Raw genomic sequence first — 131,063 nt, 5'->3', positions numbered from 1 at the left:
AGTGTGAGGACCCCTGGTAGGACTTCCAGAACTATGTTGAATAAGAGTGTTGAGAGTGGGCATCCTTGTCTTGTTTTACAGGAAAAGCTTTGTTTTCACCATGGAGTATGATAGTGGTTGAGGATTTGTCTTATATGTCCTTCACTATGTTGAGATGCTTTCCTTCGATACCTATTTTATTGAGTGTTTTAATCACAAATGGATGTTGTATCTTATCAAATGCTTTTTTTAATTTTTATTTATTATTTATTTTTTTCTTTTATTTTTTTTTATTAAGGCATTAATGCGTACATATCTTACCATTGCTCCCCCTACCCCACTCCCATACATGCCCTCACCCCCAATGTTTTGCATCCGTTGGTTACTCTTATATGCATGCAAGTCCTTCAGTTGATCTCTTATTTCCCCCACCTCTCCCTAACCTTCCTGCTGTAATTTGACAGTCTGTTTGATGCTTTACTGCCTCTGTATCTATCTTTTTGTTCATCAGTTTATAATGTTTTTTATTATCCACAAATGAGTGAGATCATGTGCTATTTTTCTTTTCATTGACTGGCTTATTTCACTTAGTCAGTGTTCTCTAATTCCATCCAGGTTGCTACAAATGGTAAAAATCAAATGCTTTTTTTACATCTACGGATAAGATCAGATGATTTTTATCCTTTTCTTTGTTAATGTGGTATATTACATTGATCGATTTGCATATGTTGAACCATCCTTGTGTCCCTGGGATGAACCCCACTTGATTGTGATGCATTATTGTATTCAGTTGACTAGTATTGTTTAGGATTTTTGCATCTGCATTCATCAGAGATATTGGTCTGTATTTTCTTTCGTGTTATCCTTGTCAGGTTTTGGTATCAGGGTTATGTTGGCCTCATAAAATATATTAGAAGGTATTGTCTCCTCTTCAATATTTTGGAAGAGTTTGAGAAGGATAAGTTTCAAATCTTCTTTGAATGTTTGGTAGAATTCACTTTGAATTGTCTTTGAAACCATGGTGTCCTGGACTTTTATTTTTGGGATGCTTTTCAGGGTTGTTTCCATTTCTCCACTGCTGATCAGTCTATTTAGATTTTCCAGTTCTTCCTGATTCAGTCTAGGAAGGTTATATATTTCTAGGAACTTAGCCATTTCTTCTAGGTTATTGAATTTGGTGGCATATAGTCTTTCATAGTATTCTAGTATTATCCTTTGTATAACTGTGATGTCTGTAGTAACTTCTCTAGAGCAGAATTTTAAAAATGACTGCTTCTAATCCCCAGCAATGAATGGAATCATCTAGATTTGAGCTGTAATTATGGCTTTTCAGTTTTGGATATAACTTACTTAGCTTTATTAATAATTATTGCTAGGTTTTAAGGAAGACCAAAACTTATTTACATTTAGTTGTTTAACCAAGGTTCTCACTAACACAATTTTTGTTGTTTTTTGTTAATCCTCACCTGAGGATATTTTTCCCATTGTTTTTTAGAGAGAGTGGAAGGAAGGGGTAGAGACATCAATGTGGGGGGGACACAATGATTGGTTGCCTCCTGTACGCACTACGATAGAGCCAGGGATCGAGCCTGCGACCGAGGTATGTGTGCACTGGACCGGAATTGAATTCATGACCCTTCAGTCTGCAGGCCGGTGCTCTAACCACTTAGCCAAACCAGCTAAGGCTCTAACACAATTTTTCTTAGAGATAATTCAAATTCTTTGGTTGCTTTTTGTATTCAAATAGTAAAAGACTTGTTTTACTATGTACACCGAAGTCAAATTGAAATTCCTTCACATTTATTTTAAATGCTTTCTTCCATTTTTTACTGAAATATTTGTTTATATGTACTAGAGCTACCTGAAAAAGATATTTATTCAATTTTATTTTATTCTAGAGGCCCAGTGCACGAAATTCATGCGGGGGGGGGGGGAGGGGAGGGGGCAGTGGTCCCTCAGCCCGGCCTGTGCCCTCTAGCAGTCTGGGAGCCCTCAAGGGATGTCCGACTGACAGCCAGCAGTTGGACATCCTTAGTGCTGCCATGGAGGCGTGAGAGGTTCCCGCCACCGCCGCTGCGCTTGCCAGCCGTGAGCCCAGCTTTTGGCTGAGCGGCACTCCACCTGTGGGAGCACACTGACCACCAGGGGGCAGCTCCTGCGTTGAGCATGTGACCCCTGGTGGTCAGTGCATGTCATAGCAACCAGTCGTTCTGCTCTTTGGTCAATTTGCATATTAGCCTTTTATTATATAGGATTATGGTTTACTTTTTAGACCCCCTACATCCACTGACATAGGGTATTAATATTATACTAATTTTATATACTTTAATACTCATGAGACTTTAGTTCTAATAAATTTCCTGGTTTTCTTGCCTACTGTGTAGTAGTATTTGTCAATTACTTTTTAAAAAAATATATGTTTTTTATTGATTTCAGAGAGAAAAAGAGGGAAAGAGAGATAGAAACATCAATGATGAGAATCATTGACTGGCTGCCTCCTTCACGCCCCACACTGGGGATTGAGCCCGCAACCTGGGCATGTACCCTGACAGGGAATCAAACTGTGACCTCCTGGTTTATAGGTCAATGCTCAACCACTGAGCCATGCTGGCTGGGTGCATTACATTTCTTTTTAGCTATGTGACATTATATTCCTATTTAAGATTAATGCAATTTGACTACATATCAGAACTTACTAGTAGAGCCTCTCACATTATAATATACTGTATTCATTTGAATAAAAATGGTTTATGTAACACTCTAAAATCACTTTTACTACATGATGAAGATACATTTTTTCCAAAAACTTATGCCATAAAACTGTAATGTAGTGTGTGTATGTATATGTGTGTGTGTGTAGGATATACCTTATATCCTATATGCCAACAAATGTGATAATTCCAGAATATTGACATCCATCACATCACATTGTTAATTTGCCCTTTCTTGTTATAGTTTGTTGATAATTCATTTCTAAGTGTGTTTTTGTTTTATAATTACATAAGCATTGTAAGCTTAAGGAATTATATACCTAATTTTATATTTGTATATATTTCAGTAACATATTAATAAAATTCAGGAAGAATCAAATGTTGTATGACATTAGATCTAGCTAGTGGTCTAAATTGGGAATATAACATATCAAAAAGTTAAAAAACCAATTTTAACAATAGCGAAAAATAATAATTTATTCAAATTATTAAAGAATTTAACTTTGGTATGTAGTACTTACACTGTCAAAAATCAGTTCCTGATACAAACTGTGAGAACAGAATGATAGCTTTTGTAACTAAAGATCCCTGGTTACAGAAGTAATAAAATCAGAATTTCAGAAAGCTTCTCCAATTCCCTCATTTTACAGAATAAGAAAGAGAAATGGAAGCTGAACAAGGTGTTTCTAGACTTTTAGTTGTCCTTTGCCATTGTTATTTTTGCATCAGAAACAAATGCCGGAAGCCATAAAGTTTGGCCAAGTATCTCATTTCCTTTTCTGGTCAAAATGCAAAAGTGGTACCCGGAAGATAGAAATCACAAAAATGCATGCCCAAAAAAGGCAGTAGCATCAGTTTAATTAGAAACTAAGTTGGAGAACAAAATTTTCTCAATTGTCAAATTTCTATAGCTGCATCTTGTGATGACATTTCTGTGGAAACAGGATACATAATTTTCATAGGGTATACGCTGTTCTTCTGTAGCAGTGGTTCTCAACTTTTCTAATGCCGCGACCCTTTAATACAGTTCCTCATGTTGTGGTGACCCCCAACCATAAAATTATTTTCATTGCTACTTCATAACTGTAATTTTGCTACTGTTATGAATCGTAATGTAAATATCTGTGTTTTCCGATGGTCTTAGGCTCTACAGCAGCGTTTCTCAACCTGTGGGTCGCGACAGGTCTTAGGTGACCCTGCTAGCGGTTCTCAACCTGTGGGTAGCGACCCACAGGTTGAGAAACGCTGCTGTAGAGCCTAAGACCATCGGAAAACACAGATATTTACATTACGATTCATAACAGTAGCAAAATTACAGTTATGAAGTAGCAAAGAAAATAATTTTATGGTTGGGGGTCACCACAACATGAGGAACTGTATTAAAGAGCCGCGGCATTAGAAAGGTTGAGAACCACTGTTCTATAGGATTTTCTAGTTTTTAGCTAGTGAAAATGACTTTGTGGGCTATAAAATCTTTACCAAGTAAACAAGAAAAATCAGTTGCATCCTTTATGTCATTATTTTTTATTTTGAGTTCACAAATGACACTTTTTAAAATATATTTTTATTGATTTCAGAGAGGGAGAGGGAGAGATAGAAACATCAATGATGATAGAGAATCATTGATTGGCTGCCTCCTGCATGCCTCCTACTGGGGATAAAGCCCACAACCCGGGCATGTGCCCTTGACTGGAATTAAACCAGGGAACCTTCAGTCCACAGGCCAATGCTCTATCCACTGACCCAAACCTGCTAGGGCTATGTAACTATTTAAAAAAAATACTTTGACTTATGCCTGGCCAGAGTGGCTCAGTGGTTGAGCATTGACCTATGAACCAGGAGGTTACGGTTCAATTCCCCATCAGGGCACATTCCCAGGTTGTGGGCTCAATCCCCAGTGGGGAGCATGCAAGAGGCAGCCAATCAATGACTCTCTCTCATCATTGATGATTCTATCTCTCTCCCCCTCCCTTCCTCTCTGAAATCAATAAAAATATATTTAAAAAATAAAATACTTTGCCTTATGAGACCTTAAAACACTTGAGTCATAAAAAATTAGTACTATAAAAACTAGTTATTTCTTTCAGTCTCTCCTACTACTATTAATCAGTCATTTGATCCTAGTTCAAAATACACTAATACTCTACATTTATTCATGTCAATAATAAATAGGCATAATAATTATTCTAGCATTTTAAAACAATTCCACAACTTATTTAAAAGCCATTTTTCTAGCCCTGGCCAGGTGGCTGGGTTGGAGCATTGTCTCATACACCAAAAAGGTTTTGGGATCGATTCCTGGTTGGGGCACATATGAGAGGCAACTGCTGGATGTTTCTCTCTTTCTCTCCTTTCCTCTCCCTCAATAAAATCAGATGAGGGTTTTAAAAAAAAAAGCCATGTTCTAAATGAACTATGCAACAATCCAAAGTAACCAACAGCTGGATCAAACTTGTTATTGTCTCATTATTTGTAATATACAGCAATGACAGCCTAATATTTACAACCAGAGGCCCGGTGCACAAAATCGTGCACTGGTGGGGTCCCTCAGGGTGGCCTGGGGGATCGGGCTGAAACCTGTCCAACGCTGCCTGCCACTCCTGCCTGCTGCTCCCGCTCATCCCAGCCCTGCTGAGCCTGCCGTGGGCTCGCGCCCAGCAGTCCCAATCAGGAGAGGCTTGCGTCGCTGTAGTGGTGCTTGCCAGCCGTGAGCTCTGCGTCTGGCACCCATCCCGAGAGGGGTGGGGGGGTGCCTGGGACACGATCAGCCTTCCAGGCAGGTGGGCGAGTGGTGGGATGCCCTTGCCGGCCCAGGATCCGGATCCATCCCGCTGATGTTCGCACCAGTTGTTGGGAGCCACCTGGTAACCGCTTTTATATCATTTCTTCCTTGAGGGGCATCTAGGGAGGGGAATCGGCTGTGGTGCTCAAGGCCGATTCCAGGAGGGATCGTGCCGGTGGCGCTGTCAGGATCGTGCTGGTGGCACCGGTCCGTCAGTGCCTGGTCCATTCTCCGAAGATTGGACCTGCAGGACTACTGAGGGAGTGAGTAGCTGCCACCAGGCTAACGGGCCGCTGTGACAGCTGAGCGGCGCTCCCGCTGTGGGAGCGCACTGACCATCAGGGTCAGCTCCTGCGCTGAGCGTATGCCCCCTGGTGGTCAGTGCATGTCATAGCAACCAGTAGATCGGTTGGGTCATTGGGTCGTCCAGTCGCTTAGGCTTTTATATAGAGAGACTAGGGGCCCAGAGCATGAATTCATGCACCTTGAAAGGAACTGTGGGCCGTGAGGCTGTGGTAGGCATGGGGGCAGGTATCGGCCCATCCTCCATGCCCCCACCTGGCCCCTCCTGCCGCAGCTCCCAGTCCTGTCTGCTGGCAGCCCCACTCCTGCCACCGCCGCTTCTGCGTTGACAGCGCCCGCCTCGCTCGTGCTCGGACCTGCTGACGGCGCGGAGTGATTGGTGCCAGCGCCAGCAGCAGGTGTGAGTGGGGCTGGCGCCATCAGCAGGTGCGAGCAGTGGCTGCTGCCCGATTGCCCCTCAGGAGCAGGGAGAGGTGGAGAAGCCCTCAGGAGCGATCATGCCGGCAGCTGCGGCTCACACCCGCTGATGGTGCCGAGTGATCGGGACTGGCGCCGGGCAACAGCAGCGGGTGTGAGTGGCAGCTCTGGAACCAGCTGTGGGTATGAGCTGGCCCGGTGCTAGCAGTGGGTGCGAGCGGGACCTGCGCCAGCAGCAACAGGTGTGAGCACCAGGTGGGATCGTGGCGTGCGGGTGCGAAGAATTTTAAGTAACCACCTGAGGCTCGCCCTGATGACAGTGACTGGTGCCCCACCCTGGTCTGGTGCTCCCGCTCACCTGCTCCACTATCCTGCTGCAGCCAATGCCCGCCATGGTCCACACATGCCCCCTGGTGATTAGCGCATGTCATAGCAACCGGTTGTTCCACTGTTTGGTCTATTTACATATTAGCCTTTTGTTATATAGAATTATTTTTCCATTAGAAGGTCTATACATTAGCTATTGTCATTAAAGTATATCAATTTCTTCAAGCTGAAATTTGGTATGTAAAAAACAACAAAATTGGCTTTTCAAAAATATCAAATATTGCAACTAAGGCTTCAAAAATATGAGGTAAAAAAAAGCAAGTTAGGAGAAACCAAGATGGAGGCATAGGTAAACACCTGAAATTGCTGCCTCGCACAACCACTTCAAAACTACAACTAAAAGACAAAATGGACATCATCCAGAACCACAGAAAGGCTGGCTAAGTGGAAATTCTACAACTAGAAGGAAAGAGAAAAGCACACTGAGACTCAGAGGAGCTGCGGAAGCAAAGTAAAGAGGAGCTGAGGTATGGAGGTGCGCACGTGCGCCAAAGGGCTGGCAACTGAGAACGCGGTTGTCTTTTTCAGTCAGGAGGGAGACACAAGCTCCTGACTGCTCTGAACTCCAGTTCTGGATGAGACTCTGGGGATCCAGATGCATACGGGAGAAACTGGACTGTCTGGCATCAGGCGGAACTCGAGGGCGGTTTTCTCTCAGAGGTGCTTGCAGCGATTACCGCAGGACACTGAGACCCGAGGGCCTCTTAAGGGAGGGCTGAGGATTAGCCATCGCTGTTTGCTCTACCCCGTTAATTCCCTGAGACCCCGCCCCACCCAAGCTGTGCACAGAGGCTTTTGCATATGAATGGCCTGCCCCTTTGCAATCTAAAATTACCTAACAAACTGCAGCTGGGTCAGAGAGACCCAGAACATCCAAAAGAAGGCCCAAGGCCCCACAGCAGCTTGCATTGCTTCACAGCTGGGCCTCATCTGGGCACCTCCAAACACCAAACAAAGAAGAGGAATCTGCAGATCTCTCTGTAGCTCCTGCTGGGTGGCCTCAGGCAGAGGCTAAATTAGCACCTCCTTGGAGATCCAAGAGCCAGTGTACCCAGTGGTCAGAGTGGGACCATCCAGATTACAACTCCTCAGATCCATAAGGGACACACTCAGGGGGCAGACTCAGTGAGCGCCAAAGCCCCACTGAAGCAAGTCTTGCCCCATAAGGGTGTCTCCAGCACAGAAGTTCTCCCAGCATAGACACAGCTGATTCTCACAGCCAACTGGCCTGGAGGCCAATTCCTCCCAGTGATACCAACAACAGTCAAGGCTTAACTACAACAAGACTGTGCACACAGCCCACAAAGGGGTACACCAAGAGTGTCCACCTCAGGTAATTAGGGAGGCTGAGCCACTGAGCCCTATAGGACACCTAGCACACAAAGCCACTCTAATAACTTAGGAAAGCAGTCAAAATGCGGAGACAAAGAAACAGGTCACAAATGAAAGAAATGGCCGAAACCGGTTTGGCTCAGTGGATAGAGCGTCGGCCTGCAGACTGAAGGGTCCCGGGTTTGATTCCAGTCAGGGGCACGTACCTTGGTTGCGGGCACATCCCCAGTGGGAGGTGTGCAGGGGGCAGCTGATCGATGTTTCTCTCTCATCGATGTTTCTGACTCTCTATCCCTCTCCCTTCCTCTCTGTAAAATATCAATAAAATATATTTAAAAACAAAACAAAACAAAACAAAAAAACAAATGAAAGAAATGGAGGAAAGCAAACTACTGGATATAGAGTTCAAAACCACGGTTTTAAGGTTTTTCAAGAATTTTCTAGAAAAGGCCAATAAATTTAGCGAGACCCTCAAGGATATGAAAAAGGAAAAACTAGAAATTAAGCATACACTGACTGAAATAAAGAATAATATACAGAGATCCAACAGCAGACTAGTGGATCGCAAGAATCAAGTCAAAGATTTGAAATACGAAGAAGCAAAAAACACCCAACCGGAAAAGCAAAAAGAAAAAAGAATCAAAAAATATGAAGATAGTGTAAGGCGCCTCTGGGACAACTTCAAGTGTATCAACATCCGAATTATGTGGTTGCCAGAAGAAGAGAGAGAGCAAGATATTGAAAATCTATTTGAAGAAATAAAGACAGAAAACTTCCCCTACCTGGTGAAAGAAATAGACTTACAAATCCAGGAAGTGCAGAGAACCCCAAACAAAAGGAATCCAAAGAGGACCACACCAAGACACATTATAATTAAAATGCCAAGAACAAAAGACAAAGAGAGAATATTAAAAGCAGCAAGAGAAAAACAGTTAGTTACCTACAAGTGAGTTCCCATACGATTGTCAGCTGATTTCTCAACAGAAACTATGCAGACCAGACGGGAGTGGCAAGAAATATTCAAAGTGATGAACAGCAAGAACCTACAACCAAGATTACTTTACCCAGCAAAGCTATCATTCAGAATTGAAGGTCAGATAAAGAACTTCGCAGATAAGAAAAAGCTAAAGGAGTTCATCACTGCCAAACCAGTATTATATGAAATGCTTAAAGGTATTCTTTAAGAAGAAGAAAAAGGTAAAGATAAAAATTATGAACAACAAATACATATCTATCAGCAAGTGAATCTAAAAATCAAGTGAATAAAAAATGTGATAAACAGAATAATCTGGTGAATATAATAGAATCAGGGACATAGAAAGGGAGTGGACTGATAATTCTCGGGGGGGAAAGGGGTGTGGGGGGTGCGGGAAGAGACTGGACAAAAATCGTACACCTATGGATGAGGACAGTGGCATGGTGTAAGGGCAGTGGGTGGGGTGGGAACCGGGTGGAGGGGAGCTATGGGGGAAAAAATGAGGAACAACTGTAATAATCTGAACAATAAAGATTTATCTAAAAAAAAAAAAAGCAAGTTATATACAAAACACTGTATTATAAATTGTAACCCCATTCACAATTTAAATTTAAATGGCAGCGGTAAGATTTTCTATGGCAAAATTATCTTCATTTTTCTAAGTTAAATAAAAATTCCTAGTACTAATGGTTATGACACTCTACCATATTTCCCATTAAAGGTATACTTCCAAGGATAGCTTTAAATGACACAGAGATATTGATTTTTCTGTCTTTGTAATGTGATCCACTGATAATTTTAAAGCATAATGAAAATTAACAAACCCTTAACTTATAACAACTCTGAAGTTTATTTTATAGCACTTTTATTGAGAAATTATGTAACTACTGACCAGGACTGTTTACAAATGTAATGCTTGGCCTTTGAAACAATTAAAAACTCAAGTACTAAAATTTTACATCATGATTTGTTTAACTTAAGTGTTACGATGGTAAAAACTGACAGAAGAAAATCTAAAGCAAAATATGATTTCCACAAAAATCACATATTCCTCCCTGATATCAAAGGGAAGGAGGAAAGAAGGAAGGAAGGAAGAAGAAAAGGAGGGGGGAAAAACGATGAGAAGAGAAAAGAAAAAGGGCAAGACAGGCAAGAAAAATACTTTTTTCCCCATTTTTAAAAAGAGGAAACTCTGAGGTTTCAGCAAATAACGTAATCAGCTGAGTCAGTTTATATTAAGGCATCTTCTTTACATATTATTGAATCCCATCATGCCTTTCATATTGCCAGCAGCACCCTGTTGAAATTGCCTCATCATTGACTGAAGTCCTGCCATACCACCTAGAGAAAGTAAAATCAGATAATTATTAAGCAGAACTTGAAACATTTGTTACTTTTGACTAATAAGTACTTTAACTCCCAAAAAATATACCAGTATCCTCATCTATAAAAGAGAATGAAGAATCTATCTCATCAAGTGGTGAGAAATAATACCTGAAAAACCTTAGAACTGAGTGTCTGTTACACAATAAGAAGTCAATAAATCTAAACAAAAAATTCAATTTCTGGGAAGTCCAAAAGAGTCTTATTGTAAATTGTAATCAATCTGGGAGGGCAGGGAGTTATTTCATAGGACTTACAGAAAGAATTAACCTTTTATTGCCTGACCAGTGTGGCTCAGAGGTTGTGCACTGACCTATGAACCAGGTGGTCATGGTTCAATTCCTGGTCAGGGCACATATGAGTTGTGGGCTTGATCCCCAGTGGGGGGCATGCAGGAGGCAGCCAATCAATGATTCTCTCTCATTACTGATGTTTCTATCCCTCTCTCCCTCACCTTTCCTCTTTCTGAAATCTATAAAAACGTTTAAAAAAAAGATGATTAAGTAGCTTGCTCAAATATCACACAGATGGCAGCAGAGAAGTGAATAAAACTTCAGCTTATATAGGCACTATTACAACTATTCAACTTAGAAGTCAGATGGCCATTTCCCTAAAATCACATATCTGTTGAACAGATTTTCACAATATCACCAACAGAAGGCTTATGAAAACTCAACCCTTAACAACTGACAGTAACTCTGTATTTACCCATGTGATGAAGAACTCTTGGATCCATCATTTTGGCCATTTGTTGATTCAATTTTGCCATCTGTGACTGGCTTACATTCTTAGACATGTCACCACCTGAAATTAAAGGTTTTGAGTCAATATAAAATGTAATACAATCAGGATATCACAGAGAGTTTAATAAATTGAGTAAATAAAAAAAATCACCCATAATCTTATCACTCTAACACAATCATTTCTATTTATATATATATTCATTTCTAATTTTTATCTCAATTAAAAATATACTTTTGAGAAAGTATAAGTGAAATTCTATATTAAGAAATATTTAAGGAACTTCCTTCAGGGCTAAGGTATTTCTTAATACTTTTAGTTATACCTGTGAGCCACTATAAGCAAAACTATCCAGTGGCGATTAATGTAAGCTATAACAATTTATTAGAGTGATATGGGAGAATGCTGAACAAAAAACTGTGTTTTTAGATATGGATTAATCGGGAAAGAGTCTGGATGCTAGTAAACGAATATGAAAGAATGAGTCTGAGAGAACCTGAAAATTTTTATATATCTAAGAAACTATTAAAAATAACAAGAAGCTTCAGAGAATAGTAAGACAAATAACCAACTCCATTTATTGATGAATTGCCACACACATCAAAACTCCACAGGAAAAGCAGCAGCCAATGAAAAAGAAGCACTCGGGCAGGATAAGGGGTTTTCTTTTTGAGCAAGCATGTCAAACTTCAGGCCCACAACGAGTATTTTTGTGGCCCAGCCAATATAATGGTATGTAAGAAATGTTTTAATAAAAATTTCTTAATTTTTACAATAGCCTGTTATACATAATTATTAATAACGAACTACAATGCTCTCTAATGACTGATTACTATAATCGTGTTGCATTCATTTCTCTTATGTGCCTTACTCGCAGACGCACCATTTCTCTCCACTATACTAGCAGCAAATATTTTAGCAGCCGATTGCCACGTCATTAGTCTTGTCCTGACTTGTCTAGTATGCGCAAAAGGAAATATTTTGCTTTTGGAGAATAAGAAAAATAGATTTGTGTTACGCTTATTAATTTGTATAGTTATTCAGTGTCTGGTAAGTTAATGTTCAAGAAAAAATATTAGTTTTTATTAAAATGTTCTATTATTTTATGTTAATAATTACTCACTTATTTCAGCCCTTTGTATTCAGCATGTCTCTATTGAAATGAACCCACATTTATTAAAATTGAAGCTTTTGTCTTTTTGCGGCCCACATAAACTTAAACCTTGTTTATTTGGCCTGTGTTAGCCTTTGAATTTGACATGCTTGCTTTAGAGAATAACTGCTGTGCTTAAGAGACAGAAAGCAAAAGAGATCAATGGAACAGCAATGAATAAATAAAACTGCTTCAGCAAATTTACTTCGTAAGAGCATTTAGGAAAATGGAAACCAAAGCTGCCCTTGATTCTCTAATCAAAGCTGACTAATCGGAGTAAATTATATAAACTAAGGTCTATGAATAAAAGAGATGTTTTTATAAAACATAATGAAATCTGTGAAAAATAATTAAATCTATGCGAGATGTAAATTCTATGTTCAATTTGTTTTTTGTCATAAGAGTCTGTTCCTTAGGATTTAAAACTTAATGTGTGACAAGGATGTGCCCCATATCCAATGCCCATTTCATCTTGGTTTTGCCATTACTGAGTAATCAATGCTTAGATAAGAACTGGTTGATGGATCTGCAGTAGTTCTATCAACAACAGTCAGGGTTTAGGAAAGATGTTAAACTGACATGTTTATTAATCACTATCTGAAATAGCATGTGATGTTAGCAATTATAACCAATTTTAAACATGTCTAACTTTTTCCCTTGGCACAAAAGAGAATCTAGGGCTCTAGCCAGTTTGGCTCTGTGGACAGAGCGTCAGCCTACAGACTGAAGGGTCCCGGGTCCGATTCCAGTCAAGGGCACATGCCCGGGGTTGTGGCTTGATCCCTAGTAGGGGGTGTGCAGGAGGTAGCCAATCAATGATTCTCTCTCATCAATGATGTTTTTTATCTCTTTCTCCCTCACCCTTCTTCTCTGAAATCAATAAAAAAATGTTTTTTTAATAAAAGAGAATCTAGGATATAGCAAGCAAGGAAAATAAGAAAAGTGTCAAAGAAAAAGGTGATAAGAACTTCTATAAATACTCATTTTTTAAGAAAGCTATTTAATGGTACGATTCATCTTTAGAGTGTGCTTAACTAATATTTTTTGAGCCCTAGCTGGTTTTGCTCAGTGGATAGAACGTCGGCCTGCAGACTGAAGGGTCCCGGGTTCAATTCCGGTCAAGGGCACATGCCCAGGTTGTGGGCTTGATCCCCAGTAGGGGGTGTGCAGGAGGCAGCCAATCAATGATTCTCTCTCATCACTGATGTTTCTGTATCTCTTTCCCTCTCCCTTCCTCTCTGAAATCAATAAAAATATATTAAAAAATATTTTTTGAAAGAAACTCACTTTAATAGTGTTTATAATATAGAAAGAAATCGAGAGGGCTGGGACAGTTAATTAACTCTTTGGAAAAACACACTTATTTTTTTTAACCTTACAAAATACAGAGCAAAATAAATTTCAAATGGGACAAAAAGTAAAACCTAACATTTAAATAAAACCAAAATGAGTAGAAGAAAATATAGTTGACTACTGTTGCATCAACATGGAGAAAACTTTTATGAGCATAAAAGAAATAAAAGAAAATGATAAATAGCCTTGACTACATTAAAAATGAAAATTGTTCATTAAAAAAATGTAAATAGCCCTAGCCGGTTTAGCTCAGTGTATAGAGTGTCAGCCTGCAGACCGAAGGGTCCTGGGTTCGATTCTGGCCAAGGGCACATACCTCGATTGCAGGCTCCTCCCTGGCCCGGGCCCTGGTCAGGGCACATGTAGGAGGCAACCAATTGATGTGTTTTTCTCACATGGATATTTCTCTGCCTTTCTCTCTCTCTTCCCTTCTCTCTAAAAATTAATGGAAAAATATCCTCGAGTGAGGATTAATATATATACATACATACACACACACACACACACACACACACACACACACACACACACACACACGTTGCTGGTTTGCTTGGTGGTTAGAGTGGTGGCCTGCACTGAAGGGTCATGGGTTGGATTCCAGTCAAGGGCACATGCCTCAATTGCAGACTTGATCTCTGGCATGGTCAGGGCACCGTTCAGGAGGCAACCAATCGATGTGATCGATGTTTCTCTCTTTCTCTCCCCCACTCCCTTCCACTCTCTCTAAAAATCAATGGAAAAAATATCCTCAGGTGAGGATTAACAAAAAAATATGTATTTAAATATTTATTAAAGTAAAAAAACTGGGAAAATATTTGTAGATATAAACCAAGGATTTTAAAGAGTTATTACAAAGCAATAACGACAAAAAAAGGAAGAACAGCTAACCTAAGAGGTGATTCACAAAGGAAATTCAAACCAGCAAATACAGATATGTTAAGCTTTATTAGTAATCTAAAAAACATATATTGACAAACATTTGACCACTAAATTGGAAATACGAAATTATTACAAAATTTATTCAGCATCTGTTTCTAATCAAACCAACAAAAATCCCTTGGCTCATGGATGATGGAACAGAAACTGATACAAGAACTGATATTGACAGAGAAGCAGATGAATCAGCCTAAATATCCAACAAAGAAGCATTGCATTAAACAAAGATACATGCTCAATTGGAATAGTATGCAGTGGTTAAAAGTTATATTTTGAAGAAAATTTGACAATATGGAAAACAGTCACAATGTATCTGAAAAATACACAAGTTATATCAAATATTATTTGGAATACGACCCACGTAATTCTCTGGGAAGTAAAGGTAATGGGTATTTTAAATTTTTATCTCATATTCTCTACATTTTCTTTAATATATATTACATCTTCAAAAAATAAGTTAATTAAGTTAAAAAAAATCTGAGTGTTTATTACCTTGAAAACAGGTAAATCAGAAATCACATTATGAACCTTGAAATACTGAAATACAACACGAAATTTAGCAATATATTTTCTAATTCTGGCAGTATTCCTAGCTTTAATTTTTACTTTCTTTCCTTTCAGTGTGTTAACTAAAATGATGAACTTATTTTTCTTACCTTTGAAAAGTCCTTTGATACCTCCCATCTTTTTTACCATTTGTGCAAATTTGGTATATTGTGTCAAAAGTTCTTGAACATCTCTCGTTGACACACCTGATCCTCTTGCTACTCTCTGGATTCTTCCTGGTTGCTTACTAAAAACCTTGGCACCATCTGTACTGTCAAGTTCTGCAGGCAAGGAAGGGTCAATTACTTTCACTTCTATAAAATTAACTTTCATTATCAAAGCAGTTATATGCAAATATCTTACACACATAAAAACAATTATAATGGTCGAACCACAACCAGATTTAACAAATGTTATCAGCTGCCCTGTTTATCTGATTATTAAAAGTTAAACATGGAATATATTACAAAGAAATTTATATTCATAAGCTATAAACAGTGGTCGGCAAACTCATTAGTCAACAGAGCCAAATATCAACAGTACAACGATTGAAATTTCTTTTGAGAGCCAAATTTTTTAAACTTAAACTTCTTCTAATGCCACTTCTTCAAAATAGACTCGCCCAGGCCGTGGTATTTTGTGGAAGAGCCACACTCAAGGGGCCAAAGAGCCGCATGTGGCTCGCGAGCCGCAGTTTGCCAACCACTGCTATAAAAAACAAAAAAACTAATATGTACTTACCCTACAGTTTAAGTAAAACAGAACATTCTGAAAACCTTTGAAACGCATGTCCATCCTTTCCATATCTCTTATCTAACTGCTCCTCAGAGCATGTATCAGAGCTAAAAGGTATATTTCAAAAAAGAACAAAAGTGCTCACCTTAGCTCTAAATACCATTAACCTTTAAATCATAAATTAAGGCATATAAGCAAGCAGAAGTAGGTAGATCTACCTATATTAACAGAATAATTATTATATTTCCTATTATCAAGTAATTACTACTAGTATTTTAATCCTTTCTGTAACATAAAGAATGAGATAATTTGCTTCAGTGTTTTGATAACTCAGAATATGAGGCACATTTCTTCTGGTATTAGTTGCATATAATCTCAGAAATGAAAGGGCCTTTAGTCAAAATCTATTATGTCTGCATCCTCTCTACAACATCCCCCAATAAGTGGTCATCTAGCCTCGGCCTTGATATCCCCAGGAGAGATAACCCACTATCTAACATAAGGCAATCTATACCATTCTATTATTTCTGTAATTATAGAATATCTTTTTACATATTAAAATGAAATATGTTTTCCTGGTACTTCTTCCCATTTGCATAAATGTCTCCTCAGCAGGCACAAAGAATAAGTCTTTCAAATATTTGAGAGCCATCCACATGTGACCTATGAATTTTCTCTAGGTGAAAAATATCCAACTCTTTAGAACTCCATTTATCATCCTGATTTTCTAAATACAACTTCTAATTTGTCTATGCCCTCTAAGCATTCTGTCCAGAAGTAAACTGAAATCCAGATGAAGTCTGATTACCAATACAATACAATATTAAATTGTCTCATAATAAGCTTACAGTCCATTAAAACTTCTAAATCCATTTCATAAATGCAGATTTTAAGTCATTATCTTCACTATTAAATATTTAGGAAATGTGTATCATATTTTTCAAAAGCTCAAACAGAGTGAGAGAGGGAAGATAAGCTAATAATAGCACATCATGGTAAGCAATATGATAGAATTAAGCAAATAGCAGGAGACATAATTTAAAGAAGAAAGGAAGTCAGGAAGAGCTCCAGGTGGTGGTTTCTCTTTAACTGAGTAGTCCTGAAGGACAAGTATGAGGTAAGTACAGAAGAGAAAGGAGAAGGGGACATTCTAGGAGGTAGAACATAGATTCCTACAGTAATAACTATGTGTAGAAGAAATCAAGCATGGGTAAGAGCTGAGAGATTTAAGAAGTTGTACAAGTAAGGTAAGGGCAAGTTATAACAGAACTTGTATGCCAAACTTAGGAGTTTAGAATTCATCATGAAAACAATAAAGAACAATTGAAATATTTGAGGCCAGAACTATTATGTTTAGAAAGACCATTCTGTGGCAGTGAGGAAGAAAGATTGAAAAGAGGATTGAAAAAATAGAAAGGGGAATGTTAGGGAGGCTAACATAGCTATGCAGGAGTTATAGAGGCAAAGAAAACAGGGAATATGTGAGAAATATTTAGGAAGTAGCACTCACTAAAATCTAAGGTGATGTTAAGGTTTCTATATTCCACTTCTAGTGGTAAAACATTGATACAAGTAGCTGTGGTAAGTTAAATACGTATGTATATTGTAATACCCAGAGCAATCACTAAGAAAACTACTCAGAGATATACTCAAAAACACCATAGGTAATTTAAATAATGTTTAAATAACCCATAGGCACATAGAAAAGAGAAAGCAGAAGAACAAAATCAGAGGGAACAAACAGAATTAGAAATAAATCCTAATATATAAACACTATATCCGTTAAAAGAGATCATCAGAATGTATTAAAAGATAAACCACCCAATTACATGCTGTTGACATGAAACTCACTTTAAATATGACACTCTGGAGGGACCTGGAGTACTATGCTAAGTGAAATAAGCCAGTCAGAGAAAGACAAGTATCACATGATTTCACTCATATGTGGGATATAAAGAACAAAATAAACTGATGAACTAAACAGATCTAGAGACATAGAAACATGGAAAAGACTGATGAATCTCAGAGGGAAGGCAGGGTGAATGGATGGTAGGAAGAGATTAACTAAAGAACTTATCTACACTAATAAAAGAGAAAGATGCAAATTGACCATACCTTCATGACACCCACCAGCCAGTCAGAATGAGTATGCAAATTAACCCAACAAAGATGGCGGGTTGATTTGCATACACAGGTGCTGAGCAGCTGGGGGCGGGCGCTTGTGTCGCCACCAAGGTGATGACGCAGGTGTTCCACATTGCCCCAGCCACTCTGGGCCTCTGGGCAGCATGGGAAGGCAGAAAGGTGGCTCCAGGCAGAGCGAAGGCAGAAAGGCGGCTGCAGGCTGGAGCAAAGGCAGTGCCGGCAGCCAGGGGAAGGAAGGCCCATTCTTGCACGAATATTCGTGCATTGGGCCTCTAGTATGTATATATACATAACAAGGACACAGACAAGTATGGTGAAGGCCTGGGGTGGGGGGTGGGAGTGGGCTAGAAAGGGTCAATGGGGAAAAAAAAGAGGACATCTGTAATACTTTCAACAATAAAGATAAATTTTTAAAAGTTTGATATAGGTAATTTAAAGTAAAAAGGTGGACCCAGCCAGCATGGCTCAGTGGTTGAGGGTTGATCTATAAACCAGGAGGTCATGGTTTGATTTCCCATCAGGGCACATACCTGGGTTGCGGGCTCGATCCCCAGTAGAGGGCATGCAGGAGGCAGCTGATCAATGATTCCCTCTCATCATTGATGTTTCTATCTCTCTCTCTCCCTTCTCTGAAATCAATAAAAAAAATATTTTTTAAAAAAGTAAAAGGATGAAAAAAGATACACAATGCAAAAAACTAATTAAAAAAAAGCTGAAGCCTGGCTGGTGTGGCTCAGTTGGTTAAGCCTTGTCCCATGCACCCAGAGGTAGCTGGTTCGATTCTTGAACAAGGCACAAGACCAGGTTGCGGCCCAATCCCCAGTAGGGGGAAGCCAATTGATGGTTCTCTCTCATCGATGTTTCTATCTCCCTCACCCTTTCTTTCTCTGAAATCAATAAAAACATATTTTAAAAAAAAGTTAAAGTGGTTGCATTAATATCAAAGTAGATCCAGAACAAAAGAGGACATTACATACATAATGATAAAAGAGTCATTCACCAAGGAGACATAAAAATTCTAAATGTGTATACACCCAACAAAAAAGCTTCAAAATATATAAAACAAAACTGATATAACTGAAAAGAAAAAAGTTAGGAATTTTAATACCTCTATCTTCACAATCAATACAACCATTAAACCGAAAATCATCGAGGATATAAATCTAAGTTGACCCGTTTCTAGCTTGGGTGACTGAGTAGATAAAGTGTCATTTACCAAGGGAGAAGCACTACATTTTGGATCTGATTTGCCTCAGAATACTTTCAAACATGAAAACAAAGATGTCCATCATTTAGTGAGCACCTAAAAAGAAGGTGATCCAGCGTGTAGATTCTTGAGCCAGAATGGTTGAGTTTGAAGCCCATCCTCTCCACTCCAGCTAGTGATTTTGAGAAAATTACTCCCTGCTTCTCAGTTTCCTAATCTGTAAAAGCTAGATAACAATGGATTTTTTTTTTTTTTTTACATTTTATTGATTTTTCACAGAGAGGAAGTGAGAGGGATAGAGAGTTAGAAACATCGAAGGGAGAGAAACATCAATCAGCCGCCTCCTGCACACCCCCCACTGGAGATGTGCCCGCTACCAAGGTACATGCCCTTGACCGGAATCAAACCTGGGACCCTTGAGTCCGCAGGCTGACACTTTATCCACTGAGCCAAACCAGTTAGGGCGATAACAATGGATTTTGACTCCAGAATTGCCCTTTAAGATTTGTCGTCAAAATTAAGTGGGTTAATATATGTTAAGTCCTCAGGACAGTGCCTAAGGACAATGCCCAGGACAGAGTAAAGTACTCTAGATATGGCTGCAATTATTAATTCTACATGTAAAACTTCTTGCAGTGTTGAAGATAAGAGATAAGAAAGACACAATCTTATTTAAATTACTATGAAAGCCTAGCACTTAGGAAAGAGGTAGAGACTTAAAAAAAAAAGCATGTATTTCTTTGTAAATGAGGTCTGAGGTCAAGTGGTAAAGAGCCTTAAAAAAGAGTATGTATGGTATACATGCTGGATTGAATCAGAAAGGGTGCTTAAAAACTAGTAAAAAGATAAAGGCGTCTAGGGACTAGAAATGCTAAAACACCTGAAATATAGAAGGCAGTGATAATAAAGGATTAGAGAGACAGAGCAATGTACTTCATCTAAGAAGAATGAAAAATGAACAATCAGTTTCAGAGCAAAATAACTTTGCAAACACTGCTTAAACTATCCCTCTCTCATAAATACCATTTCACGTTAGCATACTAGAGATCTGAAGAGACTTATAATAAATACACTTATTAGTTTCTTTTTAGCCTGGCCTTCCACCAAATTTATTTGACTACAGAACTTCCCTGTTAAGTTCTTTCTACCAACATCATGAAGAACTAGTGTTGTTACCATGGAACTAGACCTTTTTCTCAATGAAGTCTATCTACTAATCATTAACCTCTGAGTAAGAGCTTTCAAACAAACACAAATCTACCTAACAAAAGCCTTGTAGTCTCAATTTATCTCCATCTTGTCCATAAGACCACAGTGAAACTCTCAACTTGCTGATATGCAGAACAAGTAATCTACCATTACCTTGATCATTCATACTATCCATTATTGTCATTAATTTCTTTAGCCTTGCCATTGACTCCTGTTCATTTCCTTTGCTCATAAAATCTGTTCCAAAACCAGGGATCATCCCCTAAAACAGACATATTTAAACATAATATCAATAATAGTTTGAGATGAATTATTTCGAATGTTGGCATTTAATTATTGGCTTTAACATTGACGCTAAGTTTTTAAAGTATATATTTTACCCAAATATTAAAAATAATTAAAGCAAGTACATCTGTTCTTAGAAATTTTAATGAAAAACAAAACAAGTTAGAAAAAAACTTTTTAGGATAACTAACCAAGATTTGACTGAAGGGGCCCATTTTCATAATATTTTGAAATTGTTCATACATGTCTCGCAACGTAAACTGACCTGAAATACAATGTGAGTCAGATATATTAGAGAATGTACATTTCATTTCATAAAACTAATATTTTCTTTCATTATGGGTTCATCTTGAAGCACACTTACAAAATATCCAATCAATAAATAGTCACTGAGCAGTAATTATGTGTAAGATCATAGGATGAATTCAATAGAGAATATACAGATACACAGATCCTATCCTAGAGCAGCTTACATTCTATCAGAGAAAATGGAATAAAAAAATACACAAGACACTTGAAAACAAGGCAGATAAACTATACCCACTAGGATGACTAAAATTAAATTGCTCAGACGTCTGAAATTTAAAATGATTTGCATATAAATCATCTAAGAAATAAACATTTCAGGAATTGGCTTTAGTAATAGACTTATCATTTCAAACAAATAAATACTAGTTTTATTAAAAAGAAAGTAATAGAAGATAGTCTTAGATAAAATGCTTTTGGCTCCTTTTATACCATGTTTCAACTTCTCTATAAGTGCTTCATTGTCATCCAACTTCAACTCATTGACTTTATCTATCAGTCCTTCAATGTCACCCATACCTATAATATGCAAAAAAGTAAAATTAACAACTAATAGCATACCTTACTTTACATTACACAAAATACATGCACATACATAATAACCCTGTGAGATAGGCAGATCTGTTATTTCTATTTCACTTTATAGGTGAGAAAACTGAAGCTAGAAAGGTTAAGTGACAAAGCAGGGATGCCAACCCAGGGTTTAATTCCAAATTCCATGTTCTCTGTAACAGCTGGAGACATTATAAAAGTTTTATTGCCATTTTCACTGCTATTAGTACAACCACATACTTTTGTATTGTGCTCTACAACTTTTCCAAAAAACTTGCCATCTAATAGCTCATGTTAACATTCTAACCACAAGAAGTAAATAACCACCATCCCTATTTTACAGGTGAGGAAGATAAATCATAGAAGGACATGATTTTCCTGAACTAGTAAGTGGACAGAATTAAAACCCTAATCTGTCCTAAAGATCCATGCTATTTCTTGGAGATTTTTGTGTATTCTACCATCATACATACCAAGAAGTTTGCTGATGAAAGGCTGTGTTTTAAAAGGTTCAAAGTCATCTATATGTTCCCCTGTACCAATGAAAATAATCGGACTTTTTGTGGCAGCAACTCTGCAAAAAGAAAACATAAAAGGAAAACAAATTTTCTTGCATATTTCAAAGCTAATTAGAAAGAGGTACATAGCTCAAATTTCTTTTAACTAGTTAAAACAAAACTATGTATCAGAGGGACTCCAAAATTTTGTTTCTATTTCAACTTCTTTCATAGACCATATTAGGTCCACTATTGGAATATATTTTAAATGATCAGTAAGAAATCTGTAAATATGCGCACGCACGCACGCACGGACACACACACACACACACCACATAAGCCTAAGACAGTGGTCGGCAAACCGCAGCTCGCGAGCCACATGTGGCTCTTTGGCCCCTTGAGTGTGGCTCTTCCACAAAATACCACGTGCGGGTGCGCACGTACAGTGCGATTGAAACTTCATGGCCCATGCGCAGAAGTCGGTTTTCGGCTCTCAAAAGAAATTTCAATCGTTGTACTGTTGATATTTGGCTCTGTTGACTAATGAGTTTGCCAACCACTGGCCTAAGACATAGGACAAGAGCATCAATGATACTTACGCACTGAGTGCACCACCTCCTTTTGCATGGCCATCAAGTTTTGTCACTATTACTGAGGCTACATCTACTTTATCTTTAAAAGCCTTAGCCTGGGCTTCACAGGCCTGCCCAATGGAGGCATCCATCACATAAACAATGTTATCAGGTTGCTAGAAAATTTAAATAGAAAAGATACATATTTTTCCTGATCTTCAGCAATTTCATTATTAGAAGCTATATAAAATATTATAAATAATTATTCACCCAATCAATAAATATTTACTGAGGGAATACTATGTATTAGGCACTATTTAGGTCCTAAGACAAAGAGATGAATAAGAAAATCCTTGTCCTAGTGGGACTTACATTCTAGTCAGAGGAGACTGATAATAAATAGGTGTATAACAACTAAACGGGGATAGAGAATATCAGTTTTGAGGTGAGGGAGACTTATTTAGGTAGGGTAGTCAGGGAAGGCCTCTCTGGATGTAAACATTTGGGCCAAGGCCTGAATAAACAGAAAAAAGTTATACAAAGATCTGGAAGAATAACACTTTAGGCAAAGAGAAGAGCAAAAGTAAATCAGAGAAAAAGAAAAAGTAGAAGAATGTACATGAAAACCAAATTGAATAAAATACAGGTGAGATTATTTCTCTTCACTGTGCTTAACTAGGTCAAAATATTGGCATAGTTAAAAAGAAACTTATTATAATGAACCAAAGAATTATAGCCTCCACCCAGTGGCAAAAAATGGGTTTATAATATGTGCTATAGATTACCTATAAACTGCTTCTTCTTCCCAAATTAACTTCCATCAAAATTCTAAAGAGAAACTAAGTGATGATTAATATTTTTAAGTGCCTCACTTTGAAAATTCTAAAATAAATGTTTCTAATTTAATTTAAGTATTTACAGAAAGGAAATGCAATAGTTATTAAAGGTTAATTCCTGAATTTTTTTGTTTTCTCATACATACTAATAAGATGAATGAGATAGGAAATTATTTTTCTGATATTTGCTCATGAAAATTTCATACTTAATATAGAGAAGATAAAGTTATTTTCATACAGATAGAGGTACTCAAGACAAAAATAAAATACTTAGAACCTGTCTTATAGTCAAAAAATAATTTATACAGGTCATAAACTCAATCAAGGTTTACAATTTACTTAACCAAAGACTTCATAATGTTAAAATAAAGCTACTTACTATAGCATTAGCAACTTGAAGCATTTCTTCAAACAAAGAGTCTTCTTGTTTATGACGGCCACTTGTATCAACAATAATAATTTCAAAATTTTCATTTTTGAATTTCTCCACTCCTTCAGAGGCAATGATAACAGGATCCATTTCTGTATAGCTATTTAACATGGACAAATGATTTAACAGCCAACACCAAAACTTCCTTTAATCTATTATGGAAAAGTCATAATGATCTCAATTTCAATTTAGAAGAATAAAACCTAGTAAGTATTACATATAGCAATTTACTTCTAGATCAGCATAAAGCGGTATCCAGTTTCCCAATTACAAAATCCTGTCTGATTCTGCTGTATGTCTCTCTTGAATAAGCTGTTTCCTTCAATTTTTAAAAATACAGTAATTTAATTTATGTTACCTAGTGTTTCACACATTTTCTTTAATACAGTAGTTGAATTTTTGTTACCTAGTGTTTCACACGCTTTTCCATTTAATACCCTTTTGTAAGCATTATAAAAACCATTAAATGTTCCTATAAAGTATGACTTTTAGACTATAAGCATTGCATCAGATAGCTTTGTCATCGTTTATTAAATAAATGTCCTATTGTTGGTCATTTAAGGTTTCTCTCATTTCTTGATATTAAACATATAGCCAATATGAGAAACATATTAATGTTGCTTCTTTGAAATTGTTGATACACCCCTACAGGTTGACCTTAAATAAATTGGTCTGACGGTTTAGACTTTTGGTTTTTAAAACAAAAATGTCCTCCACAACGTTTAATTTCCTTCCTATTGCACTACATTTTTACAATTCTTAAAAATGTTTCACTTTGAAAATAAAAAAATGAGATCAAATTTTAATTTGTATTCTCTTGATTAGTGGAAATTTTTATACAGATCAATACTGTCAAATGAAAAGACATAATAAAAAAAATGTTTTTCCCTCAAATAACAACAACACAAATTAGGTAGAAAATACACTTAATAAGAATACGTGTGAGATTTAAATGAAGAAAATTACTAGTTATGGACATAAAAATCTTTTTTAACAAAAAAGATATAGCAGATTCCTAAATGGAACTATACAAATATAGTAAAGATTTCAGTTCTCCCCTAAATTAACTGATTTCAATGGAATATATTTTAAATGATCAATTATCTTGGGTGATTTTTCTTTTTGAAATTTAATAAAAAATTCTAAAATTTATCCAGGGAAATTAGCTGGTTAGAATAGGCAAGAAAATGTTGATAAAGAACATACAGGTTAGTTACTACCAGATGTTTTAAATATAAGATACAAAATTCATAAATGTGTAAAAAACATGATCAGATATGTTCATAAGGAAAGTGCTTAAGAATATACATGCATACAAAGGAATACAATGATGTTATAAAAAAGCATTACCTTAAACAGTATATTGTCTATAACAGAATTATTAAGATCCCATTTTCTTAGAATGTTTTAATGAAGTATAACATACATAGAAAAGTCAAATAATCAACTCAATGAATTTTCGCAAAGCAAATGCACCAAGATCAAGAAACAACATAACTAGCACCTCGTTCCCTCCCAGTAATAATCACTATCTTGTCATAAGATCCCATTTTTAATCAACTCTATAGTGGCATATTCACATACAATAAAATGCACTACTTTAAATGTTCATTTTGATGCGTTTGTCAAATTTACATAACTCATATAACCACTACCACAGCAATGGAGGTACAAAGCACTGTAAGAGTCCATTTTAATTTAAAATTATCTATCTATCTATCTATCTATCCATCCATCCATCTACCTACCTACTTATCTATCTATATCTGTGTGTTAATTTGATTTGTAAAGATATTGAAATCAAGCATAGAGAGACACACTAAAAACTGTTAACTGGGAAGTGAAACTTAGTAACTTCACTTATTTAATTTAAAACTTTTAATTAAAATAGTGTTGTTTTTTTTTAAAAAAAGATAGAACAAATAACATAACAGTTCTGTATCTACCACCTCCCCCACTAAATACTATACATAAATTTAACATTGCAGATATAGTTCAAGTTCTTCCCCAGTCCCATTCCCTTCAGCCCTCCAAGAGGAAACAATGCTCACTAATATGTTTTTTAAGGTAACATGAATAAAGGAGATTTATTTAGTAAGTGGTACTGAGAATACCGGTTAAAAATTAATACTCCAGCTTTGGTCAAAAGTTCAAGTAATTATCAGAGCTATTATATCATTTGCAAATTTTGAACCCTACAGATAGAACATTTTATTATCACTTGACCTTTTTTTAAAGAAATATATATTTTTATTGATTTCAGAGAGGAAGGGAGAAGGAGAGAGAAACATCAATGATGAGAGAGAATCATTGATCGGCTGCCTCCTGTATGCCCCCCACTAGGGATCAAGCCCACAACCCAGGCATGTGCCCTTGACCGGAATTGAATTGGGAACCCTTCAGCCCATAGGCTGATGTTCTATCCACGGAGCCAAACCAGCTAGGGCTCCCTTGAGTTTTAAAACTATGTGAGAAACAGTCTTTATCCTAAAATTAAAATACCTACTATTCATTCATCTATTTGTTAGAAATTATTAAAAATAACTAAAAGAAGATAAATTAAAAAAAAATAACTAAAAGAAAAAAAATTAAATAAAGAGCATATATAGGCAAAGTTCACTAGCTTTTGTGGCCAGCCAAAAAGTATAAGGTAATGACTAACAAAAAAATATCCACTATTTAATTACCTCAAATTTTAGCTTCTTTAAACTTTCTTCCTGAAGGTATTATAAACCATTTACATGAATAATGTTAAGAAAAATGCTATTGTCTCAAACAAATCCTCCTAAATTCAATTTAGACTTGTTTATTTTCATTAATCATTCTAACATATACAAACTACCTAACTGAATAGCAATGTATCAAATGAAGGATAGCAATGATCAGAATCTCTGATATGTGTACAGATTATAAACCATTTTAAGATGATCAAATTTTTTTTTTAAAATATATTTTATTGACATTTTACAGAGAGGAAGGGAGAAGGATAGAGAGCTAGAAACATCGATGAGAGAGGAACATCGATCGGCTGCCTCCACACCTCCCACTGGGGATGTGCCCGCAACCAAGGCACATGCCCCTGACCGGAATCAAACCCGGGACCCTTCAGTCCGCAGGCCGACGCTCTATCCACTGAGCCAAACCGGTTTCAGCAAGATGATCAAATTTTTTTTAAAAAATTGGAGAGAGAGAGAGAGACCTATTTGTTGTTCCACTTATTTATGTATTCATTGCTGCTTTCTTGTATGTGTCCTGACCAGAGATCAAACACTCTAACTGACTGAGCTACCCGGCCAGGCAGATCATCAAACTTTTTTAAATGATGTACTAAAGAAACGGACAGTATGGAATTCACCACTGTGTGTTTAAATGAGGAGTGCTTTAGACAGATCTTAAAAGAAACAATAGGAATAAACAATAGGAATAGAGAGAAGCAGAAGGAGTTCAGAAAGTATGCAAAGGCAGGATGATAAGCATGCAAAGCAGAATTAAAACTAAACAATTTCTACTCTAATCTATCAGGTTGAATCAGAAGAGTTATGTTATAATAATAAAAGTCACCAATTTATTAATTATATTCCCACTTTGTTCCAGAAAGAATTTAAACTTTTAAGTATATATTAAAATGTGACTAGATAACATAAAATAAAGAGACAAGATGAGGCACTTGAGTATCAAAATAAAAAAAAAACAACTCACCTTCCATAGAATGGGATTCTTGCTTTTGTAGCATTCTGTTTTAGTTGGTCAAAAGCCCCTACGAGATAAAGAGTTAATGAATCCTCAAACTTAAAAATAAAAATTACAGGAAACAAAATTTCAAATTTCAACACATTACCTGCTCTGAATGTGTCTGCACATATCAAACAGGTCTTCCAACCTTTCCTCTGGTAATAATAAGCTAACTGGGAAAGGAAGATTAAAAAATATATAATATCAATAAATATACATTGTTATATATATATTTTTTACTGTTTATCCTAGTTATTTACTTAAGGAATTAAGTAAAACTACCCATATTCTTCTGAGTAATATTATTACATTTTTGAATATAGTAACTTTCCTAAAGAGTTTAAATTCTAACTGCCATACAGTCACATTCAAAGGATATAAGATAATCAAGCAACACATGACTGTAGTAAAAAAAGTTAATTACAATTAGTGTTAATAAAGTAAAAATAATAACATAATCTTCTAAGAAATAATCCTTTGTTTTTTTTCTAAGCGTTAAGACAGTTGAAGCTTGTGAAACTAAAGGTGGTAACAAAGTTGAGGCACCCAATTCTGGAAGAAAGTGTGGTATAATGAATTAAAAATTAGCATAAGGATATCTATACTAATAATCTATACTAATAAAAGGGTAATATGCAAATTGGTCACGACACCCTCATAGTAACAACCAAACAGCAGGCTGCATGGGGCAACCAGGCTGGCAGGGGGGTTAGTGAGGGACGACCAAATGACTGACCAGCAGGCTGCATGGGGCGACCAGGCCGGCAGGCGGGGGGGCAGTGAGGGGCAACCAGGCCGGCAGAGGGGGGCAGTGAGGGGTGACCAGGCTGGCAGGGGGGGGGCAGTTGGCGGCAACCAGGCCAGCATGGGGGGCAGTGAGGAGCAACCAGGTCGGCAGAGGGGGGCCATGAGGGGCAACCAGGCTGGCAGGGGGGGCAGTGAGGGGCAACCAGGCTGGCAGGGGGGGCAGTGGGGGGAGACCAGGCCAGCGGGGGGGGGGCAGTTAGGGGCAACCAAGCCAGCAGAGGGGAGCAGTGAGGGGCAACCAGGCCGGTGGGGGTGGGGGCAGTTGGGGGCAACCAGGCTGGCGGGGGAGGGGGCAGTTGGGGGTGACCAGGCCAGCAGGGGGGGTAGTTGGGGGCAACCAGGCCAGCAGAGGGGAGCAGTTGGGGGCAACCAGGCCAGCAGGGGGGGCACTAAGGGGAGACCAGGCCAGCGGGGGGGGGGATGGAGGGCAGTTAGGGAGGATCAGGCAGGCAGGCAGGTGAGCAGTTAGGAGCCAGCAATCCCAGATTGTGAGAGGGATGTCCCCTGAGGGATCAGGCCTAAACCGGCAGTCGGACATCCCCCGAGGTGTCCCAGATTGAAGAGGGTCCAGGCTGGGCTGAGGGGACACCTCCCCGCCCCGTGCACGAATTTCATGCACTGGGCCTCTACTCTATCTATATAAAAGTCTAAGTGGCTGAACGACCAAACGACTGGTCGCTATGACGCGCACTGACCACCAGGGGACAGATGCTCAACGCACAGGATCGGGCTCCCTCCTGTCTGGATTGGGCCTGCGGGGATTGGGCTCCCTCCAATCTGGATTGGACTGAAACTGGCTATCCGACATCCCCCGAGGCGTCCCAGATTGCAAAAAGGAGTAGGCCAAGCCGAGGAACCCCACTGGTGCATGAATCCGTGCACCGGGCCTCTAGTGTAAAATAAAGATCTATATTATGCTGGGTGTGACACTGTGAATAGGAGAGTCTTGAGCCATAGGAGATAAGGTAAACTTTCCTTTTTTTCCTCTAAAAAATGATATACTCACCTCCTTAAAGGACAGGAAGTCTTATTGGTAAAATAAATAACATAGTTATATAGACACTAGAGGCCCGGTGCACAAAATTCACGCACTGAGGGGGGTCCCTCAGCCTGGCCTGTGCCCTCTTGCAGCCCGGGACCCCTAGCTCCTTACCGCCCATCTGCTCGCTGCTCCTTAGCGCTGCTGCGGGGTCAGGAGAGGCTCCCGCCACTGTTGCTGCGCTCGCCAGCTGTGAGCCGGGCTTCTGGCTGAGGGGCGCTCCCCGTGGGAGCGCACTGACCACCAGGGGGCAGCTCCTGCGTTGAGCATCTGCCCCCTGGTGGTCAGTGTGCATCATAGCGACCGGTAGTTCCACTGTTCAGTCGATTTGCATATTAGGCTTTTATTATATAGGATCTGGCATTCTTACAAAAAGCAATCACAAGTGCCCTGGCTGGTTTTGCTCAACGGATAGAGCGTCAGCCTGCGGACTAAAGGGTCCAGAGTTCGATTCTGGTCAAGGGTACATGCCTGGGTTGTGGGCTTGATGCTCACTGGGGGGCATGAAGGAGGCAGCCGATCAATGATTCTCTCTCATCACTGATGTTTCTACCACTCTCTCCCTCTCCCTTCCTCTCTGAAATCAATAAAAAAAGATATTATTTTTTAAAAAAAGCAATCACAAGAGAAACTATGGGTTTAGTTTTTCTTATCCTACAAAAAGCTATTATAAATATATAATATATACATCAAGTAATACAAAACTGAAAAGCAACAATACTATAAAGCCAGATTTAACATAAAATTTGATTTTTATAAAACTATCTTCTCTATGACTTTATTTTAAAATTAATTATAATTTACCTTAGAACATGTGGTAGTTTTACCACTCCCTTGCAATCCAACAAACATGATCACATTCTGTTTTCCTTTAGTAGGTGTCCATGCTTTAACTCCAGGGTCTACAAGCTACATCCCCAAAATAAAATAAACAGAAAATCAGGTTAACATATGCTTACATTCAAAGCAGCTCTCTCCAAAACTTTTAAATTGTAAAAATAATTTAAGGACATTTGTATAAAAGGCAACCATTATTCTACCATTCTAATACAACTCTATTTCCCTTTGTACACACAGTGAAATTTAAGAACTTAAAATAATGCATTGTGAAGTCATAAGCAAGCCTATACTGCCAAACCAATTCAGAGTAAGGATCTCAAAACATTTTTTAGGACAAAGTAGAATGTGAATGAAATGTGAGACCGAGTTTGAGCCAAAGGAGCAATTGACATCAGCACTGCAGAAATATGAAAATATATATACAGGCCACATATGAATTTTTAAATTTCTAGGTATGACATTTAAAAAAGCAAAAACAATTTATATTAATTTTAATATTTTATTTAACCCTATACACCCAAAATATTAACATTTCAACATGTAGTCTATACTTAAAAAAATAAGATATTTTATATTCCCTTTTTCTATAGTAGGTCTTCAAATTTGGCAAGTGTTTCATACTTATAGTACATCTGAATTTGGACTAACCATATTACAAAAGTGCTCAATAACCACATGTAGCAAATGGCTACAATATTGAGACAGCACCTATCTTTACATTCAATTTGACAAATGTTTATATCTGAACAAAATTATATGTGAAAGACGTTCCAAGTCAGTCAAATGTCAAATTTTCCAACGCCAAAGATCTACTGTTCTATAAATTAATTATATTTAGAGGGTTAGTAAAAAATAATCACCAGTTTTATAATGTCAGTGGAAAATTAAGGTTCACACATGAACAGTCCCCAAACTAATAAGCATGAGGTATTTTTAAAGTTCATTGAAAAAAAAAATTCATTTGCAAGTCAGTTGTTTGGAGCTTAAAACACAGATCTCCATCCTATGGTTTAAAAGCCTAATATGCTAAGTGTCCGGTTGTCCATTCAACCAATCAAAGCGTAATATGCTAATGATATGCTAAGGCTGCTCAACTGCTTGCTATGATATGTACTGACCACCAGGGGGCAGACAGTCGACCGGTTGACCAGCCGCTATGACGTGCAGTGACCACCAGGGGGCAGACGCTCTTGACTGGTAGTTTAGCTTGCTGCTGGGGTCGGCCGATCGGGACTGAGCGAGAGGGGCTGGACATGCCCTGGAGCCCTCCCATGGTACCTCCCCGGCTGGCCAACCTCCTGCATCCCTCTCCGGCCCCGATGGTGCACTGGTGGGGTCCCTCGGCCTGGCCTGCGCCCTCTCGCAATCTGGGCAGAGGAACTCTAACCCCGAGTGCACAAATTTCGTGCACCAGGCCTCTAGTATAATAATAAAGCCATAATAGTAATTAATGTCCTAGATCAGAGGTTGGCAAACTATGTATATAAAAAGTTTTAATGAAACGTTACTATACCCATTCACTTACTGCTTTTGTGCTACAACAGCAGAGCCAAGTAGTTGCAACAGAAACCATATGGACCACAAAGCCTAAACTATTTAGTCCTTAAGAGAAAGTTTGCCAAGCTCATGCTAAAAGATAGCATAAAAGTCACATAATCCATATTACACCTGAATTTGGAAGAAAGCCATGTTGTAGAGAAAGGAGGAAAAGAACACACATTTTGCCTAGCCTTATTAAGCCAACTTCTGAAACAGGCAAAATCTATCTTAAATATAAATCCACTCCTTTTAGAAAACTGATGCTACCCTACATTTACCTCCATTCTCTATATCTCACGGCCAAATGAGCTCTCCATGAATCTACTATTTCGAATATATGCATTTTACTGAATTATTATTTTACTAGAGGCCCGGTGCATGAAATTCGTGCACGGGGGTGGGGGGGGGCGGTGTCCCTCAGCCCAGCCTGCACCCTCTCCAATCTTGGACCCCTCTCACAATCCAGGACTGCTAGCTCCCAACTGTTTGCCTGCTTGCCTTCCTGATTGCCCCTAACCGCTTCTGCTTGCCAGCCTAATCACCCCCTAACCACTCCCCTGACAGCCTGATTGATGCCTAACTGCTCCCCTGCCAGCCTGTTTGCCCCTAACTGCCCTCCTCTGCAGGCCTGGTACCCCCCCAACTGCTCTCCCCTCAGGCCTGGTACCCCCCAACTGCCCTTCCCTGCAGACCCTGTCACCCCCAACTTCCCTCCTCTGATGGCCAGGTCACCCCTAACTTCCCTCCCCTGCTGGCCTGATCGTCCACAACTGCCCTCCCTTGCAGGCCTGGTTCCTCCCAACTGCCCTCCCCTGCTGGCCATCTTGTGGTGGCCATCTTGTGTCCACATGGGGGCAGGATCTTTGACCACATGGGTGCAGCCATCTTGTGTGTTGGAGTGATGGTTAATTTGCATATCACTCTTTTATTAGATAGGATAAATCTATTCTTCCAGCTGCACTCTACAATAACAGTACGGAAATTTTTAGTCTCAGGACTCCTTTATAATCATGGTAGTTGGTAAAGGTTAGTGCAGTGTGGAATATGAAACCCTAATAACTTTCTTTTTTTTTTTTTTCCTATTAACTTTCATACTCTATTACAGCGACTTTCAACCTTTTTCATCTCATGGCACGCATAAACTAATTACTAAAATTCTGTGGCATACCAAAAAATATATTGTACTTTTTGCTGATCTGACAAAAAAAACAACAGGTATAATTTTGATTCATTCACCCCAGACAGCTGTTGTTGTACTGGTTTTTGTCATTTTTTAATATGATAACCTAAGGGAAAAGAGGTCAGTGCCCCTGACTAAATAGTCAGATATTGAACTTTTTAAAAATTCTTGCAGCACACCAGTGTGCCACGGCAGTTGAAAATCACTGCTCTATTACATTAAAATCTGTTATTGTATCTTGCACTTTGCATGGATCTTATACTGTTACATGATATTCTAATATCATACATTAGTCATTTTGAAAATACTGGGATTCACATTTATTATATAACATCAAATAATTTTATTTATTAATATCAATACTGATCTCATCAGAAAAGTAAATATTGGAACACTGTCAAACTTAAGGTAGAGATACAAGTTTCTAGTTTTCACCTGAAAACTTGAATTTTATCGCTGGCTACAATATTGTTACTTATTTGCCTTAAAGTGACAGGCTTACTTTATTTACTTTGGAGAAAATATTTGCTAAATACCCAAGTCTGAATAACCAGACTACCTATCTGTTGTACATTCATATAAAAATGGTGATGCAGAAAAAAAAGGCTTACAATCAAACAATCACACATATGCTTTCTTCAAGTCAACCATCAAATTTCAGTATGCAGCAAAAGGGCTTTCTGCATATTTCCCATTTCATCACACAAAAATCTTATAAAGACTTGTGTATACTCAAGGGTCAAGATTTAGTACAACTAATAATTTCTATTGTTCCATCAAGGGCATTTTTAAATGAAACTGGCAATGTATTTATTGCAAGTATGTGGTAGTAAAGAGTACAATGTCTACCAGTATAGTTTGGTACCATTGCTTTGATTTGTGCTGGGGAGTTTTACTCACAACTGCTTTTGCACCATCAGTGCAAATACCAACACAGTAAAAGAGACAAAAAAGGCAAATAATGTCTTCGTGTTACTGTGAAAACAGTTTGACCTTACTTTGAACACCACTGCTCTGGACCATAAGCTTCTGAATATAAGCACCAGTCTTGCTCATTTCTGTTATCAGCAGCATTTAGCATACTGCCTAGAATAAGGCAGATACTCAATAGTAAATGCTTTTTAACAAAGCACTTAATACTCTAGAATCGCCTATAGAAGCCAGGCTCTAAAATTAACAATTTTCACTCATCCTGTGCTCATGAAAAGCAATCTGGAAATAATGTGAGCAGCACTGCACAAGGAATTTGGAGATCAGACCTAGGTCTGCCACCAACTAGTTGTCTTACTTTTCTCAACTGCAACTGAGAAGTGTGACTAGATAAATACTCTGATTCCTTCCCTCTGAATTTCCTTTTTTATTAATTAGTCTACAAGACTAAACTGAAATGACATAGCCATCTGAGATAACTAGACTTTCTCTAAGTACTAATCAGCTCTGCAGGAACCAAAGGAGTAAATGAAACAAATCACACAACATAGAGAAAAATACCAGGAGACCACTAGCAGACATCTGTTGCTCTTCAAAAAGAAAAAAAAGAAAAAAAGAAAAAAGAAAAGGCTTTAGTTCCTTCTCCCTCCCCTCCCCCACCATTAGATTGCATACATATTTATTAAAGCTCTAAAGATTTCACCATAATTTTCATGACAGCAGCAGCAATATCAGTTCTAAGGTGAGGCAGAGTAATAGGTTATATTTACTCATGCAAAATAAAACTTTGTTAGTCCAAAATTGCTCAAATCTAGGCAAGAGTTGGGATATTTGGCCTTTTCAAAGAGAACACTGTACACAATGAAGAGTGTAGAAAAGAACACTTGCCCAGAGTGATTTTCTGTACAAAAGTAGGACCTGCAAATAGGCAAAACATGACTTTGGCAGGAATAGTACTTTTTTGCAGGAATAGTACTGGACTTTATATCTGTAATCAGAATTTTGTATTTAGAAAAGTCTATAATAAAATTAGGCCACTTTAGAAAAGTTAATAATCCTCAATACTTCTAATATAGATGATTTGTCTATAAAAATATAAAAAAGTATTCTGAAATAATATTCCTGTTTGCAGTGCTAAGGTATTTTTATCCTTTGAGTCTATAGAGAATCATAGCAGAAGCTTGATAAACTTTTTTACCTTCACAAGTTCTTTAAATACAGCATGCTGAATCATTTTTCTTTTGTTAAGACCAGATGCCATCTCCTCAAGATCAATAGCAGACCTTCATGATGATGGTATTTGGGGGTAGGAGGAAGAAGAGCCAGTTAAGACACTAAAAAAAGAAGTTCCTCTCCCAAAAAATGTAAAAATATTTAATTATTCATATTAATAGCCTTTAAATTAACATGCATATAATTACTACAGATTCAAAAGGCTATACTATAAAGAATGTACCAGAATGTATCATGAAATATTAGACATAAGACATTGGTTAGTTTTGGAAGGCTTTTAAAAAAATTTAAATATTAGTTTGTCTTCGTATCACTCCAGAGTATTAATTTTTTTTTTATTTTTCTTGCAGCATATATACTTCAGATATATTTAAACCTAGTCGAAAATAAGACTACTTCTCTAGTCCTACATACTTAAATGCTAGTAGTATTACGTTTATTATCCAGTCTGGTAATATGAAAAGGAGGGATGAACTGTGCATAACAAGGGCTAGGATGCAAGCAGTTAACTGAGTTCCTTACATTATTCTATGTGCCCTACTCCAGCCAGTGACCCTCCCTGTGAACAAGATAACTGAGACGAGATACATTTGTACTTCATTCAAATTTGGACAAAGAAACCAAAAGGGAAACAAAAGAGAAGACAATTCTATAATAATAAAAGTGTAATATGCTAATTAGACTGGACAGCCGAACGACCTTCCAGACATCATTCTGGACGTCCTTCCAGATAAAGCCATGGTGGCAGGGGCCGAGGCAGAGGCAGAGGTGGTTAGGGGCGATCAGGCAGGCAGGCAAGCAGTTAGGGGCAATCAGGCAGGCAGGCAGAGGAAGTTAGGGGCAATCAGGCAGGCAGGTGAGCAGTTAGGGGCAATCAGGCAGGCAGGCAGATTAGGTGCAATCAGGCAGGCAGGCGAGTGGTTAGGGACGTTCAGGCAGGCAGGAAGAGTGGTTGGGGCGATCAAGCAGGCAGGCAAGTGGTTAGGGGCAATCAGACAAGTAGGTGAGCAGTTAGGGGCGATCAAGCCAGCAGGCAGAGGGATTAGAGGCGATGAGGCAGGCAGGTGAGTGGTTAAGGGTGATGAGGCAGGCAGGTGAGTGGTTAAGGGTGATGAGGCAGGCAGGTGAGTGGTTAAGGGTGATGAGGCAGGCAGGCAGAGGGGTTAGGGGCGATCAGGCAGGCAGATGAGCGGTTAGGAGCCAGTGGTCCTGGATTGTGAGAGGAATGTCCAACTGTCAGTTTAGGCCCGATCCCCAACTGGCAGTTGGACATTCCCTGAGGGGTTCTGGATTATGAGAGGGTGCAGGCCGAGCTGAGGGGACCCCTCCCCCCCGCTGTGCCTGAATTTTGTGCACTAAGCCTCTAGTTCTCCAATAATGAAGGAGACTGATTAATGCTATCTTAAGCCTGAAGAGGATAAAATGGCACCACTTTTCTATAAAGAATCTGAATTGTTAAAAGGTTTTTATATTAAAATACTATACAGTATATGATTGAATCCACCTAAAGACAGTAGTAAAATGGAAAGAAATCAATAATTAAATGAAAGCCACATGTAATTTATTCTTTGAACAATCATTATGAAAATATACTATACATGCAATCTTCTAACACATGAGCTCTATTTTTTCCAGTGCTGTATGGCAGAAACCTTTCCTGATATAGAACTTCTCTAGTTAGCTCTTCATCCCAGAAAACTAAATTTAGTTTTGCCTGTTTTATTACCTAATTAATTGAACTTACTTTACATTTTCTCTTAGTTGCTTCACTAGTTTAATATTAACATCTGCTTCCAATAATGCTGTGCATACTTCTTTTAGCATAGCATTTAATACCTGCAAATAAACACAAATTGAAAACACTCAGTGTATTATTTCCATTTCAATCATAAAAAACAATGGTTGATAAGTCATCATATACTACCATAGCTAAATAAAAACAATATTACATTATTGGGGAAACAAAAAGTTTTGTTGGTTTTAGAGATATCTATCATCTTATAAAATGTCTAGTCATTTTGTCAAAATAAGACATTCTATTTAGTTTTATTCAACTAAGTATTAATTACAATTTTATTCCGATATTAAAGTAATAATAAAGACAATATATAAGCCAAAGAAAGTTACTACACAATGGTGTCGCCAGTGAAGTTTTCTATGTCAATGAACACCTCCCATTTGCTGATACACAACACTTTATATTCACAATATCTACTTAACTGGACTACCATGGAGGAAAATGTAACAAAATAAAATGATCCAGTTTACTATTTCCATTCAGAGCAGAGGAACAAAGTGGAAAGGAAATGATCCTCCACTAACAACTTACTGTCATCACATATTAGTTGACTGGCAAGGCGTCATGATTAAAAGATCAAAACTAAAAAGTCTTAAGAACTGACGGTGTGCTCAATGGTTAGAGTGTTGGCCTGCACACTGAAGGGTCCAGGTTTTGATGACCAGTCAAGAGCACATACGGGAGGCAACCAATAGATGTGTCTCTCTCACACTGATGTTTCTTTCTCTCTCTTTTCCTTCCTACCTTTCTCCCTTCCTGCCTCTCGCTCTCCTAAAAAAAAATCAATGAAGAAAATGTCCTCAGGTGAGGATTAACACACACACAAAAAGAAAAGATGAGGCTTTTGCTGCTCATGTAAATAAGTGTTTACACACTAGAAGGCAAACTCCATGAGGGCAGGGATATAACCCTTGTAAACATTTGTGTGCCCAACATTGGAGCACCTAAATATGTACAGCAAATCTCAATGGACATAAGGGGTTGACAGCAATAGTCATAGTAGGGGATTTTAATACCCTATTGACATTAATGGATAGATCTTCCAGACAGAAAATAAATAAAAAATAGTGGCCTTAAATAACACAGTAGATCAGATGGATTTAATTGTATCTTCAGGGCATTTCACCCCAAAGCAGCAGGATATATTCTTTTCAAGTACATTTTCTAGGATAGACCACATGTTAGTACATAAATCAAGTCTCAAAAAATTTATGAAGACCGAAATCATATCAAGCATCTTCACTGACCATAATGTTATGAAACTAGAAACCAATCATAAGATAAAGACGAAAAAACACATAAAGACATGGAGGCTAAATAACATGTTACTAAATAAGAATGGGTTAACAATGAGCTCAAGAAAGAAATAAAAAGATACCTTGGAATAAATGGAAATGAGAACACAACAACCCCAAATCTATGGAACACAGCAAAAGCAGTTCTAACAGGGAAATTCATAGCATTACAGACCTACCTCAAGAAACAAGAAAAATGTATAAAAACAACAATCTAACTTTACATTTAAAGAAACTAGAAAAAGAACAACAAACAAAGCCCAAAGTGAGTATAAGGAAGAAAATAATAAAAATAAGAGCAGAAATAACAAAATCCTATCTAATAAAAGAGTAATATGCAAATTAACCCTCACTCCACTACACCCACCAGCCACGCCCACCAGCCAATCAGGAGCAAATATGCAAATAAACCCAACCAAGATGGCTACGGCCACAGAGAGCAGGAGGGAGGCTTGGGTTTCCCTGGCAATGGAGGAAGCCAAGCTTTCCACCTGCCCTTGCCGGACTAGGCCTCCGCTCAAGGCTACAAAGTTTCAATGATAGAAGATAAATATAGCCCGACAGAAGGAGCTGGAAAGAGCAGGAGGCTAGGGTTGCCCCCGGTGATGGAGGAAGCCAAGCTTTCCGCACACCCTGGCCGGCCCAGGCCTCTGCTTAAGGCTACAAAGTTTCAATTATAGAAGATACATAAATCCCCCCAAAAATGGCTGCTGCCACGGAGCAAGCAGAAGGCTTGGCTCCACTCCAGGCTAAAAGTTTCAATTGTAGAAGATAAATATACCCCAGATATCAGGGCCTCCGCTTGGGTCACCAGGGGGCGTGGCTGGCCTGCAAACCACCACAGGCCCCTCGCCCAGGCTGCCCCACGCCCCAAGGGAACCCCCACCCTGATCCGGGACATCCTTCAGGGCAAACCAGCTGGCCCCCACCCGTGCACCAGCCCTTTATCCTATTTAATAAAAGAGTAATATGCAGATTGACCATCACTCCAACACACAAGATGGCTGCACCCATGTGGTCAAAGATCCTGCCCCCATGTGGACACAAGATGGCCACCACAAGATGGCCAGCAAGGGAGGGCAGTTGGGAGGGACCAGGCCTGCAAAGGAGGGCAGTTGGGGGCGATCAAGCCTGCAGGGGAGGGCAGTTAGGGGTGACCAAGACGGCAGGGGAGAGCAGTTAGGGGTGACCAGGCCTGCAGGGGAGGGCAGTTAGGGGTGACCAGGCTGGCAGGGGAGGGCAGTTAGGGGTGAAGAGGCTGGCAGGGGAGCAGTTAGGCATCAATCAGGCTGCAGGGGAGTGGTTAGGGGGTGATCAGGCTGGCAGGCAGAAGCGGTTAGGAGCAATCAGGAAGGTATGCAGGCGAGCAGTTGGGAGCCAGCAGTCCTGGATTGTGAGGCCCAGTGGGATCGGGCCTAAACGGGCAGTCGGACATCCCTCAAGGGGTCCCAGATTGGAGAGGGTGCAGGCTGGGCTGAGGGACACACCCCACCCCATGCACGAATTTCGTGCACCGGGCTTCTAGTAGAGTATAAAGAAATAATACCAAAGATCAATGAAACCAAGAGCTGGTTTATTGGAAAGATGAATAAGATTGACAGACTTTTAACCAAACTCATCAGGAAAAAATAGAGAGAGGATCCAAATGAATAAAATCAGAAACGAAATTTGTGCACGGGGCGGGGGGGGGGGGTGTCCCTCAGCCCAGCCTGCACCCTCTCCAATCTGGGACCCCTTGAGGGATGTCCAACTGCCCGTTTAGGCCTGATCCCACTGGGCCTAAACGGGTGGTCGGACATCCCTCTCACAAACCAGGACTGCTGGCTCCCAACTGCTCACCTGTCTCTGCCTGATTGCCCCTAACCACTTCTGCCTGCCAGCCTGATCACCCCCTAACCACTCCCCTGCCAGCCTGATCGACGCCTAACTGCTCCCCGGCCAGCCCGGTTGCCCCTAACTGCCCTCCCTGCTGTCCTGGTCACCCCTAACTGTCCTGCCCTGCCTGTCTGGTCACCCCCAACTGCCCTCCCCTGCTGGTTTGGTCACCCCTAATTGTCCTGCCCTGCCAGTCTGGTCACCCCTAACTGCCCTCCCCTGCTGGCCTGATCGCCCACAACAGCCCTCCCCTGCAGACCTGGGTCCCTCCCCAACTGTCCTCCCCTGAAGGCCTGGATTCCCCCCAACTGCCCTCTCCTGCAGCCCTTGTCCTCCCCAATTGGCCTCCCCAGCAGGCCTGGTCCCCCCCCAACTGCCCTCCCCTGCTGGCCTGTTCCCCCACAACTGCCCTCCCCTGCAGGCCTGGTCACCCCCAACTGCCCTCCCCTGTTGGCCTGGTCCCCCCCAACTGTCCTCCCCTGCTGGCCTGGTCTCACCCAACTGCCCTCCCCTGCAGGCCCAGTCACCCCTAACTGCCCTCCCTGATTGCCTGATCGCCCACAACTGCCCTCCCCTACAGGCCTGGGTCCCCCGCAACTGCCCTCCTCTGCTGGCCATCTTGTGGTGGCCATCTTGTATCCACATGGGGGCAGCCATCTTTGACTACATGGGGGTGGCCATCTTGTATCTTGGAGTGACAGTCAATTTGCATATTACTCTTTTATTAGATAGGATGCTAAATAAAAGTTGAGGAGGAAAGGTCAGGTACACACATGCCTAGCCAGGAAGAAAGAAGCAGAATACTGAAATTTTAGGCCTATGTCAAGAGACAAACAAAAGTCTATTTTCCAGCCCGGCCAGTGCAGCTCCATGGTTGAGCACTGACCTATGAACCAGGAGGTCACGGTTCGATTACCAGTCAGGGCACACGCCTTATGATCCAGCAATTCCATTTCTGGGAATATAGCTGGGTTGTAGGTTCAATCCCCAATAGGGGGCATGCAGGAGGCAGCCGATCAATGATTCTCTCTCATCATTGATGTTTCTATCTCTCTTTCCCTCTCCCTTTCTCCCTGAAATAAATAAAAAAATACATTTTTTTTAAAAGTATATTTCCAAATCTCAGACATTTTCAGAATATTAAATGTCATTTTTACATATAAGTTAAGGTTTTCTTCCTGTTTTAATTCTTCAAAGAAAGTTGAAATTTTAATAGGAAGATAGTCGACTCAATAAAAAACACCACTATTATATCCATTTTAGGTTTTTATCTACACATATTAAATCAACATCAAGATAAATATAAACATACAGAATATTAATAATCCATCTCCCCAATGATAGGGATGATGTGCAATAATATATATTTCACATACCTCTTCATTGATAATGGTGGCATTGCTCAATGAGCGTAATGCTGATGTTATTTTTCTTCCAAGGTCTGCTAGTACCATCTTGGAGGCTTTAAGATGTGATTACAAGAAAATCTGGAAGGAAAAAACAAATTAAATAAAAACACTTGAAAACAATCAATACCAGGTTCCCACAACTGTAGACTTCTAAAGAATAGTATTTAAATTCAAATTAAAGTACTCTAGGGTTTAGATATTATAACTTCAATTTCTATAGCCTCACACTGCAGCTTCAATACAGTCAGGTCCAAACCTAAAGCTGTCACTTGGTTATGATGCCTTATAATTGGAATATTCTATAGGAATCAGTAAACTCAACATGTCAGATAATGTTTGGAGGAAACAATGACATGATCACAAATTAAATCTATTCTCACATTGGACATACTTTTGAGTATGAGTAACTGATGTATCATGTACATTTTTAAATGAAGAGAGATAGGGAAAAAAAAAAAAGAAAGAAAAAGTTTTAAAAAAGTCAATTCCCCACCCAGGAAATATTGTCGGATTTACCAAATTGAAGGGCTTTTTATTTATTTTTATTTTTTTAAAAAATATATTATATTATTATTTTTTTTAATATATTTTATTGATATTTCACAGAGAGGAAGGGAGAGGGATAGAGAGCCAGAAACATCGATGAGAGAGAAACATCGATCAGCCGCCTCCTGCACACCTCCCACTGGGGATGTGCCCGCAACCAAGGTACATGCCCTTGACAGGAATCGAACCTGGGACTTTCAGTCCACAGGCCGACGCTCTATACACTGAGCCAAACCGGTTAGGGCTTGAAGGACTTTTAAAAAACTATTTTGCCCTGGCTGGTTTGGCTCAGTGGATAGAGTGTCAGCTCATAGATTGTAGGGTCCCATGTTTGATTCCGGTCAAGGGCACGTACTTCAGTTGCAGGCTTCATCCCTGGCCCTAGACAGGGACCAGGGGTGCATGGGTGAGATGGGTGAGGCAACCAATCAATGTGTCTCTCTTACTGATTTTCTCTCTCTCCCTCTCCCTCCCCCTTCCACTCTCTCTAAAAATCAATGGGAGAAATATCCTTTGGTGAGGATTAACACTCACACACACACACACACACACCCCAAACTATTCTGAATCACAATCTAAGCGAAACAACAAAACACACAAAAAACAGAAGTTTTATTTAATGAATCAAACTTTTCACACACATTACATGATCTCATCTTATTCTTATAACAATCAGGAATAGTAGTATATTATTAATCTCCCTATTTTAAATATATTTTACTGATTTTTGACAGAGAGGAAAGGAGAGGGATAGAGTTAGAAACATCGATGAGAGAGAAACATCGATCAGCTGCCTCCTGCACACCTCCTACTAGAGATGTGCCCGCAACCAAGGTACGTGCCCGCAACCAAGGTACATGCCCTGACCAGAATCGAACCTGGGACCTTTCAGTCTGCAGGCCTACGCTCTATCCACTGAGCCAAACCAGTTAGGGCTAATCTCCCTATTTTAAAGCTGTTATTGATTTCCCAACTCTAAAGCAAAATAACCTCAAGGCTCTTCCCAGCTCTAAAATGTTAATGGTTTTATAAAGTGTGTAGATGTACCTACTACACATTAAGCCAGGATGCAAAGACTCATGGATGGTAAACAAGCAAATATGACCTACAGCGTCCCTGCCCTCAAGTTATCTCCTAGCTGGCAAGACAAGACACATGAATAAAGAGCAAAAGAAATTAAATATTAAAAGAGAATCCCTTTGGCCTGTCTTTGGACTGGATATTAGCTTTTCCCTGCCTTCAGACTCAAACTGAAACAGCTCTTCCTAGGTCCCAAGCCTGCCAACCTCTAGACTGAACTATACCTTCAGCTCCACTCTCCTGAGTCTCTATCTTGTGTTGTTTTTCCTTTATTAAAAATATATTTTTTATTGCTTTCAGAGAGGAAGGGAGAGGGAGAGAGAGATAGAAACATCAATGATGAGAGAGAATCATTGATTGGCTGCCTCCTGTAGGCCCCCTACTAGTGATCCAGCCTGCAACCTGGGCATGTTGCAGTTCAGTCTGCAGGCTGACACTCTATCCACTGAGCCAAACCTGCTAGGGCCTGAGTCTCCATCTTGTTGACTCACCCTGTTGATCTTGTGACTGTCAACCTCCATTATCACATGAGCCAATTCTCATAATAAGTCTCTTTTTATATGTGTGTATAGACATACACACATCCATTGAGAGAGCCTTGACTAATACCAGTAAAGTACTAGTTGAAAGCTAGCAATAAAAGTTAATGGTTAGCCCTAACTAGTTTGGCTCAGTGGATAGAGTGTCAGCCTGTGGACTGAAGGGTCCTAGGTTCAATTCCGGTCAAGGGCATGTACCTTGGTTGTGGGCACATCCCCAGTAGGGGGTGTGCAGGAAGTAGCTGATCGATGTTTCTCTCTCATCGATGTTTCTAACTCTCTATCCCTCTCTCTTTCTCTCTGTAAAATATCAATAAAATACATATTTTTAAAAAGTTTATGGTTAACTGCCAATGACTGATTACTTCTGTAAAAATTCAAAGGAAGAAAAAACAGGCTCAAGTACACAGAGTAGGCTTTATTGGAAAGGCTGAATATGAATCTGATTCTGAAATATGGGTAGAATTTGTATAGGTGGGGAAGAGGACAAAGGGAATTTGAAGAAGGTGAAATGGCACAACCAGAAATGGAGACATGGAAAAAGCCTGGGACATACTTAAACCTTATATATGCACTGTACTTATAGATTAGTGAGTATTATTTGGGGGACAGTAAATAAAACATTCTGGTCAGGACAGAGGGCTATACAGTTCAAAGGAAATACAGATTGCAAAAAGCTCTAAAGAACCAAGTTAAGAAATATCAATTGTCCAATATAGCAATTTTGGCAGAAAAGTTCATAGCTCAAAAACAACTATTTAAGCCAAAACCGGTTTGGCTCAGTGGATAGAGCGTCGGCCTGCGGACTGAAGGGTCCCGGGTTCGATTCCGGTCAAGGGCATGTACCTTGGTTGCGGGCACATCCCCAGTGGGAGGTGTGCAGGAGGCAGCTGATCGATGTTTCTCTCTCATCGATGTTTCTAACTCTCTATCCCTCTCCCTTCCTCTCTGTGAAAAATCAATAAAATATATTAAAAAAAAACAAAAAACAAAAAACAAAAAAAAAACACAACTATTTAAGTAACTCTTCCAAACTAATCTAGTCTAATGTAGTCAACAAAGATTATCTAAACTAAAACCTATCTATACAGTATACAGGAGATTAAAAATAAGATAAACAGGAGGAAAAAAGAGCTGACTTGTGCAGAGATGAGGGGAGTCAAAAGAAAAAGAAAGGGAAAGTGAACTCAAGAACCAATCACTGGCAAAGACATTCCAAGTTGAACTCTAAATTAAACACTACCCTTTCACCGAGGAAAAATTTTATAATTTGGAACCTAAAAAATTACTACCAACACTTGAGGGAACTGAAAAAAAAAAATGCACTTGGAGAAACCAAGATGGCGGCATAGGTAAACACCTAAACTGCTGCCTCGCACAACAATTTCAAAACTACAACTAAAAGACAAAATGGACACCATCCAGAACCACAGGAAAGCCTGCTGAGTGGAAATACTACAACTAGAAGGAAAGAGGAAAGCACATTGAGACTCAGAGGAGCTGCAAAAGGCTGAGGTACGGAGATGCACGCGGAGAGGACGGGCGGCTGAATGCACAGGCGGCTGAGTGTGCAGGTGGCTTTCTAAAGCGGGAGGGAGACAGAAGCTCCCGACTGCGTTGAACTCCAGTTCTGGGCGAGTTTCTGGGAAGCGAGACTCATTCAGGGAGAAACTGGACTGTCTGGCAGTGGGCGAAATTCGAGGGCGGCTTTCTCTCAGAGGTGCTTGCAGCGATTACTGAGGGACACTGAGACACAGGGGCCTATTAGGGCAGGGCTGATGGGAATTCAAGGCTGTCGGCTCCAGCCTGAAACTCCGCCCCATCCAAGCTGAGCACAGAGGCTTTTGCAATTTTGCAAGTCTTGTCCCATAAGGGTGTCTCCAGCACAGAAGTTCTCCCAGCGTAGACACAACTGATCCTCACAGCCAACTGGCCTGGAGGTCAATTCCTCCCAGTGATACCAACAACAATCAAGACTTAACTACAACAAGGCTGAGCATACAGTCCACAAAGGGGTACACCAAGAGTGTTCACCTCAGGTAACTGGGGAGGCTGAGCCACTGTACCCTAGAGGACACCTAGCACACAAAGCTACTCCACCAACTCAGGGAAGCAGTGAAAATGCAGAGACAAAGAAACAGTTCACAAATGAAAGAAATGGAGGAAAGCAAACAACTGGATATAGAGTTCAAAACCACAGTTATAAGGTTTTTCAAGAATTTTTTAGAAAAGGCCGATAAATTTAGCGAGACCCTCGAGGATATGAAAAAGGATCAACTAAAAATTAAACATACACTGACTGAAATAAAAAAATATTATACAGAGACCTAACAGCAGACTAGAGGACCGCAAGAATCAAATAAAAGAGTTGAAATACAAAGAAGCAAAAAACACTCAGCTGGAAAAGCAAAAATAAAAATAATCCAAAAATTTGAAGATAGCGTAAGGAGCCTCTGGGACAACCTCAAGCGTACCAACATCCGAATTATGGGGGTGCCAGAAGAAGAGAGAGAGCAAGATACTGAAAACCTATTTGAAGAAATAATGACTGAAAACTTCCCCCACCTGGTGAAAGAAATAGACTTACAAGTCCAGAAAGCGCAGAGAATCCCAAACAAAAGGAATCCAAAGAGGACCACACCAAGACACGTCATAATTAAAATACCAAGAACAAAAGACAAAGAGACAATATTAAAAGCAGCAAGAGAAAAACAGTTAATTACCTATAAGGGAGCACCCATATGATTGTCAGCTGATTTCTCAACAGAAACTATGGAGGCCAGACGGGAGTGGCAAGAAATATTCTAAGTGATGAATAGCAAGAACCTACAACCAAGATTACTCAGCAAAGCTATCATTCAGAATTGAAGGGCAGATAAAGAGCTTCACAGATAAGAAAAAGCTAAAGGAGTTCATCACCGCCAAACCAGTATTATATGAAATGCTGAAAGGTATTCTTAAAGAAGAGGAAGAAGAAAAAAGTAAAGATAAAAATTATGAACAACAAATACATATCTATCAACAAGTGAATCTAAAAATCAAGTGAATAAAAAATCTGATGAACAGAATAAACTGGTGAATATAATAGAATCAGGGGCATAGAAAGGGAGTGGACTGACAATTGTCGGGGGGAATGAGTTGTGGGGGGGTGCGGGAAGAGACTGGAGAAAAAGCGTACACCTATGGATGAGGACAGTGACGGGGAGGTAAGGGCAGAGGGTGGGATGGGAACCGGGTGGAGGGGAGCTATGGGGGGAAAAAAGAGGAACAACTGTAATAATCTGAACAATAAAGATTTATTAAATTAAAAAAATAAAAAAGAAAAAAAAATGAAAGAAAAAAAATGTACTTACCATAAATTATTTGCAGTTACATGGTTACTTAACTTGAAAGAGCAAGTGCTTCATAGAAAAGACGCAGAACTTTTTATTTCTTATTCCATACTCATAATACTAAATTATTATTGCTCAAGTAAACATGTACTCTACAGGTTAAGAAATAAGATCCAGATGTTTCAGTTCATCTCCTATACCACTACATTACCAGGAGTGATATAATTCTAATTATGACACCACAATTAACTTTTCAAAAATTATGTCATAACAGATCATCCTCCATTTTAAAAAGCTATACACGTTAACTCTCAAAAATAAACCAATCTTCCCATATTGACTGGCTCTTTTAAAATAAAAAATACTTCTCTGAAGTTTCCTAACACATTTTTCCTTATGTAATTATTTATTGGCAGCATATTTTAAAATATATTTGCCTAATTATAAAAACATGCACTCCAGTAGAGAATAATATTTAATATAATTTATTATACAGTATTTTCTCTGCAATTTTCAAGGATGTGTTTCTGAAAACTCTGGTGTTAGAATTCTGATCAAAACCTTAACAACTTCCCATTTCATGCAGAGGGAAAGTCCTTAGAATGAATGGAATGTAAGACATTCCCAAATACACACACACACACACACACACACACACACACACACACACACTTTTATAATCACACTGACCTTGCTGTGGATGCTGCACGTTTCAACCTCAGGGCCTTAATACTAGCTGGATACTCTTCTCCTGGCTGACAATATAGCTCCCTCCCTCATCTCCTTCAGATCGCTGTCCAGATGCAATTTCTCAATAAGACCTTCCCTAATCATTTGTTTAAAATTGCAAAGCCTCTGACCCTTTATTTTTTCTCATTGTTCTAGTACCAACCAAGACATAATTTATTTATATTGTTTATGGCCTATGTGTCCCAACTGAAATGTAAGCTGCATGAGGCCAGGTATTTTTGCCTCTTTTGCTCTCTCCTGTGACCTCACTGCTTTATCTACCCCCAATCTCATATAGTAAGCCTTTAGTGAAAATGAATTTTATGAATGAATGATGTATTTAAGACCTTAGGGAAAAAGGAAGACTAGGGAACCAAAGTCATGAGAAAGGCCTTACAAAGATCTCTTAAAGACCATTAAAATAAATCAATGAAGAAAACATGACAATTCAAAAGATAATCAATGAAATATAACTGACATTTTACAGTGAACATTCATTTTCCATTATTTGAAAATCACACTATGTTGTACACCTAACACTAATATTGTATGTCAACTATAATTGAAAAAACAACCAGCCCAAGCTGGTTTGGCTGAGGGGATAGAGCATCAGCCTGCAAACTGAAGGGTCCCAGGTTTGATTCCAGTGAAGGGCACATGGCGGGTTATGGGCTCAATCCCCAGTAGGGGGTGTGCAGGAGGCAGGCGAGTGGTTAGGGGTGATCAAGCAGGCAGGCAAGTGGTTAGGGGTGATCAAGCAGGCAGGCAGAGGAAGTTAGGGGCAATCAGGAAGGCAGGCGAGTGGTTAGGGGCAATCAGGCAGGCAGAGCTCTAGCGCACCTGGCCCAGCCCCCAACCCCTGATGAATGATTCTCTCTCAGAATTGATGTTTCTATATCTCTCCCTCTCCCTTCCTCTCTGAAATCAATAAAAATATATTTAAAAAGGAAAGAAAAAACAACCAAAGAAAATCAATGTTGTAAGTAACTGATATTGTACAAGTAACATTTATTTGCCATTATTTATTACTAGTGGCCCGGTGCATGAAATTTGTGCACGGGGGTGGGGTGGGTGGGTGTCCCTTAGCCCAGCCTGCACCCTCTCTAATCTGGGACCCCTTGAAGGATGTCCTACTGCCTGTTTACAGGGATCGGGCCTAAACTGGCAGTCAGACATCCCTCTCGCAATCTGGGATTGCTGGCTCCTAACCGCTCACCTGTCTACCTGCCTGCCTGATTGCCCCTAACCACTCTGCCTGCCGGCCTGCTCATCCCCAACTGCCCCCGCTGCCGGCCTGCTCGCCCTGAAATGCCCCCCCCTGACAGCTTGCTCACCCCCAACTGCCCCCCCTGCTGGCCTGCTCGCCCTCACCTTCCCTCCCCACTGGCCTGCTCATCCCCAACTGTCCCCTTGCTGGCCTGCTCACTCCAAACTGGCCCCCCCGCTGTCCTGATCACCTCCACTGACCAACACTGACATCCTGCTCGCCCCCAAGTGGCCCCCCTGCTGGTCTGCTTACCCCCAATGGCCCCGACCCCCACAGCCTGATCACCCAAAACTGCCATCCCATCCTGGCCTGGTCACCCACAACTGCCCTCCCCTCTTGGCCTCTAACCGCTTCTGCCTCGGCCCTGCCACCATGGCTTTGTCCAGAAGAACATCCAGAAGGTCTCCTGGAAGGTCTCCCAGTATAATTGGCATATTACCCTTTTATTAGTATAGATAGAGGCCTGGTGCACGGGTGGGGGCTGGCTGGTTTGCCTTGAAGGGTGTCCCAGATCAGGGTGGGGGTTCCCTTGGGGCATGGGGCAGCCTGGGCAAGGAGCCTGTGGTGGTTTGCAGGCCGGCCATGCCCCCATGGGGTGAGGGTCCCTGCTGGGGGTGTGTGGCCAGCCTGGGTGAGGGGCTGATGGCTGTTTGTAGGCTGGCCACAGCCCTTCATGGTGGGGGGTCCCACTAGGGTGCCTGGCCAGCCTGGGTGAGGGGATGAGGGCCGTTTTCAGGCTGGTCACACCGGCGTCAAGGTGGGGGTCCCTGCTGGGGTGCCTGGCCAGCCTGGGTGAGGGGCTGATGGCTCCCAGCCCCTCCTATTCTTCTTTTCTTTTTCAGCGCCTCCTTGAGCAGAGGCCAGGGCTGGCTGGAAGCAGGTATCTGGGATTTATTTATCTTCTATAATTGAAACTTTGTAGCCTTGAGCGAAGGCCAGGGCTGGCCAGGGCGGGTGGGAAGCTTGGCTTCCTCCATCGCCGGGGGCAACCCAAGCCTCCTGCTCGCTCCAGCTCTGTGGTCACCGCCATCTTTGTTGGGTTAATTTGCATACTTGCTCCTGATTGGCTGGTGGGTGTGGCTTGTGGGTGTAGTGGAGGTACAGTCAATTTGCATATTTCTCTTTTATTAGTGTAGATAACTCTTCAGAATTTCCAACAAGTCTTTGAAAAGTTAACCACCTTTGACAAAATCCAACACCCAGTTTTGATAAAAACTCTCAGCAAAGTGGGAATAGAGGGATCATACCTTATTAAAATCCTATATAATAATAGAGGAATATGCAAATTGTCCGTTACTCCATAACATCACGACCGATCGCAGGAGGTTGCCTGTGCGTGCGTGGTGGGGCGTTGCTCCGGAGACGGGGTGGAAGCGGGACCATCCATGGGGAAGGGCGGGGGTGAGAGCCCGTAGCGCCCCTTTCACCAGTCCTTTGCCGCCCACCTGCCAGGGGAAGGAGCACAGTGCAGCAGGAGGGAGGCTTCCACGCTCTCCTCCGGAGCCATGACAGGGCGGAGCCGCTCCATTGCTCTGGAGATGGTGTGGAAGCGGGGAGGTGCCCGGAGAAAGTGGGACCAGCCCGAGGTGACTAGAGGGACTGAGGGTGGGGCTTGAAGTGGCCAGAGAAGGCCAGAGGGGTTGGGGGCTGGGCTAGGTGCACTGGAGCTCTGCGTGGAGAGGTTTGGGTGTCAAGGCAGGGCGGGGCTGCATGATTTCATGCACTGGGCTCCTAGTATATAATAAAGGCTAAACATGACAAACCTACAGCCAACATCATATTCAATGAGCAAAAACTAAAACCATTTCCCTTAAGATCAGGAACAAGGCAGGGATGTTGTTTTCACCACTCTTATTCAACATAGCACTGGAAGTCTTAGCCACAGCAATCAGGCAAGAAGAAAAAATAAAAAGCATCCAAATTGGAATGAAGAAAGTGAAAATATCTTCATTTGCACAGATATGATATTGTTAATAGAAAACCCTAAAGACTCCACCAAACAACTACTATATTTAATAAATAAATTTGTCAAAGTAGCAGGACACAAAATTAACATCCAGAAATCGATGGCATTTTTATTTTTTAAAATTTTTTTTTCCAATGGCATTTTTATACACCAATAATGAACTCTCAGAAAGAGAAACTAAAAAAAACACACACACAAAAAAACACCCCAACAAAATCCCATTTACAATTGCAACAACAAAAAAATAATAATATATCTTAGAATAAACTTAACCAAGGAGGTAAAAGACGTGTACTCAGAAAACTACAGGACACTGAAAAAAGAAATAGAAAATACAAACAAATGGAAGAATATACTGTGTTCATGCACTGGTAGAATTAAAATGTCCATACTGCCCAAAGCAATCTATGGATTCAACACAATCCCTATTAAAATACCTACGGCATAGCCCTAACCGGTTTGGCTCAGTGGATAGAGCGTCGGCCTGCGGATTGAAGGGTCCCAGGTTCGATTCCGGTCAAGGGCATGTACCTTGGTTGCGGGCACATCCCCAGTAGGGGGTGTGCAGGAGGCAGCTGATCGATGTCTCTCTCTCATCGATGTTTCTAACTCTCTATCCCTCTCCCTTCCTCTCTGTAAAAAAATCAATAAAATATATTTAAAAAAAAAAATACCTACGGCATATTTCACAGGTCTAGAACAAACACTCCAAAAATTTAATGGAACAAAAAAAGACCCTGAATAGCCGCAGCTTCTTCTTGAGAAGGAAAACAATATAGGAGGGATGATAATACCAGATATCAAATTATACTACAAAGCCACTGTAATCAAAATGGCCTAGTACTGGCACAAGAACAGCATATATAGATCAATGGAACAGAAGAGAGACCCCAGAAATCCACTCAAGCCACTGCTCTCAATATTTGACAAAGGAGGCAAGAGCATACACTGGACTAGACAGTCTCTTCAATAAATGGTGCTGAGAAAATTGGACAGATACATGCAAAAAAATGAAACTAGAGTCTAGACCAGCCGTGGGCAAACTACGGCCCGCTGGCCAGATCCGGCCCGTTCGGCTGTTCTATCCAGCCCGTGGAGCCGAAAGAGTGGAGGATTCTCTTGCTCTCCCCTCTGCTCCTTTACTTTGAATTTATATTAGTTCACACAAACACTCCATCCATGCTTTTGTTCCGGCCCTCCGGTCCAGTTTAAGAACCCATTGTGGCCCTCGAGTCAAAAAGTTTGCCCACCCCTGGTCTAGACCATAAACTTACACCATACACAAGAATAAATTCAAAATGGATAAAAGACTTAAATCTAAGTCATGAACCCATGAAAATCCTAGAAGAAACCATAAGCAGCAAAATCTCAGACATCTCTAGTAGCAATATGTTTGCCAATATATCTCCTAGAAATAAAGAAAAACATAAATGGGACTATATCCAAATAAAAAGCACAGCAAAAGAAACCATCAACAAAATTAAACGGGATCCCACTATACAGGAGAACATATTTGCCAATGATACATCTGACAAGGAGTTAATTTCCAAAATACATAAAGAACTCATACAACTTAACAAAAGGAAGACAAACAATCCAATTAAAAAATGGGTAAAACACCCTAGCCCAGGGGTGGGCAAACTTTTTGACTTGAGGGCCACAATGGATTCTTAAACTAGACCGGAGGGCCGGAACAAAAGCATGGATGGAGTGTTTGTGTGAACTAATATAAATTCAAAGTAAAGGAGCGGAGGGGAGAGCAAGAGAACCCTCCGCTCTTTCGGCTCTGTGGGCCGGATAGAACAGCCGAACGGGCCGTATCCGGCCCGCGGGCCGTAGTTTGCCCATGGCTGCAGCCGGTTTGGCTCAATGGATAGAGTGTTGACCTACGGATGGAAGGGTCCCAGGTTCAATTCTGGTCAAGGGCAGGTACCCGGGTTGTGGGCTCAATCCCCAGTAGGGGGCGTGGAGGCAGCCGATCAATGATTCTCATCACTGATGTTTCTATCTCTCTCTCCCTTCCTCTCTGAATTCAATAAAAAAAATTTTTTTAAAAATGGGCAAAGGATCTAAATAGATACTTCTCCAAAGTGGACATACCGGATGGCCAAGAGACATGAGAAAAAATGCTCAAAGTCACTGATCATCAGAGAGATGCAAATTAAAATGACAATGTGGTATCACCTCACACCTGCCAGAATGGCTACCATCATCAAATCAACAAATAAGTGCTGCTGAGGATGTAGAGAAAAGGGAATCCTAGTACACTGCTGGTGGGAATGCAGACTGGTGCAGCCACTATGGAAAATAGTATGGTGTTTCCTTAAAAAATTAAAAATGGAACTGCCATTTGACCCAGTGATCCCACTTCTAGGAATACATCCTCAGAATCCCAAAAACACCAATCAGGAAGAATATACGCACCCCTATGTTCATAGCAGTGCTATTTACAATAGTTAAGATCTGGAAACAGCCCAAGTGCCCATCAGTAGATATGTAGATAAAAAAAAAAAGCTGTGGTACAGTTATACAATGGAATACTATGCAGCTGTAAAAAGAAGGATCTCTTACCCTTTAAGACAACATGAAAGGACCTGAGAGTATTAGGCTAAGCAAAATAAACCAGTCAGAGAAAGACAAGTATCACATGATCTTACCTACATGTGGCATTTAATGAATAAAACTGATGAACAAAATAGATCCAGAGAAACATGGAAGCATGCAACAGACTGAGAAATCTCAGAGGGAACAGGGGGTGGGAGGTGGGGGGGAGGTGGGAAGAGATTAACCAAAGAACTTATATGCATAACCCATGGACACAGACAATAGTACAGTGATGGCCTAGGGATGGGATGAGAGCAGGGTGGAGAGGGTAAATGGAGGAAAAAAAGTGGACATCTACATTACTTTCAACAATAAAGATTTTAAAAATTAGCTTCACCTTATTCTAATATGCACTATAAAATGGAAAACATCTTTTTTTAATGTTGACAGCTAACACTATACCTCAAATTGAACTGATAATTCAAGCACACACACTCAAAATTCTCTAGGCTAACTAAAGCCATTTATAGAAATAAATCTGTGCACACTAGAATTTCACAAAAGAGGAATCTGTACTTTGATGGGGCTGTTGGAAAGGTAAGGGATTACTGTATAGTATTTTATATAACATCTATTATCTCATTCCAGCCCCAGCCTCACAACAATTTTATGACATAGCAGGATAGGGAATGAAACAGCCATTCCCTACCCCACAAAAAGCAAAATAACTTCCCATAGTCCCTTGGCTACACAGCCCTAGGTCCTATAATATGAATGATGCTTTAAACAATAGGGTTGAATATCCCTGTGGCCAAATTCCAGGGACAACTTTTGCTGCTATACTACAAGGAGGCAAATCACAGTTTGAAAGCAAAGATGCACATTGCTCCTCATGGAAGAGTAACTTCAACGTTCAGAAAGAACTGATAAGCATTACTGCAATCAGGATGTACATGGATTGACCCTGGCCCGAGTCACATGTTTTTCTAACATGAGTCTGACTAGGAGTTGGATAGCGAGGTGATGGAAACAGGCTCAAGTACGAGGTGCCCTAAGAAAGGCAAGCACAGAGCCAAGTATCATACTTACCTGCTGCAGTGTGAAGTACTGGAAAGAGCATGGGCTTTGGAGTCTTACAGACTTGGATTCAAATCCCAGCTCTGCTACATACTGGCTGTGTTACTTTGGGAAAGTTACTTAATCTTTCTGAGCCTCACTTTCCTCACCTGAAAAATGGAGATTATACCATTATCAAGGTAGTTACCTTGAAGGGCTATTGTGAGGATTAAATGAGACACCATGTATAAAACTGTTTGCAAGTGGTTACTATATTAACTACTAGAGGCCCAGTGCAAGAATTCATGCATGAATGGGGTCCAGCTGGCCTGCCCCGATTGGGGCTGATCAGGCCGGGCCGGCCAGCCGGGGGCAGGGGACGCAAGAGGTTGGCCAGCTGGCTCTGCCTCCTGGTCGAACTCCTGGATGAAGGGACAATTTGCATATTAGCCTTTTATTATATAGGATGTTTTTTAGTATATATATTTTATTGATTTCAGAGAGGAAGGGAGAGGGAAAGAGAGATAGAAACATCAATGCTGAGAGAGCATCATTGATTGGCTGCCTCCTGCACACCCCACACTGGGGTTCGATCCTGCAACCTGGGCATGTGCCCTGATGGGGAATTGAACTGTGACCCCCTGGTTCATAGGTCGATGCTCAACCACTGAACCACATTAGCAGGGCTACTATATTAACTATTAACTTCCTTTCATGAATGATACTAATTGGCTCTCCATACATTATCTGAAGTGTGACTAAACTGGAAATTTTCTGAATAATACTACTAAAGTGCCTGTCGTCCCATTACCCAGAAACCACCCCTGGAATCTTTAACATTTAGCACCATGTTATCTGGTTATTATTCAATAGAAGCTGGAGTGTCCAAACAACCCATTTTTTCTACATACCCAATTATAAATATTCTTGCCAGAAACTTACCTGATCTGAGATTATATAAATCAATCCTAATAATAAAGATTTAAAATCCTATTACAGTCATGCACCTATAATGTTTCAATCAACAATAGACCACATATACTATGTTGATCTCATAAGATTATAATGGAGCTGAAAAATTCCCATTGCCTAGTGACATCATAGCAGTCATAACATTGTAGTGCAAAGTATTACTCACATGTCTGTGGTAATGCTGGTGTACAGTGTTTATGAAGTCTACAGTAGTGAATATTCACTTACCACTCACTTGCTGACTCACCCAGTCCTATAAGCTCCATTCATGGCAAGTGCCCTATATAAGTGTACCATTTTTTTAATCTTCTATACCATATTTTTACTGTAGCTTTTTTATATTTAATACACACTTATCATTGTGTTATAATTGGTTAGAGTGTTCAGTATAGTAACATGCTATACAACTGTATAGCCCAGGAACAATAGGCTATCCCATACAGTCTAAGTGTATAGTATGCTATACCATCTGGTTTGTATAAGTGCACTTCATGATGTTCACACAATGACAAAATTGCCTAACAATGCATTTCTCAGAATGTATCTAAATTGTTAAGTGGCACATGACTGTACAACAAAAATCCTTATAAGAAACTTCTTTTAGCCCTGGCCAGTTGGCTCAGTTGGTTGGAGCATTATACCTTACACCAGAAGGTTGTAGGTTCAATTCCCAGTCAGGGCACATACCTAGGTTGCAGGTCTGATCCTGGATCTTCAATTTTCTCTTTCACATCAATGTTTCTCTTTCTCTCCCTTCCTCTCTCTCTAAAATCAATAAAGATGAAGATTTAAAAAAAACAAAAGTTCTTCTAAGTCCTAGTGACTAACTTATTGGATCAATATTAAACTAAAGAACTAAATATACAAATATATTATGATTAGTAATACCTTTAGAAAAATTACTTCTACAATTAATTTTTACAACCTAGTCAATAGCCCAAACCAACACTTGCTTTATATATACTGTATATATGTATATATTATTAGAGTCAGGAAAAAAATATGTATTTTTTTAATTCTGCACAGCACATGTATTCATAGTCTAGGACCACAGAACAGTAAGTTTATTTAACAAAGAGGCCTATAGGTATTTTATTGAGTAAAATTATATTTGAACAATATTATAATGTTAATTATAACTCCTAAATTTAGGGTGTGTTTTTTTTTTGTCTTTCTGAGTCTACTTAATCCTACAAGGAAATAATTCACCTTTATGTTTTGTGATTACAAGAGGATACACGTTCATTGTAAAAACCCAAACATTACAGAAATATTAATGGTAGGAAATTAAATTTCCCTAATCCTAATCTCTCTTGTCCTCTGATAACCACCAATAATAATTTGGTATAATTCCTATAGAATTATTTTCTGTGCATATAACTTAAGCAAGTTTTCTCAACTAGTATGGTTTTGAGGGAATGAAGAGGGAAACAGAAATGAGGAAAATTCTTTTGTAAATATGCTTGCTAGTGATAAAAATATGCTTAAATGCCAAAGGCAGAATATAAAACTGCATATATTATATAACCCATATTTTGTCTATAAACAAATACCCGAAAAATGACAATAGCCACCAAGGAAATAAAAACAAAGGCACCATCAGATACCACTTCACACACAGTAGGATGGCTATAGCAAAAAAGACAGATTATAACAAGTGTTGATGAGAATGTGGAGAAATCAGAACCCTCATACATAGCTGGTAGGAATGCAAAATGGTGGAGCCCTTTGAAAAACAGTGTGGCAGTTCCTCAAAATGTTAAACATAGAGTTACTATATGACCCGGTAATTCTACTCCTAGGTACATTCCAGAGAAATCCACACAAAAATTTGTATATGAGTGGTCATTAGCAGCATTATTTATGCTAGCCAAAAAGTTGAAACAACCCAAATATCCCTCAACCAATGAGTGGATAAATAAAATTTGGTATTATCCATAAAATGGAGTATTATCTATACTAATAAAAGGGTAATATGCTAATTAGACTGGACGTCTTCCAGACATCCTTCCCAACAGAGCCGCCGCGGCTGCGAAGGGCTGGAGAGAGGAGAGAGGGCTTTCACCACGGCTGCTAAGCTTGCGGTACGCCACTGACTTGGGTAATAAGAATCCAAGAAAATGATCTAGGGTTTTTCCATCTCACTCCTGGAGGAAAAAACAAAGGTCCACTGCTGGAGGGGCTAAGAAATGTCATTTCCTGCCCTAGCTGGTTTGGCTCAGTGGCTAGAGCCTCGGCATACCAACCGCAGGATCCCGGTTCGATTCTAGTCAAGGTCACATACCTAGGTTGCAGGCTCCTCCCTGGCCAGGGCCCAGGTCAGGGCTCATGCAGGAGGCAACCAATCAATGTGTCCCTCTCACATCGATATTTCTCTCTGTCTTTCTCTCTCTCTTCCACGCTCTCTAAAAATCAATGGAAAAATATCCTCAGGTGAGAATAAGAAAGAAAGAAAGAAAGAAAGAAAGAAAGAAAGAAAGAAAGAAAGAAAGGGAGGAAGGAAGGAAGGAAGGAAGGAAGGAAGGAAGGAAGGAAGGAAGGAAGGAAGGAAGAAAGAAAGAAATGTCATATTCTATGAAAGAGACATCTTGAAAATGCCTAAAGAAAGTTGTCATTTTTTTTGTGGAAGGGACTGGAGTCCTTGGCGGTGGCGAGGGCCGAGGGCCAGCAGCTGCGGCGGCCAGCAGTGGCAGCAGCAGCGGAGTGATGGGGGCAATGCCTTCCCCTGATCGGCCAGTTGCCTCCTTCAGAGGGAGGCCAGCGGGGAGCGGGCCTAAGCTGTCAGCAGGACATCCCCTGAGGGCTCCCGGACTATGAGAGGGGGCAGGATGGGCTGAGGGGCGCGCCAGTGTACCATTTTTCATGCACTGGGCCTCTAGTCTATATATAAAAGCCCAGGGAGGGGAACAGCGGAACGACCAGAATGACCGGTGGCTATGACATGCACTGCGGCAGCCAACCAGCCTGATCCGGGCCTGATCGGCTTCTCCCCCCAGTCAGCCCTGCCCCTGATCAGCCCTCAACACCCTGATCAGGGGCGGTGCCAGCTGGCCAACCACCCGCAGCCCTTCCCCCTGTCAGGGCCTGCCCCCAATTGGCCCCCCCAACCTGGGCCTCTAGTCCTATACAATAAAAACCTAATATGCAAATTGACTGACCAGCAAAACAACCAGTGAAATGACTGATCACTATGATGCATCTGCCCCCTGAGAGGGAGGTGACAGGCGGCGGCAATCAGAAGGTGGGGCCAACCAGTGGGCGGCACCAGACCGCCAGCCAAGGCAGGTGCCAGCCAGGGCCCCCCAATCAACTCACCTGCTGGTTGCCCCACAGAGGGAGGCAACTGGCAGTAGCAGCAGGGAGCAGGGTTGACCAGGGGGTGGCGCCAGGCCACCAGCCAAGACGGGTGCCAGCAGGGGCCCCCAATTGCCCTGCCCGCTGGTCGCTTCACAGATGGCCCTGATCGCCAGCCAGGCCTAGGGACCCTACCCTATATATTGGGAACAGTCTCTTAGATTTGAAAATTAAAACCTGGCAAGGCTACTCTAACAATGAAAAAACAGGATGATGCAGCGATGACATGCATGGACTCTGGCTTGCACATTTTGTGGTCAGCCCTGATTCTGACACTTATAACTGTGTGACAAAGCCAATTACTTAACTTCTCTCTGCTTTAGTTTTTCCACCCATAAGATGGGGAAAATGGTACTACTGCCTCAGCAGGATCATGTTATGTACTACTTTTTATAATCAGGGCAAAAAAATGTAGCTGCCCATACAACAGCAAGATGCCTTTCACCTGTATGAAAAGCATGGTCACTGGTGCATGCAGCCTCCCGGATTGCGAGAGGGATGTCCAACTGTCGGTTTAGGTCCAACATCCCCTGAGGGGTCCCGGATTGCGAGAGGATGCAGGCCAGGCTGAGGGACCCTCCCCCCGCCACGCATAAATTTCGTGAACCGGGTCTCTAGTTTAATAATAAAAAGAAATGAAGTACTGATACATGCTATAACATAGATGAATCTTGAAAACATTATGCTAAATGAAAAAACAACAGTGACAATAAAAGCACATTTTATATGATTCCATTTATATGAAATGTCCAGAAGAAGCAAATCTAAAGAGACAGAAAGTGAATTAATAGTTGTTTAGGTGTGGGAGTATGGGGGAAATGAGGAGTGACTATTAATGGTGATGGGGTTTCTGCATGGAGTGATAAAAATGTTCTAAAATTGATTGTGGTTATGGTTGCACAACTCTGTAAGTAAATAAAAACCACTGAATTGTACACTTTAGGTAAACTAAAGTTTTATAAAATTTATAAATAAATTTCATTTCAGTAAAACTGTTAGAAAACGGTATTTGTCATCTCTGAATGGTAAATAATAGTAATTTTATTTTTTTATTTATATCGTTTTGTAATTTCCAAATTTTTGGCAATGACTAGGTATTATTTTTACCTAGTCAAGGAAAAAATTAATTATTTTTCAAAGTGCTTCTTGTGAGAACTAGAGTGATATTATATTATATTATATTATATTATATTATATTATATTATATTATATTATAAGTTCTGATGGAGTTGCCACTTGTATTCATTTAGTTATTTATTCATTAAACACCTCGAGGAATTGTTTCAGCAGGAGAAAAGTTCTAACTCCAAGTCAACAAATTACAACAACTTAACAGATAAGACTCTTCCGTTAACTTCAAAAGATAAATTATATATCACACCACCAATGACTTCGCTGGTGTGATGATTTGGGGAGAGTGAAGAGGGAAATAGAAATGAGGAATGGTCTTAATTTTGCAGCAAAGGTTATATTCATTTATGTTATATCAAAACGTCTCAAAATTCATTAAAATTGTTTTCAAATTTTAAAACTCATTTTTAATATTAAAAATAAAATCACTGCAAAACTGTGCTCGCTTCGGCAGCACATATACTAAAATCACTGCAAAACTTTAATAGCAGAAAAGGGGTAATACCTCAAAAACACTGGGAATCATTTCTTTAAGATACTTCTGGCTGTCAGGTCAATCATTAAAACAATCTTTATGTAAACTGTTAGCAAGAAAAAAAATTAAAGCAAGGAAAGTTAAAGGAATTCCTTGGAAATAGTTTGCCTTGAAGCTGAAAAGAACATATGGAGGATGAGGGATAAGCAATGGGTTATTTCAATAACATTTAGGTAATACTAGCTGAAAATTAAAAATCTCCAAGGATAGTAACTTCAGAAGGTTTCTAGGAAGTGGTCTCATCTAAATTGTTTTGTAGAAGAGCAAAACAAGGCATCTCTATTTTGAAAAACTTCACTGGCTATACTGATGTGCAGCCAAAGTTAATGATCACTGTATGAATCAATACTCCTCGAAGGAAACAAGAGAATGAAAAATCTGTTCTGTTTTAAAAATTATAAACAATGCAGTAAACACATTAGAGTGAGAAAAACTTGAGAGCAAGGAGAGTACATACTTGAACTAGGAAAGCAGAAAGTAAAATGGAGAGAAGGGGCTGGAGTCAAGAGCCAACCCATAAAGCAGAATCTATAGGACCAAATAACCAAGTATCTGTGGAGAAGGAAGAAGAAACAAAAGGCAAAAATGACTGTAAGGTCTCCAGTTTAAAAAACCAGATGGCTAGTGATGCCATTAACCAATAAATGGAAGGAAAAAGAAAAAAAAAAAAAAGAAGCTGTTTTGAAAGTTAGAGTTACTAGAAAAAAGGTTCAAGGAGATTAAAGGTTTGTTGTAATGTTTTACTACTTAAGTTGGATAGTAAATACATAGATGTTGACTTTATTATCCTTTTTTAACTGAACATACAAATAACATACAAAATTCAACTAGAAACAAAGGGTCAAAAACTCACTAGGGATCACTGCTTTTATACACCTTTGTATCTAAGATATAGGTAATAATTTTAAAAAAGGGAAACAAAAAAAGGAAGGTGGAGGTAAGGAATTTGGTTTTGGACCTAGACTATTTGGAGAACTAAAGAACTATATCACTCAGAGATAGAAACTAGAGAAAAATATTTGGAAATGGTTGGCATACAAGAATAATGCCACGGACATAGATGAGAACTCTGCAGGAGAATTTGTGGAAGACTATTTGGCTTATAGCCATAGCGAAGGGCCAACTAAAAGGAGAGTCAATTGAGACTGAGAATAATCAAAGGGATAGAAGCTTTTACTAATTCCATTTCCCAAAAGCATACAGAAAGATATCAATTTAAAAAATAAAAAAGTTACTATTTATGGTTATCTTACTTAGTGGCAGGTCCAGAATTCCCAGATAGCTGGAGTTAGAGAAGTAATCTGTGGGAAGGAGGGCTTGAAGATGCTTTTGCATAGTTCTACATTAAGTCAGAAAACACTAATTGTCCATATCAAAAAATCAAGGGAAAGAGGTTTCAGGGAAATATTTCCCTTCCCCTTTAGGACCACCATTGCTATACTGTAGGCATTGCACCAAATGTGTTACCTAATCTTTCAATCTTCCTATCTTTTTTATTTTATTTTAATCAACAGACTTTACTTTTAGAGCAGTTTTAGGTTCACAGCAAAATTGAGCAGAAAGTACATAGAGTTTCCATATAACCCCTTGTCCCCACATATGTATAACCTCCTCCAGTATCAACATCCTCTTAATAAACTTATTAGGTAATGAGGAAACTGAGGCTAGATGGAATTTGCTCAATCAGGATCACAAATCACTGTACCTCTCATCTGTATTCCCACAGCTCTCCTGGCTCTTATATCTTTCTAGAGTTTCTCATTACTCATCTAGATACAGAATATATTTACATGCTTCTCTTTTATTGTACTGTTAGCTCTTCGATGATAGGGTTTGTGTCGTTCATTTCTGTATCCCTATAGCTAATAATGGGTAAATATTTTGTTGAATTAAGCATATGAAAAAAGTGGGTGAGAATAATATCAAGAATGCCAACAGGAGAAATAGTTTCAAGAAATGGATGGGTAATAGTGTTAAATGCTAGAGAGCCATCAGTACATCTTAAGTCATCACTGACATTGAACTGATACCCCTTATTCACGTACTGCACGCCTGCTATATGCAGGACAATGTGTTGAGCACAACGAACACGAAAATATAAAATTTGGGACACGTCAAAAGGCTGTCGGGGAAGCAGTCATTAACTAAATTCCTGATCAGGAGAGCAAATCAAAGAGTCAGGCCTGCAATTGCCTACACATGTTATTTGGCTCGAGTAAATCTGAAGTCAACTTAAAAGGGTCACAGCTTATCTTTTAATAAAACTTCTGATGGGCGGAATGAGTTGAAAAGGGACCAAAGCACCTCGGCTTCGGTGATGACAGCAGGTGGCGAGGCAAGTCGACTCTCTCCGGAGTCTCTCGCCCCCTAAGCAGGGTTGGGGCTGCCGCCAGCTGCCAGTCTGGGGCGGGAAAAAGCAGACACTTACCTCAAAAGGCACCTCTACGGCCGTGGCCCAAAAGGGCCGGGAATTCCTTCGCGAGGCCCCACGCCGTGGGATTAATCAGAAGAAAGCAGGGATCAGACGGGGAGGTACGACGCCACAGACCGACTTTCCAAACTATGTAAACGAGAATCCCAGAGCCCAGCACTGCGACGCCAACTCCCACCAGCTGGAAGTCCGACGACTGCCACCGAACCTTCCGCCCAATAAGGAAACGTCACCACTTAGTGTAGTCCAGCCTTTCAAGAAGAGGATGCACTTCCGCTTCCGGGGCACCCGCTGCGTTCCTTCACTGCGTTGAAATGGTATATCGAGATGTTGCTTTACTCCCACTGACTTTAGACGTTCGTTTTCTATCGCTCAACAACTGCGGCAGCAAAGTTGTTAAAATAGGAGGCGACCTCAGGAAAGAAGTCCGGCCTCGAGGAGCCGCCTTAAGAAAAAGTGACTAAGCTGAGCAATACTACTTAAGGGGAACGGTGAGAGCTAAGGGTGCGCTTTAGTATAGGAATTCCTCGCGCTCTTGAGAACTCCAAGAAGGGGGCGGGGCTTAGGGCTTTCGCCGCCTAGGAAGGCTAAGTTGTAGCTACCGGTCTCTGCTTGCGCGTGCGCGATGCACACCTTCCCAGAGCTGTTTTCTGCTGCAACATGGAATTAAGCTCCGCGCGGCAAGCAATACTGCAACTACTTCGTACCGTGGCTCCGGCAGACCTCCCAGCACTGCTCGAGTGGATGCGAACTTCCCGTAAGCGATCAGAACCAGAGGCAGGCGGTTGGGCAAGGATATGCTCTGGGGACTGACTTTGGGGATTTAGGGTGAGGCCAGGAGCCACTCATGGGGGTCTCTACTCTGCTACGGGTCTGGTTGAAGAGGGCACATCTCAAATCTTGGCAGGTTGAGAGTCCAGTTTGGGATCAGGTGCACGAAGATTAAGTGCTGGCTCTTTAATCTTGTGGGTTGTTTGTGATTGCGCTGCAAACTTCAGACAAGCCGCTAGAGGCTCCTGGTGCCTAACCCTTTTTCTGAAGGAGAAAGGAGGCGGGTAGCCTTCACACCCCTTCCCCCCATTACTCCCACAAACTTGTGACAACCAGTAGCGAGCTACCTGAAAAAGCACTTTATAAGGGAAGTTTTAGGCTGCAGAGCTGAAAGTTTTTCACCCTACAGGCAAAATCACCTGTAGTTAGTGCATTTATTTTTTCAATTGTAATATGGACCATTGATTTAATAAAATATTTTTATGGTGGGGAGAGAGAAAAGGGAAAAAGACTTTGATTTTAAGCTGTTAACAAAACTAGTAACAGTAATATTAAAAAGCACAAGTTAGCGCCCTCCGTCTCCGAACACGTGGTGCCTTTCCCTTCCTTTCCACCTCACCCTCCTCTTCTCTTCCCCTCCCCTGGCTCCTTACCTTAAGCTTCCTCACTCCCAAGCTCCAGGGACTCTTCCTTTACTTCCATAACTTGTTTTCTAAGCCCATTTCTTCAAGGAATTACTTTTTCTACCTCTAATTTACCCAATAAATGTTCTCTTACAAAAATAAAAAGCACAAGTCAGAATTGAGGAAATGTTATAATTACGTCTAGTTATTGAATAATGGAGTGATCGTTTTACACAAAGTAAAGCCTGGTGAAGGCACAAGAAAATAGAATATTGCTTGTTTGAGAAGTAAGCCAAATCATACTATGCCTAAACATTGATTCCCATGTTTATTTTCATCCAGACTCATGACTTGAAATACCTGTTTGTTAATGACTCCCAATTTTAGACTTTGAACCCTCACTTCTTCCTGGAATTCTCTATGTAATGTTAGAGTCAGTCAGTAGGTTTGGATATTATTATTATTACACATTTGGGGAGGTCATTTTAGATAAGATGCCAAATTACAATGAACTTGGACATCTGATAATAAGATTTTAGCCTAGAAAGCAGTGAAAACCAGAGACTTAGCTTCATATTTATACCCACATACACAATTCAAGATAGGACTATCCAAAATGTGCTGAGACTCCTGTCACTTTATTTAAATCCTGTATTGCCAGTTTTATTCATCATATCCCCTTGTTTACAAAACAGTGCCAATTTCTACTTTTTTGTGTGCTGTTTTTTCCTACATTCCTAAACACAAGATCTTTCATTCAAAAGCCCTGAGTGCCTACAAAAAGGTCATCTATGCCTGATTCTGGCCATTGCACATAAGCTAAAAAATCCTTGCCATCTAAGATTTAAGTTCTTTGGAGCCATTTGAAGTCTAAATCTCCAGTTTTAGAGGCATCAAATGAGGCTCCATTTTTCAAAATCAGAAAAAATTCAAAGCATATTTTAGAAGATAATTTTGTAAACAAGAAGACCCAATCACATTGGCTAAAGAGTACATTTTTACTTTTTAAAAAATATATATTTTTATTGATTTCAGAGAAGGGAGAGGGAGAGAGAGATAGAAACATTAATGATCAGAGAGAATCACCAATCGGCTGCCTCCTGCATGCTTCCTTACAGGGGATCAAGCCCGCAACAGGGCATGTGCCCTTGACCGGAATCGAACCCAGGACCCTTCAGTCCGCAGGTGGATACTCTATCCACTGAGCCAAATCGGTAAAGGCCATTTTTGCTTTATTTATTTATTTATTTATTTATTTATTTGTTTGTTTGTTTGTTTGTTTAAAGTATTACAGATAATAGTAAATATGTCTCCTTTTTTTTTCCGAATTGACCTTACCCCAGTCTACCCTACCCCCCAGCACATGCCCTCACCCACCTCCCAGTGTCTTCCGTCCATTGGTTATGCTAATATGCTTGCATACAAGTCCTTTGGTTGATCTCTTACCTCCCCCCGCCCTCCCCAGCCTTCCCGCTGTCGTTTGACAGTCTGTTCGATGCTTCTCTGCCTCTGTATCTATTTTTGTTCATCAGTTTATAATGTTCTTTATTATCCATAAATGAATGAGATCATGTGGTATTTTTCTTTCACTGACTGGCTTATTTCACTTAGCATAATGCTCTCCAGGTCCACCCATGCTGTTGCAAATGGTAAGAATTCCTTCTTTTTTATAGCAGCGTAGTATTCCATTGTGTAGATGTACCATAGTTTTCTAATCCACTCATCTGCTGATGGGCATTTAGGCTGTTTCCAAATCTTAGCTATTGTAAATTGTGCTGCTATGAACATAGGGGTGCATATATCCTTTCTGATTGGTGTTTCTGTTTTCTTGGGATATATTCCTAGAAGTGGTATTACTGGGTCAAATGGCAGTTCCATTTTTAATTTTTTTGAGGAAACACCATACCTTTTTCCATAGTGGCTGCACCAGTCTGCATTCCCACCAGCAGTGCACGAGGGTTCCTTTTTCTCTGCATCCTCGCCAGCACTTGTCGTTTGTTGATTTGTTGATGATAGCCATTCTGACAGATGTGAGGTGGTACCTCATGGTTGTTTTGATTTGCATCTCTCGGATGATTAGTGACTTTGAGCATGTTTTCATATGTCTCTTGGCTTTCTGAATGTCCTCTTTTGAAAAGTATCTATTTAGGTCATTTGCCCATTTTTTGATTGGGTTGTTCATCTTCCTTTTGTTAAGTTGTATGAGTTCCCTGTAAATGTTGGAGAGTAAACCCTTATCGGAGATAACATTGGCAAATATGTTCTCCCATGCAATGGGCTTTCTTGTTATTTTGTTGATGGTTTCTTACGCTGTGCAGAAGCTTTTTATTTTGATGTAGTCCCATTTGTTTATTTTCTCCTTAGTTTCCATTGCCCTAGGAGCTGTATCGTTAAATATATTGCTACGTTAAATATATTGCTACGACAAATGTCTGTTATTTTGCTGCCTATGGCTTCTTCTAAGATTTTTATGGTTTCCCATCTTATGTTTAAGTCCTTTATCCATTTTGAGTTTATTTTTGTGTATGGTGTAAGTTGGTGGTCTAGTTTCATTTTTTTGCAAGTATCTGTCCAGTTTTCCCAACACCATTTATTGAAGAGACTGTCTTGACTCCATCGTATGCTCTTGCCTCCTTTGTCAAATATTGATTGTGCATAATGGCTTGTGTCGATTTCTGGGTTCTCTGTTTTGTTTTACTGGTCTATATGTCTGTTCTTGTGCCAGTACCAGGCTGTTTTGAGAACAGTGGCTTTGTAATACAGCTTGATATCTGGTATTGTAATTCTTGCAACATTGTTCTTCTTTCTCAAGATTGCTTCAGCTATTCGGGGTCTTTTCTTATTCTAGATGAATTTTTGGAGAATTTGTTCTAGGTCTTTGAAGTATGCCATTGGTATTTTAATGGGGATTGCATTGAATTTATAGATTGCTTTGGGTAGTATGGACATTTTAATGATGTTGATTCTACCAATCTGTGAACATGGTATATTCTCCCATTTGTTCATGTCTTCCTCTATCTCTTTTTTCAGCGTTCTGAAATTTTCTGAGTACAGGTCCTTTTCACCTTGGTTATGTTTATTCCTAGGTATCTTAATTTTTTTGTTACAATGGTAAATGGGATTGCTTTTTAAATTTCTCTTTCTGTGAGTTCATTATTGGTGTATAGAAAAGCCATAGACTTATGGGTGTTAATTTTGTATCCTGCTACATTGCCGAATTCATCTATTAAGTCTAATAATTTTTTGATGGAGTCTTTGGGGTTTTCTATGTACAATATCATGTCATCTGCGAATAAGGACAGTTTTACTACTTTTCCAATTTGGATGCCTTTTATTTCTTCTTGTCTGATCGCAATGGCTAGTACTTCCAGTACTGTGTTGAACAGGAGTGGTGAGAGTGGGCATCCCTGTCTTGTTCCTGTTCTTAGTGTAAATGTTTTAGTTTTTGCCCATTGAGTATGATGTTGGCTGTGGGTTTGTCATATATGGCTTTTATTATGTTGAGGTATGATCCTTGCTGAGAGTTTTTATCAAGAAAGGGTGTTGGATTTTGTCAAATGCTTTTTCTGCATCAATGGATATGATTATATGGTTTTTATCTCTCAGTTTGTTTATATGGTGTATCACATTTATTGATTTGCAGATATTGTACCATCCTTGCATCCCCGGAATAAATCCCACTTGGTCATGGTGTATAATCTTTCTAATGTATTGCTGGATTCGATTTGCTAGAATTTTGTTAAGGATTTTGTTAAGAATTCATGAGGGATATTGGCCTGTAATTCTCTTTCTTTGTATTGTCTTTATCTGGTTTTGGGATTAGGGTAATGCTGGCTTCGTAGAAAGAGTTTGGTAGTGCTCCTTCCTCTTGAATTTTTTGGAATAGTCTGAGGAAGATAGGTTTTATTTCTTCTTTGAATGTTTTATAAAACGCCCCTGTGTAGCTGTCTGGTCCAGGGCTTTTGTTTGTTGGAAGATTTTTGATTACTGCTTCAATTTCCTCCATAGTTATTGGCCTATTCAGATTTTTTGATTCCTCCTGGCTGAGTTTTGGAAGGTCGTATTTTTTTAGGAATATGTCCATTTCTTCTAGGTTGACCAGTTTCTTGGAGTAGAGTTGCTCATAGTATTTTTTTACGATTCTTCGTATTTCTGTGGGGTCTGTTGTTATTTCACCTCTTTTGTTTCTGATTTTGTGTATTTAGGCCCTCTCTCTTTTCTTCTTGGTGAGCCTGGCTAGAGATTCATCAATCTTGTTTATCCTTTCAAAGAACCAGTTCTTGGTTTCATTGATCTTTTATATTGTTTTTTTGGTCTCTATGTCATTTATTTCTGCTCTGATCTTTATTACTTCCTTCCTTCTGCTCACTCTGGGCTTTTCTTGTTGCTCTCTTTCTAATTCTTCAAGTTGCAGAGTTAGATGGTTTATTATCAGTTTTTCTTGTTTCTTGAGGTAGGCCTGTAATGCTATGAACTTCCCTCTCAGTACTGCTTTCATTGTGTCCCAAAGATTTTGGATTGTTGTGTTTTCATTGTTGTTTGTTTCCAGGATGTGTTTTATTTCTTCTTTGATCTCTTTGGTAACCCACTCATTCTTTAACAGTATGCTATCCAGCCTCCAAGTGTTTGAATTTTTGTGATTGTTTTTAGTGTAGTTGATTTCTGATTTTATGCCATTGTGATCTGAGAAGATGCTTGATATGATTTCAATCCTCTTGAATTTGGAGAGACTTTGCCTGTGTCCCAGTATGTGGTCTTTGAAAATGTCTCGTGTGCGCTTGAGAAGAATGTATATTCTCTAGTTTTGGGGTGTGAAATATTCTAAAGATGTCGATTAAGTCCATCTGATCTAGTGAGTCGTTTAGGATTGAAGTTTCTTTGCTAATTTTTTGTCTATAGGATTTATCCAGTGATGTTAATGGGGTATTAAAGTCTCCTACTATGATTGTGTTGCTGCAATCTCACACCTGATATCTTCCAGATATCTGAGACCAGATTGGGTAGTGGTGCGGCTAGGATCCTAGTCTCGAGCAATTCTGTTCTTCAAGATGGCGTGGTCTCTGCCCATTCTTACTTTTTTTGAAGGCACTTTCATTGACTTTCTCCAGCAGACCCTGTAGTTAAAGAAGTTCAATCAGTTTGTTAAAAAAAAAATAGAAAACTACCTGAGTTTCTGAAGAATGTTTATTAACATGAATATTTTAAAATATTTTTTTTTATTTTTCAATTAGAGTGGACATTCAATATTATATTAGTTTCAGGTGTACTACCAGTGATTAGACATTTATGTAAGAAGTGATCACCCCATTAAATCTAGTGCTAATCTGAATACCCTATATACTAGGTGTATCAGTAAATAATGCGGATTTTGTAATCAAAGAGAACAAGATAATTTCAGGAGAAACATCAAAAGTGCTTTATTCAAAGTAATGTCCATCGCTAGCTACACATTTCCCCCATCTTTCAGGTAATTTGTGGATACCGTCCCAATAGAACTTTTCTTGTTTTGAGGCAAACCATTCAGAGACCCAGTTTTCCACATCTTCGTACGTTTTGAAGTGCTGCTCAGAAAGTGTGTGTGCCATGGATCAGAACAAGTGGGGAGGCCGGGACGCGATCAGCCCTCTGGACGGCCCAGGATCTGGATACGTCCCGCTGATGTTCACGCCAGTTGTCAGGAGCCACCTGGCAGCCACTTTTATATTGTTTCTTCCTTGCGGATTGTTAGGGAGGGGAAGCGGCTGCAGTGTCCGAGGCCGACTTCCAGGAGGCCAGTGGCCCTGTCAGGCCAGTGGCGCCGGTCCATCAGTGCCTGGCCCATTCTCCGGAGATTGGACTTGTAGGACTACTGAGGGAGTGAGTGGCTGCCGCCGGGCTGGTGGGCCACCGGGACGGGTTGGTCAGCTGAACAGTACTTCCACTGTGGGAGCACACTGACCACCAGGGGCAGCTCCTGCGTTGAGCTTCTGCTCCCTAGTGGTCAGTGCGCATCATAGCGACTGGTCGTTCAGTTGCTTAGGCTTTTATATATATAGATAGATAGATATTCCTCATCTGTAATTTCCATTCCCATGACTACCAATTTGTTCTTAATCCCTTCACCTTTTCATCCATAGTCCCTTCCCCCTCCCATCTGGCAACTATAAAAATGTTCTTTGTATCTATGAGTCTGTTTCTGTCCTTCTTGTTCATTTATTGTGTTTTTTTTAGATTCCACATATAAGTGAAATCATATGGCCTTTGTCTTTCTCTGTCTTATTTCACTCATCACAGTGCCCTCTAGGCCATCTGCTGTTGCAGATGACAAGATATCATTCATTTTTTATAGCTGAGTCATTTTTCCATTGTACATATGTACCACATCCTCATTCATATATTGATGGATACTTAGGTTGCTTCTATATCTTATAAATAATGCTGCAGTGAACATATATATGTATACAGGGTGGGGCAGGAGTAGATTTAAAGTTGTTCATGTGGAAACTAATACAATCTATATAATAAAAGCCTAAGTGACTGTTGTGATGGAATGACCAGAATGACTGGTTGCTGTGATGTGCACTGACCACCAGGAGGCAGACGCTCAATGCAGGAGCTTCCCCCTGAAGGTCAGTGCACTTCCATAGGGGGAGCGCTGCTCAGCCAGAAGCCGGGCTCATGGCTGGCGAGTGCAGTGGCGGTGGCAGGAGCCTCTCCTGCCTCTGTGGCAGCACTAAGGAGCAGTGAGCCAAGTGGTAAGGAGCAGCGAGCAGGAGGGTGGCAAGGAGTGAGGGCTCCGGGACTGTGAGAGGGATGTCCACCTGCCGACTTAGGCCCGCTTCCCACGCCTAAGCTGGCAGGCGGACATCCCCCGAGGGATCCCTGATTGCGAGAGGGTGCAGGCTGGGCTGAGGAACCGCCCCCCTCCAGTGCAAGAATTTTATGCACCGGGCCTCTAGTGGTTAATAAATAGTAATGCAAGAATAAACTTTGTTTCACCTACTCACAACTGTAAACCTACTTTTGCCCCCACACTATATGTCTTTTCAATTTAATGTTTTGGGTTTCGTCAGATAAAAACTCAGAAGTGGAATTGCTGGGTCCATCTTTATCTCTTATTATAGTCTTTGTTTTAAAATATATTTTGTCTGGGCCCTAGCCAGTTTGGCTCAGTGGATAGAGTGTTGGTCAGCCTGTAGACTAAAGGGTCCTGGGTTCAGTTCCACTCAAGGGCACATACTTTGGTTGTAGGCTCCATCCTGGCCCCCAGGGCCGCTTGCAGGAGACAACCAATTGATATGTCTCTTACATCAATGTTTCTCTCTGTGTGTCTCTCCCCCTGCCTTCTACTCTCTCTAAAAATCAATGGGAAAATATCCTCAGGTGAGGATTAAAAAGAATAAAAATATATATTTTGTCTGGTATAAGTATTGCTATTCCAGCCTTTTTTTTTTCATTTCCATTTTCATAACTATCTTTTTCTATCCCTTTACTTTCAGTCTGTGTATGTATTTCAATCTGAAGTGAGTCTCTTATAGCTAGCATACTAGAGGCCTGATGCACGAAATTCGTGCATGAAGGGGGATCCCCTCAGTCCAGCCTGCACCCTCTCCAATCTGGGATCCCTCAGGGGATGTCCGACTGCTGGTTTAGGCCCAATCCCGGGGATCGGGCCTAAACCGGCAGTCGGACATCCCTCTCACAATCCGGGACCACTGGCTCCTAACTGCTCACCTATCTGCCTGCCTGATTGCCCCTAACTGCCCCACCTGCCAGCCTGGTCATCCCCAATTGCCCTTTCCCCCCCCCCCCCCCCGCTGGCCTGCTTGCCCCTTACTGCCCCCCCTGCTGGCCTGGTTGCCCCCAACTGCCTCCCCTGCAAGCCTGGTCGTCTCTAACTACCCCCCCCCCCCGCCGGCCTGGTTGCCCCTTACTGCCCCCCCTGCAAGCTTGATCACCCCCAACTGCCTCCCTCTGTTGGCCTGGTCATCTCTAACCGCCCCCTCCCCCCGCCAGCCTGGTCGCCCCCAACTGCCCCCCTGCTGGCCTGGTCACCCCACGCAGCCTGATGTTCAGTCGTTTGGTCGTCTCTCACTAACCCCCGTCGGCCTTGTCACCCCACACAGCCTGCTGTTCGGTCATCCATTCGGTTGTTTCGGTCATGATGGCCCCTGGCTTTTTATATATTAGGATAAGGGTCTTGTTTTGCTCTCCTTTCAGCCATATGATTTCTTTTGTGGAGCATTTAATCCATTTACATTTAAAGTAATTGTTGATATGTAGTTGTTGCCATTTTATTATTCATAATTTTATCTTTATTCCCCCTTCTTAAAGAAGTTCCTTTAAAAAAAAAAAATCTTGCATGACATCTTGCTACTTTTTATTTATTTAATATTTTTGATAATACTCACCCAAGGATGTTTTCCCATTGATTTTTAGAGTGGAAGGGAGGGGGAGAGACAAAGAGAAACATCAATGTGAGAAAGACACATCGAATGGTTGTCTCCTGCACATGCCCGAACAGGGCCAGAGATGGAGCCTCCAACCAAGGTATGTGCCTTTGACCAGAATCAAACCCACAACCCTCCAGTTGGAGGGTCAGTGCTCTGTCCAATAAGCCAAAACAGCCAGGGCTTAAAGAAGTTCCTTTAACATTTCTTATAATACTGGTTTGGTGGTGATGAATTCCTTTAACTTTTTCTTGTCTGGGAAGCTCTTTGCCTCTCCTTTGATTTTAAATGATAGCTTTGCAGGGTAGAGTAATCTTGGTTGTAGGTTCTTGCTTTTCATCACTTTGAATATTTCATGTTAATCCCTTCTGGCCTGCAAAGTTTCTGTTAAGAAATCAGCTGACAGTCTTATGGGATCTCCCTTGAAGGTAGCTAAGAGCTTTCTCTTGCCACTTTTAAGATTTTCTCTTTGTCTTTAACCTTTTGCATTTTAATGATGTGTGTTGGTGTGGGCCTCTTTGGGTTTATCTTTGGGACCGTCTGCACTTCCTTGACTTGTATATCTATTTCCTTCACTGGGTTAGAGAAGTTTTTTGCTTTTGTTTTTTTTTTTCCATTTGTTTTTTTTCAAATAGGTTTTCAGTTCCTTGTTGTATCTCTTCTCCTTCTAACACCCCCATGATACAAATGTTGGTATGCTTGACATTCTCCCAGAATCTCCTTAAATGATACTTTAAAAAATGTTATTATTTTTGCTGTTATGATTGGGTATTTTCTGCTGCTTCCTCTTTTTTTATTTTTGAATGTATTACAGATGTCATCTTCCCCCCCCCATTGATTGCCTCCTCCCTACTCCCGCCCCCTCCCCACGCTTTCACCTCACTATTGTCTGCATCCATGGGTTATGCATATATGCATATCAATTCTTTGGTTACTCTCTTCCTGCCACCCCCTCCCATTTCCTCTGAGAATTGTTACTCTGTTGCATGCTTCCATGCCTCTGGATCTATTTTGTTTGTCATTTTATTTTGTTCATTAGATTCCACATGTAAGTGAGATTATGTGGTATTTGTCTTTCTCTGACTGGCTTAATTCACTTAGCATAATACTCTCCAGGTCCGTCCAGGTTGTCTCAAAAGGTAAGGGATCCTTCTTTTATACAGCTACATAGTATTCCATTGTATAAAGGTACCATGGCTTTTTAATCCACTCATCTACTGATGATCACTTGGGCTATTCCCAGTTCTTAGCTATTGTAAATAACCCTGCTATGAACATAGTAGGGTATATTTCCTTTCTTACTGGTGTTTCAGGCTTTTTAGGATATATTCCTAGAAGTGGGATCACTGGGTCAAATGGCAATTCCATTTATTTTTATTCTTACTGATTTCAGAGAGGAAAGGAGAGGGAGAGAGGGATAGAAAATATCAACGATGAGAGAGAATCATTGATCGGCTGCCTCCTGCATGTCGCACCCTGGTGATCGAGCCTGAAACCTGGGCATGTGCCCTGACCGGGTATTGAACCATGACCTGCTAGTTCATGGGTTGACGCTCAATCACTGAGCCATGCCAGCTGGGCATGGCAGTTCTATTTTTAATTTTTGGAGAAAACTCCACACTCTTTTCCATAGTGACTCTTTTCCAGTCTGCATTCCCACCAGCAGTATACTAGGGTTCCCTTTTCTTCACATTTTCACCAGCACTTGTTGTTTGTTGATTTATTAATGGTAGCCGTTCTGGCAATGTGTGAGGTGGTACCACACTGTCGTTATATTTTGCATTTCTTGTTCAATTAATGATTAGTGATTTTGAGCAGCCTATCTAATAAAAGAGTAATATGCAAATTGGCCATGCCTCCGCTACACCAACAAGCTACGCCCATCAGCCAATCAGGAGCGAGTATGCAAATGAACCCAACCAAGATGGCTGTGGCCACGGAGCGAGCAGGAAGCTTGGGTTTCCCCGGCAATGGAGGAAGCCCAGCTTCCCACACACCCTGGCTGGCCCTGGACTCCGCTCAAGGCTACAAAGTTTGATTATAGAGGATAAATAAATCCCAACAAAAATGGTGGCAGCCACGGAGCTGGAGAGAGCAGGAGGCTTGGGTTTCCCCTGTGATGGAGGAAGCCAAGCTTTCCGCCTGCCCTGGCCTGCCCTGGCCTCCGCTCAAGGCTACAAAGTTTCAATTATGGAAGATAAATAAATCCTAGATACCAGGGCCTCTGCTTGGGTCACTGGGGGGGCATGGCCGGCCTGCAAACCACCACAGGCCCCTCGCTCAGGCCACCCCATGCCCCAAGGGAACCCCTACCCTGATCTGGGACACCCTTCAGGGCAAACCAGGCCCCCACCCATACACCAGGCCTCTATCCTATCTAATAAAAGAGTAATATGCAAATTGACCGTCACTCCAACACACAAGATGGCTGCCCCCATGTGGACACAAGATGGCCAGCAGGGGAGGGCAGTTGGGAGGGACCAGGTCTGCAAGGGAGGGCAGTTGTGGGTGATCAGGCCTGCAGGGGAGGGCTGTTGGGAGGGACCAGGCCTGCAAGGGAGGGCAGTTGGGGGCGATCAAGCCTGCAGGGGAGGGCAGTTAGGGGTGACCAGGCTGGCAGAGGAGGGAAGTTGGGGGCGACTGGGCCTGCAGGGGAGGGCAGTTGGGGGGGACCCAGGCCTGCAGGGGCGGGCAGTTGGGGGGGACCAGGCCTGCAGGGGAGGGCAGTTAGGGGTGACCAGGCCTGCAGGGGAGGGCAGTTAGGGGCAATCAGGCTGGCAGGGGAGTGCTTAGGGGGTGATCAGGCTGGCAAGCAGAATCGGTTAGGGGCAATCAGGAAGGCAGGCAGGCAAGCAGTTGGGAGCCAGCAGTCCTGGATTGTGAGAGGGATGTCCCAGATTGGAGAGGGTGCAGGCTGGGCTGAGGGACACATCCCCCCGTGCACGAATTTCGTGCACCAGGCCTCTAGTATTTTCATATGTCTCTTGGCCATTTGCATATCCTCTTTGCATATCTATTGAGGTCCTCTGCCCATTTGTTAATTGGGTTGTCTTCCCTTGGTTCACCTGTATGAGTACTTTGTATATTTTGGAAATTAACCCCTAATCGGGTGTATCATTGGCGAATATGTTCTCCCATACAGTGGGCTCCCTTTTCAGTTTGATGCCAGTTTCTTTTGTGTGCAGAAGCTATTTTGATGTAGTCCCATTTGTTTATTTTCTCCTTTTTTTACCTTGCCCTAGGAGACATATTGGCAAACATTGCTACTGGAGATTTCTGCGATTTTGCTGCCTATGGTCTCTCTAGGATTTTTATGGTTTCATGACTTTAAGTCTTTTATCCATTTTGAATTTATTGTGTATGGTGTAAGTTGATGGTCTAGTTTCTTTCTTTCTTTCTTTTTTTTTTTTTTTTTTTTTTTGCATGTACTTGTCCAGTTTTCTGAGTACCATTTACTGAAGAGAATGTCTTTACTCCATTGTATGCTCTTGCTGCCTTTGTCAAATATTAATTGAGCGTAATGGCTTGGGTTGATTTCTGGGGGTGTGTTCTGTTCCATTGATCTACATATGCCTGTTCTTGTGAATGTACCAGGCCATTATAATTACAGTGGCTTTGTATTATAGCTTGATATCCGGTATTGTGATCCCTCCAACTTTGTTCTTATTTCTCAAGATTTCTGTGGCTATTTAGGATCTTTTTTGTTCCATATAAATTTTTGCCGTATTTGTTGTAGATCTTTGAAATACACCATTGGTATTTTTATAGGGATTGCATTGAATCTATGGATTGCTTTGGGTAGTATGAACATTTTAATGATGTTAATTCTACCGGTGCATGAACACGGTATATTTTTCTTTGTTTAAAAAGTATGTTTGTATTGATTTTAGAGAGAGAGGAAGGGAGAGAGAAATAGAAACATTGAGGAATTGAGGAGAGAGAAACATCAACACTGATTGGCTGCCTCCTGTATGCCCCCTCCTGGGCACAAAACCTTTGACCCAGGCATGTGCCCTGACCAGGAATCAAACCGGCAACCTCTTGGTGCATGGGTTGATGCTCAACCCCTGAGCCACACCAGCTGGGCTTGTTAATATCTTCTTCTATTTCTTTTTTCAACATTCTTTAGCTTTCCAGTACAGGTCTTTTACCTCCTTGGTTAAGTTTATTCCTAAGTTTCTTAAAGTTTTTGTTACAATGGTAAATGGGATTTTTAAAAAATTTCTCTTTCTGAGAGTTTGTTGTCTATATATATAAAAGCCTAATATGCAAATTGTCCCCTCGGGAGTTCAGCCTGGAGACCAGGAGTTGGATTGCTCTGTATGACGTGCGCTGACCACCAAGGGGCACTGTGGAATGAAGGAAGGCCCCATCCAGCAGCCTGGGAAGGGAGGCCCCAGCCGGCAGCCAGAAGGAATGCCCCAGGTGGCAGCTGGAAGGCCCCGATTGGCCCTCATCGCTGGCCAGCCTAGGGACCCTACCCATGCACAAATTTCATGCACCGGGCTTCTAGTTGATGTATACATGCCATCGATTTCTGGGTGTTAATTTTGTATCCTGCCACATCTTGGAATTCATTTATTAAATCTGATAGTTTTTTGGTGGAGTCTTTAGTGTTTTCTATGTACAATATCAGGTCATCTGAGAATAATGACAGTTTTACATCTTCCTTTCCAATTTGGATGTCTTTTATTTTTTCTTGTCTGATCACTGTGGCTAGGACTCCCAATACTATATTGATAAAAGTGGTGAAAGTGGACAACCCTGTCTTATTCCTGTTCTTAAGGAATGGTTATAGTTTTTACCCATTGAGTATGATGTTGGCTGTAGGTTTGTCCTGTAAGGCATTTATTATGTTGAGGTATGTATGATTCTTCTATACCCACTTTGCTGAGAGTTTTTTCTTCTTCAAAGATGGGTGTTGAACTTTGTCTAAATGCTCTTTTTGCATCTATTAATATGATCATTTGATTTTTACCTTTCAATTTGATTATGTGATATATCACATTTATTGATTTGCTAATATTATATCAGCCTTGCAATCCTGGTATCATGATATTTGACCTTTTTAATATAATTCTTGATCCAGTTTGCTAATATTTTGTTGAGGATTTTAGCATCTATGTTCATCAGGGTATTGGACTGTAATTCTCTTTCTTTGTAGTGTCTTTATCTGGTTTTGGAATTAGGATAATACTGGCCTAATACTGGCCTAATAAAAAGCTTGGAAGTGTTGCTTCTTCTTAGATCTTTTGGAATAGATTGAGGAAGATAGGTGTTACTTCTTTGAATTTTTGGTAAAATTCCACTGTGGAGCCATCCGGCCAGGGCTTTTATTTCCTGGGAGGTTTTTTGTTGTTGTTTGAAAGTATTACAGATGTACCCTCTTTTGTCCCCTTTCCTCCCATTTACACCTTCCACCTCGTTTCTGTTCCCTTTTCTGGCCTTCCCTGCACTGTTGTCTATGAGCTATGCATATATGCAGATATGTTCATTGGCTAATCTGGCCCCTGCTCCTCCCCCCCTGCCCCCGCTGAAATATGTCAGTCTATTGCATGCTTCCATGTCTTTTGATCTTTTTTGTTTGTCAGTTTATTTTGTTCATTAGATTCCACATATGAGTGAGATCATGTGATACTTGTCTTTCTTTGAATGGTTTATTTTGCTTAGCATAATACTCTCCTGGTCCCTCCATGCTGTCTTGAAGGGTAAGAGATCCTTCCTTTTTTTTTTTTTTTTTTACAGCTGCATAAGTATTCCATTGTGTAAGTGTACCAGTTTTCTAATCCATTCATCTACTGATGGTTACTTGGGCTGTTTTCAGATCTTAGCTATTGTAAGTAACACTGCTATGAACATACAGGTGCATATATTCCTTCTGATTGGTATTTTCGGCTTCTTAGGGTATATCCTAGAATTGAGATTATAACACTGCCATGAACATACAGGTGCATATATTCCTTCTGATTGGTATTTCTGGCTTCTTAGGGTATATTCCTAGAATTGAGATTACTGGGTTAAATGGCAATTCCATTTTTAATTTTTGGAGGAAACTCCACACTGTTTTCTGTAGTGGTTGTACCAGCTTGCATTCTCCACATCCTCGCCAGCACTTGTTTGTTGATTTGTTGATGGTAGCCATTCTGGCAGGTGTGAGGTGGTACCTCATTGTCATTTTAATTTGCATTTCTCTGATAATTAGTGACTTTGAACATTTTTTCATATGTCTCTTGGCCATTTGCATGTCTTCTTCAGAGAAGTGTATTTAGGTCCTCTGCCCATCTTATAATTGGGTTTTTTGTCTTCCTTTTGTTGAGTTCCTGGGAATTTTTTTTAAATTACTGCTTCAATTTCATCTGTTGTTATTGGAGTGTTTGGGTTTTCTGATTCCTCCTGATTCAGTTTTGGAAGATTGTATTTTTCTAGGAATTTGTTCATATTGTCCAGGTTGTCCAGCTTGTTGGCGTATAGTTGTTCATAGTATTTTCTTAAAAACCTTTGTATTTCTGTGGTGTTAGTTGTTACTTCACAGCTTTCATTTCTGATTTTATTTATTTGGGTCCTTTCTCTTTGTTTCATGATAAGTCTGGCAAGAGGCTCATCAATCTTATCTTTTCAAAGAACCAGGTCTTGGATTTACTTATCTTTGGTATTGTTTTTTTTTTTTTTAGTCTCTATGTCATTTATTCTGCTCTGATCTTTATTATTTCCTTCCTTCTGCTTACTCCGGGCTTTTCTTATTGTTCCATTTTTTAATTCCTTTTTTTTTTTTTTTTTTTTTGGTTAAACTTCACCTGAGGATATTTTTCCAGTGATTTTTAGAGAGAGTTGAAGGGAGGGGTAGAGGCAGAGAAAGAGAAACATTGGTGTGAAGTTGCTCCTACATGTGTTCCAACCAGGGCTGTGGATTGAGCCTCCAACCGAGGTATATGCCCTTGACCAGAATCAAACCCAGGACACTTCAGTCCATGGTCTATCCACTGAGCCAAACCAGCTCTAATTCTTTTAGTTGTAGTCTTAAATAGTTTTATTAGAGTTTTTTCTTGTTTTCTTGAGGTAGGCCTGTAATGCTATGAACTTCCCTCTCGGGACTGCTTTTGCTGTGTCCAGTAAACTTTGGGGTGTTGTGTGTTCATTTTCATTTGCTTCCAGGAAGATTTTTATTTCTTGCTTGATATCATTGGTAAACCACTCATTGTTTAATAACACGCTAATTAGGCCTAGCTGGTTTTGGCTCAGTGGATAGAGTGTCGGCCTGCAGACTGAAGGATCCCAGGTTTCATTCTGTGCAATGGGGTGTCTTCCCATTTTTGTTGTCCCTCTGTATTATTTTTATGTATTAAATTAAACTGCTCTGCCTCCCAGTCTTCTTGGACTGGCCTTATGTAGTAAGTGGTTTGTGGAACCCAGTAGTGAAGTCTCTTAGATCTCGTTGTTCCAGAAGACCAAAGTAAAACGAAGCAATGCTTTTAGAGAAAAGGAGTAACACTGTTAATTTACGGCGGCAGACCCAGAGGAATAACTTCCCAAATCAGAGTAACGTAACATGCAGGGGGATTCTCTTTTATATCTTTCTGGGGTCTTTGTCTCGCAAATATGGATTATGCTTCCGGTCCTTTTTGCAGGCTTTGCAAGAAGGCCCCCAGGTGTTGGGGGTCTCCAGGCCATATCTGATGGTCTGGCCTGGCGCCAGCATTAATAACCTTCCCTCCGGTACAGTGCACTGTTCACAGTTTTATGGCCTCTGTAACAGGTTCTGCAAGACCAGTTTCTGGGAAAGAGGTAGTGACTTAATTATAGGTTATCAAGAATGTACACTAGGCTTGCTGGCATGGATTCAGATTGCTAGGACCCCCCGCCCCCCCCCCCCCCCCCCCCGCTCCAAATATCAGGATTACATTGGAATTAGCCTTTTAGCCTCCTCATCCTGAGGTGGGTGCTCTAGGAATGTCTCCTGTGTGAGTTTTTTGGGCTCTCCTGTTCTACTTGGGTCTTGAAGGTTGTTCTCCCATTCGTGGATGGAATCTTCTGTCAGGCTGGCTGACTTTGTGGCTCAGGCCTGACCACCTTGTGCCAGCTGTTGTGCAGGTGCTTACAGAACAGAACAAAACAACAAAACAAAACAAAAACATACACAAGAACCCTAAAACTATAACAAAAGCAACCACAAAAGAAGAGAAAATTAGGAAAGAGAAAAGAAAGCAAGAATGATAGAAGAAAAGAAATACAAAGATAAACAAAAGGAGAAGAAAATGGAATGTGCAAGGGCAGAGATGAAATAAAGAAAATAAGATTAAAGGATAGAGGAAGGAAAACAGTATACTAGTAAAAGGAAGAAAACAAAAGAGGAAGAAAAAATTCAAAAGGGATATAGAGGAGAAAACAGATAGACTAAAAATACAAAAAGAAAAAGATGAAAAAGCAGGAGAAATTAGAAAAAATAGAGTAAGAACAGGGAAGAGAAAAATTCGATGTGAAAGAAAAATAGAGACTAATATCAAACCAATAAAGTAGAAAAATAAAGAAGACAAAGGGGGAAAAAGTGAAGTGGTGTTCATCTAAACAGAATTTAGTGCCTCCTGGGAACTCTTTTTGGATCTTGCTCTTCTGATGACTGCATCTGACTGTGTTGCCTACCCTTTCTGGGCTTCCCGGGAGGTGCTTAGGTGCTAAACACTGTCGGAAACTGTCCTCCTTTGGCTTTCGCAACCTTTTTGTAGCTTCACATAATCCACATTTTGTGTCTGTCTCCCTAAGGCTTGGCTGTGTCTGTCTCCGCAGGGGGCAAGCTGCACTGTGAGGCCTGTTTGTTAGCAGCACAGGGCCCAGAGATGGGTCAGCAAACTTCCCCAGGTTCCCACTTCTGCCCACCTTTGCATGCGAGTCAGCTGTCATCTTAATCACTCAAAAATCTGTTTCTGAAAGGGCTTTAGTTAGAATCGGGAGTATAGACTCCTGGGTCTCCTGTGATGGGGAGGTGCTGTTCAGATTTCAGGGAAACAGGTGGGTGTGTTTCCCCATCCCAGAGCTACTCCTTTGAGAGTGTCCCAGAATATTTCCCTGCCCTCGCCTTGACAGAGATCCTTGTGTGCAGTCCAGTGGTATCAGCTGGATACCGGTAGCTTCTTTCAGTTCCTCCCTGTGTGGGAAGAACCAGTCAGGTTCCCAGGATAGCGGGGTGGATGGCCCCATCCCCAATCCAGTCACTGAGACTGTTCAAACCTGTAGGCTTGGCCTCTGCTGCTGCCTCCTCTGCAAAGGTTGAGGTACAGGGTGTGGCAAGGAAGGGCTCCTGAGGGTGGGCAGGAGCTGTATTACCTAAGATGGAGTTTTTTTCCTTTTCCTGAGCTCTGGCTTCTGGGAGGAGCCAGGGCCTCTCAGGAAAAATGGCCCTTTCGGGTTTGGGAGAGTATTATTGAATGCAGGTCTCCCAGCTGCCACTTGTCCGCATTTCCCCCAATGCTTCCCAACCCAGCCTCTCCTTAGGTACCTTGAACCTTGAGTCCACGCCTCTCTCCACCAAAGCCTTGAGTAAGTAGCTGCAAATGAAAATCCTGTGCTCTGGGTTCAAAAACAAACAAATAAAACAAAGAAATTAACAAAACAGAACTGAGGCTTTTATTTCTGACTGGCTGGTCTCCCTAGCAGCCAAAAGCCCTGCCGCCTTTCACGGTTGGATGTTACTTGAACACACAGCTCAGGTGACCAGAGAGACCGTATTACTGGGTCCTACAAGACATCTACACATAAGACCTCTCTTCCAAGATTGGGAGATGTAGCAGCTCTACCTAATACATAGAAACAGACACAGAGAGAAAGAGAGAGGAAGAAAAGAAAGAGATAAAGAGAGAGAGAGAGAAAGAAAGAAATAGGGAAAGAGAGAGAAGGAAGGAAGAAGGGAAAGAAGGAAAGAAAGAAATAACAAACATACATACAATGATGTGAGAGAGAAACATTGATCGGTTGCCCTGACTGGGGATCAAATCCCCAACCAAGGTGTGTGCCCTGACCAGGAAGTGAATCCTAGACCTTTTGGTGTGTGGGAGGAAGCTCCAATCAACTGTGATACACTGGCCAGGGCTGGAATGAATCTTAATACTATTTTTGTTTTTCTAGAATTTATATTCAGCCTCCTTCTAGAAATACTTTGAAACACCAGCTTAGATTATACTATACTAGAGGCCTGGTGCACGACGTTTGTGCACTCAGTGGGTTGGGGGGTCCCTCAGCCCGGCCTGTGCCCTTTAGCAGTCCGGGAGCTCCTCGAAGGGAGCGGGCCTAAGCTGTCAGTGGACATCCTTAGCACTGCCACCGCAGTTGTGCTCACCAGCTGTCAGCCTGGCTTGTGGCTGAGCTGCATTCCCCTGTGGGAGCGCACTGACCACCAGGGGGCAGCTCCTGTGTTGAGCATCTGGCCCCTAGTGGTCAGTGTGTGTTCCGCAATTGGGTCAATTTGCATATTACCCTTTTATTATTTAGGATAGGTGAGGAAAGAAAAAAGAGCTAAAAGACTTTCCTTCCCACGTCACTTCAGAGAAATAACTAATAAATCTTTATAAATACCAGTGTTGCTCAAAGGGAAATTATGCAGAGAAAGAACCTTTGTATGTAGGGACACAGAGTGGTATAGTGGAAAAGAGCAGTACCTTTATTTAGAGGCACAAAACCTAGGTTATTTCCTTGTGCTACTATTGGCCTGCTTTGTAACTTTTCACTGACTTCTCCAGCTACCTGACTACAACCATAAAAGCTTTTTTTTTTCCTTTTTTGTTCCAGGAGATTTTGATGAGTTCACTCACGATAATAATGACAGTATATTGAAAAGCATAGCAGAAGATCTTCGGAATCGCTTACCTCTAGAAACCATGCTTTCCTCAGAACATCTAGCCCTCCAAAAAGTAAGTACATTATTATTAATTTACTCTTAGTGCTACTTGAGGATTCTCCAGTTCTTCCCTAAACGACATAGTCTCTCCAGACTGATAGTCCTGAATTCTGCTTTAAATAATTTTTCATATAGTGCTTCAACCATGTTCCCGATTCTTTTGAGTTTTTAAGCCAGGCGTCCTAAACTACGGCCCGCGGGCCACATGCGGCCCACCAAGGACATTTATCCGGCCCGCCGGGTGCCACTGCCTGTCATGCTTAGCAGCCGACTCGTCCTGGGCCTGCAGTGCGCATAGGAATTTGTTCATAGTTTTTTTTTTAAACTATAGTCCAGCCCTCCAACGGTCTGAGGGACAGTGAACTGGCCCACTGTTTAAAAAGTTTGAGGACCCCTGCTCTAAGCCCTCTGGCTTCCCAGTATTATTCATTCAACAGATATTTTTTTGAGGATATCTGTTTGCCAAGCAATCAACCTCCTTCCACAATCACAATCCAACAGTAATCGGTTCTGCCTATATCACTGTCCTGATTTTCTCTTCCCTATTCCAATCTATCACTTTTATCAATGGTGAAGTTTACCTCTTTGTTTCCTTCCCCTACTTTTGCATTGTACAATTTTTGCTTATTCTTCTATTTGTTTATTCTTATAATTAGTTCTCATTTATCTTCTCCAAACAACCCCTCATTCAAGTCCCTTCAAATCCCAACTCCTGTGGGATTACAAATGCTATACATATTGTTTCCTAAAGCAAAGCTAATGATGATAATCTCTTCTCCCACTGATCTGAAAATAGCAAACCTCCATATGGTTTTTCTAAGCAGAGGAACTAAATCCTGTACATTTTTAACAGTATTGTGCACATTGTGAACAGTTAGCAAATCTTAGTAAGCATCTGCTCACTCAAGTGGATTCTCAAAGGAGGAAAATAATGAGTAGTATTAAAACTGAGAGAAATATCTAATATAGTTTGGATGTTATTGACAAAACAGTCTTATTGGTATCATGGTATACCACAATACATAAAAGGAGGAAAAAGTATTCATTGCATGTTAATGATCGACCCACAATTCCATATGCTAATATACTTTTTATTTTATTTTCTTTCCTTCTGGTCCTTGTGTATGTTCATACATTTTACATACTTGTAATATAGATTGTGTGTGTGTATGTGTGTGTGTGTAGATATAGATATAATTTTGTAGGTTTCCAAGCAGATAGGTTGATACTTTACCATAATCCAGGTAGAAGGAATCAGACAAAATTTTTTTTTTGTAGCCACTTGCTGTTACCACTAGTATTAATAAAGGGCCATAATTTGTAACCATGAAGGTTTACTAACATTATTATTTGAAAACTTTTCCTCTAAGCAAAAATTACTTGCTAAGAATTTTGATGGGTAAGTCACTGACATAGAAGACTCAGAAGAGCTGGTATTAGTTTCCATTCTGACCCCTCTTACTGGCTACTGTCATTTCTTTGGAGAAATCTCTCTGGGTATCAGTTTCTGTACTTATAAAATATACTGCTTTGGATGGACAAGATGGTCTCAAAATACTCCTTTCAACTAAAATTGTATATATTTCTCATTGCCATGTTTTGCATAATTACAGGTCAAATAAAAAGTTGTCCACTAACAAAGTGGCTCCCATTTGTGTAACTTCATTGAGACTCATTACCTGAATGAACAGGTGAAATCCATCAAAGAATTGGGTGACCATGCGAGATGGGCACTTTTAATCTGGCATGCAGAGTGTCTCTTTGACAAGCACACCCTGGGAGACAGTGATGAGAGCTCAGCCTTAGACTGGCTTCCCATAGCCACAGGGGTGACTTTCCTGGTCACCAAAGCAGTACATGCATGTTAGCGTTACCTTTACCTTTTTTTTCTGTTCTTTCATTTGTATCCTTTCTTCAAATAAAGTAAATTGGTACCCTCACACCTCCCAAATGTTTCAGAAATAAAATGAAAGAAGTGCAGAGTTGCTGATGTAAGTGAAATTAGTCTTCCTGTGTCTTGTTGCTGGCAGAATTTTAGCATATGAACCACTGATGTTTTGCCTTATCAACATATATAAAAGGCTAATATGCAAAGTGTCCCCTTGGGAGTTCGACCAGGAGACTAGGAGTTTGACCACTTGCTATGACCACCAGGGGCGGCATGAAACAAAGGAAGGTCCTGGCCGGCAGCTGGAAGGAAGGCCCCAATCAGCCCTGATTGCCGGCCAGGCCTAGGGACCCTACCCATGCATGAATTTTGTGCACTGGGCCTCTAGTTTAGCAATAAAAAGAGACTTCTTTGTACTTTGTTTCTTTTGATGTGTTTCTTCTCTCCACCAGATACAGCAGCAGCCAGAACCCACAGTTCATGTGGATGCATTCCTTTATGATGAAGATGTTATTGATTCATTATGTGAGGAAGGAAAAATGAGCAGAAACTACTGTGTGGTGTGTGGCTCATACCAGACAGCACCTTTAGGTCAGTACTCAAGTATGCAAACCTGATGACTGTGTGTGTACTTTTCCTTAGATATCTTGAGTATGCAAATTACTGACAGTCTTTCTATGTTTTCTGAAAGCAAAGGCAAATTGGTAAAGCATAGCCATTACCAATTATTGCAGTTAGGGAGACTAAATAGAAATATTGTCTAGGAAGCTAGGCCATTTAATGTCTCCCAAGAGGGTATCTCTACTTTTCACAGAAACTGTTTAATCACCAGTGGCTTTGCAGGTCAGAAGTGACTGAGTACAGGGCAACTGACTCATCCTTTCCATACTCAAAAGAAATTTATATATAAACCATATGCTGATTTATTTACAAGAGAAATATAGTTATATTAGTTTAATATAGTCAAGGGGACTGAATGTTCTTCCTATGAAAACATCTACATGAGAAGTACTGGTATTGTTGGATGAACAATATTGTTGGATGAACATGGACTCAGAGGACAATGATGGATAATCTTGAGAGTTTATTCAGGCCATGATTGATTTGACCTAGTAGAGCATCTCCAGTCCATAACAGGAAACCAACTCCAGCGACAGAAATTTTCCTGCATCTCTGCCCCTCAGATGCAGTACCTGAGTCCCAAATAGCAAACTAGACTGACTCCATGCTGCTACAATGTAGCTCTTCTGTTAATATATTCTTTGTTCAAACTGGATATGATTGTCTAGGCTGTTACTTTAGACATGCTATTTCAATCTCCCCGCTACCTTAGATTTATTGCTTAGAGTGTTCTATTCTCCAGGTATGTTTCATTGTGCTTATATTACTGATCTTAGATAATATCATTCTCAAAAGTTTACTGTTACCAAATTTGTAAAATGTTTCTAATAAAAATACATTGTACCTGTATTATAATTGGGGTTAAACGTCCCTGATTTACTGGGTTAAGGTTTGTTTGTTTGTTTATTTATTTACTTACTTATTTAAAATAGATATATTTATTGATTTTAGAGAGGAAGGGAGAGGGATAGAGAGATAGAAACATCAATGATGAGAGAGAATCATTGAATGGCTGCCTCTTGAATGCTCCCCACTGGGGATCGAGCCCGCAACCTGGGCATGTGCCCTTGACCAGAATCGAACCTGGGACCCTTTAGTCTGCAGGCCGATGTTCTATCCACTGAGCCAAACCAGCCAGAGCTAAGGTGGTTTTTTTAGATAGTCCTTTATGGGGTAAAGTCCATTGGTTTCCATTGGAGGTAATTGAAACTCTATTAGAAAAGGACTTAAAACAATAGAGGGAAAACTAAAAAGTGAATTATAACTGTAACAGCATATAAGACCTGATTTATCAAAATGTATAGAAGAGCTATGTTCAACAAATAAAAATTTAAAGAGTAGAATTCATTTTCCCACAAAAATCAAGTTGTAAATAGTGACTGGGTATCCACACCCACCCAGATAACCATGATGAATCTGAAAAAGTTATCACGATGTGGGACTCTCCTTCCCTTTTTGACAGGGCGCTTATCTGGCTACTAATGATGACTCTCTAGCCCAGGGCAGAAGCACTAATGTGGCACAGATGGTAGTAAAGGTGAAGATCCTAGGGAGATAAGAACTATGGTGGTCAAAGGCCCCCCATTACTTCTGAGTTCTAGTCATACCCTTTATTTTCGTCCAGCTGAGTAGCCTGCGTGCTTCCATTTTCTTTGCCATAGTGTATTAGTTATGACCAAAGCTTCTTTCCTTCCAGACCATTTTGTTACATAAAACATAGCGTAGTAAGTTTTTGAGTTACCTCGGTTTCGGAGAAAAAAAAAAAGAAAAGAAAACACACTCAGGCTGTCCCAGATATTTCATTATAGAAATAATGGAGTAATAAAATGGAATAGGAAGCTAGAAATTATAGCAGTTAAACCAAGGGAAATAAGAACAGTTTTGGGAGTATCTTAACCTCCTTCCATATTGCCCCTCTTCTGCACTCCAGGGCTGCCACATTGTGCACCTCCAGAATGGTCATTCATTTGGTAGTCTACAGTCTGTGCAGCAATGTGTGGCATTTCTGTGATTGGCTCTGGGGTAAGGTGAGAAAGCCAGATGGAATGGTAGTTAGAAAGCAGGCCCAACAAATAGCAGGTCATAGGGGGGAAAAGGAAATGAGGGGCACAGGGATAGGGCCAGGCAGCTGAGTAGCAGTTCCCTTAGAGGTCTTTTAAAATGTCAGAGACTTCATATTTATTCTTCTCCAATACAACTCAGAGTGAATGAGTGAAAAATTATCACATTAATTTTTTCTAAATAACCTCTGAATGGCTTTTATTGAGTAAGAAAATAAAAACATGAAATATCCTATGTAATAAAAGCCTAATATGCAAATTGTCCCCTCGTCTGGGAGTTCAACCAGAGGGCGGGGCCGGCTGGCCAACCACAGAAAGGGAGGCCACCCTGGCCAGTGGCAGGCAGCTGCTGGGGGAAGGTAGGCCCATGCACTAATTTTGTGCACTGGGCCTCTCGTTCTTTATAAATACAGGTGAATATTTAGAAATACAGAATTGAATTGTTAGTACCCAAGCAAAATTTATTCATTCTGTTCTAATTCTGCAGGATTTATTTCTCATTCCTTCTCTCTCATGGAATTGAAGTTCATTTACCATCATGTACTCCCTGATCTATCGGGAAAGCTCTTGGTTGACGTCGGCTCCAGGCTTGGCACAGTCCTTTACGGGGTAAAGTCCAGCTTATGGACATACTCAACATTTGGAAAATACTTTCTTCTCCTGCTAACAACAGTTTTGCCTGCCACCATCCAAGGTGACAGCTTGGTTTTATTTATTTTTATTTATTTATTTTTAATATATTTTATTGATTTTTTACAGAGAGGAAGGGAGAGGGATAAAGAGTTAGAAACATTGATGAGAGAGAAACATCGATCAGCCGCCTCCTGCACACCCCCCCACCGGGGATGTGCCCGCAACCAAGGTACATGCCATTGACCGGAATCAAACCTGGGACCCTTCAGTCCACAGGCCGACGCTCTATCCACTGAGCCAAACCGGTTAGGGCTGTTTTATTTATTAGAGTAACAATAATAAAATTAAAGTAGTATATTGAGTTTGGAATTTCAAAGGCCAGCTCTCTGATTTCCTTTATTAGTTTGTCTCTGTGACACAGATGAAGGAATATCAACAAAACAGAAGCAGTTAACTCTCGAACACTTTGCTGCTTTGTAGTCACCACTGCCCTTTTAACTCTGTTTTCCTTGTGCTGTGCTAAAATTGTATACTAGCATTGGTAAGAGCCCTTATAAAACTGACAAGTTAAAAAAAAAAGAATATAGCCCTAGCTGGTTTGGCTCAGTGGCTAGAGCGTTGTCCTGCGAACTGAAAGGTCCCAGGTTCGATTCTGGTCAAGGGCACATGCCCAGGTTGTGGGCTCGATCCCCAGTGGGGGACTTGCAGGAGGCAGCTGATCCATGATTCTCTCTCATCATGGATGTTTTTCTCTCTCTCTCCCTCTTCCTTCCTCTCTGAAATCAATAAAAATATAGATAGATAGATATAGATATAGATATAGATATAGATATATAAAAGAAGTCGGGAAAGAGTGGACCCACTTTAAAAAAAAAAAGAATATAAAGCAAAAAAAAGAAAGAAAGAATGGTGGGGGGCAGGAAGGGAGCATCTCATAGAGTGGTAGAATTGAAGCATATGAAGAAAGGCAAGATCTTGAAGACACCACCAGGCTAATAAAACTCAGGTGATAGACAGAAGAGAAATGTAATTGGTAGAACCAACAAAACTTAGTGATGTGGGACTTCCATCCATTTCTTGATGGACCACCCACGACCAGCTTTGTAATTTACAGGACTCCGTGTGAAATAAAAACGTGGGTCTCCTGTTCAACATGCAGGAGGAGAAGAGCCATTAAAAAAACAACAACAAGCCGAAACCGGTTTGGCTCAGTGGATAGAGCATCAGCCTGCAGACTGAAAGGTCCCAGGTTCGATTCCGGTCAAGGGCATGTACCTTGGTTGCGGGCATGTCCCCAGTAGGGGGTGTGCAGGAGGCAGCTGATCGATGTTCCTCTCTCATCGATGTTTCTAACTCTCTATCCCTCTCCCTTCCTCTCTGTAAAAAATCAATAAAATATATTTAAAAACAAACAAACAAAAAACCTGACAAGTTTACTTGACCTAAGAAATTGCCCAAGGCCATAAGCAAGTTACTAACACCTCTGGGCTTCAAGTTCCTCCCCTGTAAGTGAGCAAACGAAATGATATCCAAGGACACATCTTGCTCCAGTTTTCTGTTATCCAAAGTTTGAATGTAGACATTTGTTTCTGAAATATCACTTTAATATGACTTTTAAAAAAATTTAAATCATGAGTATTTTTAATGTTCTTAAATGATTTAATCAAAAAACTGAAATGTGGTTTGTGGTTGTCATTAGCAGACTTGTTAAAACATGTGGCCAACGGCAGGAGAGGCTCATGCCAGAAACAGGCACTATCAGTTCCCAGCATCATTGCCGGCCCTAAACAGGAACAGTTAACTCTTTGATGCTTCATTTATTGTTCAGTATTAAAACTTTATTCTGTAACTAGAAAAGATAGCCATAATGGAAAAGTACTAAATTGTCAGGTAGTTTTCTTTGGAGAACATTAGAGATTATGATTGTTTACCATATTTTGTCCACTGTTGTCCATTTGTTTGTTTTTTATTTGTTAAAGTATATAGCTGAAATACTTGGCTATGCAGGTGTGTGGCAGTATTAAGTAATTTAAACTTATTTTCATTTTTCTTCTTATTAGGTCACTGATTCAGTCAACAAAAATTTTTGAATTCCTACATATGCTTTGTTGGACATATTCTAAAATACATGATGAGCTATAAATATAAATTTGGTTTTTACACTTAGGTGTTAGTTGATGTAAAATGGTATTCAGAATATGATTTGACCTTTCCTTCCAGATATTGTTTTGCTATTGAAACCAAAATAGATACATAGCAATATACAGTCAATTCTTGATTATCCTTGTTAACTAATTGGTCATTATTTTGGCAGATTGCCAGGCTGACTTCCCTAAGCCAAACAGAATATACCCCCAGCAACCTTCCTCTGTTGTCAGGCTGCACGATTTTCCAACTATGGTCCCCACAGGTTTATTCCTTTCTTGCTTTCCCCCGAAGCAACTTCCAAAGAAATTACAGAAATAGGGTGTTAAATGCAGAATCTATATATAATCACTTTTCTCATTTTCACTTTTGTTGAGTGCACAGTTTTATCAGAAAAAGTAAGAAATCAATCTTTTAAAATATAATTACTTTTAAATAATGGAAATTATTAAATAATGGAAAAGAACTACAATCAAGTTCTTGATCAGTAAGTCTTTAAGTTCTTAAAGTTGTAAGTTTTACATAAACTACAAGATGTTATTTATCTTTACTTTATTGAATTCTATTTTTTAAAATTTGACTTTTTAAATTTCAAGTAGAAGTAAACCACAATAAAAAGTTAATTCATTTGTATCCTAATATATTCTCATATTTTAGGGTTATCTTTACAGTTCAGCATTGCAACTGTATGGAGTAGAATTGAATGGAGACTTTTGCCAATTGCAGGATATGATCATAAAAAAATACCAGTTCGCTGACAGAATAAAGGTACCCTTTCAAATATATATTTTGTTGTTCATTGTATAGCATAATTTAGGCAATTTCTTCTGCATTATAGTTGGAAAACCTTTTTGAATCTATTCTTAGTTGCTATTGTGTAGAAACAGATTTGAGTTGACAATATTTTAAAACATTAAAAAGATTAATTATTATCATTATATCCCACTCACATATTTCTCTCCTCCCCAATTTTATTAGGAAGTGGGGTTTTTTCTTAGTTTGCTTCATATCAGCTATAATATTGCTAGCAGCATTTTTGAATCTCAAGATGTTGGTCAGAAGTGTATTTAATTAATCTCTGAATGTAGAAAGTAAGCAAACAGGTTAAGTAATGCTCACAGCTCTTTATCTTCTGTTTTGTAAGCTTTCAGGAGGAATTGTGGATGCTACAGAATAGCAATTTATAGGGAAATGATGCCCTAGGTTGGGCTTCAACAGAAGTTTTCTCTTTTTCTTACATATTAGCAATTTTTAACCTTTTTCTTCTCATGGCACACATAAACTAATTACTAAAATTCTGTAGCACACTAAAAAATATATTTTCTTTTTTGCCAATCTGACCAAAAAAAAAGGTATAATTTTGATTGAACTACAAAAAAAGTAGTCTCAGGGCGGAGCAGACAGCATTGGTTTCCCGTCCGCCCTGCCCTATGAGGCCCCTGGGTCTCAGTCCTGTGGTAACCACTGCAAGCACCTCCGAGAGAAAGCCGACCTCGAGTTTCGTCCGCTGCCAGACGGTCCAGTTTCACCCCGTATGAGTCTGCATCCCCAGAGTCTCGCCTGGAACTAGACTTCAGTGCAGGCGGGAGCTTTTGTCTCCCTCCTGCTTGAGAAAGCCAGCCGCGCACTCAGTTGCCAGCCCTCTCTGCGCGAGCGCCTCAGTACCTCTGCCTCCTGCAGCTCCTCTCAGTCTCAGTGAGCTTTTCTCGTTCCTTCTAGTTGTAGAATATCCACTCAGCCAGCCTTCCTGTGGTTCTGGATGATGTCCGTTTTGTCTTTTAGTTGTAGTTTTGAAATTGTTGTGCAAGGCGGCAGTTTAGGTGTTTACCTATGCCACCATCTTGGTTTCTCGCGTGACTCCTTGGTTTTGTTCTTGTGGGTTTTTTTTTAAACAGGGCTTTCCTCAGAACTGTAGGAATTTTTTGTTGTCTTTTCCTACTAAGAGTGAAAAAAAAAAATGCTGATTGAAGTTCTTTTTTTTTAATTATTGCATTTATTGGGGTGACTTTGGTTGAATTTCTGATTGAAGCACTGGAATGGGGATTCTGAGCACTGTGGGCTTCAATGTTGAGTGATCTCGTGTGGGTAATTAATTTGTTGGAGAATATCTGATGAAGTATCTTAAGACCTTCCCTTTGGGCTGGTCTGATTGCCCAGAGAAAACCTTTTCAATCTCCTAACTGAATGTCAAGCAACATCCTGGGAACTGAGTGGTAGTAGAAAAGAACTAGAGAGAGGTGTGGGGTTCTCAGCACCCTGTCTGCATATTTCCCTTGTTTTCAGTATATTATTTCCTTCAACTAGGCCTGGCATCCCCTGGCTCAGAGACTTTCTGTTTTAACCTTCCCAGAGAATAAACGTCTATTCTTTTACTGGAGTAGCAGAAAGGTATATAGGGAACTGGCTGTTTCTTAAGTGAACTTTCAACAAAATTACCTTACCTTTAGCATTTCTTCCTACTCCTTCACCCATAACTGATACCAATTATGAGCCTTTTGAAGATTCTGTGGTATAAATCACATTTAGGTCTTAGCTTTCTATATTTCTAGCTTAGAAATCAATTTTCTCAGATCTCCTAAATTCCTTATTATATCTCCTATTTTTTCTAACTTACAAATTTTATGTATGTTATTTCCATTCCCATTTTCCCCACCTTGGAGAGTATACCTTATCAGGGAGGGGTCCTCAAACTTTTTAAACAGGGGACCAGTTCACTGTCCCTCAGACCGTTGGAGGGCTGGACTATAGTTTAAAAAAAAAAACTATGAACAAATTCCTATGCGCACTGTGGGCCCGGGACGAGTCGGCTGCTAAGCAGGACAGGCAGCGGCACCCGGTGGACCGGATAAATGTCCTCGGCGGGCCGCAGTTTGAAGACCCCTGCCTTATATATTTTAAAAAGCTGTTATTATAATGGGGTTTCAGGGAAGTATATGTGTGATATCCATGGAAGACCCATTGATTTAAATTCTTCTTTCTTCCCTTTCCTCCAGGCCTCAAACTTTCATTCATCCATATCCAGCTTTATTATTATTTATATATTTTTTAAATATATTTTTATTAATTTCAGAGAGGAAGGGAGAGGGGGAGAGAAATAGAAACATCAATGATGGGAGAGAATCATTGATCATATGCCTCCTGCACGCCCCACACTGGGGATCGAGCCCACAACCCGGGTATGTGCCCTGACTGGGAATCGAACCGTGACCTCCTGGTTCATAGGTTGACACTCAACCATTGAGCCATGTTGGCTGGGCCATATCCTGCTTTTTTTTTAATGGCATTTTTTAAAATTTAATAAATCTTTATTGTTCAGATTATTACAATTGTTCCTCTTTTTTTCCCCCCATAGCTCCCCTCCACCTGGTTCCGACCCCACCCTCTGCCCTTACCTCCCCACCACTGTCCTCATCCATAGGTGTATGATTTTTGTCCAGTCTCTTCCCGCACCCCCCCACTCCCCTTTTCCCCCAAGAATTGTCAGTCCACTCCCTTTCTATGCCCCTGATTCTATTATATTCACCAGTTAATACTGTTCATCAGATTTTTTATTCCCTGGGCTTTTATTTTATTATTTTTTTTAAATATATTTTATTGATATTTTACAGAGAGGAAGGGAGAGGGATAGAGAGCTAGAAACATCGATGAGAGAGAAACATCGATCAGCTGCCTCCTGCACACCTCCCACTGGGGATGTGCCCGCAACCAAGGTACATGCCCTTGACCGGAATTGAACCTGGGACTCTTCAGTCCGCAGGCTGACGCTCTATCCACTGAGCCAAACTGGTTTCGGCTCCCTTGGCTTTTAGATTCACTTGTTGATAGATATGCATTTGTTGTTCATAATTTTTATCTTTTTCTTCTTCCTTCCTCTTCTTAAAGAATACCTTTCAGCATTTCATATAATTCTGGTTTGGTGGTGATGAACTCCTTTAGCTTTCTCTTATCTGTGAAGCTCTTTATCTGCCCTTCAATTCTGAATGATAGCTTTGCTGGGTAGAGTAATCTTGGTTGTAGTTTCTTGCTATTCATCACTTTGAATATTTCTTGCCATTCCCGTCTGGCCTGCATAGTTTCTGTTGAGAAATCAACTGAAAATCGTATGGGTGCTCCCTTGTAGGTAACTAACTGTTTTTCTCTTGCTGCTTTTAATATTCTCTCTTTGTCTTTTGCTCTTGGCATTTTAATTATGATGTGTCTTGGTGTGGTCCTCTTTGGATTTCTTTTGTTTGGGGTTCTCTGCGCTTCCTGGACTTGTAAGTCTATTTCTTTCACCAGGTGGGGGAAGTTTTCAGTCACTATTTCTTCAAATAGGTTTTCAGTATCTTGTGCTTTCTCTTCTTCTGGCACCCCCATAATTCTGATGTTGGTATGTTTGAAGTTGTCCCAGAGGCTTCTTACACTATCTTCAATTTTTTGGATTCTTTTTTCTTTTTGCTTTTCCAGTTGAGTGTTTTTTGCTTCTTTGTATTTCAAATCTTTGACTTGATTCTTGCGATCCTCTAGTCTGCTATTGGCTCTCTGTATAATATTTTTTATTTCAGGCAGTGTATGCTTAATTTCTAGTTGATCCTTTTTCATATCCTGGAGGGTCTCGTTAAATTTATTGGCCTTTTCTAGGAAATTCTTGAAAAACCTTGTAACCGTGGTTTTGAACTCTATATCCAATTGTTTGCTTTCCTCCATTTCCTTCATTTGTGACCTGCCTCTTTGTCTCCACATTTTCGCTGCTTCCCTGAGTTGATGGAGTGGCTTGTGTGCTAGGTGTCCTAGCAGGGCCCAGCGGCTCAGCCTCCCCAGTTACCTGAGATGGACACTCTTGGTGCACCCCTTTGTGGGCTGTGTGCACAGTCTTGTTGTAGTTAAGCCTAGATTGTTGTTAGTATCACTGTGGGGAGTTGACCTCCAGGCCAATTGGCTGTGAGGATCAGCTGTGTCTCTGCTGGGAGAGCTTCTGTGCTCAGCTTGGATCGGTTGGATTCTCAGGGTGGAGCAGATAGCCTTGGTTTCCCGTCAGCCCCGCCCTACGAGGCCCCTGTGTCTCAGTGTCCCGCGGCAATGGCTGTGCGTACCTCTGAGAGAAGGCTGCCCTTGAGTTTCGCCCACTGCCAGACAGTCCAGTTTCTCCCCGAATGAGTCTGGGTACCCAAAGGCTCACCTAGAACTGGATTTCAGTGCAGTCGGGAGGTTTCGTTTCCCTCTGAAATGAGAAAGCTAGCCGCGTGCTTGCGGCCCACCCTCTCCGCGCACCACGAGTAAGCCAGCCGAGTATTCAGCCACCCGCCCCTTCCGCACGTGGGTCTCCGCACCTCTGTCCTCCACAGCTCCTCTGTGTCTCAGTGTCCTTTTATCTTTCCTTCCAGTTATAGAATTTCCACTCAGCCAGCTTTCTGGTGGTTCTGGACGATGTCCGCTCTGTCTTCCAGTTGCAGTTTTGAAATTGTTGTGCGAGGCAGCAGTATAGGTGTTTACCTATGCCGCCATCTTGGTTTCTCCCATGGCATTTTTTATAGAGTTATCAGCATAGCTGTTTCACCCCCTTACTAGATTATAATGTATTTGAGAGTAGATATTGTATCTCATTCATCATGGTATATTTCCCTATACAGTATCTAGTACATAAGAGGTGGCCATTAGAAACTGGTTAAGTTGGTCTTAGTTGCCTTGTGGCCTCCACGTTGTTAGCATTCCATTTTGTCCAGAATCATTCCTTGGGATTTCCCTGGAACCTCTAGAACAAGCACTTATGTCAGTTGCCATAGTTAATTGATCCACCTGATTCTTTTTTAACTTACCTGTGGGGTGGGGATGGGCGAGTGAACAGAGATGGGAAAGAAAAAGAGAAAATTGTGTGAAAGCTATGTTGTATCAGTAGGTTAACTTACATACCTGTTTTATATCTAACATATTTAGGAAGTTTAAAGTGATAAACTTCTTTCTGTGTTCAGGAACATGTCAAACCTATGCTTCAGAGGTTCTAGACCAGCCGTGGGCAAACTAAGGCCCGCGGGCCGGATCCGGCTGTTCTATCCAGTTCTCTTGCTCTCCCCTCCGCTCCTTTACTTTGAATTTATATTAGTTCACACAAACACTCCATCCATGCTTTTGTTCCGGCCCTCTGGTCCAGTTTAAGAACCCATTGTGGCCCTCGAGTCAAAAAGTTTGCCCACCCCTGCGAGTCTAGACCATCTTTATTAAAATTATTTTAGTATTTTTATTACTTAAAAGAAGAGAAAATAATTTTTAAAATCAGTCCCCACAACGTTTTGAATATTATTTATTTGTAAGAGCAAGTGTTTATTTGGAAAGAAATCATGTGATACAAAGTAGTTAAACCTTTTCTCTTTTTAAAATAAAAGTTGTTTGCCCAGGCCAGGTGATTCAATTACTTGGAGCGTTGTCCCATGCACCAAAAGGTTATGAGTTCAATTCTGGTCAGGGCATATACCTAGGTTGTGGTTCAATTCCCAGATCAATGTTTCTCTCTCTCCCTATTCCTCTCTTTCTAAAATCATATAAAAAACATAGCCACAGGTGAGGATTAAAATAATAAAAAATGAATAAATAAAATAAAAGTTGTTTGCTTTGCTCTTGAGCAAATAAATGTTTCTTCTTGTTATATTGCCTGTAGTCTGTAAGACTTGATGGTTGTGGTCTAAGTTAACTTTTTGAGGTATATAGTTTTTAAATAGTTTGGTTTGCTTTTTTGGACAGATAATATATTCTAGTGTATTTTAGATGAAGAGCCAGACAAAGCCAATTAACATAGTGTATTAACATTTTATAATTTATAAATTACTTTTATAGTTTTTATGGTCCCATTTGATCTATGAGTCAGGACAGATATTATTCTATTTTATTTATGAGGACCCTGACTACCTAAGTGTACAGACCTCATTGATGATGGAGCGAGAATTTGATGACACTTACAACCACTGATATAGTCTCCCCTTATCTATGGGGTGTACGTTCCAAGACCCCCAGTGGATGCCTGAAACTTTGATAGTACTAAACTCTATATATACTGTTTTTTCCTGTACATACATACCTATGATAAAGTTTAACTTATAAATTAGGCACAAGAACTTAACAACAATCCTATATAATAAAAGCCTAATATGCAAATTGTCCCCTGGGGTGGTTGTTCAACTAGGAGACCAGGAGTTCGACCAGTCACTATGATGTGCGCTGACCACCAGGGGGTGGCGCAGAACATGGTGGGCACTGGCAACGCGGCACTGGCGATGCGGCACTGGCGACGCGGCGCTGGCAGCCCCAATGGGCCCTGACGGGAGCGGGACTGTGGTGGGATGGTGGAGCAGGTGAGCAGGTGACACCAGGCCAAGGTGGGTGTGAGCGGAGGCCTAGGTGCTGCCCAGGGCCCAGAAGTCAGCTGGGACCTGCCCTTCCATACCAGACGCACTTCAGTCACCTGCCAGACCTAGGGACCACACCCATGCTCGAATTTTGTGCACTGGGCCTCTAGTAACTAATAATAAAATAGAACAATTATATTTCAGTAAAAGTTACGTGAATGGCATCTCTCCAGTAATTTTTATATTTTTCAGTCCAAACCATCCGTTACTTGCAGTAAATAGCTTGGTGTCACTTGTTTCAGGGGATCACTTGCTGAAGTCTTTTTATAGGCTCAGTGCTTTCTGGTGCAACACAGTGCTGTCAGTAGGAACGCATTTTCTGTTATGTCTACTACCCACAGATGTAATGACTTTTCTATATTAACTAACCACTCAACATGCACTGTGGCCATACCTTTTGCATTTTGAGATGTAATGCAAAACCAGCATAGATTTGTTTTTCTTCTTCACAATTTCATAGACAGATTTGTCTTTACCGTAGATCTTAGGAACCTCAACATAAAAGTTTTTTCTTTCCTTATTAAGTTGAGAACTTTCACCTTTTCATTTAGAGGAAGCACTTTCTGGCTTCTCGTTGTCATATCTGAATTGCTAGCATGACTACTCTTGCACTTTGGAGCCATTATTTTTTTTTTTTTCAATTGCAATAATCATGCCTCGGATAACCTCATTGGCTACGATACTGCCACTGCGCAAAGCTGGGGCCATTATTAAGTAAAATAAGGGGTTACTTGAACACAAGCACTGTGATTCTGCAACAGTTGGTCTGATAAACAGATCGGCTACTCAGTGACAGCAGGTGGGTAGCATATGCAGCATGGATATGCTAGACAGAGTGATGATTCATGTCCGGGCAGGATGGAGTAGGACAGTGTGAGATTTCATCATGCTACGTACAGTTTACAATTTAAAACTTACTATGAATGATACATTACTTGGATTTTCCATTTAACATTTTCAGACCATGGTTGATCACTGGTAACTGACCCTATGGAAAGCAAAAACACGGATAAGGGGGTACTACTGTAGTGGAAAAAAGCTCTGAACAGGAGTCAAAGAGCATATTTATGAATATATAAATAATTACATCTAAACAAACAAATTTTCACAAGTTTATCATTTTTATTAGATACTATCTCCCATAAGTGGTAATATTAAATATACTGTACTTTCTCCCATTTTAAGAATTAGGGTGAACTTCACATATTACTTCACAACATTACTGACCCAGCAGTATATAGTTCTGTGATTGTATGATATGGTATCTTTGTTCTCTTAAATGAACTCATTCTTATTTAGGTGCTTCATGCAAACATCTGTACCCAGGATTCACTTCTGCAAAATGCTGATGTTGTTATAATGAATAACGTCTTTGAATATTTTCTTGATGAGGCAGAACAGGCCAGGTATGTTATTTATTCAGACAAGAAGTCTGTTGTTATCCAGCAAAGTATGAAAAGGGATTGATAAAGTATAAATGTTTTCATATTAAACTTTTTAAAAATGACCTCAACTGTGAGATTATATTAAAAAGGAACTATGTTCTGTATAAAATAAAAATAAACTGTCTGACTTTGTAAAGTATTGCATCTCATTTTAGGCAGATATGAAATTTTATGACCCAAGCATTTGCTTAGCCATCAGGGATGAAATAAATATCACTTCCTAATGGGTCTTTATAGGGTACTTTTTTCTGCCTCCGTTTTTTTTGTTGTTTTTGTTGTTTTGCCTTTTAAAAAAATATGTCATGATGCTATCCTACCATAAAATGATGGAAATTAACTAATGCCTATAAGTGAATATAAAACAAGATATAAGAGTGTTAACCAAAATTGTAATTAATTATCAAACTTGAAAAATGTTTTTAAGGGGTAATAAATAGTAGAAGTTTATTCCACTATTCAAGTAATGGAAAAATTAGCAAGTCTGCCATCACTTTTCTGCCACAATTTTTTTTTAGAAAATATTTTATAGATTTTAGAGAGGAAGGGAGAGTGAGAGAGAGGAAGAAACATCAATGATAAGAGAGAATCATTGATCGGCTGCCTCCTGCATGCCCCCTACTGGGGATCAAGCCCGCAACCCAGGCATGTGCCCTTGGCCGGAATCGAACCTGGGACCCTTCAGTCCGCTGGCAGACGCTCTATCCATTGAGCCAAACCAGCTAGGGCCTCTGCCACAATTTAATGCTTTGTGATCCATAAGGACCTATAGGTTCCTTTGATTAGAAAATTCCTCTAGTCTGTAGTCTGAGACACTGACTTTATGGCTACTTGGGCTTGCTGACTTCTTATTTATACTTCAGATACAGGAAAGCTCCTTTCCAGTAGTATGAAGGGAATTACACAAATGTTTGGATTACCTGAGAGAAATAAAAGTGCATATAATACAGACCATAAAGTTAATACTGAGTGGAATTCTGAATGGCTAAACCTCTTTATTCTGCCCCTGACCACCACTTTCTCTCTCTCCCACACGCACACATGCACACCCATAGCCATTACTAGTAGATTAAGGTCACTACAAAATTAATAGTTTAAAAAGAAACTGCTTCAACAGAAAGCTAATCATATAATCAAACTTCAGCCAGAATGAGGGGTGATTTTTTTGGTCACAGACTAAAGACCAGAAACACAAAATGTGCAAAGTTATTTTAATTATAATGCCCTTAATTTCCAGTGGATAAAGTATGATTAGCCTTTAATCTTTTTAAAAAATATATTTCATTGATTTTTTACAGAGAGGAAGGGAGAGGGATAGAGAGTTAGAAAGAAACACCAATCAGCTGCCTTCCGCACAGCCCCTACTGGGGATGTGACCGCAACCAAGGTACATGCCCTTGACTGGAATCGAACCTGGGACCCTTCAGTCTGCAGGTCGACGCTTTATCCACTGAGCCAAACCGGTTAGGGCAAGCTTTTTATCTTTTTAAATTAATGATCAGTAGTCAAAACATTACATAATTGTTGGAAAATGAAATATTACCAGGTTTATGTTGTATAAGAAGTTTTAAAACACCCTAAACTCTTTGGAGATTTATTATATAAAGATTTTGAATACTGAGGAATGATGAAAACTACTGCCGAACTTGATACTGCATAATTGCATTATTTTCAAAACTCTCTTGGTGCATTTATTCACAAGCTCTACATGATTCGCTAAGTAGATATTGGCACCTGTGTTAGTTCAGTCGTTTTTCCTGAATTAGTCTAGCACAGTGAATTCTAAATCTTGCTGGGTTTTATGACTCTCCTAGTTAATTATCTTATCTCCATCTTGAATGACAGTTCCCAGAAGAAAGGTTAGAAGATATGGTAAATCATTCTGATACTGGAATTGTTCTGACAAAACTGATCATTAATTCCATATTGTAGTAAGTAAAAGAGAATAGACGGCACAAAAGTAATTCATATAGCCTCCAGAGATTTTTAATCTTAATCAACATCTGAGGACAAGTGGAATGGTATCGCTGCTATAGGAGTTAGTACGTAAAAGAAAACAGAAATATGTCATAATAATAGAAATGTGTCCTCAGGAAAGGCTCAGGCTTCAGAATAAGTTAGCTCTCATTACAGAGTAACAACCAGATTGTAAAGTATTAGTTTAAAAGGTACCTCTAGCCCTGGCTGGCTCGGGTGATTGTTGTCCTATCCTGGTGAGAGTGTGCACCTCTGAGAAGCTGGTCGATGTTTCTCTCTCACATCGATGTTTCTTTGTCTCTCCCTTCCTTTCTAAAATCAATAAAAATGTTTTAAAAATAAATAAAATAAAATAAAAGGTGCTTCTATGTATTTTAGTAGGTGAAACAGATACAACTACTACCATGACAGCTTATCAGAAATATTAAGTGCTATTTTGAGAGTCATGCCCAGTATACTTAGCTGCTTCATTCTTATTAAATAAACTTATAAAATGTCATTTTTAAGGAACCACTGGAAGAAACACACAAACAGCTCTAGCCCAACCATGGTGATATTTATTATCAAACATTGCTACATGATTTTAGATCTAACCTGAGAAAAAACATTTGTATCATTTTATCTAGTTAAATCCAGAATGTACTAAACTTAATATCCATTGCTATAACTAAAATAAGTGCAAATGACACAGCTGCTCACCTGCCCCACTGCAAGGGATGCATATCTCTGTTTTGCCTGACCATCGGTCCCTAGTAGTGGGGTGTACTTTCAAGACTCAGCGTAGAAATCCAGTTCATGTCTGCACTAAAGATTAATCAGTACTGGTCAGACACTGCCCTCTGACACACACATGCACATGGCTTTCCATCATGCTTTAAACCTGGCTGGTCCCACTAAACTTCTCAGGTGCCATATTGTCCAGAAGTCTTTGCATTGAATATTTATGGCAGCCAAATAAAGTAGGATTTCACTTTTGATTTACTGTTAGTTTTTGCTTGGTGTCTGGTTTCTATGGCCTTTCTCCAGGACTCTGCCCCACCTCTACCCCTCAGCCCATTTCCCTTATGCAGAACCATTTTTTGTTACATACTTTGTAAGAAATTTAAGAGCCACTAACTGATGCAGCTTTGACTTCTGAATTGGTTCTGAAATTGAGTTTTGGCCTTACAATGCCTTGTAATAGCTCAAATCATGATCTCCTTAAATCTTGTCAACTGTAACTTCACAATTTTCCCAGCACCTCTTCAGGAACTGAAGAATTGACCAATTTCTAGTATGTTGCTGCAGTCCTATTTTCTGCAAGCAAACATTTTTGCTCATTTGAGATACCACTTGTGCTGCATTTTCTTTTGTCATCGGCATTTTTAAAAAATGTCCAGTGTCTGGTAAAACCTGACATAATGCTTTTAATGTGTTATAGAGCCTGGGAATGCATCAGCCATAATGTAAGGAAACAAGGATCGTTATTGGTGACAGTACCAAGTCTTGAAGAGTCTCTCTCAGGTCTTCAGGTATGTAAGCCTTCCTCCCTTTTTTATTGTCAAAACATTTCTTCTGCTTTTTTCTGATAGCTGTTACAATATTCTAGAAATGTTCTGTCTAAATATAGTGACAGATGATAGAAAGAATAGCAAGAATTTATGGCTTAAGAACTGGTTTGTGGTTGATTAACTGTCCTCAAAAGCTCTCAAGTTGCCATTCTTATCTTGATACAAACTCCTTTGCTTCTCCACCCAATTTTTCCAGCTGTGGGATTATAGTTTTAGGATAACAAATGCTATTAAATGTTTGTTAAGAGGCTTTAAACACCCACATCATAACTTTTTCTTTAGAACAAAAGGAACAGTTATTCAAGGTTGTAGAATCAAATAAACTGGAGGCAGCGCAGTTTAGCCTCGAAGTCAGTTTGAAATCTTACACAAACCTCTCTTGCTCAGTCAGACTTTTGGTATAAAATAAGGCTGATATTTAATAATATGATTCAGCCCAATATATTGATCCTTATACAAACGTTAATTAGTGTTTGTAAAGCCCTTTGAGATCCAGATGAAAAATAGTGTTTCTTAATACAGTATTATTATTTTCTTTAGTCGTGCTTTCCTTATATGTAAGCACTGCCAAATTTAAGTATCTATTGTTTTTTCCTTTAAAAAATCTAAATAATCATCAATAATACCTTTTAAAAATTTTTGGTCAATCATCTAAATTACAAAAGTAATTCATGTTTGCCATAACAAGGGAAGTAATCCATAGATACATGAAGAGAAGATATTAGTCTCCCAGTTTTCCCCACTTAATTCTTCCCCATGAGATCCCTGCCTCCTGAGTGTGTGATCTTAACATACTTTTCCATACTCATAAAAACATGCCTTAAATTTTATTATTTTTTCATCCTCACTGAAGGATATGTTTTTGTTGATTTTTAGAGAGAGGGAGGGAGAGAGAGAAACATTGAAGTGAGAGAGAAACATCGATTGGCTGCCTCCCACACACATCCCAACCAGGGATTGAACCTGCAACCTAGGTATGTGCCTTGACCAGGAATCCAACCTGTAACTTTTGGTGTATGGGACAGTGCTCCAGCCAACTGAGCCATACCGGCCAGGGCAAAAACAAACCTTTTAAAATATGTGGTCTCCAATTTATAATTTCTACATATATTGAAATAATTCAGTTATTTTACCAAAATAACAACTTTCACACTAAATACATAAATCTGTCTAGACAACCATTGGAAATTATAAGAGTCCTTGTATATAAATTCTTGAATAATTTTATTGCTCTTATAGTTAATGAAACTTCTTTAAACAGATGGTTGGCTCCAGAATTTCTTTGTCATGGAGACTCAAGTTTTCACTGTGAAGGGAAGGGCCTGATGAAGGTTATGGAGGGAGATTAGTCCTGTTTATACAACCCCTTAGCACCAACACTATGTTTATATGAGCAGATTTCTGTGTATTCCCATTGTTGTTTTAGAATTTTGTTTAAACATAATGATGATTAAATTATGTACATTAAAACAGTTACTCTCTATTTTCTTTATTCTTTAAAATTTCAAATTCTCAGAGTAAATTAATTAAATTCCTGAATCCATAGACCATTTAGTACAACGTGTACCATTTAGTACAACAAAGAACGGTTCGTGTGAATAAGAAAAAGAAAAGAATTGTTCATGTAGCACCATGTAGAACTTAATCCTGCTCATTGTAATAAAAATTTGTTGTGTTGCCCGGCTGGTATGGCTCAGGGGTTGAGTGTCGACCTATGAACCAGGAGGTCACGGTTTGATTCCTGGTCAGGGCACATGCCCGGGTTGCAGGCTCGATCCCCAAGTGGGGGGCATGCAGGAAGCAGCTGATCAGTGATTCTCTCTCATCATTGATGTTTCTATCTCTCTCTTCCTCTTTGAAATCAATAAAAAAATATTTTTTAAAAATCTGTTGTGTTTAGTAACTTACTTAGTCATGATTTCTTCCAGAAAATAGGATTATTCTGTAATTTTCCTGTTTGTTTATAATCTTTTTATTTTCCAGGTTAGTATACAGTTATCTTCCTGGGTTGAAGAGGTACCACTGAACTATGATGTATACCCAGAAAAGGATATTAACAGGGAAGCTCTTGAACAAATACATTTATATAAGATTCTCTAGCACTAAAATAGTCCTACCGCAGTATAATGTTTTTTGAGTATATTACAAAATATTGAAAAAGAAACATAACCCCAACACCCTAACATATTTTTTGTGTATATTCCTTTCTAGTCTTTGTACGTATGTTCACATATTTATAAATAGTTGCGTTTGTATATTTGCAACTTTGATTTGTGTGATAATTTAATTAAAATACTTACCTGAAAATTTTTTGTTTTCCTCTAGTTTCTTTTATTCTGTTACAAATATAAATATGTCTTTCTTTAGTCACTAACTCTGTATACCAAGTCCAGATATAGCAAAAAAAAAAAAAAAAAAAGACTAGAAGTAGCTTCTATTAAGAGAAGGGTGGAGAGTAAAGTAAGTTACATTGTATTCCAATTATTAGATCTCTGTTCTGTCAGATTCCTTGTATACAGTTTTATCTGAAGAGTGTAGCACAGTTGCTAGGGAATTGAACCCAGGACCTTTCAGTCTGCAGACTGATGCTCTATCCACTAAGCCAAACAGGGTAGGGCCAACTTTTGTTCTTTTGGATATAATTCCCCCTTCCCCTCCTGCTGCTTCTACTTATCAGCTGAACCTAATTGACACTTGTGTTCAGGTGCTCTGGGATGAACAAGGAATTTCAGTGAATGTCAACCATGAACCAGGAGGTCACAGCTCAATTTCTAGTCAGGGCAAATGCCCAGGTTTTGGGCTTGATCCGCAGAAGGGAATGTGCAGGAGGCAGCTGATTGATGATTCTCTCTCATCACTGATGTTTCCATCTCTCTGTCACTTTCTCTCTCTGAAATCAAAAACATTAACAACAACAAAAACTTGAACACTTAACTAGTTCTAGTAATCTCATATTTAGTATTCTACTTAAATTATTTTTAAAAAATTAAACTAACACAAATTTTGTAATTGCAGAACCTTTTGGAGATCTAGCTGTTGAAAGGGCTTGTCTGATGTATTTTTTGAAATTACCTGCCTATGAAAAAGAATTTGCAATAGCAGTCAGTTCTAACTTTCAAAAGAAAGTTATTGGTCAATAGCTAAACCAAATGCTGAAAATAAAAACACAGGTGTTTGGAACTTTACTGTTGATATTAACAAATTTAATATTTAGGATTGGATAATAGTGAATATCAGAATAAATGCTGGAATTCTAATAATTTCTTATTCATACAGGCATTCTAACTCATTAAATAATGCTTATAATTTATTGGTTTGAGAGAGAGAAGGGAAGAGAGAGAGAAAAAAAACACATTGATTTGTTGCTCCACTTATCTATGCATTCATTCGTTGATTCTTGTATGTGCCCTGACTGGGGATCAAACCCTCAACTTTGGCATATCAGGATAAAATTATAACCAACCATGCTAGTCACCCCAAAAGTTGTTAGGAAGTCACTAACAACTTCTGACATCTCTCAGTAATAATTGATGGATGTTTCCTGGAGGTTATGCAGAATCTCTGAAATGTTGGTCACGCCCCAGCAGCAAACTAACCTACCGGTCTGAGTCTGCCTCCTGGTGATCAGTGTGTGTCATAGTGACTGGTCAAAAGGTCGGACACTTAGCATATTAGGCTTTTATTATATGGGATTAAATGTATTTATTGGTTTATCGTGATAACATATTCAGACACCTAAATTTCACATACAACAAACAATACTAACTGGAGCAAATAGTGAGAGCATTACATAAAATACACATAGTATTCATCCATGAAAAAAATGAGTTTATTAGCAATATGGCACATAATTACAAGCATGTAACAGTTACTGAACTTCACTTTATGCTTTACCTATTCTTAAGAAAGTATTTCCTAAACTCTAAATCCCAATAGCCCTAGTGTTTATTTAAATGTTTCTCAGGAAACGTCAGGAGGAAACCAAGATGGCGACATAGGTAAACACCTAAACTGATGCCTCGCACAACAATTTCAAAACTACAACTAAAAGACAAAACGGACATCATCCAGAACCACAGGAAAGCTGGCTGAGTGGAAATTCTACAACTAGAAGGAAAGAGAAAAGCACACTGAGACTCAGAGGAGCTGCAGGAAGCAGAGGTACTGAGGCGCACGCGTGGAGAAGACTGCCAACTCAGTGCGCAGCTGGCTTTCTCAAGCAGGAGGGAGACAAAAGCTCCCGACTGCACTGAACTCCAGTTCCGGGTGAGACTCTCGGGACCCAGACTCATACGGGGTGAAACTGGACTGTCTGGCGGTGGGCAGGACTCGAGGGCAGCTTTCCCTCAGAGGTGCTTGCAGCGATTACCACGGGACACTGAGACACACGGGCCTATTAAGGCAGGGCTGATGGGAAACCAATGCTGTCTGCTCCGCCCTGAGACTCCGCCCCATCCAAGCTGAGCACAGAGGCTTTTGCAAGTCTTGTCTCATAAGGGTGTCTCCAGCACAGAAGTTCTCCCAGCGTAGACACAGCTGATCCTCACAGCCAATTGGCCTGGAGGTCAGTTCCTCCCAGTGATACCAACAACAATCAAGACTTAACTACAACAAGGCTGTACACACAGTCCACAAAGGGGTGCACCAAGAGTGCCCACCTCAGGTAACTGGGGAGGCTGAGCCACTGGGCCCTGCTAAGACACCTAGCACACAAAGCTACTCCACCAACTCAGGGAAGCAGCAAAAATGCAGAGACAAAGAAACATCACAAATGAAAGAAATGGAGGAAAGCAAATGACTGGATATAGAGTTCAAAACCATGGTTATAAGGTTTTTCAAGAATTTTCTAGAAAAGGCCGATAAATTTAGCGAGACCCTCGAGGATATGAAAAAGGACCAACTAGAAATTAAGCATACACTGACTGAAATAAAAAATATTATACAGAAATCTAACAGCAGACTAGAGGATTGCAAGAATCAAGTCAAAGATTTGGAATACAAAGAAGCAAAAAACACTCAACCGGAAAAGAAAAAAGAATCCAAAAATATAAAGATAGTGTAAGGAGCCTCTGGGACAACTTCAAGCGTACCAACTTCTGAATTATGGGAGTGCCAGAAGAAGGGAGAGAGCAAGATACTGAAAACCTATTTGAAGAAATAATGACCGAAAACTTCCCCCATCTGGTGAAAGAAATAGACTTACAAGTCCAGGAAGCACACAGAACCCCAAACAAAAGCAATCCAAAGAGGACCACACCAAGACACATCATAATTAAAATGCCAAGAGCAAAAGACAAAGAGAGAATATTAAAAGCAGCAAGAGAAAAACAGTTAGTTACCTACAAGGGAGCACCCATACGATTGTCAGCTGATTTCTCAACAGAAACTATGCAGGCCAGAAGGGAGTGGCAAGAAATATTCAAAGTGATGAATAGCAAGAACCTACAACCAAGATTACTCTACCCAGCAACGCTATCATTCAGAATTGAAGGGCAGATAAAGAGCTTCACAGATAAGAAAAAGCTAAAGGAGTTCATCACCACAAAACCAGTATTATATGAAATGCTAAAAGGTATTCTTTAAGAAGAGGAAGAAAAGAAAAAGGTAAAGATAAAATTTATGAACAACAAATACATGTCTATCAACAAGTGAATCTAAAAATCAAGTGAATTAAAAAATCTGAGGAACAGAATAAACTAGTGAATATGATAGAATCAGGGGCATAGAAAGGGAGCAGACTGACAATTCTTGGGGGGAAAGGGGTATGGGGGATGCGGGAAGAGACTGGACAAAAAGTGTACACCTATGGATGAGGACAGTGGTTGGGGGGTGGGGGTAAGGGCAAAGGGTGGGGTAGGAACCGGGTGGAGGGGAGCTATGGGGGGAAAACAAGGAACAATTGTGATAATCTGAACAATAAAGATTTATTAAATTTAAAATAAATAATGTTTCTCAGAAGCATGAACCTCTAAAGCAAAGTATGCCGCTATGGCTCTTGGTGAATGCCAGAATTCCCATTCTAGATAGAATGCCTTGGACAGGCCAGAAGAGTAGAGAACACTAGCAATACCCAGGACCCTGGGGGGAGAAACCTATTTGTAAACCTAGTTTCAAATCATTCAGCCCCTCATCTGTAAAACAAAAATAAGAATTTAGCCGTCAGTGGAATAGTCAAAAATACAAATTATAGCTGGTTACCATAGATATGTGATTAAACTTACAGAAATAATGCGTAATTGTTTAAATACTGTCACTGCTGTGATTTTAGACATGTCAAAATGAGCCGTGGGCCAAAACCGGTTTGGCTCAGTGGATAGAGCATCAGCCTGTGGACTGGAGGGTCCCAGGTTCGATTCCGGTCAAGGGCACGTAGCTTGGTTGCGGGCACATCCCCAGTGGGAGGTGTGCAGGAGGCAGCTGATCGATGTTTCTCTCTCATCGATGTTTCTGACTCTCTGTCCCTCTTCCTTCCTCTGTGAAAAATCAATAAAATATATTTAAAAAAAAAAAAAATGAGCCGTGGATCTTTAGTTGATGGAGTGGCAAAAAGGTACAAGCAGTCTAAAATATTGGAAAATATTTTGTGTGAACATGTATATACTAACATTTTTAAATAAACGCCAGAGGCAAATATTAGAACAATAGTATATTTAGGAGATATCCCTATACCAGTATTAATGTTCTGCAAGTTAATGTTATTTAACTTTATTTTTTAATGTCTATATATTTGTGTAGAGACAATTACTGTAGTTATAAAAGCTAGTTTCTGCCAGGCCAGTGTGGCTCAGTGATTGAGTGTCAACCTATGAACCAGGTCACGGTTTAATTCCTGGTCAAGGCACATGCTCAGGTTTCAGGCTTGATCTCCAGTAGGGGGCGTGCAGGAGGCAGCCAATCAATGATGATTCTCCGTCACCAATGATGTTTCTAACTCTTCCCTCTCTCTTTCTGAAGTGTGTGTGTGTGTGTGTGTATATAAAGATAGGTTCTTATTTTAGGAAAATTTTTGGTGTTGGAAGTTTTTCACTTTTAGCTGTTCGTTGCTCCTTAGTCTCAGTGACCCTCTCTACCCACTGATGTCCATGCTATGTGTCTCAGAAGGCTCAGGGGGTAGAAGGGTAGTAGATAAGATATATTCATATTTCAGCAGCCAAATGAAAAATACATAAACCAAAAAGAAAAACATTTTTTTCATTTAGCATTACTTGTGCTCAAAAAACTAAAAACATTAAGGTTACAGTAAATGTCCTTTACCTCATAAAACATATGACAAATTTAATAGAAAATTGAAAATAAAGTTGCTTATTAGGGCATTAGAACTTTTTTCTGCCAATGTTCCTTTAAAATTATTCCATGTCAACTTTTATCAACCTCTTTCTCTCATCTAACCTCCAATCCCCTTTATGAATGCAGATGCCCTTGAGGTCTTATTTGGGGATACCACAGCTTAAACATTGCAGAATTTCATGAAAACTTCATAATCAGTAGACATTGTGAAGTATTTTGTATTGATGAATTTACAGCCATGCAACTATTGCACTAATCATACAAGCATGTATTAAGCTCACACTGTACTAGTATATTTTGCACTCTGACACTGCAGACGCAAAAATCTAACACTTGGTTTCATCCTGAAGGATCTTAACTGTAAGGAGGGAGAAGTACACATTAGTTAGTTTGTTTATTTATTTACTAGAGGCCCAGTACACGACATTCGTGCACTGGAGTGGGGCGGGGGGCGGGGGGGACGGGGTCCCTCAGCTGGGCCTGCACCCTCTCGCAGTCCGGGATGCCTCAGGGGATGTCCACCAAGGGGTCCTTAGTGCTGCCTCAGTGGCGGGAGAGCCTCTCCCGCCACTGCGCCAGCTGTGAGCTCAGCTTCTGGCTGAGCAGCGCTCCCCCTGTGGGAGTGCACTGACCACCAGGGGCAGCTCCTGTGTTGAGCGTCTGTCCCTTGGTGGTCAGTGTGTATCATAGTGACTGGTTGTTTCACTGTTCGGTCAATTTGCATATTAGGGTTTTATTATATAGGATTTATTTATTTATTCGTTCATTATTTTTGTTACAAATGGGAAATGTGATTTTATTCAGAACATAGCAACAGGTTTCTGGATCTGAACTTGAAGACAGGTCCTTTCCACCTTAAACTGGGGAACAGGTAAGGAGGGTTTAAAATATGTGGCCCAAGCAGAGACACATTAGTTTAGATATAGGATAAGGAAAGATGGTCTTGGTAGAGGAAACAGCCTGTGCAGAGGCATACAGCATAATGAGTATTTTATATATATACTACAGGCCCGGTGCATGAAATTCGTGCCTGGGGGTGGGGGCCCTCAGCCCAGCCTGCACCCTCTCCAATCCGGGACCCCTCAGGGGATGTCGGACTGCCAGTTTAGGCCCGATCCCTGGGAGTCGGACATCCCTCTCACAATCTGGGACCGCTGGTTCCTAACTGCTCACCTGCCTGATTGCCCCTAACTGCTCTCCCCCCTGATAGCCTGATCACCCCTAACTGCTTCTGCCTGCTGGCCTGATAGCCCCTAACTGCCCCCCTCTGCTGGCCTGGTCGCCCCCAACTGCCCCCCCACCAGCCTGGTCGCCCCCAACTGCCCCCCGCCGCTGGCCTGGTCGCCCCCAACTGCCCCCACTGCTGGCCTGGTCACCCCATGCAGCCTGGTGTTCAGTCGTTTGGTCGTCCCTCACTAACCCCCCTGCCAGCCTTGTTGCCCCACGTAGCCTGTGTTCAGTTGTCTGTCCAGTTGTTTCAGTTGTGACGGGCCCTGGCTTTTTATATATTAGGATGTTTATTTCTAATTATAGTTTACATTCAATATTTTTAAATATATTTTATTGATTTTTTACAGAGAGGATGGGAGAGGGATAGAGAGTTAGAAACATTGATGAGAGAGAAACATTGATCAGCTGCCTCCTGCACACCCCCTACTGGGGATGTGCCTGCAACCAAGGTACATGTCCTTGACCGGAATTGAACCTGGGACCTTTCAGTCTGCAGGCGGGCGCTCTATCCACTGAGCCAAACTGGTTAGGGCATCATTCAATTTTTTTATTTTTTTATTTCAGGTATACATCATAGTGGTTAGACAATCCTATACTTTACAAAGTATTCCCCTCCATATTTCCAGTACCCACCTGGCAACATAATTATTACAATATTATTGACTATATTTTCTATGCTGTATCATAATGGGTACTTTCATATGACTAGAGGCCAGGATAGGATTACATGAGGTTGGTGAAATAGTTGGATGCCAGGTCAGGACGGGCATGGTATGCCAACCAGTAAAGATCACATTTTATTCTGAGAGTCAGAGTGAGCCATTAAAAGTTTGTAAGCACATTGAAATGGGCACAATAAACTTCCATCCCTTTTAAAACACCAGCATGGTATTCTGGGTTAGGGTTAGGGGTTAGAGTTTCATTTATCTTTTTTTAAAAATATATATATCTTTATTGATTTCAGAGACGAAGGGAGAGGGAGAGAGAGATAGAAACGTCAATGATGAGAGAGAATCATCGATTGGCTGCCTCCTGCACACCCCCTACTGGGGATTGAGCCCGCTGACCGGGATCGAACCTGGGACCCTTCAGTCTGCAGGCTGATGCTCCATCCACGGAGCCAAACCAGTGAGGGCTATCTTATATCTGCTTACTTTATTTTTAGCATAATAAGCTGTGGAATTTACCATTGTGTTTTAAAAGGATAATAAGACAGCTGGAAAAAGTGAAATAAAAAAGAAGAGAGAATGTGATTGTGTAAGAGAGGTTTGAAAAGGAGAAACCAATGAGAAATTCAAGTACAATTTAGGGGATGGGAGCAGTTTTAAAAAGACATTTGAGGAAAAAGAAAAGACTGTAAAATAAAGATGACAAATGATAAATAATAGAAGAAAAAAGTTTTTAAAACATGGAGAAAAGGAATAAAAGAAGGGGAGAAGTAAAAACATGTTTAAACGGGATGGGAGAGTATGAAAAAAGTCAAAGCAGAGATAATTGAAAAGTAGGAGCAAGTAAGGAATCAAGTACGATCTGTAAGTCATTTTAAAAATACAGTAAAACAGCTTGGCTGGTGTAGCTCAGTGGTTAAGCATTGACCTGTGAACCAGAAGGTCACAGTTCGATTCCTGGTCAGGGCACATGCCTGAGGCTTGATCCCCAGTGTGGGGCATGCAGGAGGCAGCCAGTCAATGATTCTCTCTCATCATTGATGTTTCTATCTCTCCCTCTCCTTTCCTATATGAAATCAATAAAAATATACTTTTTAAAAAATGCAGTAAAACATACATAATGGATAGATAGAAACGGACTTTTAAAAAGGAGAAGCCAGTTAGAAAAAAAGAGGAACCAAGTTTTTTAAATGGAGCCAGGAAGAAAATGAAATAAAATTGTGTTGTGTTGTTGAAGTAAAATGAAGATAGATATGTTGATAACTAGATTTTCAGATAGAAAACTAGATAGGACTGTAAAAAGAGGCCAGTAAAAAAGATAATACCAAAAAAAAGGAAAGAAAAGTTTAAAAACTGGAGTCAGTAAGATGGGAGTAGAAGAAGGAAGAGAGAAGGAAAGGAGGAAGGCTGAGAGGGAGAGAAGGCAGTTAGAAGGGGAAAGGTGAAAAGGCAAAAAGTAATCCAGGACAAAGCAAAGGAGGGAAAGAGGATGGAGGAATGGAGGGAAGTAGGAAGAGGGAGGAGGGAAAGAGGGAGGGAGGAGAAGGCCAGCAAGCAAAGAAGACAGAAAAAAGAGAGAGAGAAAAGTCATCAAGAGGCATGCAGAAAAGGAGGGAGAGAGGAAGAGGATAGGAGAAGCAGGGAAAAGGGAATCAAGGAAGGAAGAAGGGAGAGGGCAAGAAAGAAAGGTAGAAACAGCAAAATGTTTGAAAAAGAGACAGTAGCAAATCAAGTAAAATTGTGAATATAATGCTGGGACAGAGAGACGCTTAAAAAGCAAAATACAGTAAAATAAGGGTGATAGATGGTTGCTTGCTAGCTAGATAAATAGAAGATAGAGATATGTAGAGGTGATGGATGGATGATAGAAAGAGGGAGGGAAGAAAGAAAAGAGGGAGAAAGGAGGGTAGAAGGAAGGTTGGGTGAATGAGAGAGAAAGGAAGAAAGGAAGGAGAGAGTAGAATAAGGATGGACGTTAGATAGGCAAAAGAAAAAAGACAGTGAAAGAAAGGAAACAATAGACGGAATAAATGAAGGAAGGTAGATAAAGAGTGAATGAGAAAAAAGAACTAGAATGATAGATGATTTATAGATAGATAAGACAGACTAAAAGGAAGTATCAGTAAAAAGGTTTTTTAAAAAGTCAAAGTAAAAAGAGCAGAAAATTAAAATCAGGAGCCAGGAAAAAAAGGGGGGGAGGGCGCAAAAGAAGCTGGGAAGGAGGGTGAGAGAAAGGGAGGAAAGGAAGGCAGGCAGTCAAGAAATTTTAAAAAGGAGAAGTCAATAGGAAAAAATAAAGGTGAATTTGAGAGAATTTTGGAAAAAATGAAACCAGTAAGAGACTCAAATATTATTGTGGAGGTGAGCTATTTAAAGAGCTTAGAGGTCATTAAAGAAGATAGTAAAATGTAAGATTATAGATAGACAGGTCGATCAGAATTTTCTGTTAAGCCAGTAAAGAAGACAATAGAAAATACAGTTAAAAAGAGAAAGAAAAAAAGTGTAAAAATAGGGGTCTGAAAAATACAGTAAAACCAAGCAAAGGAGGAAGGACAGGATACATGCAGGCAAAGAAAGCAGAAATACAGAGTGTGAGAGAAAGGGTGAGAAAGAATCGGGGAATAAAGAAGGAAGGAGTGAGGAGACAAAACAAAATGAAGTTTAAATGCTATGAGTGAGTAAAACAAAGAAACAATGGCGGTGATAGAAATAGGAAGAGGAGATTGAAAAGGAGGAGCCAGTAAGAAAATCAGTACACTAGGAGTGGGGATTTAAAAAGAAATCAGTAAAAAAGAACATTAAGATAAATATATAGGTGATTGATAGGTAGATAGGTAGGCAGATAAGCTAGACACAGCCAGACATTTAAAAAATTGAAAACAGAAGTCAGAAAATTAGGAAAAATGGAAGGAAGGAAAGGGGGAGAGAGAAAGGAAGTGTGAGGAAGGGACATAAGGTGAGGGAGACTGAAGAAAATAAGGAGGCAGGTATGCAAACAGAGAAAGAAAAGAGAGTCCATGATAAAATGGGAGAGCTAAAGAGAAATAAAAGGGAACAGAGGAAGGAAGTAAATTGGGAAGAAAAAGCTTTAAAGTAAGACTCATGTACAGTTGGAAAAAGGAGGAGAAAGACCTTTTAAAGTCAATAAAATATAGATGATTGATAGGTATGTAGCAATATAGGCAATCTATACTAATAAAAGGGTAACATGCTAATTAGACCAGATAGACCGGATGTCCTTCTGGACAAAGCCACAGTGGCGGGAGCTGAGGCAGAGGTGGTTAGGGGGGTGATCAGGCAGGCATGGGAGAGCAGTTAGGGGCATCAGGCAGGTAGGCAGAGGGGTTAGGGGTGATCAGGCAGGCAGGCAGAGTGGTTAGGGGTGATCAGGCAGGCAGGCAAGTGAGCGGTTAGGAGCTAGCAGTCCCGGATTGTGAGTTCGACATCCCCCGAGGGGTCCCGGATTGAAGAGGGTGCAGGGACTGAGGGACACCCCCCCATGCACGAATTTCATGCACTGGGCCTCTAGTCTATACATATAAAAGGCTAAGTGACCATTGCAACCGAATGGATGACTGAACAGGCTGCATGGGGTGACTAGGCCAGCAGGGGGGTTAGTGAGGGGTGACCAAATGACCAAACAGCAGGCTGCGTGGGGTGACCTGGCCCATGCGGGGGGGAAGTTTGGGGTGACCAGGCTGGCAGGGGGTGTTAGTGAGGGGCGATCAAATGACGGAGCAGCAGGCTGCATGGGGTAACCAGGCCCACAGGGGAGGCAGTGAGGGGCGACCAATCGACTGAACAGCAGGCTGCATGGGGCAACCAGGCCAGCAGGGGGTTAGTGAGGGGTGACCAAACGACTGAACAGCAGGCTGCGTGGGGCGACCAGGCTGGCAGGGGTGTTTGTGAGGGGCGACCAAACAACTGAACAAGTAGGCTGCATGGGGCGACCAGGCCAGCAGGGGGTTAGTGAGGGGTGACCAAACGACTGAACAGCAGGCTGCGTGGGGCGACCAGGCTGGCAGGGGTGTTTGTGAGGGGCGACCAAACAACTGAACAAGTAGGCTGCATGGGGCGACCAGGCCAGCAGGAAGGGCAGTTGGGGGCCACCAGGCTGGCAGGGGGGGCAGAAGGGGGCCACCAGGCCGGTGGAGGGGGCAGTTAGGGGCAACCAGGCCGGTGCGGGGGGGCAGTTGGGGGCAACTAGGCCAGCAGGGGGGGCAGCTGAGGGTGACCAGGCCAGCAGGGGCGGGCAGTTAGGGGCAATCAGGCAGGCAGGCAGGTGAGCAGTTAGGAGCCAGTGATCCCGGATTGTGAGAGGGAGGTCCGACTGCCGGTTTAGGCCCGATCCCTAGGATCGGGCCTAAACCGGCAGTCAGACATTCCTCAAAGGGTCCCAGATTGGAGAGGGTGCAGGCTGGGCTGAGGGGACCGCCCATGCATGAATTTCATGCACCGGGCCTCTAGTCTATATATATATAAAAGGCTAATATGCTAAGTGTCCAACCATCTGACTGGTCGCTACAACATGTACTGACCACCAGGGGGCAGACGCTCAGCGCAGGAGCTGCCGAGCTGCAGTGCCTTGGCAGCGGTGGTTCTCGAGTGATGCACCCTGAAACCAGAGAGGAGGGAGCCCGATTCTTCACGGGGCCACGCGATTCCACCTTCGGCTATGGGTTATGTTATTGCTGGGGGACTGTCAGCCCCAAATCTGGTTTACTGCATGCTTGTTTTATGTTCCACACCCTATATGACAGCAACTTTGCAGAGTGCCCACTCGCACTCCGGGACCCCTCGGGGGATGTCAGAGAGCCGATTTTGGCCTGATCCCCACAGGCCAGGCTGAGGGACCCCACCTGCCAGAGGGACCCTGCTCATTCCCCAGAGGGCCTTCGAGCCCCGGCGCCCCAGGTGCGGCTGGCTGGGGAGGGACAATGGGAGGTTAGCTCCAGGGCTTGTCCGGTCCATCTTGCCCAGTCCTGCCCCACCTTCTAATAAATTTCCTTTCAATGTGCACAAATCTGTGCACCAGGTCACTAGTTAGACATATAGGTAGCTAGAACTTTAAATGGATGATCCAGTATAAAAGCACAATGAGGGAGTGTGCCACGCCAGCACAGCCAAGGGTTCGGTGAGCCTGAGGGAGGGCCTGTGAAGGATGAAGAAAAAGACAGACAAAGAGAATAAGCTGGGTCTAGGTGGATCTTCTGTGCCTTGCTGAGGCCACAGAACAGATCCAGACTCCAAAGCTGATGCTTTATTTATAGTCAGGGGCAAACAAGGTAATTTATAATGTTCTTGTAAGTTTCACTTGTTTTGGCAGCACTTGCTGCCCCTCCCACAGCCCATTAGCTACCCAGGAAAGATCTAGGGAGCAGTCACAAGATCAAGCTTAATTATGCTTAGAGGGCTGTGCCCTCCAAGCTGGGACTTGTTTGCGATTTTGCCAGCAGGTCAGTCCGAGGCTTAATCCTATAACCGCTCCCTACATCTCACCCTTCTTTTAATTTTAAGCTACTAATAATGGAAGTAAAACTTAAACATCAAGAACAAAGTTCTGACTATTAAAACATTAACAAAACAATGCCAATGCAAAACCCAATAACAAAACAATGCAAATGCAAAACCCAGACAATGCTATTAATAAAACAATGCCAATGCAACACAACAATAATAGAGAAATCAAACTACAGTAACATTTTTCTACTAAATGGAAGTTTCTTTTGCTGATTTATTCAAGAGTCCTCGGACTTGGCTGCGCAAGAGTTTGCAGAAGACTGGCAGCTAACCAATGCTAGCATGGCCAGAAACATGATTGAGGGAGTAGCTTCCACTTCTTGTTTTTCTGCCATCTGCTGGGCCTCAGTTGTTAACTTCTTCAGCTGACCCCATGTTGGCACCTCAGTCTCTTGCATAGCCTTTGTCATCTTCCTTTTCCGCTTTGCTGTCATCGGGGCAACTCTCAGTCTTGAACAATGGGACAAGAAGCTTCTCTGGGTCCATTGTGGTGACGTACGTAACGCTCTGGCACCCAAATTGGTTGCGCTGCTCCTGGAAAGATACAAACATAACCTCTTCCCCACATCATTACTGGATCTGGTCCAAACCATTGTGCAGTTTGTGCATCCTTCCATTGGGCTAACCCCGTGGAGGCTATTGTACAGGAGGCCCGATGCCTTTCGGCTGCTGTATGACCCTCTGCATCGCAATTCAAAAAATTTAAAGTATAAAGAACATGACTGAGTTTGTTTTGAGGTGACACATAACATCCGTCTCCCCCTTTCTGTTTTAGTAACTGCATTTTAAGAGTACGATTTGCTCTTTCCAGTATTGCTTGACCTTGAGGTTGTAAGGGATACCAGTTTTATGACAAATTTGATATTGCTGACAAAAATGTTGAAAAGCAGAACTAGTGTATGCGGGTCCATTGTCTGTCTTTAGCTCTAAGGGAGGACCTAGTACCGCAAAGGCAGCTAGGCAATGATTAATTACATGCTTGGCACTCTATCCCGTTTGGGGAGTCGCAAAGATAAAGCGGGAGCAGGTATCTACATTAACATGTACCCATCTATGCTTACCAAATTCCGGTATGTGGGTGACATCCATTTGCCAAATTTGATTAGGTTTAAGACTCCTAGGATTAACCCCCAACGATTGTACAGGGCAATGAATTACACACTGAGAGCACTGCTTAACAATTTGAGGAGCTTGCTCCCTAGAAATACGGAATTGTTTGTGTAAGGCAGCAGCATTTTGATGATGCAAAGCGTGGGAGGACTGGGCAAGAGAAAATGGGGTAGCCTCTTGAATTACAGCAAGGAGGCGATCAATAGCATCATTGCCTATAGCTAATGGACCAGGGAGACCTGGATGAGATCGGATATAACCAATAAAGCAGGGAAACTGTCGTTCTCTAATGACTTTTTGAAGGTTGAAAAAATAAATGAAAGAGTTCCTCTGAATTAGTGTGCCCTATAGTAGCAGTTTCAATAATTTTGGCCATACTTACCACATAGGCACTATCACTATATAGGTTAATGGGCTCCATAGCAAAATCTGTCAAGGCTTAGATAAAAGCTTGTAAGGACCTTTGCACCTCTGCTGCAGTAGTATCCAGCTTTTCCAGAACTGGATCCATCTGTAAAAATGGTTAGTGCCTGAGGTATAGGTTATGACTTCACTATCTTTGTTTACTGGGTAATGGTTACCAACCTGTCCGGAGAAATTAGCAAGTGCAACTTGCCAATTTGTTGATAGTTGCTAGAGCCAGTCTTGCTGTACAGCTGTAAATGGCACTACAATAAGGTCAGGGTCTTGGCCCACTAATTGGCCTGTTCGAAGGCAGGCTCGAGGTATTAGCTGGGAAACCGAATCATGGAAAGGAATTAATACCTTAGTTGGAGAATGAGCCAAATATAGCCATTCAACAACTCCAGGAGCTTGCCAAATGACCCCAGTGGGTGTATGTGTCGTAGGGAAAATTAAAACCCGTAAGGGAAGGGAGTAATCAATTCTAGTAAGTTGTGCTGAACTTAAGGCATCCTCAACTTTATGTAAGGCTGTCTTGGCTTCCTCTGTCAAGCAGTGTGGGGATACGGAGATGAATCTCCCCTTAGTATATGAAATAAAGGGCTTAAGTCAGCAGTGGTTAATTTTAAAGCAGGTCGAACCCAGTTAATATCTCCTAATAATTTTTGGAAGTCATTTAATGTAAGTAAAGTGTCAGTCCGAATTTGAATTTTCTGAGGTTTTATTGTTTTTCCCTCAATAATGCTGCCAAGATAAGAAAAAGGAAATGTCTTTTGAACTTTTTCAGCACATAATCCAGCACAATGCAGAGAATCCTGCATTATAAGAGATATTTAGTTACTTCATTTTGCCCTTCTTAGAGGTCAAAATCTTCATAACATTTAAAATATATTTATTAATTTTTATTTGATAAGGCTTTCCATGCAATTTCAAGTATATTAGATCTGTTAAATTTAAAAAGATTTCCTTTAAGAAAAGAGAATAAATTTCTTGTATTACTCCGGGCCCTTGGAGCTTTCCAAGAATCATCTCTGTTAAAGCCTTGAAATTTTAACATGTAAAAAAACCATCAAATATATATATATCCATATATGATTTAAAGATTATAATACTTTTTATAATTATCTTAAGATATCAATTAGATTTTAAACTAGTTTTTGCATAGAAAAATTTTGGTTGGGATCACAGAATTAAACCTCTTTTTTTTTTTTTAATATATTTTATTGATATTTTACAGAGAGGAAGGGAGAGGGATAGAGAGCTAGAAACATCGATGAGAGAGAAACATCGATCAGCTGCCTCCTGCACACCCCCTACTGGGGATGTGCCCGCAACCAAGGTACGTGCCCTTGACCGGAATCGAACCCGGGACTCTTCAGTCCGCAGGCCGACGCTCTATCCACTGAGCCAAACCGGTTTCGGCTAATCCTCTTTTTTAATTAGACCAATAATAAGCAACTTATTTTGAATTCCTAATTATTAGAGAAAACACAACATTTTATTTTCTCAAAAACAAGTTCTTATACTTTAGGCATTTAATTACCACAACTATATAATTTCTCCCAATTTAATTTGCACTTTGAACTTTTAAAGCTGGCAGGTCAAATATATTTAGCATTTCCTAGATTAATAACACTTTACATTTTTAAGAAAAATACAAGACATAATCAATTAATAGCTTCAATTCTGTCCTCTAGGTTTTTTATGAGGCAAATTTAAACTTTAATTTTTATTTGTCAGTGGCTCTGGAAAACCAGGTTTGGTTTATTCGAATGTAAATTACCACATTTTTCAAAGATGGCTGCTGGCAGGAAACTAGATTACCTGTCTGCTGGGGGAAGGGCGTCTACCCCTTCCTCCATTAATCAAAGGGCATAGCCAGTTACCTGGGCTATTTAGATCTTTATAATTAATACATTTTTTATCTATATTTCAACAATTTTTTGAGATTCAAATCCAATTCCAATTATTTTAAGGCACATACTTTGGATAAATTCTATAACAGAGACAAATTTACTTATTTTCTTGAAGGCCTTAAAAGTTAACTTTTTTAACAAGGTTCATTAGCATTTTGAAAACTACTCTTTATTATGGAAATGCGAATCCTGTTGCTGAAATTAGCTTGAATTTCTTTCGAGAATACTTTTTTCGCTGTTTTTCTTAGGAAAAAGACCAGTTCTAGTTTTCTCATTTTCTATAGCTTTTGCAGAGAGATTCCAGCTGAAGACAATCTAAATGTCCGAAATTGGACCATGTCTTACAGCTAGGTTCTCCCCCCACGAGCACAGAAATTCCAGATACATTTCTAAATTTTTAAGACTTATTCATGGCGAGAAAGGAAACTTTAAATTAGCATACTGGGAGAGTGGGCTTCCATATTGGATCCCCAAACGTCTCCCTTCCCCCACATCCTGCTTACTTCAGGGGAATTTTCAGCAACAGATCTGGCCGAATTTCTTTTAAAGACAGATCTTAAAATTTTTCTTTCTTTTTCGCTTTCCGAAGTAATAACTAACACCCAATTTGGCCAAGATTGCATTTCCCTGCCACATTCCTCCAACCCCTTCTGGAGTGGGCTCTAGGCAGTCCCAAATCAGGGACCACAGACTGAAAGTAGAGGCAGGCATTTCCTCTGGACCTTCAGCTATATAATGATCGCGAAGTTGTTTTCCTACCTTCTCCCATGCCTCTATATTTAATTTCTTCCTCAGAAAACCATGGGCAGGATTTATTCACAAAATCCAAAAAATCGAAAAGCTGTTCATACCTCACAGAACAGCCCCTTGCTTGGAGCATAGCCTTAAGCATGGATACGCATACATTCTTTCCCTGCGATCCTGAATTTCCCATGTTTTACACCTGGCTAGTACTTCACCCCTGCCTTACTTACTGCGTGCGCACACCTTGGGGCCTCCTTTCACCTGACAATTGCAGTTCCCTCACACTCAGGTCCGCATTAAGTGCCACTTGGGCCGAACTCAGCACCACATTGGGCGCCACTTGAGCCATGCCAGCACAGCCAAGGGTTCGGCAAGCCTGAGGGAGGGCCGGTGAAGGATGAAGAAAAAGACAAAGAGAATAAGCTGGGTCTAGGTCAGGGGTGGGCAAACTTTTTTTTTTTTTTTTTAAATATATTTTATTGATATTTTACAGAGAGGAAGGGAGAGGGATAGAGAGCTAGAAACATCGATGAGAGAGAAACATCGATCAGCTGCCTCCTGCACACCTCCTGCTGGGGATGTGCCCGCAACCAATGTACGTGCCCTTGACCGGAATCGAACCCGGGACCCTTCAGTCCGCAGGCCGACGCTCTATCCACTGAGCCAAACCGGTTTCGGCTGGGCAAACTTTTTGACTCGAGGGCCACAATGGGTTCTTAAACTGGACCGGAGGGCCGGAACAAAAGCATGGATGGAGTGTTTGTGTGAACTAATATAAATTCAAAGTAAAGGAGCGGAGGGGAGAGCAAGAGAACCCTCCGCTCTTACGGCTCCGTGGGCCGGATAGAACAGCCGAACGGGCCGGATCCGGCCCGCGGGCCGTAGTTTGTCCACGGCTGGTCTAGGTGGATCTTCTGTGCCTTGCTGAGGCCACAGAACAGATCCAGACTCCAAAGCTGATGCTTTATTTATAGTCAGGGGCAAACAAGGTAATTTATAATGTTCTTGTAAGTTTCACTTGTTTTGGCAGCACTTGCTGGCCCTCCCACAGCCCATTAGCTACCCAGGAAAGATCTAGGGAGCAGTCACAAGATCAAGCTTAATTATGCTTAGAGGGCTGTGCCCTCCAAGCTGGGACTTGTTTGCGATTTTGCCAGCAGGTCAGTCCGAGGCTTAATCCTATAACTGCTCCCTACAAGGGAGGGAAAGAGGGAGAGAGAGGTAGGGGGAGAAAAAGAGTGAGAGTTTTAAAAAAGAAGCCAGGCCCTGTGGGGTGGTTCAGTGGTTGAGCATCAGCCTATGAACCAGGAGGTCATGATTTGATTCCCGATCAGGGCACATGCCTGGGTTGTAGGCTCAATCTCCAGAAGGGGGCATGCAGGAGGCAGCCGATCAATGATTCTCTCTCATCCTATATAATAAAAGGGTAATGTGCAAATAGACCGAACGGCAGAACAACCGAACAACCAATCAAAGCGTAATATGCTAATGATATGCTAAGGCTACTCAACCACTTGCTATGATGTGCACTGACCACCAGGAGGCAGATGCTTCGATGGTAGGTTAGCTTGCTGCCGGGGTTCGGCTGATTGGGACTGACCAAGAAGGGCCGGACACTCCCTGGAACCCTCCTGTGATCCCTCCCTGGCTCGATCATGCACCGGTATGGTCCCTCAGCCTGGCCTGCACCCTCTCACAATCCAGGACCCCTTGGGGAATGTCGGAGAGCCAGTTTCAGCCTGATCCTGCAGGCCACTCCCCTTGGGAAGGTGCCAGATGCAGGGCTCATGGCTGGCGAGTGCTGCTAAGGCAGTGCGAGCCTCTCCTGATCGGGACTGATTGGGTGTGAGCCCACGGCAGGGGGGGCCAGGATGAGCGGGACTGGCAGGTAGGAGCTGCAGGTGGCATTGGACTGTGGGTTTCAGCCTGATCCCTGCAGGCCACCCAGAGGGACCCCACCCATGCACAAATTCATGCACTGGGCCTCTAGTCATTGATGTTTCTATTTCTTTCTTCTTCTCTGAAATAAATAAAAATATAACCTATCTCATAAAGAGGGAATATGCTAATTGACCATCACGCCCTTATAAAGATGTTGGCACCCACCGCCAATAAAGAGTGAATATGCTAATTGAATGCCACACCCTCACAAGATGGCAGCGCCCAGTCCCCTCAGCCCCGCCTCATCCAGCCTCAGTCCCCCAGTCTCCTCAGCCCCACCTCATCCAGCCTCAGTCCCCTCAGCCCTCCCCCCATCCAGCCTCAGTCCCCCAGTCCCTGCACCATCCAGCCTCAGTCGCCAAATCCCCTCAGCCCCACCTCATCCAGCCAGAGTCTCCAGTCCCCTCAGCCCCACAGGCAAAGGCAGTCAGGGGCCATCAGGCCAGTAGGGGAGGGCAGTTGGTGACAATCATGCTGGCAGGGGAGCAGTTAGGCGTCAATGAGGCCAGCAGGGGAGTGATTAGGGGGCTATCAGGTTGGCAGGCAGAGGGGTTAGAGACAATCAGGCAGGCAGGCGAGTGGTTAGGAGCCAGCTATCCTGGATTGTGAGAGGGATGTCAGACTGCCAGTTTAGGCCCTCGAGGGGTCCCAGATTGGAGAGGGTGCAGGCTGGGCTGAGGGACACCCCCCATTCACGAATTTCATGCACTGGGCCTCTAGTATTATAAAAAATAATAAAGTGTTACCAATGGTTTAATCTTAAAAAAATATTACAGTAGAACCAAGATGGCAGCATAGGTCAGTGGTCGGCAAACCGCGGCTCGCGAGCCACATGCGGCTCTTTGGCCCCTTGAGTGTGGCTCTTCCACAAAATACCAGGGCCTGGGCGAGTCTATTTTGAAGAAGTGGTGTTAGAAGAAGTTTAAGTTTAAAAAATTTGGCTCTCAAAAGAAATTTCAATCATTGTACGGTTGATATTTGGTTCTGTTGACTAATGAGTTTGCTGACCACTGGCATAGGTAAACACCTATATTTGCTGCTTCTCACAACCACATCAAAATTACCACTAAAAGGCAGAACAACTACTACCCAGAATCGCAGGAAAGCTGGCTGAGTGGAAGTTCCACAACTAGAGAGCTGAAGAAAGCTCATTGAGACTGGTAGGAGGTGCGGAGGCACGGAAAGTGCTGGCACCTGGATGTGCTGTTCTTTTAATCAGGAGGGAGATACAAGCTCCTGCTTGCTCTGAACTCCAGTTCTGAGAGAGACTCTGGGGGACCCAGACACATACAGGGAGAAACTGGATTGTCTGGCATCGGGAAAGGAACACGAGGGCAGCTTTCTCTCAGAGGTGCTCGCAGCAAACATTATTCCTGCATGGGGGCGCGGGACACGGAGACCTGGGCACCTCTCTGGTGCAGGGCTGACTGGCAGCCATTGCTGTTTGCTCCATCCTGGTGATTCCCAGAGACCCCGACCCACCCAATTTACAACCCCACCCAAGTTGTGCGCATTGGTTTTTGCATATGAAAGGCCTGTCCTTTCTCCGCCTAAAACCTGTCAAACTGCAGCTGGGTCAGAGAGCCCCAGAGCTTCCAAAAGAAGGCCCAATGCCCGGCAGCAGCAGCCTGCCTTGCTTCACAGCAGTCTAGGCACTTCCAAACCCCATACAAAGAGGAGGAATCTGCAGATGTCTCTGTAGCTCCTGCTGGGTGGCCCCAGTCAGTGGCTGACCTTGCACCTCCTTGGAGATCCAAGAGCCAGTGTACCCAGTGGTCAGAGTGAGACCATAGTGGATTACAACTCTTCACATCCATAAGAGACACACTCAAGGGGCAGACTCGGTGAGCAAAGCCCCACTGAAGCAAGTCCTCCCCCATAAAGGTGTCTCCTGTGCAACAGATCTTCCAGTGTAGACACAGCTGGTCATCACAGCCAATTGGCCTGGAGGTCAGTTCCTCCCAGTGATATCAACAGCAATCAAGGCTTAACTACAATAAGACTGTGCACACAGCCCACAAAGGAGTGCACCAAGAGTGTCCACCTCAGGTGACTGGGGAGGCTGAGCCACTGGGCCCTATAGGTAACCTACCACACAAGGCCACTCTATCAACTCAAGGAGACTTAGCAGCTACCCAGTACATAGAAACAAACACAGGGAACAGCCAAAATGTGGAGACAAAGAAACAAGTCACAAATGAAAGAAATGAAAATCCTGGATATAGAGTTCAAATCACGGTTATAAGGTTACTCAAGAATCTTCTAGATACCTCTGAGAAATTTAGTGAGAACCTGAAGGATATGAAAAAGGACCCATCAGAAATTAAGCATACACTGACTGAAATAAAGAATAATATACAGAGATTCAACAACAGACTAGAGGATCCCAAGAATCAAGTCAAAGATTTGAAATATGAAGGAGCAAAAAACACCCAACCAGAAAAGCAAAAAGAAAGAAGAATCCAAAAATATGAAGATAGTATAAGGAGCCTCTGGGGCAACTTCAAGTGTACCAACATCAGAATTATGGTGGTGCCAGAAGAAGAGAGAGAGCAAGATACTGAAAACCTATTTGAAGAAATAATGACAAAAAACTTCCCCTACCTGGTGAAAGAAATAGACTTACAAGTCCAGGAAGCACAGAGAACCCCAAACAAGAGGAATCCAAAGAGGACCACACCAAGACACATCATAATTAAAATGCCAAGAGCAAAAGACAAAGAGAGAAACTTAAAAGCAGCAAGAGAAAAACAGTTAATTACCTACAAGGGAGCACCCATACGAATGTCAGCTGATTTCTCAACAGAAACTATGCAGGCCAGAAGGGAGTGCAAGAAATATACAAAGTGATGAACAGCAAGAACCTACAACCAAGATTACCCAGCAAAGCTATCATTTAGAATTGGTCAGATAAAGAGCTTCACAGAGAAGAAAAAGCTAAAGGAGTTCATCACCACCAAACCAGTATTACATGAAATGCTGAAGGGTATTCTTTAAGAAGAGGAAGAAGAAGAAAAAGGTAAAGACAAAAAATTATGAACAACAAATACATATCTATCAACAAGTGAACCTAAAAATCAAATGAATAAAAAATCTGATGAACAGAACAGACTGGTGAATGTAATAGAATCAGGGGCATGGAAAGGGAGCAGACTGACAATTCTCGGGGAGCCGGGGGGGGGGGGGGGGGTAAAGCGGGTGTGGAGGGTGCGGGAAGAGATTGGACAAACAGTTTACACCTATGGATGACGTCAGTGGCGGGGGGTAGGGAAGGCCTAGAGTAGGGTGGGAACCTGGTGGAGGGGAGCTATGGGGGGAAAAAAGAGGAACATCTGTAATAATCTGAACAATAAAGATTTAAAAAATAGCCCTGACCCGTTTGGCTCAGTGGATAAAGCATCCGCCTGCAGAGTGAAGGGTCCCAGGTTCGATGCTGGTCAAGGGCATGTACCTTGGTTGTGGGCACATCCCCAGTAGGGGGTGTGCAGGAGGCAGCTGATTGATGTTTCTCTATCATTGATGTTTCTAACTCTCTCTCCCTCTCTCTTCCTCTCTGTAAAAAATCAATAAAATATATATTTTAAAAAAAGATTTAAAAAATATTACAGTAAAATAAGATAGATGGATGGGTGATAGCTGAATATGAAGGTAGGTACACAGGTAGGTATATAAAGTATAAATAGAATATAGATAGGTGATAGATGATGATGGGTGGGTGGGTAGATGGATGGATAGATGATAGAACTTATTTTTAAAAAGAGGAACCACACCCCCCTCCCAAAAAAAGAGGAACCCAGTGAAAGGTCAGTACATAAAAGGGAAATAGTTAGAAAGGGAAAGAAGAAATGAAAAATTTTTAAAAGGGGCCGAGTGCCTAGAGTGAAAGAGGTGAGCTGGGTGAGGTAGGATAGGCTAGCACAGGAGGGATAAGGAGGAGAGGGAGAGGAAGGCAGGCTTGCGTGCAAACAGGCCGGGAGGAGAAACAGAACTATGGAAAGGGAAGAGAAAAAGACGCAGGAATGGAAAAGAGAAGGAACGCGGGGCTGCGGAGCGGGTGGCGACCAGGTGGCGAGCAGGTACGCCGGAGAGGGGCGGGGCCGCAGGCGGCGCGGAGGGGGAGCCCCGTCCAGATGCGGGAGGAGGCGGCGGCCCCCGGCGCGGGCCGTTGGCGGGGAGGCGCCCGCGGAATGGAGGGGCGGGACCCGGGCGCGGGGCGCTGGGAGGGGAGGCGCCGCTTAGCTGGGGCGGAGTCAGACCCTAAGGAGGGAACCCCTTTCGCTCGCCCCCGAGTGCTGGGCCCAAAGGCACGGCCAGGGTCAGGTTGGTGGCGCGTTAAGTCAGTTTGCTGGCCGGGGGAGGGGGTGGCGGAGGCCTGGCGGGACTGGGCCCTGGGCCGGGGTTAAACGCCCCCCAAACGGCGGCTTTAACATCCAAGTGCGCTCAGGCGGGGCTGGAACCAGGTCCCCGAGAGGGAAGGGGGAGTTTAAAAGAGAAACTACTGAACATGGCGGGGGCGGGGGGCAATAACAGGGAAGGAGGGAGGGAGGCAGGGGTTCGGGCTCACAAGGGAAAGGCGAATGGGGGGAGGGGGAAGGGGGAGGGGGGAGGAGTAAGCTGGAGACAGACACGGGGAATGAAGGGAGAGGGAGGGAGGGAGGGAGAGGGGGAGGGAGGGAAAGAACGCGGGAAAGAGAAGGATGCTAAAATGGGGCGAGGCCAGAAAAACAGTCAAAAAGAAGAAACAGAATGTGAGAGGAAGGGAGTTTAAAAGGAGTTGGTAAGAAAATTAAGTACAGGGTGATTTTTAAAAAATGTTATTTTATTGAGTGTGATTTTTAAATGGAGAGGTCAGTACTAAGGATGAAAAGCATAGAGAGAAGAAAGTATTTTTTTAAAATTAGCCTGTAAAAAGCATAAAAGAGTGAGGGAGGAGGGGAAGAAGGGAAGGAGCGGGGGAAGAACTTTATAAAGGAGTCAGTAGAGAGCAGAGTTAAAGAAGGAAAGAGGATGTGTGAGTGAACTGTAGGAGCTATAATGAAAATCAAGTATAATTGTGTACTGGGGACAGTTTTTAAAAGTAGGAGTCAGAAAAGAAAAAAGATAAATGATAGTGAATAATTAGGCAGGTAGATATTAAAACAGTGGAAGTAAGTAGAGAAGAATGTATGGGAAAGGTAGGATGAAAGAAAGATGGAGGGAAGAAAAGTTTTAAAGGGGAGCAGGTAGAGCTTAAAAGGAGAATGGGAAGAAGGAAGAAATGGGGGAGGGAGCAAAGCACTTCCCAGGGAGGAAGTGAAGAAAAAAATTAAGGTGGGAAGGAAGGAAAAGGGGAGGGAGGGGAGGGGTAAAGATGAAGGAAAGAGGGAATGTGGGGAGGGAGGAAGGGTAGGAGAAAGATGGGAAGAAGGATGATGGAACAGAAGTACTTGTAGGAAATAAAGAGGAAAGAAAAGTTTATAAATGATGAGTCAATAGGAAAAAATGTTATATAAAGGAAAGAAAAATCGTGTGAGAGGGAGAAACCAATAAGGAAGTCAAATGCAATTGTGTGTGAAGGGGATAAGATTTCTTAAAAAAGTTAATAAAAAAATACAATAAAGATAGCTAGGTAGGTGTGTGGATGAATAGATAGACACATGCACAGGTAGATAGAACTGATTTGAAAAAGGAGAAACCAGTAAATAGTAAAAGTAGAGAGTTAGAAAAGGAAAGAGAAATGAAAAATGTTAAAAGTGGTCAGTAAATGGTAAAAGAAGGGATGGAATGGAATAGGGTGGAGAAGGGAAGGGGAGGGAAGAGTAACAAGAGTGAGGGAAAAGGGATAGAAAAAAAGTTTTAAAAGAAGAGCAGAAAATAAAATACTTTTTTTAAAAATGAGAGAATGTGTGCAAGAGAAATTTTAAAAAGCCTGAGCCAGGAAAAAGAGACAATAGGAGGAAGAATGAAAAGTTTAAGAAGAGGAGTCAGTAAGAAAAGAATTCAGTTCAATGGATGATGAGGCTGTAACCTCTCCTCTGGGATAATAAGTCACTTTAGCAGTTATCTTGCTCCCTCCACCTGCAACCTTTAACTCCTACTTCCAGTAGAAAGTTTCAGGTAGGCATCTCAAACAGTGGCCACCTCAAATGCTTTTTGAAAAAGAAATTATTGTGAAATAGACTTATCCTATATAATAAAAGGGTGACATGCAAATTGACCCAACCAGGGAATGACCGGTCGCTATGACATACACTGGCCACCAGGAGGCAGACGCTCAACGCAGGAGCTGCCCCCTGGTGGTCAGTGCGCTCCCACAGGGGTAGTGCCACTCAGTCACAAGCCACCCTGATGGCTGGCAAGCACAGTGGCCCACCTCCACGGCCATAGTCGGACATGCCCTGAGGGCTCCCGGACTGTGAAAGGGCGCAGGCTTAGCTGAGGGACACCCTCCCCACCCCAGTGCACGAATGTCGTGCACCAGGCCTCTAGTACCACTATAATAAGGCTGCCATCTACCGTGTAGACACCAAGGGATGCACATTTCATAACACTAATGAAAACCCAGTCAGTACACATATAGTTTGGAATTCTTTGTCTCAAGTGATTAGAAGCAGAATCTGTAGTCACCTCGCTCACAGATGAGGTATAGTATATGGCTGCCTCTGCCAGGCTATGAGGCACAATCAAGAATTGCCATGGCCACTGTGCCTTTACAGGGTCTCCATCACAGTCATGATGCTGGTATGCATCCCCACACAGTGGAAAAGCCATGTTCTCCTTGAGCAAGATGGAGGGATAGCGTTTTTCCCTTCTCCTAGGAGACAACTCTGTCCTCTCAAATGTGGCTTTAACTAGACAAGATATAAAAGTGGCTTTCACAGCTCCTGATCCTAGAATTTCTCAATCTTGCCACTATTGACATTTTGGGCCGGAT

At 41.1% G+C, this 131,063-nt stretch overlaps 2 protein-coding genes and 1 long non-coding RNA gene across 4 annotated transcripts in view; 2 read left to right on the top strand and 1 right to left on the bottom strand.

The window, feature by feature from the left end:
• Nucleotides 1–9,404: 9,404 nt before the first annotated feature.
• SRP54 (signal recognition particle 54) lies at nt 9,405–63,260 on the bottom strand. Its single transcript, XM_080649742.1, has 16 exons — nt 62,930–63,260; nt 41,418–41,528; nt 36,818–36,909; nt 35,039–35,123; nt 30,156–30,260; nt 27,612–27,678; nt 27,473–27,530; nt 23,723–23,873; nt 22,535–22,683; nt 21,912–22,012; nt 21,319–21,405; nt 20,772–20,845; nt 20,449–20,557; nt 15,110–15,280; nt 10,979–11,074; nt 9,405–10,228 (listed from the first exon to the last, which is right to left on the bottom strand). Exons 2-16 carry the CDS (start codon nt 41,493–41,495, stop codon nt 10,137–10,139), a joined length of 1,515 nt encoding a protein of 504 aa, XP_080505868.1. The 5' UTR covers nt 41,496–41,528; nt 62,930–63,260; the 3' UTR covers nt 9,405–10,136.
• Nucleotides 63,219–105,642, top strand: LOC308238138 (uncharacterized protein). The gene is made up of 8 exons (XM_080649787.1): nt 63,219–63,689; nt 83,532–83,653; nt 85,981–86,119; nt 88,697–88,818; nt 91,645–91,755; nt 99,663–99,769; nt 103,203–103,293; nt 105,316–105,642. Exons 1-8 carry the CDS (start codon nt 63,593–63,595, stop codon nt 105,430–105,432), a joined length of 906 nt encoding a protein of 301 aa, XP_080505913.1. The 5' UTR covers nt 63,219–63,592; the 3' UTR covers nt 105,433–105,642.
• Nucleotides 105,643–128,381: 22,739 nt separating this feature from the next.
• The window catches only part of LOC308239078, a 21,699-nt gene continuing 19,017 nt past the window's right edge, over nt 128,382–131,063 (top strand). For both annotated transcript variants that reach the window (XR_013959683.1, XR_013959684.1), the window contains exon 1: nt 128,382–128,470. This is a non-coding gene — a long non-coding RNA (uncharacterized lncRNA). The remainder of the gene's footprint in view (nt 128,471–131,063) is intronic.

The sequence above is a fragment of the Plecotus auritus genome, assembly GCF_963455305.1.
Source record: "Plecotus auritus genome assembly, chromosome: 1".
Classification (NCBI taxonomy): Eukaryota; Metazoa; Chordata; class Mammalia; order Chiroptera; family Vespertilionidae; genus Plecotus; species Plecotus auritus.
This window is presented reverse-complemented; position numbering and strand designations above follow the sequence as displayed.

Bases quoted from the DNA above. Each gene is read 5' to 3' on its own strand.
- LOC308238138 (XM_080649787.1), top strand. From the start codon at position 63,593: ATGGAATTAAGCTCCGCGCGGCAAGCAATACTGCAACTACTTCGTACC. The intron at 63,690-83,531 runs GTAAGCGATCAG...TTTTTGTTCCAG, and splicing joins CGAGTGGATGCGAACTTCCC to GAGATTTTGATGAGTTCACT. The intron at 83,654-85,980 runs GTAAGTACATTA...TCTCTCCACCAG, and splicing joins AACATCTAGCCCTCCAAAAA to ATACAGCAGCAGCCAGAACC.
- SRP54 (XM_080649742.1), bottom strand. From the start codon at position 41,495: ATGGTACTAGCAGACCTTGGAAGAAAAATAACATCAGCATTACGCTCA. The intron at 22,684-23,722 runs GTAAGTAGCTTT...TAAATTTTCTAG, and splicing joins TTCAAGTTGCTAATGCTATA to CAACCTGATAACATTGTTTA. The intron at 20,846-21,318 runs GTATAAAAGGAG...ATTGTATTTCAG, and splicing joins TATAGAGAAGTTGAAACATG to GTCAGTTTACGTTGCGAGAC.